Source organism: Bombina bombina, chromosome 4 (assembly GCF_027579735.1).
Source record: "Bombina bombina isolate aBomBom1 chromosome 4, aBomBom1.pri, whole genome shotgun sequence".
Classification (NCBI taxonomy): domain Eukaryota; kingdom Metazoa; phylum Chordata; class Amphibia; order Anura; family Bombinatoridae; genus Bombina; species Bombina bombina.
In genome coordinates, this window is record NC_069502.1 from 777,762,525 (window position 1) to 777,906,703 (window position 144,179).

At 39.2% G+C, this 144,179-nt stretch overlaps 2 protein-coding genes across 2 annotated transcripts; both read right to left on the reverse strand.

Annotated features, from left to right (window-relative positions):
• Positions 1-8,230: 8,230 nt before the first annotated feature.
• On the reverse strand, positions 8,231-74,375 carry OPN3 (opsin 3). Its single transcript, XM_053712272.1, has 3 exons — positions 74,048-74,375; positions 35,086-35,405; positions 8,231-8,488 (listed from the first exon to the last, which is right to left on the reverse strand). Exons 1-3 carry the CDS (start codon positions 74,373-74,375, stop codon positions 8,231-8,233), a joined length of 906 nt encoding a protein of 301 aa, XP_053568247.1.
• Positions 74,376-85,072: 10,697 nt separating this feature from the next.
• On the reverse strand, positions 85,073-87,783 carry MAP1LC3C (microtubule associated protein 1 light chain 3 gamma). The gene is made up of 4 exons (XM_053709184.1): positions 87,726-87,783; positions 87,584-87,639; positions 87,309-87,415; positions 85,073-85,232 (listed from the first exon to the last, which is right to left on the reverse strand). The coding sequence occupies exons 1-4, from the start codon at positions 87,781-87,783 to the stop codon at positions 85,073-85,075; spliced, it is 381 nt and encodes a 126-aa protein (XP_053565159.1).
• Between the last annotated feature and the right edge of the window lie 56,396 nt (positions 87,784-144,179).

Sequence of the window (144,179 nt, forward strand, 5' to 3'; positions counted from 1 at the left end):
AATATCAAAGAAAAAATGGACAATCACAGTGTTCCGAGACATTTTTTAGAGTGCCATGGGAGAAATCCCAGCTCTCTGAAAGTACAAGTGATAGATCAGGTGCCTCATACAAAACCCAATAGACTTTTGACACTAAGAAAATTAGAAACCAGGTGGATTTATAAACTAAAGACATTACAACCCCTAGGATTAAATATTGACATAGATGTGGCAGCATTTGTTTAATTCATCCAGAAATGCTTGCTTAATATTTTACTATTTTTTAACATTTTAACATCATTTTAAGTATCTGAATGAATTTTAGCATCTTAGTGTTTTTATGTTTATTTGGTCTATATACATCCACTCAAACCTCAATAATGGGTGGAATAATGTTCTTTTAAGCAAGATTTGTTGTTATATGAATTTTTAATCTCATACATGCTTTTATTTAAACATGAACACTGGGCGATTAATTTTTCTTTTAGGTATTCATCCGTTATTAAATACATGGATTTTTCATTAGAAAATCTTTATACAAACATCAACAATAGGTGGAATTTTGTTCTTTTAGGTATCGTTGGTCGTTTTAACTTTGGAATTTTTTATCTCAACTCTTCTATTTCAACTTTTTAGTGTCCTCAGTAGAATAAGTCAGCATTCAAAATTAATATCCATACATCCAATTCCGTACAATAGGTAGTTTATTGTTCCTGCAGGGATTATTTGTTTTTTAACACATGGAATTCCTTCAGAAAAACCCAGAGATAATAAAAATGTAGTCACTGAATCAGGGATCACCATTAAATCTCACAATGAGGAATACATAGAAAATAAATAGTTTATCAGAATATTATAGGCACTCAGCAAAACTCGATTAAATTACTTTCAATAAATAGAATCAAAACATTCATTCAAGAACCATTACTCTTTCAATATATATGTTTTTGGTTTTTCTAAAGGTTTTTATATGTAGTAGATTCTTTTAACTTTAATGTGAATATAATATGAATTGATGTTTTTTCTACATGAAGAGTAAATATGAATTGTTCCGTAAGGATAACTGCATCAAACTACGAATAATCAATTGATATTTTTATGTTCTCATTCTTGACAATGTATTTTAGTATACCGATTACTATCTAACAAAATTGCGAAGCACGCATTCATCTTTTTACTTTTTAATGTTTCAGAGTTCCTTTGCGTATTGAATATGTGAGCGTTACATGTATATTCACTGTGGCAACTTTTTTAAGTAATTAGTAACAAGTTGTTAACACATCTGTGCTTTCTAACGAACATAGTGATGTCAGACTGATGGTTTTTACACACCCCCTGTTAGCATTGGCTAAACAAACTCACACCTCCTTTTTGATTGGCCTTCTTGCCTTTAAAACAAAAAGGCGCACTTTCAACAATATCAAGCCTTTGAAAAAGCCCGGCCGAAGTCGGGGGAAACGCGTCAGGCCAGACTATCACTCTATTTGGGAAGCAGAACAACCTGTTCACAGAAGCTGGTCACACGCTCAGGTTAAGGATCCGGATCACCATTACCTGATGCTGTTTGACAAAAAGCCGTAAGGAGAGGGACCATCTGTGCCACTGTTACAGGAACTGCAGACCCAAGGAGTGTTGTTTTAATGCATATCATTTATTTTAATCTAGTAAGTGCAATTATTACTGTGCGTGTGTCACTTTGTTATTAAAACGTTTACACTTGAATCGTGCTCTGTGCGCCTGTTTTTTCTTTTTTGTTTCTTGCTAGGTGTTATATTTGCTTTGGGGTTAAAGTATGCAGTAAAGTACAGGGCAACCCAGGTAGAGGTGTAAGCTGTTAACAATGGTACTGGAGAATTCACTCACCACCTCAAGTCCAGTCCTTTCAATTTCCCTGAGGCACGCAGAGGGGTCAGATATGCCACGTGGTAAGGCCCAGATTGCGCACCAAACTCTTTTTTTTTTTTTGACCCACCACTCAGCCTCTCAAGAGTGAATTTTCTTTTCTTTTTAATGACACAATGAGTCCATGGATCATCTAATTACTATTGGGAATCAATACCCAAGCTAGAGTACACAGATGATACGGGAGGGACAAGACAGGGAGCCTAAATGGAAGGCACCACTGCTTGAAGAACCTTTCTCCCAAAAGCAGCCTCAGCCAAGGCAAAAGTGTCAGATTTGTAGAACTTTGAAAAAGTGTGAAGAGAGGACCAAGTAGCAGCCTTGCAAATCTGTTCCACAGAAGCTTCATTCTTGAATGCCCATGAGGTAGCAACAGCCCTCGTGGAATGAGCAGTAACTCTCTCTGGAGGATGCTGTCCAGCAGTCTCATATGCAAAACGTATATGATACTCTTCAGCCAAAAAGAAAGAGAAGAAAACATAGCTTTCTGTCCTTTACATTTTCCTGAGAAAACCTTAGTCGCCTGCAGGTAAAACTTTAAGGTACGAACCACGTCCAAATTGTGCAGAAGCCTTTCCTTCTGAGAGGTAGGATTAGGACACAATGAAGTAACAACAATCTCCTGATTAATGTTCTGATCAGAAACAACTTTAGGAAGAAATCCTAATTTAGTACGTAAAACTACCTTATCTGAATGAAAAATAAGGTAAGGGGACTCATACTGCAATGCCGAGATCTCTGACACTCTGCAAGCAGAAGAAATAGCAACAAGAAATAAAACTTTCCAAGATAACAACTTAATATCTAAGGAATGCATAGGCTCAAACAGAGTCCCTTGAAGAACTTTGAGAACTAAATTAAGACTCCATGGAGTAGTAACTGGCTTGAACACAGGCCTGATCCTGACCAAGGCCTGACAAAAAGATTCTACATCTGGAACATCTGCCAGACGTTAGTGTAGCAAAATAGATAAGGCAGAAATTTGACCCTTTAGGGAACTTGTCGATAATCCTTTCTCCAAACCCTCTTGGAGAAAAGACAAAATTCTAGGAATCCTAACTCTACTCCAGGAGTAGCTCTAGGATTCACACCAATAGAGATATTTACGCCATATCTTATGGTAAATTCTTTAAGTTACAGGTTTACAAGCCTGAATCATGGTCTCTATGACCAATTCTGAAAAGCCCCGCTTGGATAAAATTAGGCGTTCAATCTCCAAGCAGTCAGCTTCAGAGAAACTAGATTTGGGTGAAGGAAAGGCCCTTGAATTAGAAGGTCCTTCCTCAACAGAAGTCTCCAAGGTGGCAGAAATGACATGTCTACCAGATCTGCATACCGAATCCTGCGAGGCCAAGATGGTGCAATGAGGATCACAGAGGCCCTCTCCTGCTTGATTCGAGCAATGACCCAAGGAAGAAGAGCAAATGAAGGAAATTAGGTATGCTAGCCTGAAGGTCCAAGGTACCACCAGGGCATCTATCAGTACCGCCTGAGGGTCCCTGGACCTCGACCTGTACCTCGGAAGCTAGGCATTCTGCTGAGATGCCATGAGATCCAATCCTGGCTGACCCCATTTGAGAATCAGGCTGGAAAACACTTTCGGATGGAGTTCCCACTTCCCCAGATGAAAGGTCTGCCTGCTCAGGAAATCCGCCTTCAAGTTGTCCACCCCTGGGATGTGGATCGCCTACAGACAGCAAGAGTGGGTTTCCATAAACTGAATTATTTTGGTTACCTCTGTCATTGCTAAGGAACTCCTCGTCCCTCCCTGATGATTGATGTAAGCCACTGAAGTTATGTTGTCCGACTGGAACATGATAAACTGGACCAAGGCTAACTGGGGCCAGGCCAGAAGAGCATTGAAGATCGCTCTCAGCTCCAGAATGTTTATAGGTAGAACAGACTCTGACTGAGTCCAAACTCCCTGAGCCTTTAGGGAGCCCCAGACTCCTCCCCATCCTAGAAGGCTGGTGTCTGTTGTTACAATCACCCAAGATGGTCTGTGAAAGCAGGTTCCCTGGGAGAATTGATCCAGAGACAACCACCATTGAAGAGAATCCCTTGTCTCCTGCTCCAATAGTATTCAAGGAGACAAGTCTGCATAATCTCCTTTCCATTGCCTTAGCATGTTTAACTGCAGAGGTCTGAGGTGGAACCGAGCAAACGGGATGATGTCCATTGCTGCCACCATCAGCCTGATTACCTCCATGCACTGAGCCACTGATGGCCTAGGAGTGGACTGAAGAGCAAGACAAGTATTGAAGATCTTTTATTTCCTGACTTCTGTCAGAAAAATCTTCATTGATAGGGAATCTATTATGGTTCCCAAAAGAGTTACCCTTGTCCTTGGGACTAAGGATCTCTTTTCCAAATTTATTTTCCATCTGTGAGATCGCAGGAAGGATAACAACATTTCCGTGTGGGATCTTGCTTGTTGAAAGGATGGCGCCTGGACTAGGATGTTGTCCAGATAGGGCGTGACTGCAATGCCCCGTAACCAAAGCACCGCCAACAGTGAACCCAGAACCTTTGAGAAAATTCTGGGAGCTGTGACAAGACCGAAGGGTAGATTCACGAATTTAAAGTGTTTGTCTAGAAAGGCAAACCTTAGAAACCTGTGATGATCCCTGTGAATGGGAGCATGCAAGTACGCGTCCATTAAATCCACAGTTGTCATAAATTGACCCTCTTGGACCAAAGGGAGAATGGAACGAATAGTTTCCATCTTGAAGGACGGTACTCAGAGGAATTTGTTTAGACTCTTGAGATCTAAAATAGGCCTGAAGTTTCCCTCTTTTTTGGGAACCATGAACAGATTGGAATAAAATCCCAGACCTCGTTCCTGAATCAGAACAGGAACTATCACTCCCAGGTTGGAGAGGTCTCTTACACAGTGTAAGAATCCCTTTCTTTTTGTCTGGTCTACAGATAATCTTGAAAGCAGAAACCTGCCGCTGGAAGAAAAACTTTTGAACTCTAGTTTGTATCCCTGGGACATTATTTCTACTGCCCATGGATCCTGAACACCTTGAACCCAAGCCTGAGGGAAGAAGGAAAGTCTGCCCCCTACAAGATCTGGTCACGGATCGAGGGCAGACCCTTCATGCTGACCCTTCTGGGGCTCCCTAAAGGCTCAGGGAGATTGGACTCAGTCAGAGTCTGTTCTACCTGATTGGGTCTCCATGAAGGTTTAGACTGTTCCTGCTTGGAGGCGGAAGAGGAAGAATTTCCCTTGAAATTTTGAAAGGAACGAAAATTACTCTGTTGTCCCTTTTGTTTGTTTCTCTTGTCCTGAGGAAGAAGGTGACCCTTACCTCCCGTAATATCAGAGATTATTTCCATCAAGCCAGGTCCAAACAAGGTCTATCCCTTGTAAGGAATTGGTAAAAGCTTAGACTTAGGAGGATACATCCGCAGACCAAGGCTTTAACCATAAGGCTCTGCAAGCTAGAATAGAGAAACCTGAAATATTTGCTCCCAGTTTGATAACTTGAAGGGAAGCATCCGTAATAAAGGAATTAGCCAATTCAAGAGCTTTTATCCTATCCTGGATTTCATCCAGGGGAGTTTCTGTCCTAATAGCATCAGACAACACATTAAACCAATATGCCACCGCCGCCCTAGTGACGGTAGCAATGCCCAAAGCTGGCTGCCATTGTAAGCCCTGGTGTACATACATCTTTTTGAGTAACCCCTCTAACTTTGGGGAAGGCTCCCCAAAGTTCATGGCCTTCATGACCTGATGCAGGAAGAGCCAATCGACCCGGTCGAAGGCCTTCTCTGCGTCTGTCGAAAAAAAGTGCCATAGGCACTCCTTCAGTTTGTGCGTAATTGATTATCTGGATCACCTTTATGGTATTATCACGTGCCTCCCTGCCTGGTACAAACCCCACCTGGTTAGAAGAGACTAGATTCGTGAGAAATTTATTAAGGCGATTTGCTAAAATTTTGGAAAGAATTTTGATATCTAAATTTAGTAGGGAGATAGGTCTGAAATTAGCTGGATTATTAGGAGGTTTGCCTGGCTTAGGCAAAACAGTAATGTGTTCCTCTAACATGGTTTTGGAGAGCTCAGGCTGTTTGGACAAGTTGTTAAAGAGTTGAAGCATCAAAGGCCCCAACGTTTTATAATACTTTATGGAGAACCCATCTGGACCCGGACTTTTTCCATTGGGGAAATCCTTGATGGCCTGCAGGAGTTCATCGGCAGAGATTCATGAGTCTAAATAGTTTCTTTGTTCAGCTTCCAACTGCGGCAAGGACAATGCTACCAGATACTGGTCTATCAGGAGCATTCTGTCCGATTTGTCTCTGTGAGACACTATTGGGTCTGCTGACTGTCTTATGTTATATAATGTCTGATAGTAAGAGTGGAAGGAATTAGCTATTTGTTTGCTGCCTTTAATCACTGAACTGTCCGAGTTTTGTATTAAGTGTATGTGTGTTTTTAGTTGTCTTCTACGCACTGCCCTGGCCAATAGCTTCCCAGGCTTGTTTCTCCCTGATTACTTTTAAATACAAATACAAAATTTGTTTTTTTTAGCACACCTTACAAAATTTATATACAACATCTGTGAGTGCTGCCAATATGACCCAGTAATTACACAAACAAAGAGGTATTGGCGCACATCAATTTTCAAAAGCACAACATATTTTTTTAAACTGCTGCAAAAAAATTGCCTGCAAACAACATCAAGAGACAACTATTCTTTTTAAATAATATTGGGATCTTAGTCACACAATATGGCCATATTTTGCTTAGCCAGTCACCACTTACAAGGTGCCCCAATTAGACTGGTCCTAACACTACTTTGCCACAGAGGGCTGAATCATTCCTGCTTTTACTCTCCATAATAGAATGAGACTCCCTGGCTTTTTATATACACACACACACACAAAAATACATAGAGATATATACAAATACATGTCTAATATGTATATTTTAAAGCCCTATGCAGTATTTTTTTTCTTACACCTGAGACCTCATATCATTGAGCCCTTATAACTTTTTTATGCCATTTATTTATTAAAAAACATTTTGAGACCGTGTTATTATGAGTAACTGTACTGTGAAAATGTATTTTTTATGTTTTTGTGCCACTTTTTTGTCTCACGTTACAGTTAAACAGAGCTCTGAAGTAACGCTAATCGCCTAACCCGACACACGTTAAATTTGATAGTACTCAAAGGAACGGATTTACTTTAAACTCGTAATACATGCGCTACTTCCGACGTGCACAAAATACCTCTTATCAATTGCGTGCAACAGTTAGCACTCTACTTGTGATCTAGCCTTTAGTGAGTAATTAATCTTATCAATAGTGTAATAACAAACTGCAACTAAGAGAAAGTAACAGGGTTCCCTTTAAATTTTATTCTAGTTGCTGAACACTGTGATTCTGATTATTTCCTTTTTCTGATTATTTCCTTTTTCGTATTCACAGTATTTAAAGCAGGGTTGCTAATTACTAAATAGCAGCAACCCTGCTTTCAATAACTGCTTGCAACAGTTCCAAACTCATGTCTCATGTAATTTTGGTATCAGTTAAATTGCAACAACCCCTATATAAAAGCAATTTACAGCATTTTCCTTTTGCACTTTTATGCCCTTTTAAATATGTTATTCACAGTAGCTCAGGGTTCTTCAAATCATGGGTCGAGACCCATTACTGGGTTGCAACACCATCTTTACTGGGTTGCAACTTTTGTGCGTGTTGTAGGTGAGTATGTATTCTGTGTGTATGTGTTATATGAGTGTGTGTGGTGAGTGTGTTATATGAGTGTGGTGTGTATATTGTATGAGTGTGTGTGGTGTGTGTGTTGTGTGTTAGTTGTATGAGTGTGTGTGTGGTTTGAAGAGTGTGTGTGTGTGGTATGTGGGTTGTATGAGTGTGTGTGGGTTGTATGAGTGTGTGTGGGGGCTGTGAGCTGTATGAGTGTGTGTGGTATGCGGGTTGTATGAGTGTGTGTGGTGTGTGGGTTGTATGAGTGTGTGTGGGGTGTGAGTTGAAAGAGGGTGTGGGTTGTGTGTGTGTGGGGGCTGTGAGTTGTATGAGTGTGTATGGTATGCGTGTGTGTGGTATGCGGGTTGTATGAGTGTGTGTGGTGTGTGGGTTGTATGAGTGTGTGTGGGTTGTGTGTGGGGTGTGAGTTGTATGAGTGTGTGTGGTGTGTGGGTTGTTTGTGTGTGTGTGGGGTGTGAGTTGTATGAGTGTGTTTAATGAAGGTTTAATTTTGACTTTGACTGTCCATTTAAAGTGCTTTTAATTACCACTAGTAGGAAAGTTTACAGCCTCAATACAATGCCATTCACTGTTTACATTTTCTAATGTATCAATAAAACATTAAACTATACCTTTTTAAGCATGAAAATGTTGATCACAGGATTATATGCAGCACTTGATTTGGCAAGGAAAGTTGGTATAAGTGCTGTTGTAGTAGTGATTTGTTTTTTATAGCCATACGTCAGTAAGAGAGATATCACAGAACGTGGAATCCAGCAAATCAGTAATGTGCATATCATCAATAGAAATATTTTACCAATTTTTATTTCAGTCTCCATGATCTTGACTTTTTGAATATCTTGAAGGTTCTGAACACGTGAAAGCTGAAAATGTGGAAACAGAAAAAATATATTTTAGATGAAAAATATGGTAAACTGACTGTTTCATTAGGCTTTCTTGAACATTTAGGGCCAGATTACAAGTGGCACTCAAAGCACAGATAGCGCATGAGCGATAAAAATATTTAAAGTAAAATGTTAACGTGGTCAGGTTTGCACACGCAATACAAGTTGAAAGTAAAAAGTTAGCTCGCAAGCGAAAGATCAAGCATGCTAACTTTAAGGGGTCAATTTATCAAGCTCCATAAAGACCGCTGCTCCATCGCCTGTCCGCCTGCTCTGAGGCGGCGGACAGAAATTAACCCGATCGAATACAATCGGGTTGATTGACACCCCCTGCAGGGGGCGGCATTGCACCAGCAGTTTACAAGAACTGCTGGTGCAATGATAAATGCCGACAGCGTATGTGCAGCACACCAAGGGGTGCAGTATTTTATTCATTTATATGCGTATTTTTTTATTAAAACTCACCTTTTTGTGCTGACTCGTGACTTTTTGTGCATTTTGTGCTGAAGTAGTTCTTCCCTAAGGGGTCTTCCATCCTATTTTAATATTTGTGGGGTCTAAGAGTGCTGAAGTTCCTCTCTTTTTCAGGGTTTTATTGTGAATTCTGAATATCTTCTATTTTGTAGTATATATATATATATATATATATATATATATATATATATATATATATATATATATAATAAAGAAATATAAAAAAAGAGAGAGAGACGGAAGAAAAGCTAGAATAACTTCCATGCCTGTTAATTTTGATTGCCACGCAGGGTGCATACTCTATTAGCACACTATGCCTTTTTACAAAGAAAAAATATCCTGTAGCATATCAATCGGACCTTGCCCAATGACAGTCCAGCGCCAAAATACCAGGCAATCCTTCTCTGACCAAAAGAAACTACAACCTCAGACGATTGTTTTGTAATTCTTTTATTAGAAAAATAATCATATATTCATATATACAAAATAAAATCATAATAACAAATGCAAACAAAATATCTCTTGTTACAAAACTGAAATATTGACCCAAATTTTTGTCATCAGAAAAAAATCAAAATGCAAACATTAAACTTAAAAAATCACACAAAATAAAATTAAACATATTTCAAATACAGACAAAAACAAACTGGAGGAAAAAACAAACAAAAAAAAAACACCTAAATAATCCAATACTTCCACTTCTTTGTCTTCCAGATGCCTTCAGAATCTAATTCCCCATATCGCCTCCTATCAAAAGAAAAATACAAAAACAACTTCCCACGGATCATACCCACACAATTACCTACAGTAACTACCTCTTTCTTAAAAATCAAAATATTACGCACATCCCACAACACCTCCTTCACACAACATGCCAACAACCATATCAATCTTGCTTTCTCCTTTTCCACACCACTTCCACACAAACCATACATCATCATATTAAAAGTAAAAAATTGCACTCCAGTCAAACCCTCAATCATCCTTTTCAAATTTCTCCAAACATCCCTAGCATACTCACAATTCCAAAACAAATAAATAACACTCTCGCTTTGAAAACAACCATCTCTAGGACACACTTCTGAAGCCACTAAACGACGCATTCTCTGAAAATCCCTTGTTGGCAAACACTTATGCACACTCATCCAACTAATATCTTTCTGCCTATTCATCAAATACTTATTACACACATTTTTCCATACCAACACACATTCATTTTCATTCAAACCCCCAATCAACTCAAGACCTTCCTTCTTCTCCAACATTTTCAACACCATTCTGTTTGCACACCACATCTCCCTACTAACATTCTCCAAACCATATTTTTTAATCCAACATTCCACCCTTACATAAAACCACGGAACAGCAAAACATACCGGTTTCTTTCTATCAATCTCAAATAAACCATATCGTCTTAAAACATTTCCACAAGCATACTTTACCATACAACCAGCCATGCTATCCTTACCACTCAGAACCACACACCTACTAACATATTTCACAGCCAAAAATCTCTCCACATTTGGAAAACCCTTACCACCAACATTCTTACTCTTAACAACAACATCTCTTTTCAAATGCTCCATACCAGAACTCCAGAAAAAAGAAAACAACACTCTCAAAATTCTCCGAAAAATCCTCTCAGGTGGTGGAAAAACTAAAGCCAAATATAACATAATAGGGATCAAAACCGATTTAATAACTAACATTTTTCCTTCCAAAGTCCTTAGACCAAAACTGAAGTTTTCTACTCGCTTTATCAAAAACATTCTCCCAACTTTCCAAGCCTTTCAAATCCACATCAAATTTCACACCCAACACCTCAATTGCACCTTCAGTCACAGGCCATCCACAGGAATCAATCTCCGTATCATTACCAAAAACTTTAACTTTACACTTATTCCAATTAACTGTGAAACCACTTGCCATACAAAAACATTCAACTAAAGTTTTCACCCTCCTCAAACCAGCCTGAGTCTCACATACCACACTCACATCATCCATATACCCAATCACTTTTAAACACCTTCCATTACTACCAGGAACACTCACACCTCTAACTAATTTATCCTTCCTCAAAATAGTTAATAATGGCTCAATGACACATACAAATAACACAGGAGACAAAGGACATCCTTGACGTACTCCAGATTTAACACAAAATTCCTCAGTCAAAAAACCATTAACCTGGACTTGACTCACAATATCACTATACAAACATTTAAACCATCCAATAATCTTACCAGAAAAACCTAAACGTTCTAAAACATGAAACATAAAATCATGCACTACCCTATCATACGCTTTTTCAAAATCCACAATAGCAACAGCAACAGACCTCATCCTCTCCCTCACATACCACAGTACATCACGTAGTAACAACAAACTTTCAGAAATCTGACGCCCAGGAACAGCACACACTTGCTCTTCACCCACAACCTTACCAATCACTCCACGCATTCTATTTGCCAACACCTTTGCAATAACCTTATAGTCAACATTCAACAACGTAATCGGCCTCCAATTCCTCAAATCTCTCTTATCACCCTTTTTAAATAACAAAACAATCAAACCTTTCCTCATTGAAACAGGCAAAACATTCATTCTAAAAACAAACTTACAAACATCCAACATATCAACCCCAATCAAATTCCAAAAACAAGTATAAAATTCAACAGGCAAACCATCACAACCAGGTACCTTCCCATTCTTAAAACTCCTAACAACCTCTGCAATCTCATCCAAACTTAGATCCCTTTCTAACAAATCATTATCATATTTTTCCAACTTAACCTCAATGTTTTCCAACAACTCATTTTCCAATAAAACATCTCTTGTTTTTTCTTTATACAACTCACTGTAAAACTCATGAACTTCACGCAAAACACCATCCGTACCATTAACTTCACACTCAACCTTATCAAAAACACTAACAAAACCAGTCTTTCCTTCAAAAGCTTTCTTAAAAAAATATTTACTACAAGACTCATCCTTTTCCATTTTCTCCAATCTTGCCATAAAAACAATTTTCTTTCCTTTTTCATGCATACACTTTTTAATTATCTTTCTTGCTTCAGCAATTTCCTCATGCACATCAATACCACAATTTCTCAATTCATACAAACACAACAACCTCAGATACCATTTATCATACCATTCCCTTTCCATTCTAGCTTTCTCACAGCCTTTCTTAATAAAAAAACCTCTTTATTTCCAACTTCAACCATTCCCACCACATAAGCACATTAATAAAATCACATTTTCTTTCTAGCCACCTTTCATACATCCAAACAAACTGACGCTTAAACTTCTCATCTTCTAACAAATCCACATTCAGTTTCCAAACACCCTTACCATACTTGATCTTCAAATCACAATTCACCTTACACATCAAAAGGGCATGATCCGTAAAGGGCATCCGCTTTAAAGAAAAATCATCAACACATAAAAATTTAGATAAAAAACAAAAATCAATTTGAGATTTTATCCCACCACTATCACTAAAGAAAGTAAAACCCTCCCCTGAAAAAGAAACAGACCCGAAGGCATCCTTCAAACCGAAAGATTTAAGCAAATCAAGTAAAAACCCTGAACTATCCACCCTACAATCACTCCCACCCTCTCTGTCCCCATTCTTAATAATACAATTAAAATCCCCAACCATAAAAGTTGGCTCTCGACCTGGCAGAAAAAACTTTAAAGTTTCAAAATTAACGTTCTACCCTATTTGGAGAAGCATATACATTAAACAAACGAAAAACAGTCCCACAAAAACTAAAACTAACCAAAAGTAACCGACCTGGGACAATATGAACTACATTAAGGATAGAAAAACTAAACCCCTTAAACAAAACTCCCCCCCCCATTCCTATCAGAAGAACAAGACCATACTTTAGGACCATATTCCCAGTCAGCACATTTAGGATGTTCAGAGAGACCACATTCCTGCAAACAAAAAATATTAGCAGAACATACAGATAATAATTTAAAAATTGCAGCTCTCCTTGCTATAGTTGTCATACACCTGACATTAAGGGAAGAAATGGTCAGAAACATCACAAAAATAAATTAAAGAAAAACAAAAAAATAAATAACATCAGGACTTCTTCTTTCCTTTCTTTTTCTTAGGACTCAAAGGAGATTCTTTAAATCTGCCTCTGTGACGTTCCGACCTCCTAGGCTCCCCCTTGCCAGCCTCATAACCAGTAACTTCAGCAAGTTGGTTCTCATCTCTTTTATCTAGATAACCAACAGAAGAGGCATCAGAAAAGTCACCTATACACTGGCTTGAGTCAGAAGGAAACTCTGAAATTAAAGAGTCAGCATCACTTGTAGTATCTGGATCTGCACCCTTAACTACTGGAAGATTCAAATCAGGACTTTCCCATCCATCAGAATCCACATCTATTTTTCGCATGGAGGCAGATTTTTTCCCTTCAGTGTCCATATCCTCCTCAGAACTAGAGGACACAACAGCAGACCAATCAATGTTCTCCCCTTCACCAAGAACAGCATCAGGAGCAGCATCACAAGATGACTCAGTGAAGGAAAAATTCTCTGTCCCAGGAACAGCAACAGTATCATCCACAGAATTGGGCAACAGGGCTTCAAGAACATGTGAAGCAGCTATCACATTAGATGTAGCAAGATCCACCTCCTTAAGATGAGATTGGGCTAGAGACCTTCTCAACCACAGGAACCACCACAGGAACATCAGACACCTCTCCGACAGGGACACCAACTGCAGATTTCTTACACAAAAGAGGTAATATAGAGTTCAATGCCTCATCAGAGACCTCCTCCTCATTGACAGATGGCTCAACTGCAACTGAAGATGTTTTTTTGCAACATCAGCATAGGAAGGCTTCACTCTATCAAGCCCCTGAAACATCATCAAAGGACACATCCTGCACAGATGACTTGAAGAACCACACAGGTCACAGGTCCGGCGTTTACTACAGTGGGCAACAAGATGATCCTCCTCACCGCAATTTCGACATCTGGCACCTGGGCAATTGTCAGCAATGTGACCAAACAGGTTGCAACTACGGCAAAAAAGAGGCATGTCATCATAGTATAGGAAACCTCTATTTCCACCAATGGCGAAAGTCTGTGGAGGGTGTTTCTTTCCACCAATACCTAATTCATCTGGCACAAACCGTACCCAGAACCTGTGCTTTCCATTGAAAGTCCCAAACTGATTCTTCAGCTTGCTACCTCCTTGAACATCATCAAAGTAGTGACAAAGAAACAGACGAATTTCCACATCAGTGACCCAAGGGTTGTACATATGTACTGTCACCGGGATTCTTCTCTCCCTCTGCACACAGGCAACAAATTTCATGCCAACCAACTCTGGAGCAGCAGCCATATCAATAGTCCGTTGATAGCAGGTCTGTAAATAATGCTCATCGGTGAAAGCCACATCAAAAATCCCTCTTGAAGGGAATGACTGAACACAATGCAAACTTGCTCTTGGCATCTTCAAAACACCCTCCAAAACCACCTGCTGGACATGAGCCAAACCAATCTTCTCTCGAAAGTCCTCAGAAATCAACACCCGAAGTGTATGGGGAACATTTGGCACATTGGTAGCCATATTTGCCCTATTGCCTCTTTAGGCTGGATTTCAGAGCGCCCCCCCAAAAGCAGCATGTGGCTGAAGTCCAGGGACGATGCCACAAGGCCAAGGGGACGGCCCTACTACCCAGTTGCTCTACGCCTAAGGAATAGCCACCCCCCAATAGCAGCAGGAGCCCAAACCCCAAAGGGAAAGGACCCCAGGCCGAAGGAGCAGGTCTCCAGGCAGCAAACCAAGACCAAGACCAAGCACAGAAAACTGCACTTGATCCAAGCCAAAGGCCCGAGAAGCAACCTCAGACGATCGTTTTGACCTTCTGTGGGCCCCATCATTGAGGTGCAGTTGCATCTCTCTAAGGGCATGTGTGCAAGGAGTCCAGGTCTGGTTTCCCCCATTACTCATAGGGTGACCTAAGAGCAATTTGCATAAATATAAAAAGAGAGAGAGATGCACTTAGCTGAGAAAGAACAAAAGCTAAAATAACTTCCATGCCTGTTCATTTTCATTGCCACTCAGGGTGCATACTCTTTTAGCACACTATGCCTTTTCACAGCGAAAAAATATCCTGTAGCATTCTGTGTGTATGTGTTATATGAGTGTGTGTGGTGAGTGTGTTATATGAGTGCTGCCCAGCGCCGAAATACCAGACAATTCATCTCTGAACATGAGAAACAAGCTAACCCCAGATGATCGTTTCGGCCTTCTGTGGGCTTCATCAGGGAGGTGCAGTTGCATCTCTCTATGGGCATGTACACACACACACACAACACATACATATACATCTTTAGACATGTATATATGTGTGTGTATGTGTGTGTGTATCTCAATGTTAAGGCTCTTTGGCTGCCTTATTTTTTTTTTTTTACTAACACCTGAAAGCTCATATGTTTGAGTCCTTTTGTGTGCAATATAGGAGTGTAACTGTACTTTGTAATGTAATTTTCATGTGTTTTGTTACACTTTTTTGTTTTGCAAAACAGTTAACCAGAGCTCTGGTGATGCAGCACTCATTCTAGAGTAAATCGCGACTGCCCTAAAGTGATTGGATTTACTTTCAACTCGTAATACCAGCAGTAAACCTGACAAGCGCAAACTCCCACAATAAATCCGACTGCTCGTGCGCACATGTTTGCGCTCCACTCGTAATCTGGCCCTAAGTGTTTTAAGCCAATAGAGGGTCAGAATTATTCTTACTATATTATATTGCTGGAGACATTTACATCCTTTTAGTTATTTCTTGGAACATGATGGCATCTTTGTCCTTAGAGAGATGCGACTGCACCTCACTGACGAGACCCACAGAAGGCCGAAACGATCGTCTGGGGTTGTTGTTTCTCTTGTTCAGAGAAGAATTGCCTGGTATTTCGGTGCTGGACTGTCATTGGGCAGGGTCAGACATCAGTCATAGAGGATATTTTTTCTCTATGAAGGGGCATAGTGTGCTAAAAGAGTATGCACCCTGAGTGACACTGAAAATGAACAGTCACGGAAGTTTTTCTAGCTTTTGTTCTGTCTCAGCTTAGTGCATATCTATCTCTTTTTATATTTATGCAAATTGCTCTTGGGTCTCCCTAAGAGTAAAAGGGGAAACCAGACGTGGACTCCTTGCACACATGCCCTTAGAGAGATGCGACTGCACCTCACTGACGGGGCCCACAGAAGGCCGAAATGATCGTCTGGGGTTGATGTTTCTCTTGTTCAGAGAAGAATTGCCTGGTATTTTGATGCTGGACTGTCATTGGGCAGGGTCAGACTGATATGCTACAGGATATTTTTTCTCTGTGAAGGGACATAAGGTGCTAAAAAAGTATGCACCCTGAGTGGCACTGAAAATGAACAGGCACAGAAGTTTTTCTAGCTTTTTTTCTGTCTCAGCTGAGTGCATCTCTCTCTTTTTATTTTTATCTTTGTATTTGTATTTTGAATTCTAACTGTAAATGGCCTATGCACGTTTTCTTTTAGTAATCACTAATAATTTAATTTTGAATATATTTTCAAATAGATGTATTTTTTTAATTAGGATGGAAGCTATAATGGAAACTAACGTTGTGTTGTATATGATATGTAATAATTAAGAAATATAACAGTTTGACTTTTTTTTTGGGGGGGGGGAATCAGTCAAGTGCATTTTGCAATGTGAAAGCTATTTTCATTCACTTAGGACAGTTTGCGCTGATAAGCATGCCAAATGCATTGTCTGGTCCTCATCTACTCACTAGTCCAACTGACAAGTAAACTTGACGACCTATACCAGAGCTAGGCACTCGTTCTCTATGGCTGCATAGCCGATCTCTCCATCCAAAAGATTTCTGCTGTGGTAGGCTACTGGATCCTCAACCCACTTGGAATCCACTTGGCTGAGTATAGTGCCAATACCATAGATGCATTTAGAATAGTCTGCAACCCCTGTGTTGTACCTTAATGAAAAAAAAAACTCTAAGAAGACTATAGGGAAACATGAGGATCTCCAATAGAGTAATACCAACCAAAGATATTTAGATGGAGTCCAATATATTCAACAAATGAAAACAATGAGAAAGTTCATAAAATTTGTTTGTAGATTTTCTCAAAATGTAGCAGCTTCCTGAAGACAGTAATGTTCTTGCTCTAAAAACACAAAAAAGGAACAGAAGGACCAAGCTTGGCAAAATGAACAAACACATTTTTATACTCACAAGTGGAAACTCTCAGTATCCCACCTCACTGACCTCCGGAATGCAGTGGCATAATTCCACAATTCCTTTAAATGTTAGTGGATAGATAGCAGAAGTGCAGCAATTTCCAATTTTACTAAAATTTATTAAAACCAAGTTACATAGTAAAATCAAGGGGTTACAGAAAAATCCTTGAGCAGTAAAACCGCAACGCATTTCTCAGCTATATAAGCCATGTTCGCATTTGTATACTGCTCACTGAACACACCTGCTTAATATAGCAATCAATTGCCAATATGCAAGAAAAGTTTCATACCACCCCTCTATACCAAACAAGACACAAAAAAATAATCAAATACATCAAAAATATCGTACATACACATTAATCTCTATCCCCAAATCCCCAATGTCATAAAATCATGTGAAATGGATGTCCCTTATTAAACAGTATTCATTAATGTAATCAACCCCCACTACTGCTGAAATGAATATATAGCTATCACTAGTAAACTAATCATGTGATCCATTATAATCACATATAGTCCTCATGTGCAAAATAAAACAATGTGTATGAATTTCAGGACATTCTCCGACCTGAGACTCCTTAGTCTAAATGGATGCTGTAAGCAGCTTGTCTTTGAATCCACACTTTTCTGTGTTGTGCCTGGCATGGGAAACAGGAATCAAAACTCTTGCACCTCAGAGCCACCTTCATGACCACTTTCTGAGATGTGTACGCTCCTCTTGGAATAAATTACGTGTGTACCATTCTCATGGTAGCAATTTTTTGTGTCTCCAAAAGGTTGTTCTGGGGTTGTACTTAACACAGATCCACCTTTAAACACCCTACAAGGCTTGATGAACTGGTGCGCTCAGTGGAGTCTGAACTCTAACCTGGTTCCAAGGACATTCACTCACCATGTGAGCAGGCTTGACAAATTGGTAGCATCTAGATGACATTCTCCTGCTGAGGGAAAATTCTGTAGCATTGTACAGCTTCTAACTGCCTTAAGTGCCTCAGCTATTAGGGCACCCCATGACTCCAGATAATGATCTGCCATCTTTGTGCCTTACTGCAGCGTTTAGGGCTCTCTATCTTTCACTCATTCTTTGACCCCTGGAGCTACCTGAGCAAAAAAAACTGTTCCATCATAATCACCTCTTCCAGTGATTGGACCTGCTTGCCTCTAATCCAACTCAAAGAGGCTCTGTCTTGCCAGCTAGCTCACTCAGCTTATTTATCTCCAACAGCTCACTCAGCTTATTTATCTCCAACTCCCTTCAGCAGCTTGCAGAAGGAGGTAAGCTTCAGGAGTGAAAATGTACTGGAATGGTCTAGCTTACTTCACTTGCAGTTAGTCTTTTACATACTCATCTTCCACTACCCGATAGGCTTCTGCAGCCCTACCTGTCCACTTGTTGGCCAGGAGCTGCACTTGCTTTGCTAGGGCCACCTCATGCAGGACACACAACCTCTCAAATTCTTCTATGTAACCGTCAATCTCATCCTTTTCTTTTTATCAATGGTTCAAAACACCTAGTGATATAGTTTTGGCCAAGAAGGACTCAGAGTGGCATGGTGACACTGGTGTGGAAGCTGATTTCAGGGCATCTAGGTCCAGCTGCTACTTCCGAGCCTGCTCTATGATTAATAGAACCACATCTGTAGATATATCCAGTGGCAGCATGCTCAGCAACTCACATGCCCATTCTGATGTCTGTCAACCCCTATTCCCAGCCTGACCTTCTGTGGAATGGCCTGCTGGCCGACAGACAGCTATTTGGGTCCCTCTGCAGATGGTGCATCCTTCTCACTCCTGTATTCATCATACTGTTGAAGACCTTGGATGAGAACTTCTTTGCAGAGGATATCATACTCCATTACTTGTCTCTTGCCAGGGTCTGCAGGGCAGACATTGTACAATTTATATGATGAATCATACATCTCACAACTCTGTTGTGCTGTCTTGGGTGATCCCTTCTGAACAGCCAGAATGGGTCTGGGTGGTTGGTTTAGATAAACAAGAGAGAATATGACTCTGTTAACCACCAAATATGACAGACTATTTGGATCCCACGTAACAGAAGACTAGGCAAAGTCTTCGGATGATCTGATATGCACATCAATCAAGCTCTCTAGTTCTCATCTTATCACTTGTCTGACTGACAAGTAACCTCTGGAATGCACTATCTAATCAATCCTTTAACCTCCCCCGCAGTATACAGAGCATTCCATAAAGTATTACAATAATAATGTATATGGTTTAAGATAGCTGTCTATGACATTCTTTATTACTCGCCGTATATCACATTAATTGGACAGGTATCCTTCATTTGTGTCTCATATAAAAAACCCTTCCTGCAGTCTGTTTATTGCTTGGTAATTTTGAACCGGTTCCTGAGCCTCTCCTACATTAAGCTGATAATTCTATTGATACTCAACCTCTGCATTCTGATTTCTTATCCTGAAGTTTGGTATGCTTTTGAAGTAATTACTTACTGAAGTCTCCTTTGTATTATCTGACTCGCAGCTGCTGAGTGATCGGACTGACAGCCCCTACTTCCTGCAGCTCAGCATTACATGTGGATAAGGCAGTCTGGAGAAGTATCTGGAGACAAGGTCTGAGATGTAGGGGGGAGCAGTGCAGTTGAGGGCTTTGAATGTTGTGTTTAATCCTGGAGGCAAGAGGAAGCCAGTGAAGTGATTGGCAGAGAGGTGCAGCAGATGAGGAGCAACGTGTAAGGAAGATGAGCCTGGCAGAGGCATTCATTATGGATTGTAAGGGAGCAAGGTGGCAGCTAGGGAGACCAGAGAGGACAGAGTTGCAGTAGTTGAGGCAGGAAAGGATGAGAGAGTGGATTAAAATCTTAGTTGTGTCTAGTGATGACGCGAACCTAAAATTTTGCGTTCGCAAACGGCAAACGCGAACTTCCGCTAATGTTCGCGAACGGGTAAACTTGGCGAACCGCCATGGACTTCAATGAGCAGGCGAATTTTAAAACCCACGGGGACTCTTTCTGGCCATAATAGTGATGGAAAAGTTGTTTCAAGGGGACTAACACCTGGACTGTGGCATACCGGAGGGGGATCCATGGCAAAACTCCCACGGAAAATTACATAGTTGATGCAGAGTCTGGTTTTAAGCCATGAAGGGCATAAATCACCTAACATTCCTAAATTGTTTGGAATAACATGCTTTAAAACATCAGGTATGATGTTGTATCGATCAGGTAGTGTAAGGGTTACGCCCGCTTCACAGTGACAGATAGAATTGATAGATAGATAGATACATAGATCAATAGATGCAATATACATTTGATAGATACAAATTACATAGATCAAAAGATGCAATATACATTTGATAGATACGAATTACATAGATCAAAAGATGCAATATACATTTGATAGATACGAATTACATGGATCAAAAGATGCAATATACATTTGATAGATACGAATTACATCAATAGATGCAATATACATTTGATAGATACCAATTACATAGATCAAAAGATGCAATATACATTTGATAGATACGAATTGCATAGATCAATAGATGCAATATAAATTTGATAGATACGAATTCCATAGATCAATAGATGCAATATACATTTGATAGATGCGAATTGCATAGATCAATAGATGCAATATACATTTGATAGATACCAATTACATAGATCAAAAGATGCAATATACATTTGATAGATACCAATTACATAGATCAAAAGATGCAATTTATATTTGATAGATACGAATTACATAGATCAAAAGATGCAATATACATTTGATAGATACGAATTACATAAATCAAAAGATGCAATATACATTTGATAGATACGAATAACATAGATCAAAAGATGCAATATACATTTGATAGATAAGAATTACATAGATCAAAATATGCAATATACATTTGATAGATACGAATTACATGGATCAAAAGATGCAATATACATTTGATAGATACGAATAACATAGATCAAAAGATGAAATATACATTTGATAGATACAAATTACAGAGATCAATAGATGCAATATATATTTGATAGATACGATTGATAGTTAGATAGATTCGATAGATAAATAGATAGATTTGATGGATATATAATTTCCCTGACAGAGTATAACAATAAGACATGCGGGCTGGAACCCATGGTAAGGTTACTTCCTTTTGCACAATCGAGTATACCAGTTGCAGAGGTTCTGACCCTGCATTCTGGCTGCACCTCTCCCTGTAAGAGAGATCTGTTACAGAGTCTGTGGGCCTGTATGCAAAGAGCTGGCCTGCCTGAAAGGAGCAGCAAGGCAGATCAAAAGATGCAATATACATTTGATAGATACGAATTACATAGATCAAAAGATGCAATATACATTTGATAGATACGAATTACATGGATCAAAAGATGCAATATACATTTGATAGATACGAATTACATGGATCAAAAGATGCAATATACATTTGATAGATACGAATAACATAGATCAAAAGATGCAATATACAATACATTTGATAGATATGAATTACATGGATCAAAAGATGCAATATACATTTGATAGATACGAATTCCATAGATCAATAGATGCAATATACATTTGATAGATACGATTGATAGTTAGATAGATTAGATAGATAAATAGATAGATTTGATAGATATATAATTTCAATGACAGAGTATAACAATAAGACATGCGGTCTGTGACCCATGGTAAGGTTACTTCCTTTTGCACAATCAAGTATACCAGTTGTAGAGGTTCTGACCCTGCATTCTGGCTGCACCTCTCCCTGCAAGAGAGATCTGTTACAGAGTCTGTGGGCCTGTATGCAAAGAGCTGGCCTGCCTTAAAGGAGCAGCAAGGCAGATCAAAAGATGCAATATACATTTGATAGATACGAATTACATAGATCAAAAAATGCAATATACATTTGATAGATACGAATTACATAGATCAAAAGATGCAATATACATTTGATAGATATGAATTACAGAGATCAATAGATGCAATATACATTTGATAGATACGATTGATAGTTAGATAGATTAGATAGATAAATAGATAGATTTGATAGATATATAATTTCAATGACAGAGTATAACAATAAGACATACGGCCTGGGACCCATGGTAAGGTTACTTCCTTTTGCACAATCAAGTATACCAGTTGTAGAGGTTCTGACCCTGCATTCTGGCTGCACCTCTCCCTGCAAGAGAGATCTGTTACAATGTCTGTGGGCCTGTATGCAAAGAGCTGGCCTGCCTGAAAGGAGCAGCAAGGCAGATCAAAAGATGCAACATACATTTGATAGATACGAATTACATAGATCAAAAGATGCAATATACATTTGATAGATACGAATTACAGAGATCAATAGATGCAATATACATTTGATAGATACAAATTGCATAGATCAATAGATGCAATATACATTTGATAGATACGATTGATAGTTAGATAGATTTGATAGATAAATAGATAATTTGAAAGATAGATAATTTCCCAGACAGAGAATTACAAAGACGTGCGATCTAGGACCCCTGGTAAGGTTACTTCCTTTTGCACAATCGAGTACAGGTTGAGGTCCGGGATTGCCTTTTTGTGCTGTCTGATTCTTTCAGGTATACCAGTTGCAGAGGTTCTGACAATGCATTCTGGCTGCACCTCTCCCTGCAAGAGAGATCTGTTACAGAGTCTGTGGGCCTATATGCAAAGAGCTGACCTGTCTGAAAGGAGCAGCAAGGCAGAGGGATCGATTCCTGCCTATAAGAAACCAGAGGGCACGCTACCTGCTGGAAGTGTGCAGTGAGGCAGAGGGATCTATTCCTAGAAGCAGACAGGCAGAGGGGACGCTACCTGCCTGGGAGCCCACTGAGACCAGCCCAGCTGGGGGAGATACTGCCGCTGGCTTGACCCCAGTCTCAGCCACGATAGCCCTGGTCCCACTATTTGGAGGCAGAGGGATCTATTCCTGCCAAGAAGCAGCCTGGCAGGGGGATTTATTCCTGCCTAGAAGCAGACAGGCAAAGGGGACGATACCTGCCAAGAAAGAGCTGCAGGGCAAAGAGGATGCTATCTGACTGAGAGTCCACTGAGACCAGCCCAGCTGGGGGAGATACACCCGCTGGCTTGACCCCGGTCTCAGCAACTATATCTCTGGTCCCACTATCCGGTGGCCAACCCAGGGTTTGGACAGAGGAAGGGAGACCTCCTAGTGGAGAACCGCTACATCCGGGAGATGGAAAACGATGTTTGGACACCCAGTACAGGTCGTTCTCCTTCAGCCTTTTTATACGAGGGTCCCCGACCCTCAACAAACACAACAGCATGAAACACCACATATGCCATCCTTTTGCACAATCAAGTACAGGTATGGCATCGATTTTAGGAAACCGGAGATAATTTTTAGGAACCGGGAGATGGTAAAAGATGCTTGGACACCCAGTACAGGTAGTTCGCCTTCAGCCTTTTTATATGAGGGTCCCTAACCCTCAACAGGCACAACAGCATGAAAGACCACATATGCCATACTTTTGCACAATCGAGTACAGGTATTGCATCGATTTTAGGAACCCGGAGATAATTTTTAGGAACCGGGAGATGGAAAAAGATGCTTGGACACCCAGTACAGGTCGTTCTCCTTCAGCCTTTTTATACGAGTGTCTCCGACCCTCAACAGGCACAACAGCATGAAAGACCACATATGCCATCCTTTTGCACAATCGAGTACAGGTATGGCATCGATTTTAGGAACCCGGAGATAATTTTTAGGAAGCGGGAGATGGAAAAAGATGCTTGGACACCTAGTACAGGTCGTTCTCCTTCAGCCTTTTTATACGAGGGTCCCCGACCCTCAACAGGCACCACAGCATGAAACAACACATATGCAATCCTTTTGCACAATCGAGTACAGGTATGGCATCGATTTTAGGAACCCAGAGATAATTTTTAGGAACCCGGGAGATGGAAAAAGATGCTTGGACACCCAGTACAGGTTGTTCTCCTTCAGCCTTTTTATACGAGTGTCCCCGACCCTCAACAGGCACAACAGGATGAAAGACCACATATGCCATCCTTTTGCACAATCGAGTACAGGTATGGCATCGATTTTAGGAACCCGGAGATAATTTTTAGGAACCGGGAGATGGAAAAAGATGCTTGGACACCCAGTTCAGGTCGTTCTCCTTCAGCCTTTTTATACGAGGGTCCCCGACCCTCAACAGGCACAACAGCATGAAACAACACATATGCCATCCTTTTGCACAATCGAGTACAGGTATGGCATCGATTTTAGGAACCCGGGGATAATTTTTAGGAACCGGGAGATGGAAAAAGATGCTTGGACACCCAGTACAGGTCGTTCTCCTTCAGCCTTTTTATACGAGGGTCCCCGATCCTCAACAGGCACAACAGCATGAAACACCACATATGCCATCCTTTTGCACAATCGAGTACAGGTATGGCATCGATTTTAGGAACCCAGAGATAATTTTTAGGAACCGGGAGATGGATAAAGATGCTTGGACACCCAGTACAGGTCGTTCTCCTTCAGCCTTTTTATACGAGGGTCCCCGACCCTCAACAGGCACAACAGCATGAAACACCACATATGCCATCCTTTTGCACAATCGAGTACAGGTATGGCATCGATTTTAGGAACCCGGAGATAATTTTTTGGAACCGGGAGATGGAAAAAGATGCTTGGACACCCAGTACAGGTCGTTCTCCTTCAGCCTTTTTATACAAGGGTCCCCGACCCTCAACAGGCACAACAGCATGAAACACCACATATGCCATCCTTTTGCACAATCGAGTACAGGTATGGCATCGATTTTAGGAACCCAGAGATAATTTTTAGGAATCGGGAGATGGAAAAAGATGCTTGGACACCCAGTACAGGTTGTTCTCCTTCAGCCTTTTTATACGAGGGTCCCCGACCCTCAACAGGCACAACAGCATGAAACAACACATATGCCATCCTTTTGCACAATCGAGTACAGGTATGGCATCGATTTTAGGAACCGGGAGATTGAAAAAGATGCCTGGACACCCAGTACAGGTCGTTCTCCTTCAGCCTTTTTATACGAGGGTCCCCGACCCTCAACAGGCACAACAGCATGAAACACCACATATGCCATCCTTTTGCACAATCGAGTACAGGTATGGCATCGATTTTAGGAACCCAGAGATCATTTTTAGGAACCAGGAGATGGAAAAAGATGCTTTGACACCCAGTACAGGTCGTTCTCCTTCAGCCTTTTTATACGAGTGTCCCCGACCCTCAACAGACACAACAGCATGAAAGACCACATATGCCATTGTGTATCGCACAATGTCAGTCCCTTCGGGATCCATCCCTCATTCATTTTAATAAAGGTGAGATAATCAAGACTTTTTTGACCTAGGCGACTTCTCTTCTCAGTGACAATACCTCCTGCTGCACTGAAGGTCCTTTCTGACAGGACACTTGAAGCGGGGCAGGCCAGAAGTTCGATTGCAAATTGGGATAGCTCAGGCCACAGGTCAAGCCTGCACACCCAGTAGTTAAGGGGTCCATTGCTCATCAGAGTGTCGAGATCCGCAGTTAATGCTAGGTAGTCTGCTACCTGCCGGTTGAGTCTTTCTCTGAGGCTGGATCCCGAAGGGCTGTGGCGATGCATAGGAGTTAAAATGGTCCGCATGTCCTTCATCAACAACACGTCTGGAAAGCGTCCTGTCCTTGCCGGCGTGGTCATGGGAGGAGGAGGAGGATTACTTTCATCTCTTCCCCTGTTAGATTCCCGTTGTGCTGTGACATCACCCTTATAACAATGTATCATGAAACACAGCACTCACTGCACAGCCAGGAACAGGTTTACCAAACCCAGTATAGATACATAGACACAGAAGTCGTTCCAGCTGGTGCTACAAAAGACTTTATTGTGCAAACAGGGATAAAAAGCGACGTTTCAGGCCCACACTTGGCCTTTTCTCAAGCTTAACCAAACATTAGTGAACAAACATTTAAATAGCCCTAATGGCGCCAAACATTGTGATTAGGAAGTGATAAAATGTTGCCCTCTAGTGGAGAACCATCATACAATATACAAATATACAAATATATATCAAAGTGCTATTATTGATGGCCCAAATTCTGCCACCTAGTGAAACAGCATCATATTGTTAAACAATTATATCTCTCATATCATATGTGTAAAAATCTTAATAAACTAAACAATACTTCAAAATTACATATTATAAAAAAATGATAAAATGCATTGAGAATTTCATTGATGTTCTAATAATCACAATATTAAATTAAAAGTTATGTATATATATTAAGTGTACCCAAAATGGATCAATCATATTTGATATAGTTTTTTTACGATTAACTTCATCTTTATTTAGATTTTAAATCCATAGTTATATGTATACACTCATATAGTTGGTCATTATTGGCTATTCAACATAGCATATCTATTAAATTTATAGAGACATTAAATCTCATATTAATAACGTATTATATTCGAATGCACATTCATTTATATAGTATAATACAGTCCTATGCTTAACCCATTCTATTCAACTTTATTATATTTCACTTAGAATGAATTTTTGTTTTTTTATTTTTTAAATGAATTAATTTAATTTAATTTAGTCACCAAAAAGCAGTCCAATTACATTCTCTATTTAAACCTCTTGGCCATAACGTGCCCAATTCATTGATCCAAAATGTTTCTCTCCTAGTTAGTATATTCTCCTTATCTCCCCCTCTTCTAGGTGTACTAACCCTTTCAATGATTTGAAAGCGCAATTGACTTATTCTATGGCCAGCCTTTATAAAGTGACCAGCTACTGGAGCCTCCTTTTTGCCACAACGAATGTTTGACTTGTGCTCCGAAATTCTTTCTCGGGCTTCCCTGGTCGATTGACCAATATACATCAGGGAACACGGACATTTAATTGCATAAATAATGTATTCCGACCTGCAAGTCAAATATTCATTTATGTAATACTTTCTGCCTGTATATGGGTGACAAAAAGTGTCACCCTTAATCAGAGAGTTGCAATTAATGCAAGATAGACACGGAAAACAACCTTTTCGTTTTTGACCGGTTATTGTACATTGAATCTGTTTTCTCTTGGCCCCAATATCTGCTTTCACCAATTTATCTTTAGTATTAGGGCCACGTTTATAGGCTAGCATAGGTGGTATTGAAAAGGCCCCTATATCTGGATGGCATTTAGATAGAATGTACCAATATTTACGAATGATCTTATTAATCTGGTGACTCCTTGTATTATACTGAGATATAAATTTAATCCTCTCTGTATTTCCAGAACAATTCATGTTCTTTCCTTTCCTTACTGTTTTGGATTTGTTACTACTTAGGCTCACATCCTGTTTTATGTTTTCAATCAATGCCTTTGGATAACCTCTTGAGATAAATTTGTCTGCCATTTCCTTCAAACGGACCTCCTTAATGGTAGGATCTGACACGATCCTATCAACCCTAAGGAGTTGACTTTTAGGGACAGCCTTAAAGGTGCTAGGTGGATGAAAACTCTCAAACATTAATGTGTTATTTTTATCAGTGGGCTTGGAATAAATATCAATTTTCAAACCATCTACACCTTTGTATACTCTAGTATCCAAAAATTGGATTGAGCATTCATCGTATGTTAAAGTAAATTTTATACCATTGACTGCACAATTCAGATCATCAACAAATGCCAATAGGGATCCAATGTCGCCGTACCATATGCCAAACACGTCATCTATAAAACGCCACCAGGTGGCGCCATATTGTTTAAATAGATGGTGTTCATAGACAAACAATTCTTCAAAATTAATCATAAATATGTTGGCATATGTCGGGGCGACATTGGACCCCATGGCTGTCCCCTTCTTTTGGAAATAGAAAGTGTCCTTAAATAAGAAGTAATTAGCATACAAGATAACTTCTAGTAAATTCACAAAAAATTGTATTTGAGCTAAACTGTATTTTTGGTCACTAGATAACATCTTCATTACAGCAGCTATACCACTTGTGTGTTTTATTGATGTGTACAAACTAGATACATCTAAAGTAAACAGGATGACTTTCTGATATGGTAAATCAAGATTTTCTAGTTTTTCCAAAAAATCATAGGTGTCCCTGATATATGAGGATGATTTTATAACGTAGGGCTGTAAAACTTTATCTAAAAAAATAGCAATATTAGAGAATATGGAGCCTGTACCAGCTACAATAGGCCTACCTGGCGGTAGATCTTTGTGTTTATGGATCTTAGGTAAACAATATATTACAGGTCTTATTGGGTGTTTAATTTGTAAATATTCACTTAGATCCTTAGAAATTAGATCACTCTTTAATGCTTTAGATAAAATATTCAAAATTTCACTTTGTATTTTATATGTTGGATCAAAACCAACCTCCACATATACTGAATCATCATTTAGTTGTACGGCGACATTGGATCCCTATTGGCATTTGTTGATGATCTGAATTGTGCAGTCAATGGTATAAAATTTACTTTAACATACGATGAATGCTCAATCCAATTTTTGGATACTAGAGTATACAAAGGTGTAGATGGTTTGAAAATTGATATTTATTCCAAGCCCACTGATAAAAATAACACATTAATGTTTGAGAGTTTTCATCCAGCTAGCACCTTTAAGGCTGTCCCTAAAAGTCAACTCCTTAGGGTTGATAGGATCGTGTCAGATCCTACCATTAAGGAGGTCCGTTTGAAGGAAATGGCAGACAAATTTATCTCAAGAGGTTATCCAAAGGCATTGATTGAAAACATAAAACAGGATGTGAGCCTAAGTAGTAACAAATCCAAAACAGTAAGGAAAGGAAAGAACATGAATTGTTCTGGAAATACAGAGAGGATTAAATTTATATCTCAGTATAATACAAGGAGTCACCAGATTAATAAGATCATTCGTAAATATTGGTACATTCTATCTAAATGCCATCCAGATATAGGGGCCTTTTCAATACCACCTATGCTAGCCTATAAACGTGGCCCTAATAATAAAGATAAATTGGTGAAAGCAGATATTGGGGCCAAGAGAAAACAGATTCAAGGTACAATAACCGGTCAAAAACGAAAAGGTTGTTTTCCGTGTCTATCTTGCATTAATTGCAACTCTCTGATTAAGGGTGACACTTTTTGTCACCCATATACAGGCAGAAAGTATTACATAAATGAATATTTGACTTGCAGGTCGGAATACATTATTTATGCAATTAAATGTCCGTGTTCCCTGATGTATATTGGTCAATCGACCAGGGAAGCCCGAGAAAGAATTTCGGAGCACAAGTCAAACATTCGTTGTGGCAAAAAGGAGGCTCCAGTAGCTGGTCACTTTATAAAGGCTGGCCATAGAATAAGTCAATTGCGCTTTCAAATCATTGAAAGGGTTAGTACACCTAGAAGAGGGGGAGATAAGGAGAATATACTAACTAGGAGAGAAACATTTTGGATCAATGAATTGGGCACGTTATGGCCAAGAGGTTTAAATAGAGAATGTAATTGGACTGCTTTTTGGTGACTAAATTAAATTAAATTAATTCATTTAAAAAATAAAAAAACAAAAATTCATTCTAAGTGAAATATAATAAAGTTGAATAGAATGGGTTAAGCATAGGACTGTATTATACTATATAAATGAATGTGCATTCGAATATAATACGTTATTAATATGAGATTTAATGTCTCTATAAATTTAATAGATATGCTATGTTGAATAGCCAATAATGACCAACTATATGAGTGTATACATATAACTATGGATTTAAAATCTAAATAAAGATGAAGTTAATCGTAAAAAAACTATATCAAATATGATTGATCCATTTTGGGTACACTTAATATATATACATAACTTTTAATTTAATATTGTGATTATTAGAACATCAATGAAATTCTCAATGCATTTTATCATTTTTTTATAATATGTAATTTTGAAGTATTGTTTAGTTTATTAAGATTTTTACACATATGATATGAGAGATATAATTGTTTAACAATATGATGCTGTTTCACTAGGTGGCAGAATTTGGGCCATCAATAATAGCACTTTGATATATATTTGTATATTTGTATATTGTATGATGGTTCTCCACTAGAGGGCAACATTTTATCACTTCCTAATCACAATGTTTGGCGCATTAGGGCTATTTAAATGTTTGTTCACTAATGTTTGGTTAAGCTTGAGAAAAGGCCAAGTGTGGGCCTGAAACGTCGCTTTTTATCCCTGTTTGCACAATAAAGTCTTTTGTAGCACCAGCTGGAACGACTTCTGTGTCTATACATCACCCTTATACACTGTGTAAAGCATACTTTTTAATTTATTTTTGAACTGCTCCATCCTTTCCGACTTGCGGGAATTGGGTAACATTTCAGTAACTTTATGCTTATACCGGGGGTCTAGTAGCGTGGACACCCAGTACAGGTCGTTCTCCTTCAGCTTTTTTATACGAGGGTCCCTCAACAGGCACGACAGCATGAAAGACCCCATTTGCACAAGGTTGGATGCCGAGCTAATCATGTCCCGTTCCTCATCCTCAGTGATCTCACTGAAGGTATCTTCTTCCCCCCAGCCACGTACAACACCACGGGTACCAGATAGGTGACAACAACGAGCAGCCTAGGATGCCTGTTGGGCTTGGTCTTCCTCCTACTCCTCAAAGCCACATTCCTCCTCTGATTCCTCTTCCTCACAATCCTCTTCCTGCGTTGCCGCTGGTCCAGCAATCGATGCTGATAAAGCTGTTTCTGATGGTGATGGAGACCACAACTCTTCCTCTTCACTCTCATCTACGGCCTGATCCAGCACTCTTCGCAGGGCACGCTCCAGGAAGAAAACAAAATGGTATGATGTCGCTGATGGTGCCTTCGGTGCGACTGACTAGGTTTGTCACCTCCTCGAAAGGACGCATAAGCCTACAGGCATTGCGCATGAGCGTCCAGTAACGTGGCAAAAAAAATCCACAGCTCCCCAGAGGCTGTCCTAGCACCCCAGTCATACAAATACTCGTTAACAGCTTTTTCTTGTTGTAGCAGGCGGTCGAACATTAGGAGTGTTGAATTCCAACGTGTCAGGCTGTCGGAAATCAAGCGCCTCACTGGCAGGTTGTTTCGCTGCTAATCTGACAAGTGCGCCATGGCCATGTAAGAACGCCTGAAATGGCCACACACCTTACTGGCCTGCTTCAGGACATCCTGTAAGCCTGGGTACTTATGCACAAAGCGTTGTACAATCAGATTAAACACATGTGCCATGCACGGCACATGTGTCAACTTGCCCAATTTCAATGCCGCCACCAAATTACTTCCATTGTCAGAAACAACTTTGCCAATCTCCAGTTGGTGTGGAGTCAGCCACTGATCCACCTGTGCGTTCAGGGCGGACAGGAGTGCCAGTGCGGTGTGACTCTTGGCTTTCAGGCAAGTCAACCCCAAGACGGCGTGACACTGCCGTATCCGGGATGTTGAATAGTACCTGGGGAGCTGGAGGGGTGCCGTTGATGTGGAGCAAGACGCAGCAGCAGAAGAGGACTCAGCCGAGGAAGAGGTTATGGAAGAGGATGGAGTAGGAGGAGTAGAGGAGGTAGCAGCAGGCCTGCCTGCAAGTCGTGGTGGTGTCACCAACTCCTCTGCAGAGCCACGCATTCCATGCTTGTCAGCCGTCAGCAGGTTTACCCAATGCACAGTGTAGGTGATATACCTGCCCTGACCATGCTTTGCAGACCAGCTATCAGTGGTCAGATGGCCCCATGCCCCAACGCTGTGTGCCAGACATGCCATTACTTCCTTTCGCACTGTACAGGTTGGGGATTGCCTTTTGTGAAAAGAAATTTCGGCCGAGTACCTTCCACTGCGGTGTCCCAATAGATACAAATTTTTTGAACGCCTCAGACTCCACCAGCTTGTATGGTAAAAGCTGGCGGGCTAAGAGTTCAGACAAGCCAGCTGTCAGACGCCGGGCAAGGGGGTGACTTTGGGAAATTGGCTTCTTGCACTTAAACATGTCCTTGACAGACACCAGACTGTGGGCAGATGACCAGGAACTGCTACGTAAGAGAGACTGAGTGGCGGATGGTTTAGAGGGGGCAAGGAGGACAGCAGTGGTTGACGTGGCTGAAGATGCTGGACCAGGAGGAGGATGGCGGCTTTGAGTTTGTGTGCTGCTTCTACTCATGTGTTCATCCCCTCGGCGTTTGTGATGTGAGACCATGTGCCTTCGCAAAGCAGTTGTACCTAGGTGGGTGTTGGACTTCCCATGACTCAGTTTCTTTTAGCACAGGTTGCAAATGGCATCGCTGTTGTCAGAGGCAGACACACACAAAAAATGCCACACTGCTAAGCTCTGCGATGACTGCATTCTGGTGGTGGCAACAGCATGCGTTGATTGGCATGCTGTCGGGCTGACCCCGGGTTCCGATGCATGCTGTCTGACTGTGCCACTATCTCCTTGCGATGACCTCCCCCTGCTTCCAACTCGTCTCCTCCTCCTCCTCTGTCTCCCCATCTGAACTTTCCCCCTCTTCTTCTTCTCTTCTAGCGGGCACCCACGTGACATCCACGGACGCATCATCATCAACCGCTTCACTTGTATCTGACAAATCAACAAAGGAAGCAGCAGCGGGTACAACATCACCATCATCATCACACCGTACGTCCATGTCTGTAATGCTGCCTGACTGAGACATATCACTGTTATCTACATCCTCTGTCAATGATGGTTGCGCATCACTCATTTCTTCCAACTGATGTGTCAATAACTCCTCTGACAGATCAAGTGAAGCGGCTGTGGTGCTAGTGTTGGTGGTGGCGGCAGGCGGGCGAGTGGCACTGGTCACTTGAGAGGTGCCCGAAGCTAAGCTGGAGGTGGATGGTGCGTCAAGGTTAGGAGCGGAAGCTGTAGAAGATTGGGTGTCCTGTGTTAGCCATTCAACTAGGTCCTCCTCAGAACTTTTCTCGTTCATGGAACGTGGCCTCTGAACACTGTGCATTATTGTAGGGTCAAAGGGAATCGCAGCACCACGACGGCACCTGCGGGGTGGCCTGCCTCTGCCTGCCATTTTTTTTTTAAATGTAGACTTACACTACTATTAAACAAAATATGAGTGGTGCCACTGGGCAAGTGGGCACAGTATACGCTGTGAGCCTGACACAAAAAAGCAGACTGATGTTTCACAATCCAAAAAGTTTATTTTTTTTAAATGTACACTTACACTACTATTAAACAAGATATGAGTGGTGGCACTGGGCAAGTGGGCACAGTATACACTGTGAGCCTGACACAAAAAAGCAGACTGATGTTTCACAGTCAAAAATGTTTATTTTTTAAATATTTAAACTACTGTTACAACAAATATGAGTGGTGCCACTAACTTAGCAAGTGGGCCTGGCACACACGCTGGCAGGCAGGCAGGCAAATGCAATAAGATTACAATAGCAGACTGATGTTTCACAGTCCAAAATTTTTTTAAAAAAAATATTTACACTACTGTTACAACAAATATGATTGGTGGCACTAGTTGGCAAGTGGGCCTGGCACACACGCTGGCAGGCAGGCAACTTCAATTAGATTACACTAGCAGACTGATGTTTCACAGTCCAAAATAGTTTTTTTTTTAAATATTTACACTACTGTTATCACAAATATGATTGGTGGCACTAGTTGGCAAGTGGGCTTGGCACACACGCTGGCAGGCAGGCAACTGCAATTAGATTACACTAGCTGAATGATGTTTCACAGTCAAAAAAGTTTTTGTTTAAAATATTTACAATACTGTCATAACAAATATGATTGGTGGCACTAGTTGGCAAGTGGGCCTGGCATACACGCTGGCAGGCAGGCAACTGCAATTCGATTGCACTAGCAGACTGATGTTTCACAGTCAAAAAAGTTTTTTTTTAAATATTTACACTACTGTTACAACAAATATGAGTGGTGCCACTAACTTGGCAAGTGGGTCTGGAACACATGCTGGCAGGCAGGCAGGCAACTTCAATTAGATTACAATAGCAGACTGATGTTTCACAGTCAATTTTTTTTTTTTTAAATATTTACACTACTGTTACAACATATATGATTGGTGGCACTAGTTGGCAAGTGGGCCTGGCAAACATGCTGGCAGGCAGGCAAATGCAATAAGATTACAATAGCAGACTGATGTTTCACAGTCCAAAATTTTTTAATTTTAAATATTTACACTACTGTTACAACATATATGATTGGTGGCACTAGTTGGCAAGTGGACCTGGCACACACGCTGGCAGGCAGGCAACTTCAATTAGATTACACTAGCAGACTGATGTTTCACAGTCAAAAAAGTTTTTTTTTTAAATATTTACACTACTGTTATAACAGTAGTAACGGACAGGAATCACCGGAAATCAACCCGATCGAGTACGATCGGGTTGATTGACACCTCCCTGCTGTCGGCCGATTGGCCGCGAGTCTGCAGGGGGCGGCGTTGCACCAGCCGCTCTTGTGAGCTGCTGGTGTTATGTTAAATGCGGAGAGCGTATTGCTCTCCGCATTTAGCGAGGTCTTGCGGACCTGATCCGCAGTGTCGGATCAGGTCCGCAAGCCCTTTGATAAATTGGGGTCATAGACTTCTGACCAGATACATAATTAAGAAATTGATAACACTTATGTCACTTTTTGGGTTTGGAAATTAATTGTAATTACTTTTTGTAACTACTGCTTACAAAAGTATGCTAAATGTCTTACAAAGCACACTTTGCACACAAACAAACATATAAATCTGATTGTGGTTGCTTGACACTAAGCTGTTTGTACTATAAATATATTACTTAATTTTAAAAAATTTCCTTATTAACAATTACTTAGTTATCTTACCTTTCTAATTCCATGTAAAATGCGTCCATAGCAGAAGAACATAAAACCTACAGGTACTACAATGCAAGCCAAAAAATAAAAGAGAATGAAAAAAGTGTCATTTGGATCATTTGATGTCCAATCCATAGAACAACTTATTCCATGAATTTCAAGCAAATATCTGTTCCATCCAAGAATAGGTGCTGCAGCCCAGGCAAATGAATACAGCCAAATAAAAGAGATGGATCTCCAAGACCATGAAAAATCAATAACTTTAGCATGCAATACTCGGATATATCTCTCATATGCAACACATGTAAGAGTAAGTATTGAGACAATACCTGTAAAAAAATAATAATAGATTTTTAGTGGAAAATAACATTGTCAAATCAATTTAGCTGTTAGATATGGGGGCAAACTATATATAATCTAAATGCCAAAAAAGCATGTTCGTACCAGAGTTTCAAAATAAAAAAACAGTTTGCATTGCACAGAAGCATTGCGCTCACAAGAGCGTGCTTCCATAGGCCTTAGACACGGCATGAGAACTAGCGCAGAGAAGGGGAAGAGAAGTCGCTCAGCACATATAAATATACAGTATATGTATATGACTATATAGAATATATATTTATGTCTTAACAATATGTTTAATACACATTAAAAATACATATATATTTACTGGGAACACACAGTCCCCATTGACCGCAATCTACAGGCACTTTTCAGTGCCATTTTTTTTCTAACACCCCTCACCCACCAACATTCAGCCCTCATAACTGCTTCTTGCAGTTATTTTATTAAAAAAAATGTTTTTAATAAACTAGACGCCACTGTATTTTGGGGGTAATTCTGGCACTTTTATTAAAATTAACCAGAGATCTGATCTCTGGTTAATTTTATGAGCACTAATTGCTACGGCGAGCTTGCAATGGCTGGTTAATTATCGCGTGCCCGTATATTTCCATTTGCACGCACACAATAAATTACCGCTCCACTTGTAATCTAGCCAATTATGTGTTACTGCAATTGGAAATTAAAAAAAATAAATATTAATTAATTTAATAAATATATGATTTTGAAAACTAGTCGATAAGCCAGATGTAGAAACAACCTATTTTGTACCTGTTCTTTTATATAAATATTTAAGAAAATCGCAATTAAAATTAAAATTAATAACCACTTAACCGTCAACCACCCACATCACAATACACCTAATTACCCATATTAACCCCTAAACCGCAAAACCCCCACATCACAATAAACCTATTTATCCTATTAACTCCTAAACCGCAAAATGCCTACATCGCAATAAACCTATTTACCCTATTAACCCCTAAACTGCAAAACCCCCACATAGCAATAAACCTATTTACCCTATTAACCTCTAAACCACAAAACCCCTACATCGCAATAAACCTATGTACCCTATTAACCCCTAAACCGCAAAATGCCTACATCGCAATAAACCTATTTACCCTATTAACCTCTAAACCGCAAAACCCCCACATCGCAATAAACCTATTTACCCTATTAACCCCTAAACCGCAAAACCCCTACATCGCAATAAACCTATTTACCCTATTAACCCCTAAACCGCAAAACCCCTATATCGCAATAAACATATTTAACTTATTAACCCTTTAAACTGCCAAAACCCACAATGCAAATAACTATTTAAAAAAAACTAAAGTACAGTACACTAACCTAACACCCCCTAACCTAGCACCCCATTAAATAAACCCAAATTACCTAAACAAATACATTCTAAAGTTACAAAAAAATAAAAAAAAAGCTAACATTACAGAAAATAAAAAAATCAAATTAACAAATTTAACAAAATTAAACCTAATTCATATTAAAATAAAAAAGACACCTCCCAAACTAAAAACACCGCCTACTCTAATAATAAACTACCAGTAGCCCTTAAAAGGGCTTTTTGCAGGGCATTGCCCAACATAATCAGATCTTTTACAAAAAATATACAAAGTCCCACCTAACATTAAACCCCCCACCCCCCAAAATAAAAGGACCTAACATTAAAAAACCTAAACTACCCATTTCCCTGAAAAGGGCATTTGTTTGGGCATTGCCCTTAAAAGGGCATTTAGCTCTTTTTCTGCCCATCCCTAATCTAAATAAAACAAATCCCCCCAAAAAACCCTTTAAAAAATCCTAACTCTAACCCCAGGTTGGTACTCACGGTTCCTGAATTCTGGCGGAGAAGGTCCTGTTCCAGGTGGTGAAGTCTTCTTCCAAGCGCAACCACTTCTTTCAGGAACATCCTGTGCGGAGCAGAGCTGAAGACCGGCGACTCTGGAACTGAAGACCAGTGACCGCGGAGCCATGGAGCGTGGAGGATCCTCTTCCTACGATTGGCCGTACACTGAATAGTGAATTCAAGGTACGCGATTAAAGATGGCATCCCTTGAATTCCTATTGGCTGATTTGATTCTTCCAATTCAAATCAGCCAATAAGATGAAAGCTACTCAAATCCTATTGGCTGTTTAAATTAGCCAATAGGATAAGAGCAAGTGAAATTCTATTGGCTGATTTGAATAGCCAATAAAATTCCACTTGCTCTCATCCTATTGGCTAATTTAACAGCCAATAGGATTTGAGTAGCTTTCATCCTATTGACTGATTTGAATTGGAAGAATCAAATCAGCCAATAGGAATTCAAGGGACGCCATCTTTTTTTTTTTCCAATAACATTTTTTATCTTTTAATACTTGATGCAGGTGTTTTTTTTTTTTTTTTTTTTTAATACTTGATGAGGCGTTTTTTCTTTAATACTTGATGCGGGCGGTTATTTATTTATTTTTTAATACTTTATTGTGGGCGATTAGGTGTTGCTTTTGTAATGCTCCGTTTGCCTTCGCTGCATCCCGGTGGATTCCGAAAATGGCAGGGTGGTGAAAGAATCCACCTTCGCTGCATCCAGGTGAATTATCTTGTCCTCGCGCTGCCAACATTCCATTGAGGATGCGTGCGCAACTGCCGACGAACATTACAAATGCAATTATAGTATAGATATAATCTAAATAGTGCAAAAAACACAATCCACACAAAGACTTTAATGTACACTACATCCACACTAATCAGTACAGATATCAAAAAATAAATCAAAATGTTAACGGACGATTAAATGCAACAGATTTGCATAATCAACAAAATTAAAAAAAAAAAAAGACAATGTAATAATTCTTAAGGCCTGATGATCTCTGGTCTGGTGAGATTATTTAAAGGGACACTAAAGTAAAAATTAAACTTGCATGGTTCAGAGAGAGAGCATGCAATTGTAAGAGACTTTAAAATTTACTTCCATTATTAAAATGTGCATAATCATTTCATATACACACTTTCTGAGGCACCAGCTACTACTGAGTGTGGGCAAAAGTTGATAGTGTATACCTATATAAGTCTTTAATTGGCTGACAGCTGTCACATGATATAGGGGACTGAAATAAATTTGTCAGAAAATATCTACAGATTATTTAAAATTCAGATTAAATGCAATTGCATTGTCTTTTTATTGTGCACTTGTTGAGTATGTGATTCTACTGCATGGTTCATCAAGACAGGAGAGGCCAACCGGCAGCCCTCAGCCCTTTTTCCCTGGGACTGCACAAACTAGTGCAAAGAATGTGCATGCCATAGTTTTTGTGACCTCTGGGGAAAAAAAGCAAAACTAAAATTGCTTTGGGGTGGCCAAAACTCAAAAGAGCCCTCTGCCGGGAAGGACAGCAAATTAAGGCTACCTTATCTATAATCCCATATGCCACTGGACATTTTTAGGAAGTATATTATTATTTGGGTGTTTAAATGTATGACTCTTAAAGACTTCAAAATATTGACCTGTGGCTCCCATATGGTGGAAAGTTGGCCATCATTAATCTAAGACATCTTTTCAGTACTTTCAGTTCCCTCATAGAATTGTAGATTGGCAAATTTTAGCTTTTGAGATGTTTATCTAGCTAGGCAGGGTTCTGGGTGTTAAGAGGAAAACATGCCTCATAATATAATGCGGAGAAAAAGCATCCAGAGATTTGATTTCTCTCTATGCTGGTGAGTTTTTGATCATTACTGCCTCCTTATTTCAAATGAATAGCAGATTTTTTGCGACAAATTTAAAGTTACTCACATTTCTTCTGCCCCCTGTATCATGTGACAGCAATCAGCCAAACACATATACACTGTGAACTTGTGCATGTGCAGTAGGAGCTGGTGCCTCAAAAAGTATGCATATAAAAAGACTGTGCACATTGTGATAATGGAAGTAAATTGGATTTTTTTTTTTATTGCATGTTCTATCTCAATCATGTGTCTCTTCAAGTTAAAACCAACAATTTGATTTTAAGGTAGAGAAAAGTACTGGTAAACAGGAAGTTTATATAAGTAAGAGACCGACAGCAAAACAGGCTGTGCTCAGAAACCAACTCCCACCAATGGAAAGTATTGCAGATTCAATTCAGCCGCCTTCATGCTGACTAGTTTAATCCGATTGTAACATGCTCATTACTCACATGGTCCCATATAGATGACATCATCATCCGGTGCCACTCCAAAGCACTCAATCAAACGCCATTTAAAGATACAGCAAACAACAAGGTGGAAAGGCACCCGGTCTCCAACAATCACAGGACTCTTACATCAGATAAAAGCAGAGATATTTATTTGGCATCCAAAAAAGACAAAACACATCACAGGAAAAGGTCAAACATGTTTTGTATAGATAATATTGAACTTCTTCAATGACCACTAATAACTGACTAAACAGCTCTAATATACACCTGCACAACTCCTCCCCAAAATAGAACACCCAATCATAGCTGTAAAGCACTAATTAACTGCTCACCAATCAAAACATATATATATATATATATATATATATATATATATATATATATATATATATATATATATATATATCTTAAAGGGACAGTAAAGTAAAAAAAACATTCATGATTTAAATTGGGCATGTAATTTTAAACAACTTTCCAATTAACTTTTATTACCAATTTTGCTTTGTTCTCTTAGTATTCTTAGTTGAAAGCTAAATCTAGGAGGTTCATGTTCATGTGCTAATTTCTTAGACCTTGAAGACTGCCTCTAATCTGAAAGCAGTTTGACAGTTTTTCCCCACTAGAGGGCGTTAGTTCATGTGTTTCATATAGATAACTGAGCTAAGGCACGTGAAGCTCCTAGGAGTCAGCACTGATTGGCTAAAAATGCAAGTCTGTCAAAAGAACTGAAATAAGTGGGCAGTTTGCAGAGGCATAGATACAAGTTAATCACAGAGGTAAAAAAGTATATTATTATAACTCTGTTGGTTATGCAAAATTGGGGAATGGGTAATAAAGGGATTATCTACCTTTTTAAACAACAAAAATTCTGGTGTTTACTGTCCCTTTAAGGTGGAATACATGAAATCAACAAGGTATATATGAATTGCATAAAAAGGAGGAAGGCATGTAGTAAATGCTTAACAAATTCATGCATAGTACAAAGAGGTTATAACGTAAAATAAAATAATATAAATGTATAACATAACTAATCTAATGAGAGGATACATTATTAACAGCAAAGTATCAACAATAAAAATACATAGTAACATAGTAGATAAGGTTGAAAAAAGACCGAAGTCCATTGAGTTCAACCTATACAAATCTAAAATACTTACAAAAAGCTCCAGTTAAACTTAAATAACCCCACTGAAAGGTGACCCATTTAATACTAGCAATCATATCCATGAATTTTGTTTATATACAGAAATGTATCCAGACTATTTTTAAATGTATCTAGGGTTTTGGCATTCACTACCTCCTTTGGTAATGAGTTCCACAATTTTATTGCTCTTACAGTGAAAAAACATTTCCATTGCAGGAGATTAAATCTCCTTTCCTCCAACCTTAATTGTGACCTCTTGTCACAAACAATTTTCTTGGAATAAACAGAGCTTCAGCCATCTCTGTATATGGGCCTTGAATATATTTATATAAAGTAATCATGTCACCTCTCAAGGCCTTTTTTCTATAACAAAAGAAAAAGAAAACCCAGTTTGGCTAGCCTCTCCTCATAGGTTAAATTCTCCAATCCCCTTATTAGCTTTTTGGCCCTTCTCTGAACTTTTTCTAGTTCTGCAATATCTTTATTTGCAATCAGTCCCCAGAACTGCACTCCATACTCAAGGTGAGGTCTTACCAGGGCTTTATGACATAATTATGCTTTCCTCCCTTGAATCAATGCCTCTTTTAATACATGCTAGTATCTTGTTAGCATTTGTGTCAGGTTAGGAAATGTCCAGAAGAAGACCCAAATGCTAGGGGGAACTTAAACAAAACCCTTGCACTCTGAGTTTAATCCAGGACGTGACCCCACGACAACCTCTAGAAAACAAGGTACTCACGATATGGAGCAGTGTTGGCCTCAGGAAAAAAGTCCTCAGGAATTCAAGATAACAGCCGGATAGACTTCTGAATAGGGTACTGGGTTCAGGAATTGTCCTCCACGGAACCAGGAGTGCAGGGATAGACAACATATACTTAGACAAAAAGAGGGTTAAACAAGAAACAGTTAATAATGCAGGAGTTGATAACTTGAAATTGAGCAATAGAGGTTTAAGCACAGCGTAGTCAGTACTAGCAGAGTTTGGCAACAGGTAATCAGGCAGTTTGAGGGTTAACACAGCGTAGTCAGTACTTGCAAAGTTTGGCAACAAGTAATCAGGCAGTTTGAGGGTTAACACAGCGAAGGACTCACAGAAGCCACAAAGAGGAACAAACGGGCACCGATTGAACAGGAAGCCCGGAATAAAAAGCCGAGTCCTGACGTCAGCAGGAAGAAATGGCTCAGACGACTTGTCAATCAAGCACGCAAGGAGGACCGCCAGAACTTCCCGGCGGCTGAGCGTGACAGTGCCCCCTCCTCAAGGACCCCTCCGGGGGACCCGAACAGGCCTGGCAGGGTATTTCTTTTGAAAAGACTTGACAAGAGCAGGAACATGAACATGAGAGGCTGGTTCCCAGGATCGTTCAGTGATAGGGTAACCCTTTTAATGGACCAGGTAGTACAACTGATTGCCCCGTAGCTTGGAATCCAGAATCTGACTGATCTCAAACTATGAAGTACCCTCTACGGAAAGTGGAGGAGGTGGTTAACTTTTGATGGAGTACCGGTTGTAGATAAAGAAGCAATAAGGGTCTGGCAGCACATAGCAGTAAAATTCAAAGCTTTATTTTACGATATTTCAGGCACACAGGTACATCATGGACTGAACGTCTGACGTGTTTCACGCCCCCTAGTGGCGTTTCATCAGAGACAACAGGTGTTCTAACCACAGCCTTCTTATAGGCAGGCCATGGACAGGTACATATTTTAACCCTTCAATGTCATAATCACTGCACAAGTTAAACATTGAAAGGATGCCTAAACATAAAATATGCTACAGTTTACACTTGTTTAAGCTCTCACATTGCCCTTATCAAGGAAGGAATAAATATTACGAAGTATTTGCTCTATATGATCATCACATTAAATTAGAAATGAGCCTATTATAACTTGCTAAGCATACATAAAGATGTTATACATTTCATAATCATTTAGACGGTTAAGCCATGTCATCATTGTTACATTATCACTGATGCATGGAAGACACACAAAAATATATGTATATATACACATACTTCAACCCTCAGATACATATATTTATCAAGATTGTTATAACTGTAAACAGACAATTTACTATCTGCTGAATCCCATTTTGGCTGTGTGGTTTACACAATTCCAACTATACAGTAAATATTAATTCAATATAATACAATTCAATGTTGATAAATTTCACCTATTTCTATATGTATCTTTAAGGGTTGTTCATACGAGGTAGCTAATATCCCATTCCAGGTTAAGACCATTAGGAATTCTGGTCTTTAACTGGTAGATCCAGTAAAACTCTTTTTTATCCAAAATCTTATACTTATTGCCCCCTCTTAAAGGGACCTTTGCTACATCAATGATTTTTACCTTGAACTTGCCTTCGTTGGTAAAATGTATAAGATTAAAATGCCTGGCTACTGTGGAATCCTTGCAATAATTTTTCACATCATTAACATGTTCCCTAACCCTCACATTGACCTCTCTAGTCGTTTTTCCAACATATTGGATCTTGCAAAAACTGCACTCCAATAAATAGACAGCGAACGTAGACTTACAATTCGCATAAAAGGTTATAGGATATACATTATCATCTACAGAAGACCTAAAAATATTTGTCACATCAATCAAATCACAAGTTAGGCATGTTCTAGCTCCGCATTTGAAGCATCCTGTCTTTCTCAGCCAATTATCTCCTCTGTTGGCCCTCATATTCGGAACCAAACTGGGAGCTAGCTGAGCCACCAATGTTACTGGTTTCTTGGGTACAAATCTGCAACCCGATGTATAATTTTGCAGTATTTGATCCCCTCCCAATATTGGCATGTGTCTTTTCAATATTTTGACTATGTCAGGAAATTGGTTGGTATACTCTGTTGTGAATACAATAGTGCCATCATTAAATTGCAAGGGATTTTCTTTCTCAATTCTGTTCCTTAGTTTTAACTTGCTGATTTCTAACTTAGTCTTCTCCAATTTCTTTGGGTCATACCCCTTTGCTATTAGTCTTTGGTGATATATTGCCTCATCTTCAGTATTTCTTCTCAATCTAATGTATTGATCTCTTGGAATAGCACGTACCAAATGGGGGGGATGGCAGGAGTTCGCATGTAGGATGGTGTTTCCCGCAGTACTCTTGCGGAAAGTTTTAGACACAATCCTTCTCTTTTTTCACATTCCCCTCTAAGGTTATATCCAAAAGTAAATACATTTATGATCATATCCTCCCACAAATTTAAAAATAATTCATTATTTTTCAGAAAGGTACAAAATCTTTCAAATCCAATGTCATCCAAATGCTCATCAACGATCATAATCAGATCGTCAATGAACCTTCTGTAATAAAGTATTTTTTCAGTATGTGCTTTAAATACATCATTGTACAAATGCTTTATTTCCCAGAAACCTACATACAAATTGGCAAAGCAAGGGGCAAACTTTGCCCCCATTGCCGTGCCACAACAATGCAGATAGTATCTGCCATCAAAAACTAAGAAATTGTCACAAATATACACCTTGATGTTATCCTTATATGCAGAGAATTTGTCAAGGAAATATCTCACAGCCATGATCCCTGAGGTATGTGGGATCATGGCCGTGAGATACTATATCTACTACTACCCATGAATGTTCATCCTTCCACTCAAAAGATTTCAAACTCTCAAGCAAATGTGCAGAATCTCTCAAGTAGCTGAATAAACCTTTCACTATTGGCTGCAATATTTGGTCCAGCCACTCCGAGAGAGGCTCAAGTAGCGACCCAATGCCGGAAACAATGGGCCTTCCCGGGGTCGTAAAGGATTTTTATGGACCTTGGGCAAATAGTGAAATAGTAGTACTATTGGGAACTCTGGAACAAGCAACTCAATGTCCTCCTGTCTGAATAATCCTAAATAAACGCCATCATCAAGCAATGACAACAGTTCTCTCTTAAAGGTCAATGTGGGATTTCCACTGAGTAAAGTATAAGTGGTTGTATCATTTAATTGGCGAAAGGCTTCATTAAAGTAATCTTTCTTATTCAAAACAACAATGTTGCCTCCCTTATCGGAGTTTCTGATTACAATTACTTGATTACTTTTGAGTGATTCTAACGCCAATTTCTCAGTTTTCTTTAAGTTGCTTCTAACTGGTTTTTTATTTAAAGATAAATTTAAAATATCCCTTTCTATAGTTTTTTGGAACATGTTAATGGCTGGTCCCCTAAATTGTATGGAGTAAAAATCTGAACCATATTTCTTAGGCCCCTGTGGTATGGCACGCTCACACAGTGTGTCATGTCCTGTTTGCAAATCTTTCATTGTACTTAGTGTGCAAGCATCTTGAAAGGAAACATCTTGTACTTGTGCTGTTTTATTGATATCAATAGGTCTCATATCACTGTTAGTGTTAACTTGTTAACTTGCATATGAACCTATTGATATCTAATAATGTGTTGAAAGGAGAGAAATCTCTAGTAGGAGCAAATCCTAACCCTCTGCTAAGCAGACTTATTTGATCTTTATTAAGTACATATGAAGATAAGTTGATAACATTTAGGTCTAATTGTCCCAAACATTGTTGTCTTATTTCTTTTTTCTTTTTGCCTTTGGATCTCCTGACCCGTCTAAAGGGACTTTGGATTCCTTTTGAGACTCTCTATTGTGCTCTTTTCTTGACTCTTTGGACCTTGTAGATGGCCCTTCACTATTCGTTTATTTAGGATTATTCAGACAGGAGGACATTGAGTTGCTTGTTCCAGAGTTCCCAATAGTGCCACTATTTCACTATTTGCCCAAGGTCCATAAAAATCCTTTATGACCCCCGGGAAGGCCCATTGTTTCCGGCATTGGGTCGCTACTTGAGCCTCTCTCAGAGTGGCTGGACCAAATATTGCAGCCAATAGTGAAAAGTTTATTCAGCTACTTGAGAGATTCTGCACATTTGCTTGAGAGTTTGAAATCTTTTGAGTGGAAGGATAAACATTCATGGGTAGTAGTAGATATAGTATCATTGTATACTTTTATCCCACATACCTCAGGGATCATGGCTGTGAGATATTTCCTTGACAAATTCTCTGCATATAAGGATAACATCAAGGTGTATATTTGTGCCATTTTGGAATTTGTCCTCACCCACAATTTCTTAGTTTTTGACGGCAGATATTATCTGCAATGTTGTGGCACGGCAATGGGGGCAAAGTTTGCCCCTTGCTTTGCCAATTTGTATGTAGGTTTCTGGGAAATAAAGTATTTGTACAATGATGTATTTAAAGCACATACTGAAAAAATACTTTATTACAAAAGGTTCATGGACGATCTGATTATGATCGTTGATGAGCAGTTGGATGACATTGGATTTGAAAGATTTTGTACCTTTCTGAATAACAATGAATTATTTTTGAAATTTGTGGGAGGATATGATCATAAATGTATTGACTTTTTGGATATAACCTTAGAGGGGAATGTGAAAGAGAGAAGGATTGTGTCTAAAACTTTCCGCAAGAGTACTGCGGGAAACACCATCCGACATGCGAGCTCCTGCCATCCCCCCCATTTGGTACGTGCTATTCTAAGAGATCAATACATTAGATTGAGAAGAAATACTGAAGATGAGGCAATATATCACCAACAGGCTGATGAACTAACAAAAAGACGAATAGCAAGGGGGTATGACCCAAAGAAATTGGAGAAGACTAAGTTAGAAATCAGCAAGTTAAAAATAAGGAACAGAATTGAGAAATAAAATCCCTTGCAATTTAATGATGGCACTATTGTATTCACAACAGAGTATACCAACCAATTTCCTGACATAGTCAAAATATTGAAAAGACACATGCCAATATTGGGAGGGGATCAAATACTGCAAAATTATACATCAGGTTGCAGATTTGTACCCAAGAATCCAGTAATATTGGCGGCTCAGCTAGCTCCCAGTTTGGTTCCGAATATGAGGGCCAACAGAGGAGATAATTGGCTGAGAAAGACAGGATGCTTCAAATACGGAGCTAGAACATGCCTAACTTGTGATTTGATTGATGTGACAAATATTTTTAGGTCTTCTGTAGATGATAATGTATATCTTATAACCTTTTATGCGAATTGTAAGTCTATGTTCGCTGTCTATTTATTGGAGTGCAGTTTTTGCAAGATCCAATGTGTTGGAAAAACGAATAGAGAGGTCAATGTGAGGGTTAGGGAACATGTTAATGATGTGAAAAAATAATTGCAAGGATTCCACAGTAGCCAGGCATTTTAATCTTATACATTTTACCAATGAAGGCAAGTTCAAGGTAAAAATCATTGATGTAGCAAAGGTCCCTTTAAGAGGGGGCAATAAGTATAAGATTTTGGATAAAAAAGAGTTATACTGGATCTACCAGTTAAAGACCAGAATTCCTAATGGTCTTAACCTGGAATGAGATATTAGCTACTTCGTATGAACAACCCTTAAAGATACATATAGAAATAGGTGAAATTTATCAACATTGAATTGTATTATATTGAATTAATATTTACTGTATAATTGGAATTGTGTTAACCACACAGCCAAAATGGGATTCAGCAGATAGTAAATTGTCTGTTTACAGTTATAACAATCTTGATAAATATATGTATCTGAGGGTTGAAGTATGTGTATATATACATATATTTTTGTGTGTCTTCCAAGCATCAGTGATAATGTAACAATGATGACATGGCTTAACCGTCTAAATGATTATGAAATGTATAACATCTTTATGTATGCTTAGCAAGTTATAATAGGCTCATTTCTAATTTAATGTGATGATCATATAGAGCAAATACTTCATAATATTTATTCCTTCCTTGATAAGGGCAATGTGAGAGCTTAAACAAGTGTAAACTGTAGCATATTTTATGTTTAGGCATCCTTTTAATGTTTAACTTGTGTAGTGATTATGACATTGAAGGGTTAAAATATGTACCTGTCCATTACCTGCCTATAAGAAGGCTGTGGTTAGAACACCTGTTGTCTCTGATGAAACACCACTAGGGGGTGTTTAACGCGTCAGACGTTCAGTCCATGATGTACCTGTGTGCCTGAAGTATCGCAAAATAAAGCTTTGAATTTTACTGCTATGTGCTGCCAGACCCTTATTGCTTCTCTGGATATTGTTGGCAAGTGATCCGCTGCCTTTCAGGCATTGCACCCTATCACCGCAAGCATCGGTGTGCGAAGCTGGACACGGAAGTGCCTGTGACGTCATCCGTAGGAGTCTGCATCCGGAGAACGCTGTGTGAGCTTGAATCAGCCTCTCCTGTTACTTTGTACCGGTTGCAGATGACTGGCTTGAGTAGAGATACATGAAACACTGGATGGATCTTGAGAGACTTGGGTAAGGCCAGGCGATATGCCGAAGAACAAACTTTGGTAATAATTCTAAAAGATCCTATATACTTAGGACCCAAATTTGTACAAGGTTGTTTAAGACATATGAATCTAGTGGATAAAAATACCCTGTCTCCAGTACGAAGTAAAGGAGCCTTACACCTTCTGCGATCAGCATATTTCTTTTGTCTTAAGGAAGAAGAGAGTAGATTTTGATGAATAAGTTGCCAATTGTTTTTGAGATTTTTCACTACACGATCTGCTCCAGGAACATCAGTAGAACTGGTAATCATAGGAAAAGTTCTAGGTTCAAAACCAAAAGCTGCCTTCAAGGGTGAGGTCTGTAAGGAGGCATTGTAGCATGAGTTGTGAGCTAATTCCGCTAAAGGCAATAACTGAGACCAGTTGGAGTGGTGATGGTTTACATAATGTCTAAGAAAAGACTCCAAAGCTTGATTTACATGCTCAGTCTGTCCGTTGGATTGAGGATGATGTGCAGTAGAAAGAGATATGTTGATTCCGAAGTGCTTACAAAAAGACCTCCAAAACTTGGAAACAAATTGAACTCCACGGTCAGAGACTATGTCAGAGGGAAAACCGTGTAAACGGGATATATGTAGAACAAAAAGTTCAGAAAGTCTTCGAGCCGAAGGCAAACCTGGAAGAGGTATGAAGTGAGCAGACTTGGAGAACCGATCCACCACTACCCAAATGGTCGTATTTCCAGCAGAAACAGGAAGATCAGTGACAAAGTCCATGGATAAGTGGGACCAAGGGTAATGAGGAATAGGAAGAGGGTGTAACAAACCAAACGGTCGATGAGAGGATTGTTTGTTCAAAGCACAAGTGCTACAGGCAGCAATATAATCCTTAACATCCCTTCTCATGGTGGACCACCAAACATGCTGCTTCAGTTTCCACAATCTATTGGTTACCCCAGGATGACCTGCTGTAATGTTGTCGTGAGCCCAACGTAAAAGCTTAAGACATAATTCTCTGGGTACATACAGGATACCAGAAGGTAGTTTGTAAGAAGTTGGTACCCGGTCTTGAGCAGAACGTAAAGCCTGTACTGGAAAAGAGGATACTTGAGCCAAAACTCTGACTGGACGTAGTATAGGTTCAGAATCCAATGGAGAAGGCTCAGAAGATTGAAAATGCCTCCTTTTTAGAAAACACATCACTAAAGGCATGATAATAATTAGGCAATGAATCAGGAACTTCCACCATAGCTACTACTGAACAAGATGGTTTAGAGGGACTTTGCAGGCAATGCTTGAAACAGGTAGTACCCCAGGAAATAAGATCTCCTCTTGACCATGAGAATACCGGATCATGCAGCTGCAACCAAGGTAACCCCAGAATCAACCGAAAGTGGGGAGAAGAGATGACATAAAAACGAATAATTTCAGAATGGAGTATGCCCACAGACAAAAGAAGAGGACTGAATGTTGTATGATTCCAGAACCCAGAGGCTGTCTACTAACTGTAGTTACCTTGATTAACTGTTTCTTGGCTTGAGGAGGAATCCTGAGTGAGTCAACAGAACTTGAATCAATGAAAACTCCAGCAGCTCCTGAGTCGATGAGATCTTGAGCTTGAAACTTGGTATTTCCAAAAGAGATAGCTACAGGAACAAAGAGTTTAGAATTGAGGGAAGACATGGGATTCTGGCTTAACTCTGTCCCTCTATCAATAGTTAAGCCTTGGCTTTTACTGGCCGAATTTGGAAAGTCTTTCAATAAATGTCCTTTGGTACCACAATACAGACATAATCCAAGAGTATGCCTTCTATGGCATTCAGCTTCTGTTAACTTAATAGCTCCTACTTCCATGGGTTCTACAGACTCCGAAGAATGGGAATTATTATTGGAAAGACTTGAGGTACGAATAGGGGGACGAGAAGTAGATCTGAAAAAGGATCTCCGATTCCTATCTCTCTCCTGAAGACGTTCAGAAAGCCGGGCGTCAAGATTAATACACAGATTGATTAGACCCTCCAACGAGTCGGGAAGTTCTCAAAATACAAGTTCATCCTTAAGGCATTCGCAAAGTCCTTTGCGAAAGGCTGCCCGTAAGGCTCCATGGTTCCATTCAGTTTCTGCAGCTAAAGTCCTTAATTCAATAGCATATTGAGCTACAGAAAGAGATCCCTGGTAGTTTGAGGGTTAACACAGAGTAGTCAGTACTTGCAGAGTTTGGCAACAGGTAATCAGGCAGTTTTAGGGTTAACACAGCGTATTCAGTACTTGCAGAGTTTGGCAACAGGTAAACAGGCAGTTTGAGGATTAACTCAGCGAAGGACTCACAGAAGCCACAAAGAGGAACAAACAAACGGGCACCAAAGGAACGGGAAGCCAGGAATAAAAAGCTGAGTCCTGACATCAGCAGGAAGGAACGGCTCAGACGACCTGTCAATCAAGCACGCAAGGAGGACAGCCGGAACTTCCGGGCGGCTGAGCGTGACACTTTTAAGTCACTGCCCTGCATTGTGCACCCATCTTTAGCTTGTTATCTATTACTACTGCCAAATCCCTTTCCTCCTCTGTTTGGCTAAGTTTTGTCCTATTTAAAAAATACGTTGCCTGCTTATTTTTACTTCCAAAATGTAGAACCTTGCATTTTCCCATATTAAATCTCATTTTCCATTTACTTGCCCATACTTCTAATTTTTGCAGATCCCTTTGTAACGAAAGTTCATCCTGCTCTGACCCAATGACCTTACTTAACTTAGTATCATCAGCAAAAATAGAGATGTCGCTATTTAATCCTTGTGCCAAGTCATTTATAAAAATATTAAAAAGAACAGGGCCCAGTACTGATCCCTTGGGGACTCCACTGATTACCTTTGTCCAATCTGAGTATGATCCATTTACTACTACTCGTTGCTCCCTATCTTTTATCCAGTTATTTATCCATGAGCTAACATTTTCAGATATTCCCAGTCCCTTAATTGTGTGCATTAATATCTCATGTGGCACTGTATCAAATGCCTTTGCAAAATCTAAGTATATCACATCAACTGATTCCCCTTTATCTATATTTTTTACTTACTTCCTCGTAGAATCTAATTAGATTAGTTTGACATGATCTATTTCTCCTAAAACCATGCTGATTAGAACTCATAATCTTGTTTACACAAATATGATCATCAATATAATCCCTTATAATCCCTTCAAATATCTTCCCCACTATTGATGTTAGACTAACTGGTCTATAGCTTCCTGAATCATCCCTGCTTCCCTTTTTGAAGAGTGGCACCATATCAGCTTTGCGCCAATCCTGGAGTACCATGCCTGAGGATAATGAGTCTTGAAAAATTAAAAGTAGTGGCTTGTCTATAACAGCGCTAAATTCCCTTAACACCCTTGGTCGTGTTCCATCTGGGCCTGGAGTTTTTATTTACCTTAATATTATCCAGTTTTTTTCCTGATATCCTCTAAACATAACCCAGTTAATGATATGGACCAGCATGTTCTATTTTGTTCCAAAGTATCATCCAATTGTTCCTCTCTTGTGTATATTGAAGAAAAAAACTGTCGGCTAGATTACGAGTTTTGTCGGTAAAGACTTGCGGTGCTGACGAGCCTTTTTTTTCCAGCGCTCACTTTAAACAACACTGGTATTACAAGTTTTCTGAATGGCTGCGTTAGCCTCAGAAAAGTGAGCGTTGAGCAAATTTAGCTCCATTTCTCACTGTAATACCAGCATTGCTTACGGTAGCGGTAAGATGGCTAAAACGTGCTCGTGCAAATGGGGCTGAGACGGCTGGAAAAAAAACTAACACCTACTAAAAAGCAGCGCCCAGCTTCTAACGCAGCCCCATTGTTTCCTATGGGGAAATACTTTTAATGTCTACACCTAACACTCTAACATGAACCCCGAGTCTAAACACCCCTAACCTTACACTTATTAACCCCTAATCTGCCGCCCCGACATCCTCTCCACCTACATTATATTATTAACCCCTAATCTGTCGCTCCGGACACCTACATTATACTTATGAACCGCTAATCTGCTGCCCCTAACATCGACAACACCTACATACTATTTATTAACCCCTAATCTGCCGCCCCCAATGTCGCCGCCACCTACCTACAATTATTAACCCCTAATCTGCTGCCCCCAACATCGCCACCACTATACTAAATTTATTAACCCCTAAACCTAACCCTAACACCCCCCTAACTTAAATCTAATTTAAATAAATAAAATTTATATAATTAAATAAATTAATCCTATAGCTATTTTAGGATTTATTTTTATTTTACAGGCAACTTTGTATTTATTTTAACAAGGTAGAATAGTTATTAAATAGTTATTAACCATTTAATAACTACCTAGCTAAAATAAATACAAAATTACCTGTAAAATAAATCCTAACCTAAGTTACAATTACACCTAACACTACACTATAAATAAAATAATTAACTAAATTAAATTAAACTAATTACAATTAAATAAAATAAACTAAATTACAGAAAAAAAAAAGAAATTACAATTTTTTAAACTAATTACACCTAATCTAATCCCCCTAATAAAATAAAAAAGCCCCGCAAAATAATAAAATTCCCTACCCTATACTAAATTTCAAATAGCCCTTGAAAGGGCCTTTTGCGGGGCATTGCCCCAAAGTAATCAGCTCTTTTACCTGGGAAAAAAAAAATACAATACCCCCCCAACATTACAACCCACCACCCACATACCCCTACTCTAAAACCCACCCAATCCCCCCTTAAAAAAACCTAACACTAATCCCCTGAAGCCGTCTTCACCCAGCTGGGCACAAGTGGTCCTCCAGAGGGTCCGAAGTCTTCATCCTATCCGGGCAGAAGAGGACATCCAGACCGGCAGAAGTCTTCATCCAAGCGGCATCTTCTATCTTCATCCTTCCGGAGCAGATCGGGTCCATCTTGAAGACATCCGACGCGGAGCATTCTATTGGCTGATTGGAACAGCCAATAGAATGTGAGCTCAATCCTATTGGCTGATTGGATCAGACAAAATCGTATTGAACTTCAATCCGATTGGCTGATAGCATCAGCCAATAGGATTTTTCCTACCTTAATTCCGATTGGCTGATAGGATTCTATCAGTCAATCGGAACTCAAGGGACGCCATCTTGGATGACGATACTTAAAGGAACCTTCATTCAGTCGTCGGCCGGGAACAGAAGAGGATGCTCCGTGTCGGATGTCTTCAAGATGGACCCGCTCCTTTCCGGAAAGATGAAGATAGAAGATGCCGCTTGGATGAAGACTTCTGCCGGTCTGGAAGTCCTCTTCTGCCCAGATAGGTATAAAGACTTCGGACCCTCTGGAGGACCACTTGTGCCCGGCTGGGTGAAGACGGCTCAAGGTAGGGTGATCTTCAGGAAGTTAGTGTTAGGTTTTTTTAAGGGGGGGATTGGGTGGGTTTTAGAGTAGGGGTATGTGGGTGTATTGTTGGGGGGGGATTAGATTAGGTGTAATTAGTTTAAAAAATTGTAATTTCTTTTTTATTTTCTGTAATTTAGTGTTTGTTTTTTTCCGTAATTTATTTTATTTTATTTTATTGTAATTAGTTTAATTTAATTTAGTTAATTTATTTATAGAGTAGTGTTAGGTGTAATTGTAACTTAGGTTAGGATTTATTTTACAGGTAATTTTGTATTTATTTTAGCTAGGTAGGTATTAAATAGTTAATAACTATTGTACCTGGTTAAAATAAATACAAAGTTGCCTGTAAAATAAAAATAAATCCTAAAATAGCTATAATGTAACTATTAGTTATATTGTAGCTATATTAGGGTTTATTTTATAGGTACGTATTAAGTTTTAAATATGAATTATTTAGTTAATATTAGTAATTTTATTTAGATTTATTTACATAATATTTGTTAGGGGGGTGTTAGGGTTAGACTTAGGTTTAGGGGTTAATACATTTAATATAGTAGCGGCAATGTTGGGGTGGAATATTAGAGGTTAATAAATGTAGCTAGGTGGCGGCGACATTGGGGACGGCAGATTAGGGGTTAAAAAATGTATTATAGTGTTTGCGAGGCGGGAGTGCGGCAGTTTAGGGGTTAATATATTTATTAAAGCGGCGGCGATGTCCGGTCGGCAGATTAGGGGTTAAAAAATGTATTTAAGTGTTTGCGATGTGGGGGGCCTCGGTTTAGGGGTTCATAGGTAGTTTATGGGTGTTAGTGTACTTTTTAGCACTTTAGTTAAGAACTTTATGTTCCGGTGTTAGCCCATAAAACTCTTAACTACTGACTTTTAAATGCGGTGGAAGTCTTGACAGGAGAGGGTCTACCGCTCACTTCTTCCAAGTCTTGTAATACCGGCGTTAGGCAAGTCCCATTAAAAAGATAGGATACACAATTGACGTAAGGGGATTTGCGGTAGCCAAAAGTCGCGGAAGAAAAGTGAGCGGTACACCTGTACCTGCCAAACTTGTAATACCAGCGGGCGTTAAAAAGCAGTGTTGGGACCTCTCAACGCTGCTTTTTAAGGCTAATGCAGAACTCGTAATCTAGGCGTGTTTTTTTTAATCACCTCAGTCTTCTCCCTGTTATTATTTATCATGCTACCCTCCACGCATTTTAATGTACCTATATTGTCCTTCTTAGATTTTTTGCTATTTATGTACTTAAAGAACCTTTTAGGCTTAGACTCCTTTGCAATTTATTTTTTTATTTTCAATTTTGGCTAATTTGATTGCTTTTTTGCATGCTTTGTTTACATTCCTTATAAATATGGAATGTTGAGTCTGTACTATTTTCTTTGAATAATTTAAATTCCCTATGTTTTTTTCCCAATTTGTTTTAGCATATTTTTATTTAGCCCATTGGCTTTGATTTTTTATTTTATAACCATATGGTATGTGTTGATATGTATATTTATTTAACAAAGTTTTAAATATGATCCATTTATCCTCTGTATCTTCATTAGAGAATACATTGTCCCAATTTATATTATTTAATGATTTCCTTAAATCGTTGAATTTAACTTTCTTAAAATTAAAAGTCTTAGTTAAACCATTAAGACACTCCATATGAAAAGAAATTTCAAATGTGACCATGTTATGATCAGTTACCCAAATGTTCTTTGACTTCTATGTTTGATATTGTATCTGTATTGTTTGATAGCACTAAATCCAATATAGCTTTACTCCTAGTTGGCTCCTCTATTAATTGTGACAAGAAGTTATCCTTGAGAACATTTAAAAATCTATCCTCCTTAGCTGAATTACTAGTTTCATTGGCCCAGTTTATATCAGGGTAGTTAAAATCTCCCATAATTACAGCACAGCAGCCTTACCCATTTGGATTAGTAGTTGAGTTTCCTCCAGGTCACTAATGTTGGTTGGCTTGTAGCATGTTCCTAGTAATATTTTTTAAGGATTTTCCCCCCACTCTTTATTTCAACCCACAGGGTCTCTACATTGTCACCTGTATCATAAATATCTTCCCTTATTGTAGGTTTAAGGTTAGGTTTAATATACATGCAGATTCCTCCACCCCTTTTATTATTCCTATCCCTCCTAAATAAAGTATAACCCTCTAAGTTAACTGCCCAGTCATGTGAATCATCCCACCAAGTTTGTTATACTGATAACATCATAGTCCTCTTCTGCAACTAAGAGCTCCAGCTCCCCCATTTTACCCGTCATGCTTCTTGCATTTGTTGTCATACATTTAATTTTTATGTGCTTTCTGCTCCTACTTGATGTGCTTTCTAATGTGAAATTTCTTAAGTCATCCCTTCCTTGAGATATTAAGGGAGTGACATATTCACAGACTGATCTCTCTGTTCTATTGTGATCTAACTGCCCCTCCCCCTTTGCCTACTTTAAAAGATTCTCTAAATGTGCTACCATCCTTTTCCCCAACACACCTGCACCCATGTCATTCAGGTGCAATCCATCCTTACTGTACAAATTTTATCCAAGTGAAAAGTCAGCCCAGTGCTTTAAAAAGTCAAACCCCTCATTTTTACACCATGTTTTTAACCATGAATTAACCGACCTTATCTCTTTCTGCCTTACTGAGTTAGCACACTGCACTGGTAATATCTCCGAAAATATTACTTTGGAGGTCCTTGCTTAAAGCTTGCTACCCAACTCCCTGAAGTCATTTTTTAGGACTCTCCATTTCCCGCCGATTCCTTCATTAGTACCAATATGTACCATGACTGCAGGATCAGACCCACATCCCTCTAATAATCAATACGCTCCAGAATATGTCTAACACGAGCCCCTGGAAGACGGCAAACTGTTCTATTTAAAGGGTCTGGATTACAAATTACCCTATCAACCTTCCTAATAAAAGAGTCTCCTACCACCAACATCTGTCTCAGGCCCTGATTTGTATGCCCCTCTTCCATGACTGAAGGACTGCCCACCATAGTATGCTCCTCTTCCACGACTAAAGAACTGTTCACTATACTAGGCAATACAGCCCTCTCTGACACTGCCACCCCTGAACTGATATCCCCAACATCTTCACTTAATCTTGCAAATCTGTTGGGGTGTACCAGCTCAGAACTGGCCCGTCTCTTCCGCTTAACTTTACTTCGCCCTCTAACTGTGACCCAGCTACATCCTGGAGTCTCCTCATTTGAATCCTCCCCATTCCCACTGCTAGAACCATTAACAACCAGCTCAGTCCTATCCATTTCCCTTTCAAGTGTCTGAATTTCATGCAGTGTTGCAATTCTTTCCTCCAAAACTCCAATATGAGTTTCTAAAGAGACAATATGCTCACACTTGCCACAAACATATAATCCTTGAAGCGGCTGCTCCAGTGATGCAAACTTATGACAAGCTGTACACTGAATGAGATTCTCCCATATACTTACTAAAATGTTTAAGTTAAAATATTAAATAAATGTATTTCCCCTTGGTTACTCCAAATCCTTGTTTGCCTAACTACCTTGGTTAGCTAACTGCTATACTTAAAAAAAAATCTTACTTTAACAGATAATCAATACAGCAGACCCAATCATAGCAGGAATAAAAAGAGAGAAGCGCTCAACCTGGAAACGAACAATAGCATAATAGCTTGTTCTATGGCTAGTTACCACCCAAGAAGCAGCCTCTTTTTGCTCAACATGTGCCTTTCACAGAGAAAAACTTTCCTGAAGCATATCAGTCCGATCCTGACTTCACAGTACAGTCCAGCCCCGAAATACCAGGCAATTCTTCTCTGAACGAAAGAAACAGCAAAACCCCAGACGTACGTTTCGGCCTATTGTGGGCCTCGTCAGTGAGGTGCAGCCATATCCCTCTAGGCACACTGAGCAACGGGTCCACGTCTGGATTCCCGCATCACACTTAGGGAGACTTCCCAAAATGTCATAATTTGCATAAATAAAAAGAGAGAAGCGCTCAACCTGGAAACGAACAATAGCATAATAGCTTGTTCTATGGCTAGTTACCACCCAAGAAGCAGCCTCTTTTTGCTCAACATGTGCCTTTCACAGAGAAAAACTTTCCTGAAGCATATCAGTCCGATCCTGACTTCACAGTACAGTCCAGCCCCGAAATACCAGGCAATTCTTCTCTGAACGAAAGAAACAGCAAAACCCCAGACGTACGTTTCGGCCTATTGTGGGCCTCGTCAGTGAGGTGCAGCCATATCCCTCTAGGCACACTGAGCAACGGGTCCACGTCTGGATTCCCGCATCACACTTAGGGAGACTTCCCAAAATGTCATAATTTGCATAAATAAAAAGAGAGAAGCGCTCAACCTGGAAACGAACAATAGCATAATAGCTTGTTCTATGGCTAGTTACCACCCAAGAAGCAGCCTCTTTTTGCTCAACATGTGCCTTTCACAGAGAAAAACTTTCCTGAAGCATATCAGTCCGATCCTGACTTCACAGTACAGTCCAGCCCCGAAATACCAGGCAATTCTTCTCTGAACGAAAGAAACAGCAAAACCCCAGACGTACGTTTCGGCCTATTGTGGGCCTCGTCAGTGAGGTGCAGCCATATCCCTCTAGGCACACTGAGCAACGGGTCCACGTCTGGATTCCCGCATCACACTTAGGGAGACTTCCCAAAATGTCATAATTTGCATAAATAAAAAGAGAGAAGCGCTCAACCTGGAAACAAACAATAGCATAATAGCTTGTTCTATGGCTAGTTACCACCCAAGAAGCAGCATATCAGTCCGATCCTGACTTCACAGTACAGTCCAGCCCCGAAATACCAGGCAATTCTTCTCTGAACGAAAGAAACAGCAAAACCCCAGACGTACGTTTCGGCCTATTGTGGGCCTCGTCAGTGAGGTGCAGCCATATCCCTCTAGGCACACTGAGCAACGGGTCCACATCTGGATTCCCGCATCACACTTAGGGAGACTTCCCAAAATGTCATAATTTGCATAAATAAAAAGAGAGAAGCGCTCAACCTGGAAACAAAAAATAGCATAATAGCTTGTTCTATGGCTAGTTACCACCCAAGAAGCAGCCTCTTTTTGCTCAACATGTGCCTTTCACAGAGAAAAACTTTCCTGAAGCATATCAGTCCGATCCTGATCTTTTTATTTATGCAAATTATGACACTTAGTCTCCCTAAGTGTGATGCGGGAATCCAGACGTGGACCCGTTGCTCAGTGTGCCTAGAGGGATATGGCTGCACCTCACTGACGAGGCCCACAATAGGCCGAAATGTACGTCTGGGGTTTTGCTGTTTCTCTTGTTCAGAGAGGGATTGCCTGGTATTTCGGGGCTGGACTGTACTGTGAAGTCAGGATCAGACTGATATGCTACAGGAAAGTTCTTCTCTTTGAAAGGCACATATTGAGCAAAAAGAGGCTGCTTCTAGGGTGGTAACTAGCCATAGAACAAGCTATTATGCTATTGTTCGTTCCCAGGTTGAGTGCTTCTCTCTTTTTATTTATGCAAATTATGACACTTAGGGAAGTCTCCCTAAGTGTGATGCGGGAATCCAGACGTGGACCCGTTGCTCAGTGTGCCTAGAGGGATATGGCTGCACCTCACTGACGAGGCCCACAATAGGCCGAAACGTACGTCTGGGGTTTTGCTGTTTCTCTTGTTCAGAGAGGGATTGCCTGGTATTTCGGGGCTGGACTGTACTGTGAAGTCAGGATCAGACTGATATGCTACAGGAAAGTTCTTCTCTGTGAAAGGCACATATTGAGCAAAAAGAGGCTGCTTCTAGGGTGGTAACTAGCCATAGAACAAGCTATTATGCTATTGTTCGTTCCCAGGTTGAGCGCTTCTCTCTTTTTATTTATGCAAATTATGACACTTAGGGAAGTCTCCCTAAGTGTGATGCAGGAATCCAGACGTGGACCCGTTGCTCAGTGTGCCTATAGGGATATGGCTGCACCTCACTGACGAGGCCCACAATAGGCCGAAACGTACGTCTGGGGTTTTGCTGTTTCTCTTGTTCAGAGAGGGATTGCCTGGTATTTCGGGGCTGGACTGTACTGTGAAGTCAGGATCAGACTGATATGCTACAGGAAAGTTCTTCTCTGTGAAAGGCACATATTGAGCAAAAAGAGGCTGCTTCTAGGGTGGTAACTAGCCATAGAACAAGCTATTATGCTATTGTTCATTCCCAGGTTGAGCGCTTCTCTCTTTTTATTTATGCAAATTATGACACTTAGGGAAGTCTCCCTAAGTGTGATGCGGGAATCCAGACGTGGACCCGTTGCTCAGTGTGCCTAGAGGGATATGGCTGCACCTCACTGACGAGGCCCACAATAGGCCGAAACGTACGTCTGGGGTTTTGCTGTTTCTCTTGTTCAGAGAGGGATTGCCTGGTATTTCGGGGCTGGACTGTACTGTGAAGTCAGGATCAGACTGATATGCTACAGGAAAGTTCTTCTCTGTGAAAGGCACATATTGAGCAAAAAGAGGCTGCTTCTAGGGTGGTAACTAGCCATAGAACAAGCTATTATGCTATTGTTCGTTCCCAGGTTGAGCGCTTCTCTCTTTTTATTTATGCAAATTATGACACTTAGGGAAGTCTCCCTAAGTGTGATGCGGGAATCCAGACGTGGACCCGTTGCTCAGTGTGCCTAGAGGGATATGGCTGCACCTCACTGACGAGGCCCACAATAGGCCGAAATGTACGTCTGGGGTTTTGCTGTTTCTCTTGTTCAGAGAGGGATTGCCTGGTATTTCGGGGCTGGACTGTACTGTGAAGTCAGGATCAGACTGATATGCTACAGGAAAGTTCTTCTCTGTGAAAGGCACATATTGAGCAAAAAGAGGCTGCTTCTAGGGTGGTAACTAGCCATAGAACAAGCTATTATGCTATTGTTCGTTCCCAGGTTGAGCGCTTCTCTCTTTTTATTTATGCAAATTATGACACTTAGGGAAGTCTCCCTAAGTGTGATGCGAGAATCCAGACGTGGACCCGTTGCTCAGTGTGCCTAGAGGGATATGGCTGCACCTCACTGACGAGGCCCACAATAGGCTGAAACGTACGTCTGGGGTTTTGCTGTTTCTCTTGTTCAGAGAGGGATTGCCTGGTATTTCGGGGCTGGACTGTACTGTGAAGTCAGGATCAGACTGATATGCTACAGGAAAGTTCTTCTCTGTGAAAGGCACATAATGAGCAAAAAGAGGCTGCTTCTATGGTGGTAACTAGCCATAGAACAAGCTATTGTGCTATTGTTCGTTCCCAGGTTGAGCGCTTCTCTCTTTTTATTTATGCAAATTATGACACTTAGGGAAGTCTCCCTAAGTGTGATGCGGGAATCCAGACGTGGACCCGTTGCTCAGTGTGCCTAGAGGGATATGGCTGCACCTCACTGACGAGGCCCACAATAGGCCGAAACGTACGTCTGGGGTTTTGCTGTTTCTCTTGTTCAGAGAGGGATTGCCTGGTATTTCGGGGCTGGACTGTACTGTGAAGTCAGGATCAGACTGATATGCTACAGGAAAGTTCTTCTCTGTGAAAGGCACATATTGAGCAAAAAGAGGCTGCTTCTAGGGTGGTAACTAGCCATAGAACAAGCTATTATGCTATTGTTCGTTCCCAGGTTGAGCGCTTCTCTCTTTTTATTTATGCAAATTATGACACTTAGGGAAGTCTCCCTAAGTGTGATGCAGGAATCCAGACGTGGACCCGTTGCTCAGTGTGCCTAGAGGGATATGGCTGCACCTCACTGACAAGGCCCACAATAGGCCGAAACGTACGTCTGGGGTTTTGCTGTTTCTCTTGTTCAGAGAGGGATTGCCTGGTATTTCGGGGCTGGACTGTACTGTGAAGTCAGGATCAGACTGATATGCTACAGGAAAGTCCTTCTCTGTGAAAGGCACATATTGAGTAAAAAGAGGCTGCTTCTAGGGTGGTAACTAGCCATAGAACAAGCTATTATGCTATTGTTCGTTCCCAGGTTGAGTGCTTCTCTCTTTTTATTTATGCAAATTATGACACTTAGGGAAGTCTCCCTAAGTGTGATGCGGGAATCCAGACGTGGACCCGTTGCTCAGTGTGCCTAGAGGGATATGGCTGCACCTCACTGACGAGGCCCACAATAGGCCGAAACGTACGTCTGGGGTTTTGCTGTTTCTCTTGTTCAGAGAGGGATTGCCTGGTATTTCGGGGCTGGACTGTACTGTGAAGTCAGGATCAGACTGATATGCTACAGGAAAGTTCTTCTCTGTGAAAGGCACATATTGAGCAAAAAGAGGCTGCTTCTAGGGTGGTAACTAGCCATAGAACAAGCTATTGTGCTATTGTTCGTTCCCAGGTTGAGCGCTTCTCTCTTTTTATTTATGCAAATTATGACACTTAGGGAAGTCTCCCTAAGTGTGATGCGGGAATCCAGACGTGGACCCGTTGCTCAGTGTGCCTAGAGGGATATGGCTGCACCTCACTGACGAGGCCCACAATAGGCCGAAACGTACGTCTGGGGTTTTGCTTTTTCTCTTGTTCAGAGTGGGATTGCCTGGTATTTCGGGGCTGGACTGTACTGTGAAGTCAGGATCAGACTGATATGCTACAGGAAAGTTCTTCTCTGTGAAAGGCACATATTGAGCAAAAAGAGGCTGCTTCTAGGGTGGTAACTAGCCATAGAACAAGCTATTATGCTATTGTTCGTTCCCAGGTTGAGCGCTTCTCTCTTTTTATTTATGCCAATCATAGCAGGCTCAACAGAGTTACTGTGCTAAATATAAAGGCTTGCTAGGTCCACAAAGGTGAAAATAATCCCACCCCTAATTAGACAGAAAAAAAATGGAATGGTAAAAATAAAAAGTTTTTTTTTTTTTTTAAATTTCAACCCTTGCAAAGCAAATAATTAAAAAATTAACTTGGTTAGCTAACTACTATACTTAAACAGACAATCTTACTTTAACAGATATTCAATACAGCAGACCCAATCATAGCAGGCTCAACAGAGTTACTTTGCTAAATATAAAGGCTTGCTAGGCCCACAGGTGAAAATAATCCCACCCCTAATTACCCACACAGACAGAAAAAAAAATGGAATGGTAAAAATAAAAAGTTATTTTTCTTTTTTTTTTAAATTGCAACACTTGCAAAGCAAATAATTTAAAAATTAACTCTGTTAGCTAACTGCTATACTTAGACAATCTTACTTTAACAGATAATACAGCAGACCTAATCGAGTTACTGTGCTAAATATAAAGGCTTGCTAGGCCCACACAGGTGAAAATAATCCCACCCCTAATTACCCACACAGACAGAAAAAAAATAAAAAAAATGGAATGGTAGAAATAAAAAGTTATTTTTCTTTTTTTTTAAAATGCAACCCTTGCAAAGCAAATAATTAAAAAATTAACTTGGTTAGCTAACTGCTATACTTAAACAGATAATCGATACAGCAGATACAATCAGAGCAGGCTCAACAGAGTTACTGTGCTAAATATAAAGGCTTGCTATGCCCACACAGGTGAAAATAATCCCACCCTAATTACCCACACAGACAGAAAAAAAAATGGAATGGTAGAAGTTTTTTGTTTTTTTTAAATGGAATCCTTGCAAAGCAAATAATTTAAAGATAAGAAAGAAATAGAACCTATTATACATAATTCAAATTTGATCAAAATTTATATTATTTAAGTTCTATTTAACAAATAGCTTAACATCCTATTCAGAGTTAAGGCCTCTAGGCAACCTAGTGTCCAATTGGAAAATCCAAAAAACTTCCCTTTGCCAGAGAATCTCTTCTCTATTTCCCCCTCTGGGGTGTCTGGGAATGACTTGGATACACTGGAATGCCAAGAGGGAAACATCTGAATTACGTTCTCTCTTAAAATGTAATGATACAGGGGTAGTGAACTCAGGGTCTTCAATTGACCTAAGATGCTCCAAAAAGTGATCTTTCAGGGGGCGAGCTATGGAGGAAAAACATTTTGCCCCCTCCTATGCCAACCTATATTTAGGTTGGTGGGACCTGTTCCACGTCTTTGGGGATGCTAACCCCTTCAGAGAACATATTTTGTATTTTGGTCGTTATTTAGATAACCTTCTATTTATTTGGAAGGGTCCTGAGGAGACCATTACTCCTTCTGTAGCATTTATACAGGGCAACAACCTGAATTTAAAATTTGCTTGTGTAAGTAGTGTGGAGAAAGTTTCTTACCTTGATATTGAATTACATTCTAGTGTTGAAAAACAAATTATTAAAGTGGAACTGTACCGTAAAGAGGTGGCAGGGAACACTATTCTTAATGCTAACTCTTGTCACCCTAGACACACTGTTGTATCTATACCTAAGAGCCAGTACATGAGAGTCAAACGTAATTGTACTAACTTAGAGAACAACGAATTACATGCTAAGGAGCTAACCGATCGCTTCTTAGAAATGGGTTATAATAAGAATAACCTAGAGAGTGCTAAAACTCAAGTAGACGTTCCGGAAAGGAGTTCCCTGTTTCTTCAGAGAAAGAAGCCAAATTCCTTGGAGCACAAACCTAAGTTTATCACCACTTATAGCAATGAGTATCATACAATTTGTAATATAAAAACTCTTTGGCTATTTTAGAAGTTGATGATAGACGTAGTGCATGAAGGATTTTGCTTTATTTCTCATAAAGCTAAAACCCTAGGCAATATGTTGTCGCCCGGTAAACAAAAAGGAAAATTGCCTCTCTTTAAAACCTGGATTTTTTAAATGCAGTAGATGCAAATCCTGTTCATATGCACTATTTGGCCTGGAATTTAGTTACAGGTAAAAAGGTTCAAGTTATAGGTAAAAACTTATCAGATTAGACAATATTCTACATGTAATTCTTATTTTGCAATATACCTTTTGACCTGTAGGGGGTGCACTTTTTGGAGCATCTTAGGTCAATTGAAGACCTTGAGTCCACTACCCCTGTATCATTACATTTTAAAAAAGAACATCATTCAGATGTTTCCCTCTTGGCATTCCAGTGTATCCAAGTCATTCCCAGACACCCCAGAGGGGGAAATAGAGAAGAGATTCTCAGGCAAAGGGAAGTTTTTTGTATTTTCCAATTGGACACTAGGGTGCCTAGAGAGAATGGAAATAATATACATTTTGATCAAATTTGAATAATGTATAATAGGTTCCATTTCTTATCTTTATTGTTGATACTTTGCTGTTAATAATGTATCCTCTCATCAGATTAGTTATGTTATACATATATATTATATTTTATTTTAGTTTATCACCTCTTTTTACTATGCATGAATTTGTTAAGCATTTACTACATGCCTTCCCTCTTTATATGGAATTCATATATACCTCATTGATTTCATATATTCCACCTTAAGATATATATGTTTATATATTATATTATATTATATTTAAAACTATATATACACACAATATATATATATATATATATATACATACACACACACACATACACACAATATATTTTGGGGGGTGATATTAAATAAAACAAACTAGGTGACAGTGACACTGAGTCTGATTTAATCTCAGACAGTCACACACACTGAAGTGAAAAATTGCTGTTGACGGAGGGAACACACACTCACACAGCATCAGTATTCAGCACTGCATCCTCTGCAGCAGCCCACGGGTCTTCTCGCTAATGCGACATCACGTGCGTGATCACGTGACATCCGACAGACTCTTTCAGTGCAAGCTGCCTGTACCCACCACATAGTAGTCTGGAGCAGAGTCTGGCTCCAGCTGAGCGAATAGCAGGCTAGTTTGGGTGCCGGACTGCTGTTTGGGACACAGGCTGGGCTGGTCAGGTTGGGTAATAATCTGGAATGGTGAAGGATTTTTTATTTTAAAACAGACAGTGTGACTCTCTTAGAGGCTTGTCCGGTATTTTTTTTACTTATATTACCAGGCAGTAACCGGAAATACCAGACACCTGGCAACCCTAGCTCAGACACCCCATATCCTTTTGTTTTTAAATATATCATAATTGCTGTACGATGAGAAACCAATGGTTGAGAGACACAACCTAGACACTTTAGCTGCTGTAAACAGAAGGACACAAAAGACTGATGTGAAACAGAACCATACAAGGTGTCGTGGGAACTTTGAGGCCAACATCCAAAATGAGTGTAAGATGTGCTTTGTGAGTGAAACCACTTGGTACAAGTTCATTGGTCAACCTCTATCTCTAGTTATCTCTCACAAAGTTTGAGCAGTCAACCGCTACAAAAAGCATGGTGAATTCACAATAGTATGGTAGCAAATCAATAGAAGACAATAGCAGCTTAAAAAGAGTGGATTGTAAACTTGATTTCTTCAAGTTTATGAGAGGGTGTGGAGTAAATGGGCGAAAACCCAATAAGAGAAATAGACTTATTAGTCCAATAATCTCATACAGTAAGATCCAGGGTATATTAAGTCAGTTTGATAGCCTGAACCATTGTGAGCAAGTCACTTGCTGTGAGAATTCCACATGCTCGCCAGATCTTTGAATAGGGCTGAGATAGTGTGACTGAACACGAGGTTGTCTGCAAAAAGAGCTACATTTTGTACTGTTGAGGGGAACATTAATACCTGAATTAGGATAGACCCATGAATGGCTTCTACCTGAGCTTCCGTTACCAGAGAGAAATTAAGAGGTGAAAGTGTACATCCCTGGCGCATTCTATTAGGGATATTGAAAGAAGAGTAGGAGTAGCCCAGACTGTAGACTACACAGCAAGAATATATACCTTTAACTGATGCATAGAAGTGCAATAGGAAGCCAAATCGAGTCAGGTTCTCTTGCATTTAAGGCTAACTAACCTGATCTCACCATCTAAGGATAATATGATTGAGAAAAGGTCCAGTCATTTGCACTCATGGATATATTATTATTATTATTATGAAGTTGTCATATTATCTGCACCATGGGTAAATTCAACCTGATCCAAACTTATTAGAAATGGGAGTATAAGTTTTAACCTAGCCACCGAAATATTGGCAAACAGCTTCAGGTCTATATAAAAAAAAGTAAACAGGGTGATTTTTTTAGACTGATCTTTATAAGATTTCCAAACAGTAACAATATTGTTTTTTTAGAAATTCTTTAGGGACCGAGCCTTGTCAGGATGCTGCATAAAAAACCCAGATGAAATGGGGAGGAATATCTGTGAGCGAAAGGTTTTAAAGAAGGTTTCAGTAAAGCTGTCACGCTTGGGGTCTTAAGGGACATCAAGTCCACCTATGCAAAATAGAAAGAGAAGTTTCCCTTATTTTTTATTGGCCTGAACAATAACATCCTAATCAACAACTCCAATGTGGAGAGTAGAGAACTGTAGAATAGAGGCTGGGATGCCAACACGCAAAGGAGTACAAGGGAGAATCACATAATGGCCAAGTTATTAAGCACCTTTTTTCAAGAAAATGTAACTTCAGATGTTAACATTGGCTCTGTGTGAGAGGCCCATAAAATGTGTCTTTAGAGGGAAACTAATTAAACTTAAAGTTTACACAGCTAAATAACATGACCCGTTGTTACTGGACAAGTTGTCTCAAAGTAGAACTGGATGACTTATCCATCAAAGCACAAAAATAAAATTAGTCTAAAACAAAAATTTTTCACAGATGAAAACAGGTCTGGGAAGCTCTTTGCTAGGGCCTTAAAAAAAAAATTCTACCTATGTTCACCATCTCAAAAGGAAGGCAGACCCCACAATTAATGACATTATCTCTATTGCAGAAGCATTTCAAGCCTTTTATGCAAATCTATATGATCTCTTTCCATTAAGATATCTAAATACACATACTTGACACACCTAAAAAAATATTGGATATGGTGACACATTAACCTAACCTATTAGTCCACAAGAAATAAAAATATATACCGTCAAAATTCTCTAACTCATAGAGTATGCTTCACTAACCATATTCCATCAGTCCTGCTCTTAAAGGTTACTGAAAAGGCCTTCAACAGGTTGGACTGAACCTTCCTTAAACTCTCTACAAAAATGTTGTATCCCAAACAAATTTTTATCCAGGATAGTTGCGCTTTACTTGAACCCCTATAAGTTTAGTTTCTGCAACAAAGTCTGCAGGAGATGACAGTTTTTGAAGAATAGGCTGTGCTCTGGTTATAACTGGAATGGATAAATCAGGTGTCAAAACACAAGGAGCATTCAGAAGAGTAGCTAACAGGCCAAAGTTTTAGAACCAGTATATCCGTCAAGAACCAGGTAAAACGGCAAAAGGAACAGGCAATGAATAGTCAAATGTAGAGTTCAGGGCTCAGCAACCTACTGTCCACCACACAAGGTACCACAGAAATACAAGGCAGACATACAATATCACTTCTGTGTGCGCCATTATTCAATCCCCAACCCAACCAATAACCATTGTAAAACAGGCAAGGGAAGGGATTGGAGCATGAACCAGGACATAAGCAGGGCTCAAACCCAGAAACACAGCAAAGTATCAAGAACGCCAGGGTTTCTATTGAATAATCAAGCACTATAATGATTTCAGCAACTGCCCCAAAAGTCATGAAACAAAAATTACTGCCGAGTTACTTCTGACATTGATCTTCCAACTAGGGCTACTTTTAGCACAAGTACCACAGAAATACAAGGCAGAGTCCAGCAGCTCCTGCAATCTAAACTTAGCATCCTCCTCCAAGCACTGAGATGCCCATAGTGTACCCCTTACTTAGTCAAGAAAACGTCTTCCTATCGTCAGAGCACCCCCTAGTGTACCTAGGTATAAGCAGAGAGCCTTAAACAATAGTCAATAGTATTTTGCCCCTTATCCATGAAAACCGTAGCCATATAACTCAGAATCAACCCAGATATTACAGGTAACTAAGAAACTAGTAATTAAACAAAAACAGTATAAATTAGCTTTATTTAAGGATGACCTTATCATGTACCCTTGATCTCTCTCTCTCTCTCTCTCTCTCTGTGGCACAGCTGGTGGAATACAGGAAGGTATCTAATTATTTAATTAGTTCTGCCAAATCAGAAATGCTTTCCATAGATATATCTACCCAATAACACAAAGCATTAAAAAAATCACTCTATACACAATAACACCAAATATCATTTTTTTCCGGAATATACTTGTTACCATACCAACAACAATTATATAAGCTCAACTACAAAAAAAACTTTTGAGAATTCCCTTTATTAAAGGGACAATCTAGTCAATGAACGTTCAACTTTCCAATTTACTTTTATCATCAACTTTGCTTTGTTCTCTGGTATTCTTAGTTAAAAGCTAAACCTAGTTAAGCTCATATGCTAATTTCTTAGCCCTTGAAAGCCGCCACTTATCTGAATGCATTTTTTTTTTCACACTTAAACAGCGCTAGTTCATGTGTTCCATAAAATAACATTCTGCTCACTCCCGTGGAATTATTTATAAATCAACACTGATTGGCTAAAATGCAATTCTGTCAAAAAAACTGAGATAAGGGGGCAGTCTGCAAAGGCTTAGATACAAGGTAATCACAGAGGTAAAGAGTGTATTAATATAACTGTTGGTTATGCAACATTGGCGAATGGGTAATAAAGGGATTATCTATCTTTTTAAACAATATAAATTTTGGTTTAGACTGTCCCTTTAAATTTATCCTGGTTGCCTGAAATTATTTCCTGGTTTGAAAGAATAAATCTGATAACAAAAATAAACCTAATACCCAAACACCATTAAATTTTTCAAACAATCCCCATAGCCCTCTCCAAACCTTATATTCCAAAGTTCATTCCATATTATAAACATATGGTGATAAAAGCCTTTCAAAAATTTCTAAGACAACTTTATACCTACCACCTAGTCGTGGAGGAATTTGGAGTAGGAAATCTCCAAATATAAAGATTTGCTACAATCTTGAATAAAATATTTGACTGGATCTCCCATGATGAGAATTACAAGAAAACTTGGGTTCAGCTTAAACATGCTCTTACTGAATCCCCCCAGTTGCGAAGAAATTGCTGGCTGCCTCCTGCTCATAGACCACCTATGGCCAAAACCGGTCTGATAATAAAAGAATAATTCAACACTTGGTCATTGGTACCTAGAACATTTTCCTCCCCATTAACTCCCTCACTGAACAATTCAGAATTCCACAAGGGGAGAAACACATACCCTAATGACTAAATTACTCCTGATATATGTATTATTGGATTCCTCTAAATTATTACCCAAATCCCAAATACAAAACTTGGGAATTGGATTTTATTCCTATTTGGTTGCTAAAACCTAAGCTAGCATACTCCCTACTGAAGCATAGAGGCATCGCTAAAATGATGCGCCTTTGAAAAATATTGTAGTGTGACAGCCACCAAGACATACAATATCACTTCTGTGTGCGCCATTATTCAATCCCCAACCCAACCAATTACCATTGTAAACCAGGCATGGCAAAAAGACTTTTCATTTCCAAAATCCATAAAGTGGAACAATATTTTCATCCACAGGGTTAAATCATCACATTCCATTACACTCCTAGGGGCATATTTATCAATGTGCGAGTGAACATTGATAAATTTGTAACTTGTCCATCTGTGTCGCCAGTTGCGTACGCATCCTCAAAGGAATGTTGGCTGCGCGAGGCAGCCAAAAGAATCCAAACAGACAAAAGTTCAGGAGCCGCAGTAAAAGTGAAATTCAGCTTTATTCCATAAAAATAGAAGTGATACAAAAATAGACAAAAGACATGCCCTTTAGTATGTAGTTCAGCTTACGCGTTTCAGCATGTTTGCCGTACTCATAGCTTACTATTCCCTTGTAACTAATGGGCTTAATAAAGGGTGTAAAAACATTCAATTGGCTAAAGGACACTTTGCATGATTAACTCCTTCATCACTAATTAACCTATTACAGGTCTGACAAATCTCTTGTGCAATGTCCATTTCATAACTTATTAAGTATTATCCCTGTTCATATCAATAAGGTTCCACTCTAAAAGTTTTGTGACTGGGATAAGATGGCAATCTGTTCAAAATAGTGATTCACCTAGATAAAGGCCTCATCTAAGTAAAAAACTAATTTGAATAAATAATTTAAATGAGCAACTCATCCTAATAAAGGAAGAGACTCATTTGTAGAAACATTTAAATAAAGGAAAGGAAAGGAAAGAAGAGTAAGTGGAGGAAGCTATGTGTGCTCTATACTTAAATGGGATTATCATGTTGCAACCTTTACTTCTTGCAATTTATGGCTTAATACTCGATAGGGGCTTATGATAAATTATTTCTTATCAAACAACTGCTAGTACATTCCTTTGGCTCTCACAGTTTAACAAAAACCAATTTAGAAATTGGCTATAATTGCTCCTATCAGTCACTGTGAGCTAGCTGAAGCTAATTACCCAAAAATTGGATCCTTGACATTGTCTATCTTTACTATACTGCTATAGCCCACTAAATGTGCCTGATTATGTATTTAACTTACTCAAAACCTCCCCTCCTATTGTTTTACTCTCTTTCTAACCCTAGAATACCTTTAATGCCAATGATTTATAAGGTCATAGGCTGAATTTAATCCAGTGGGTTGCCTAGTCCTTAATTGGAAAATCCAAAATACCTCTCTTCCAGCCAAAGTGGCTTCTCTGTCCCCACCTCTTCGTCCAGCATCCACATTTTCTATAATAGTCCATTTGAAGGTTGCACTCTCTTTATTGTGGACCAGTTTAAAATGCTGTATGAGTGGGGTAGTCAGGGTGCCCGCCTTGATGTCAGAGAGGTGCTCCCTAATGCGTACTCTTGTTTCCCTGGTCGTCATTCCTACGTACTGTAGGTCACAGGCTGTACAGCCTGCCAGATACACTGTAAATTTACTTCTGCAATTCATACATTTCTTATGACTATACCTTTTATTAGTGACACTGCTTTTAAACCCTTCACCTATCAAAAGATGTTCACACGCCTTGCATGTTAAATTACTGCATTTATACACTCCCTTGAATCTAAGCCAAGAACTAGGCTCACTTTGTTGTATGCTCTTTAATTGTGTGGGAGCGAGAATATTGCCTATTGAAGTTCCTCTCCTAAAGGAGCATTTGCATCCTTTTTCCACTGTCTCTGCCAGTGCATCGTCTGCAGCCAATAGTTTAAAATGCTTCTTAACTATTTGGCAAATTTTATGGTATTGTACACTGAAATTTGTTACGAAGAAAACACCTTCCTTCTTATCCTCCCTTGAAACCGTCTTACTTAGTAAATTCTCTCTGTTTCTAGTTACTAGTTCCTTTCTGGCTTTACAAATATCCTGAGACTTATACCCCCTCTTCCTGAGGCGGTCGGATAATTGGTCTGCATGTAACTCGTATTGTTCAACCCTGCTACAATTCCTCTTGAGCCTTGTAAACTGGCCCTTTGCAACAGATCTGAATACCTGTTGGGGATGACTGCTCCTGGCGTGGAGAAGCGTATTGCCAGTTATTGGCTTTTTATAGACCTCAGTCTCAATACCGACATTGGGAACACCGATCAAGGTTAGATCCAAAAAATTGATCTTTCTTTCATTGTATTCAAACGTGAACTCCAAACCAATGTCGTTATTGTTCAACCATTCAACAAACAATTTTGCACTCTCTTCAGTACCCCTCCACACCAGGAGCAGATCATCTATGTAGCGTATGTAAAATTGCCAAGCCAAAAGAATCCACCTGGATGCTTCCCAGTGGGTTCCGAAAATGGCAGGGTGGTAAAAGAATCCACCTGAGGTGGATTCTTTCACCACCCTGCTATTTTCCTGTGGTGGATTCTTTCACCACCCTGCTATTTTCGGAATCCACCTGGATGCAGCGTAGGCAAACCCGAAGCCTTAAAAAAAACAAAACTAGCAACCGCCCACATGAAATAACAAAACTAATTTAATTAGTTAATTTTAACTAATTTAATTACTAAGCCCCCTAACCTAACACCCCCTAAATTAAACCCAATACTAAGTTACACTTAAATAAAACCTAACATGTAATTACAAAAAAATAATCTAAAATTACAAAAAAAATATCTAAAATTACAAAAAATAAAAAAAACTCTAAAATTACAGAAAAAAAATAAACAAAATGATCAAAAATAAAAAAAAATTAAACCCAATCCCTAAGAAAATAAAAAAACTCCCCAAAATAAAAAACACCCCTTAAACTAAACTACCAATAGCCTTTAAAGGGCTTTTTGTAGGGAATTGCCCTAAGTTAAACAGCTTTTACATTTAAAAATGACTAAATCCCCATAACAGTAAAAAACCCCCACCCATCAAACCCCTCTTTTACTGCCCTTAAAAGGGCAATCAGCTCTTTTCCAGACCATTAAATCCCTAATTTAATAATAAATAAATCCTAACACTAAGCCCCAAATAGGTACTCACCGTTTCTGAAGTTCCGGATGAAGATAGAAGATGATGGAGCCGCCTGGAAGAAGCCCTTCGCCGGACTTCAGGAACGGTGAGTAACTATTTGGCGCTTGGTTTTAGGCTTTTTTTTTTTTTAGATTAGGGTTTTTTGGGCAGTAAAATAGCTGAATGCCCTTTTAAGGGCAATGCCGATACAAATGCCTCTTTAGGGGGAATGGGTAGTTTAGTTTTTTTTTTGTGTTAGGTTTTTTTATTTTGGGGGCTTGGTGGGTGGGGTTACTGTTATATAAAATTGGTAATTTGTTTAGGTAAAAGCTGTTTAACTTAGGGCAATGCCCTACAAATGCCCTTTAGTATTAGATTAGGGGGTGTTTTTTTATAATGCATCATATATATGTTTGATAAATGTATTTGTCATTGAAATGAGCTAAAAAGCAGGTCTTTTTTTTTTAATCAAACATATAGAAGATGTGGGAATTACAGTGCATTGCATACAGTATATGTTTGATGCAGTGATGACTCCATGCACTCTGAGTAGCTTTATGATGTTACTTCTGGCTTTACCCAGATATGCTTTTGTAATATGGGAATATCTATTTAGAAATACTTAGAACATATTTTGCTGTGCAGAACATTGGAATGTCAAATATTTACAGTAAATACATAGTTTAAACCGTTATTAAATACGACGAACATTGGAATGTGAAATATTATTTTCATGTCGGGTTAGCGCATTAGGAAATATGCGCAGGAGTAAGATGTTAGTTTTTCCCTCACTTTTTTTGCTCCCTTGACTTCTATGGGGGAATAGGTTATTGTGCTTGCAATATCCTACGTTTGGTTAGTGCGCAAGCAAAAACTGTTTACGGTCAACTCATAATATGAACACAACCGTACGAGCAAGTCAACGCTCAAGCTGGCTTGTAACCTGGCCCTGAATGAGTTAAAAACTAGTAAAAGGTCACACCAGAGTTGCTAGTTTGTTTCTGCACATTTATGACTCTTTATTGGCTCACCCAATGATTTCAGCTAGTTCACAGTAGTGCATTGCGCTTCTTCAACAAAGGATACCAAAAGAAGTAAGCTAATTCAATAACAGATTTAAACTGGAATGTTGTTTAAAATTATATTCTCAATGTCAATGTCCATTTAAGGGAGATAAACTAAACATGCTTAATTAGATGTTTAAAGTCATTTTGCAAATTGTAAAGTTACAGTCCCACCATAAAATATTGATGTATTAACTGTAGAAAGACATAACAGTAAACTTAAGCATACAAGTATGCTCCACTTACCAAACAGATTGGTGATAAATCCTTCAAATACACATCCTTTGGTATACCAGGTCCACTTCCTTGTCACACATGATGAAAAGGTAAAAACAAGTCCAGAAATAGAAACAAATAAATCACTAAAGCTGACATTAAAAAAGAAAAGATCTTTAGGAGTTCTCAGTCTTTTAAATTTATAAAATATTATCATAACCAGCAGATTATTGATCACTCCTAGCATTCCAACAATTGCAATAATTAGAGCCAGGAAATCATAGGTATCTTGTGAGAAGAGCTCTTGATACAGAGCCTGGATTTTTTCATTATTGCTGCTGTAGTTGATTTTATGCATGATAAGGCCTAATTCTATGTATATTTTACATAAGAGACAACATAAAAAGCTTGCATGTCACACACATATATATATATATATATATATATATTCCATTTGTACTAAATTAGAGAGTAATTAATTATTATAGATTTGATGAGCTTTTCTAAATCATCTAAGCTCTTTTGTAGTCTTAATCCAGTCTTAAAATTCCCATCTGCTTGTGAGTTTATACAAATGGTTTTGCATTGCATCAATAAAGGGCTCCATTTATTAATCATTTGGGGAATTCTCCTTTCTGTTCTCCTATCAGTTCTCCACAGCTCTCCTTAGGAGAGGTGCACATGTGCGCCCATATTTATCATAAAAAAGTAGTTTTTTTTTCTCCATGGGAGAGCTGAGCAGAACTAATGATAAATTTCTCCAGTCGGATTAGTATCTTCTCCTTATTTATCACTAAAAATAAGCAACTATTCTCCATGTCAATCATATATAAACCAATAGAAATCTTTATACAGCCTTCCTAGTAGCTTTGTGAACGCCCTTCTTTAGCAAACTTTAATATAAGAAAATAGATCTACATTTTCATTGTTTTTATGCTTCAATTTTAGCGCTTTTTTATATCTTATTTTTATGCCCCAATAGATATAATTTTTGTGCTCTGTTATGTGTTATTTTGGCACTCCATTATATATATTTTTTTCACTCCATCATAAATTATTATTGCGCTCCAATAACCATTATTATTGTGCTTTGTTATAGATCATTTTGCACCTTGTAGAGCCCTTTTTGTGTGTAACTGCTTCTACAACTGGTATATATAGATATAGAATAGATTTCTAATGCTGTTCTCCACTGTAGCTATGGAGAACTTTAAAGTAGGAACTTGCAGGAGAACTTTCAGTCCTCCACAGGACAATATAAATGATAGATTTGTAACTAGGAGAATTATGAGGAGAACTATATGAAATATGACTAAAAATATATAATTTAACCCTTTTTTGGAGAACATGTTCTCCAAGGAGAGTGTGAACAGAGTAGGATAATTTTAAAGTCGAACTTGCCCAATTTTAGGAGTATTTTTGAATGATAAATAGGGGAATTATTTCTCTTAAGTGATTTTATGTGAAAAGATAGGAGAATTGGAATGATAAATAGAGCCCAAAAGATGTTTACATGTAATATTAATGTATGTGACAAGTCCATTAGACTTGTAAATACAAATGGCTATAACTAATTGGGCTCTAGGTCCCTTAATTTCCAGGGATTTTGCTATTTATCTTTTTTTCAACAATCTCCCAAGATCCCTTCTTTATCTGCTCTTAGAACATCATTCTCCATTATTTTGTGAGTTGTAAAATCTTCATTTTCAAACACTTAAAGGGACACTGAACACAATTTTTTTCTTTTGTGATTCAGATAGAGCAGCGGTCGCCAACCAGTGGTCCACAAGAGGATGTTTGTTGGTCCTTGACACCATCAAGCAGGAATTAATCTCCTCTGATGGTGTCACCACCGTTGCGCCGCAACTCCCTACAGTGCCTAGCTGCACATCAGTAAAAACCGACGGTGGAGGAGTTAAATTACAATCCCCCTATGCACGTTGCATAGTACTGTGCAACTTGCGTAGCTAGATTGTATTTTTAACTCCTCCCATCCGGCGTGCTGCTCAGAGGAAGATTCTTCTATTCTAAAGCCAGCAGAGGTTGGTACAGTCTTGGCTTGAAATAGTGTAATTAAAGTACAGGTAGCCCTCAGTTTACGCCGGGGTTAGGTTCCAGAAGGAATGGTTGTAAATTGAAACTGTTGTAAATTGAAACCCAGTTTATAATGTAAGTCAATGGGAAGTGAGGGAGTTAGGTTCCAGGCCCCTCTCAAAATTGTCATAAGTAACACCTAATACATTATTTTTAATGGTTTGAAATGAAGACTTTAAATGATAAACAGCATTATAAACCTAATAAAATAATCACACAACACAGAATATATAATTAAACTAAGTTAAATGAACAAAAACATTTGCTAAACAGCATTATAAACCTAATAAAATAATCACACAACAAAGACTTCACTTGTATTTTCTGCAAACAGTTCTTTCTATGCATTCCAATCTGGACTGATTTATAGACAGGAAGATCTTGTTCCTTTGAAATCTGCTTGATAGCTCAGGACTGGTTAAACTGATTAATTTCAGCTTGCTTGGCTTTGCTGCAACACAAGCAGACAGCTCCACCTACTGGCTATTTTAATGAATGCACTGCTTCTCAATGCTTTTCAATAGCAGTCACATGACTGGAAAAAAAGGTTGTTATTCTGAAACGGTGTAAATTGAACCGTTGTAAAACGAGGGCCACCTGTATATATAAAAAAAGAAAATCCATATTGAGAACTTTCTGATATAAACTTAATTTACAACTCCAATGTCTGTCCATGATTATAAGTAGTTTTGAATAATTCCTAACTGGGGCGGTAACTTGTAAGTTGTGTGGTCCTTTTAAACATAATTCTTCATTTCCCCACTTTCTGCCTCTCTGTTTCCAGCTCAAAAGTTGTCATGCACCCTTCATCTGTCATTTGGATGTATTCTCTCAGTTCTGTCATTCAATTAGTTTATTAGAAAAAATGATTCTTAAAAATGTGTAAATATATACATAATGTAAACTTAGCTATGGTTATACTAGTTATGTACAGTATCTGTGTGTGTGTATATATATATATATATACATATATATACACACACACACATATACATATATACACATTATAGAGGTTTGTACCTTTTTAAAAAAAATCATGTTAGTGGTCCACGGGATTCAAAATTGTGAATTTAGTGGTCCCTGCGGTCCAAAAGGTTGGCGACCCCTGAGATAGAGCATGCAATTTTAAACAACTTTCTAATTTACTCCTATTATCAAATTTTATTTGTTCTCTTGCTTTCTTTATTTGAAAAAGAAGGCATCTAAGCTTTTTTTGGTTCAGAACCATGAAAAGCACTTGTTTATTGGTAGGTGAATTTACCCACCACTCAGCAAGAACAACACAGTGTTTTCACCAAAAATGGGCCGGCATCTAAAATTAGATTCTTGCATTTCAAATAAAGATATCAAGAGAATAAAAAGAATTTGGTAATAGGAGTAAATTAGAAAGTTGCTTAAAATTGCATGCTCTATCTGAATCACGATAGAAGAAATTGGGTTCAGTGTCCCTTTAATGGCACATGAAACCCATTTTTTTTTTATTTTCATGATTTAGATAGAGCAAGCAATTTTATACAACTAATAAGAAAGAAATGCACTAGTGCAAATCTTCCATAGGGGGCGCTTCCTGTCCTACACTAGCACACAACAACAATACAGCCATACAAAGTATAAATAAAATACAATAAAAACACAATGTATGGAAAAATTAAACAACGTCCAATATATCCAAAATGGAGGCAGCACTCTGTCGGAGGATGGTCAGATCCTGGTGAGAGATGATCTATGAAGAGAAAAGGCAATTTTATACACCTTTCCAATTTACTTCTTTTATCTAGTTTACTTCATTCCTTTGATAGCCTTTGTTTAAAAGCATATCTAAATAGGCTCAGTAGCTGATTGGTAGCTGCACATAGATGCCTTGTGTGATTGGATCACCCATGTGCATTGCTATTCTTCAACAAAGGATAGCTAAATAATTAATAAAATAACAGATATCAGAAGTAAATTGGAATGTTGTTTAAAATTGTATTCTTTATCTGAATCATGAAAGAAAAACTTTGGGTTTCATTATGTCCCTTTAATACTAGTTAATCATTTCGATGTATCTCACAGTTTAATATCGTTCCCCCCACTGGGCCTTGAACTTTAAATAGAATTCAGAGATCTACAGAAAGTTGTTGAATGTATGAAGCTGCACTATGTGAATGAAGATGATTTGTACAAAGAATTCTGTTGTAACAAATTGAGTCTTTTTTTTTCTGTCAATTTCCTAAGCAAAATTTGTCAATTCTTTAGTCTCCCTTATTTTCTTCAAAAATAAGTTGGCCGGAGTGAGAGAAGACAGGAGAGAGACACAAACAGCATTTAATTTTTTTTTAATTAATGAGAATACACTCTAAAATATCTATAATTTTGATCACTTTAGTGCATAATCCACAAAAAATATCTCAATGGGTTTCAAAGTTGTATTAATCACAGATAAAAATTGTTAAAATAATAAAAAAAAAAAATTAAAAAAAAAAAAATGACAAAGGGTTTTTAAATTTACAGATATAATGTTTTACCGATTAAATTTCCAGATATATATATAAAAAAAATTTTACTAAATAAAAGTTACCTAAAGTGCAAAATATTTTGTGTTAGAATATTTTATTATTACAAAAAAGTTTAACACTAGGCTCTGACCTAGTGATATGCTAGAGTGTCTAGAAACAGACAGAGTAAGATCCTTACTGGGTACCTGCTGCAGCACAGTCTGACAGCTCACCGCTATGCTCAAGCCCTGAGGAGATCCATGCATGAAAATATAGTGGGATCCGCTGCAGGGTCCAAAGGCCATGCTATATGTTTTTGTCGTGGCCAGCTCATTCAAGTTATGGAGGCTGGATGTGGTTAAAGAGATAACCACAGAAAGGAGTACACTTGTAGCACTCAAGAGCTTGTGACTTTATGCTTTTATACATATATACAGATATACAGTACACAGCACCACAGACTCATATACCACAGCATTGATCGGGGATATACTCTCCAGCCTGCCATATATAGAGATCTAGAGCTTCTAATAATTCTTTCAATAATAAAAAAGCAGTGCCATTGGTTTTCTCTTTCTGTTACCAGCTCATTCAAGTGTTTGCAATGTCAAGAGTGGATTTTGGCATATTGAATTAGAGGAAGAATACAGCTATTTGACCACTTTCTCTACGCCTTTTGGCCGATAGCGCTGGGTTTGAATGCCTATGGGTATTAGCCCAGCCCCAGAAGTGTTCCAGCGAAAACTAAATCATGCACTGGAAGGGCTACCAGGATCATTACAGATGATATTCTGATTGTAGGAGAAGGCGATACTTATGTGGAAGCTATTCAAGACCACGATCAAAAGTTGAAGAAATTGCTAAATCGTTGTAGAGAAAGAAACAAATTAAATCCAGAAAAAATTTCAGCTAAGGAAAACAGAAGTGCCATATATTTGTCACATATCAGCCCAGGGACTTCAAGCAGATCCAAACAAAGTAAAAGCCATTACTGAAATGCCCAGACCCTCAGATGTTAAAGAAGTACAGAGATTTTTGGGGATGGTGAACTATCTTTCTAGGTTTTGTGAAAACCTCTCAGATGCAGGTGAACCACTGCGACAACTAACCCAGAAAGGTACAGTGTGGGAATAGACAGAGGTGCAGGAAGAGGCATTTCAGCAGATCAAATCAAAAATCAGCAGTGCACCAGTGCTTAAATATTATAACTTTAATGTGATGCATCAGAGAAAGGTCTGGGAGCAGCACTGATGCAAGGTAAACAACCAATCACTTTTGCAAGCAGAGCAATGACGGAGACAGAGCAAGGTTATGCACAAATAGAGAAGGAGCTATTAGCAGTCCTATTTGGAATGGAAAAATGTCACCAATTCACATTTGGGCAGACAGTAGCTGTACAATCAGACCATAAGCCCCTTGAAAGCATCATGAGGAAACCCTTACTTAAAGCACCAAGACGTTTTCAGCGTAGGATGCATGTATCAGATACTGCCTGGGGAAGTCTCTGGCGGTGGCAGACACATTAAGTAAGGCTTACTTAGAAGAAGGTTCCATGGAGGGTTCTGTGGAGCACCAGATTGAAACTATAAACATGCTCCAATATCTACCCATCTCAAACAGGAGACGTGTTGCTATACAACAGAGCACAGAAAAAGACAAGACTTTACAAGCAGTAAAGTAAATTGTGATGAGTGGATGGCCTCATGCTAAGGAATAGGTACCCCTAGAGGCTTCCCCGTTCTACCACATATGTGATGAATTGAGTGTACAGGATGGTGTTCTATTCAAAGGTGAGCGAGTAGTTATTCCATCTGATCTCCGAACAGATATTATGTCTTGAATACATTCTTCACATTTTGGTGTGGAATGATGTCTACACAGAGCCAGGGAGAGTATTTACTCTCCCTGGCCAGGAATGAATGCACAGCTAAAAGAATATATCGACCAATGTGACATATGCCATTCATTTGATACTAAACAGAAAGAGACATTCGTTCCTCATGAGATCCCAACGAGACCGTGGGAAAAGCTTGACATTGATTTGTTCACATTCCAAGGAAAGGAGTATTTAACAACAGTGGACTATGACTCTAATTTCCGGGAGATAGACCATCTTCAGGATACAAGATCTACTACAGTAATAAGAAAATTAAAGGCCCATTTTGCCAGATATGGAATTCCAGACACGGTATGTTCTGATAATGGACCACAGTTTATTTCAATGGACTTTAAAGACTTCAGTAGGGTTGACCACATTACCTCGTCACCAGGATACCCTCAAAGCAATGGAAAAGTAGAGTCGGCAGTAAAGACAGCCAAAAGACTACTGCAAAAAGCTGTGACTTCTCAAAATGATCCTTAACTAGCATTGTTGGATCATCGCAACACACCAACACAAGGCATGGAGTGCAGTCCTGCTCAAAGACTGATGGGTCGAAGGACCAAATCATTACTTCCAATGAGAGGGAGTCTTAATACAGGATCAAGTGATGAATGACAGGCACCAAATCCTGTGCAGGAAGCAGCGATCATTGCAAGCTGCTCAATATAACAAGGGAGCCAAAGACCTGCGGCCTCTAAAAGTTGGTTAACAGGTGTGGGTACAACCGCAAACAAACCAAGGAAAAGAGTGGCGGAAGGCTTGCCTAAGAGCTCCTGTAGGAATTAGGTCATATGAAATGGTGACAGAGTCAGGACAGGTCCTGAGGAGAAATAGGAGGCATCTGAGAGGCACTGGATGCCAGCAAGGACCCAAACTAGCACCCAAGAGGAATATCACATTGAGAATACAAACCAGCCATTAATGACAAATAACTCAGAAGGAGGACAAGAAGAAACAAAAAGTGAAATATCAGACACGGACAGACTGCAGGATGATAACAGAGTCCTGTCAGAACAACCACAGGGATCCAGAAACACCCAGACTAGAAGTGGGAGATGTATCCGAAAACCAGAATATCAAAATGACTATGTGGACTAATATTTAGCACAATGAAAGACTGCATCTCAGGATCCATATTCCTACAGTAATTAAAGAGTTTTTGCCATTTCCTCAAAAAGGGAAAAGATGTATCAATATGTATGGAACCAAAAGAGATAGTTTTTGGTTCCAGGGGGAAGTTTAATATAGGTTACACTGCAGTTCAGCAGGAAATAGTTGATGAGTAAAGCAGTTACACAGACATTAACTGTAACAAGAGCTGAGATTTATGCATTCTGTTATAATTTGTTAAAACTGCAACTGGAGTCTGAGAGCCTCTCTTATAAACAGCAGCTTTACACAGCTTTGACCCCTAGCCTGTTTTTGGACAATTCTGCTAGACTATTGGGTTTTCAAACCTCTACAACAGGCCAGATTTTTAGTATTATCTTGAAGAGCAGGTAAAATAACCATGTTTATTAATCTGCTAATTATTTCACCTCTGCTCCAGTTCAGATATCCCAAAACTCTGGCCTATTAAGAAGGCATGAGGACAGGTTGGGAAACCAGTGATAGTTACCCTTTGAAGCCTGATGTTCTTTTGGAACTACATTTCACACTCCGCAGTCTAGTTGCGCATCATTGGGATATTTAGTTCCAAAACATCAGGGGGTGCCAAGGTTAGCCAACACTCTACTAGACTACCATAAGGAGCTGCCTGTTCTCTTTGATGCCGATTCCAACCACTAAAGCAGGTAACTAAGTTAGTGTTGCCTTATACATATGCAACACTTCATCACCAAGCACACTTTAGGCATACTACTTACTAGAAAAAAAAATATGGCTATTTAAAATCAACAAAACTATTAGTAAAAATCAATTAAAGCTTCTATAAACTATAGTGTTGTTTCATAATTGTCATGCTTTAAAATGAAAATAAAAATAATCATGAATGTCATAGTAGAAACCAAAGTTATTAGAAGTCTTCTTTCTACATGCTGTTATATAGGTTTAGTATTGTAAAGATTGATGGGATCTCTGCTGAAGTTTTTCTTGAGACCATGGTTAATGAAAGGTTTATTAAAACTCTACACAACCATCCATGCCTACTATCTTTTGTATTCTTCATCCAAGGGCTGGAGTTTCTGAGCACATGATTGCATTGTCTATGGCTAGAGCAGTTAAGGGATAGTGCTAACCAAATCGAGGGAAAGGGGCTGTAAATTACATGCAAGGGAAGGGTGAGTGTCTTGTAGGTACTGAGGATACTTATTTCCTGGGCATCCACTGAATTTAATTGTCTCTGGATTTCGAGCAAAGGATTTTGCCCAATTTAAAGGAAGAGCGTATCACTTATATTTGAGCTCTGGAGGACTGAGCTATTAGTCCAGGCACTAAGTCTATTCACGTACCTCAAATATACTATTTGTGTTTTTTGTATAATTAAATATTTTTATGTGACACCGTATAAGGTTTAACCGTATGTACTTTTTGTCTACCCCTTTTGGCACAGAAGGGGTTTGAGTTATTCACGTTTTTAGCCTCTTTTGGGAAGAGGCTTCTTGTTTTACTTGCGTTTTGTGTAAAACAGCAAGAGAGACCATCTTGCACTGTTGGGATTTATGACCTTGTACTGGTTCTGTGCAGTCCTTTAATTTTTGCTGTTTGACAGACACTGGGAAGCAACAATTCTGCCTTCATTGTGGACAAACATATCTTGCAGCCTAAACATACAGCCTCTCAGCTGCAAACATTTCAATAATTTAAAGTTTACGATTAAAGGGACACTGAATCATGAAAGAAAACATTTTGGTTCAGAGAGCATGCAATTTTAAGCAACTTTCTAATTTACTCCTATTATCAATTTTTCTTCGTTCTCTTGCTTTCTTTATTTGAAAAGGAAGGCATCTAAGCTATTTTTGGTTCAGCTCCATGGAAAGCACTTGTTTATTGGTGGGTGAATTTATCCACCAATCAGCAACAACCCAGTTTGTTCACCATAAATGGGCCAGCATCTAAAACTTACATTTCAAATAAAGATACCAAGAGAATGAAGACAATTTGATAATAGGAGTCAATTAGAAAGTTGCTTAAAATTGCATGCTCTGAATCACAAAACAATTTGGGTTCAGTGTCCCTTTAATTTTGGTAAGCTCATTTGACATAACACCAACCACTTTGTCATTTTAACATCTAAAGTGTTGGCTGGAAAAATTATTTTACAGTACTCAGCACATTTCAACCATTTTGAATACTGACTTGATTGCCTATGTGGAAATCTTTAATGTTAGCAGAGGTACTCTCAGCTGCCGCTCTGCCAACAAAAGAAAATGAAGCAATTCAAGCTCCTATACATGAGATTAAAGAAATGTGTCACTAGAAGTCTGTACACCCTTTTATAATGGATACACCAACAACATTTTCCACAAAGTAGGATTGTTAAAAGCAACATTAAAATCAATTTTTACTCATGATTCAGATACCACATACAATTTTAACACAACTTTCCAATGTGCATATATTATCCAAAATGCACTTCATTCTCTTTGTATAATTTATTTAAAAGTGAAGTAATGCACTACTGGGAGCTAGCTGAACACATTGAGTGAGCCAATGACAAGAGGCATATATGTACAGCAACCAATCACCAGTTAGCTCCCAGTAGTATGTTGTTGCTCCTGAGCCTATTCAGGTAGGCTTATTTGACAAATTATAACAAAATGAAGCTAATTGGAAAGTTGTTTAAAATTACATGCGCTCTCTCAAGCCTGATAGTTAGACTCTCTGTAGAAAAAAAAAAAAAAAAGAATATATATATATATATATTCTTGGTGCTTCAAATAATTTTAGACATGGCTAGCCAAGAAATCTACACTAGAAGTCTTCTTCCCACTACAGAGACAAAGTCAAAACTAACTTTCAGGATTCAGAAACTGCAGCATTTGACGTGAAGGCTACAGTAGATTAAAGTATATTTATTATTACTGTTTCAAATTGAATAAAGCAACATGAATTAAACACAATAAGCCATACACCACACACTTAGGGTTACCACGTTGGCCATGTTTTTCTGGACCCTTATGCGTTACACATGCTGCAGGGTGTGTAAAAGAACATGAATTGCACCCCTGGACAGCACTATTCATGTTCCTCCCTACATATCCTGTAGCATGTGTAGCTTAATTGCCCAGGAAAACATGGTAACCCTACTTCCACCCTGTTTTACAATATTCTTACTCAGGACAACATTTGTATAGAAATAATTTTTTTTTTATATATTTTAAATCCTTTATTACAAATTATTAATACCAACATCATATGATTTAGGTTTATAAATAGATCAGCAATAAAGCTAGTAGCTCAATTAAAATTACATTTTTAGTACAAATAAAAAAAGTTATTCCATACTGAAAAGTGCAAAAGTGTTTAGATCTTGTTTTCTGAAATGATCAATAACAGATATATTATTTCAGCATGAAATAAACTGCCTAGCTTTACCCTCAAAGTTAAAAAAAAAAAAAAAAAAAAAATCCATAAAATAAATGTTACTGTCTTTTGATGCACTTAGCCGAACATCTCCTGAGATGCATAGGTCATATATAAAAATCCATCTTCATCTTTATGATCCCTGTACAGTTCAGATATAGTAATGGACATGCTGGGTAAATTCCGGTTATCTACCAGAAGGTAAAACGCTTGTGTGGCAGATAAGTTCATACGATTTCTGTAAAGAAAAAATAAATCCTTGAGACCTGTTCTCTATCTATAAACATTTTTTAAAAATGAGATATATATATATATACACAAAAAAGGGTGTTGCTTAAGGATGTATGTCAGTGTTAGTCAACATTTTCCTAAATTTAATATTTAATGCACTAGCAGTTTTTTTGCTTCTGATTGGTAAAAGGGACAGTTAACATCAGAATTTTGGTTGTTCAAAAAGATAGATAATCCCTTTATTATCCATTCCCCAGTTTTGCATAACCAACACGGTTATATTAATACACGTTTTACCTCTGATTACCTGTTATCTAAGCCTCTGCAGACTGCCCCCTTATTTCAGTTCTTTTGACAGACTTGCAATTTAGCCAGTGCCTACTCCTAGATAACATTGAACTCAAACACATGAAGTTATCTATATCGTGTTTCTCAACTGCAATCCTCAAGTACCCTCAACAGTCCTGGTTTTTATTATAGCTGAACTAGGGCACAGGTGGAATAATCAGCTGATGGATGAGAGCAGGTTAGTAACCATGGTTACTGATCAGCTGATTACTTCACCTGTGCACTGGTTCAGCTATAATGAAAACCAGGACTTTTGGGGGGTACTTGAGGACCGCGGTTGAGAAACACTGATCTACATAACACATGAACCAACTCCCTCTAGTGGTGAAAAACTGTCAAAATGAATTCAGATTAGGAGGTGGCCACCAAGGTCTAAGCAATTAGCATGTAAATTGGAAAGTTATTTAAAAGGACATGCCCTATATATTTGAATCATGAAAGTTTTTTTTGGACTTGTCTGTCCCCCCCATTAAAGGGACAGTCTACACCAGAATTTTTATTGTTTTAAAAGATAGATAATCCCTTTATTACCCATTTCCCAGTTTTGCATAAGTAACAGTTATAATAATACACTTTTAACCTCTGTGATTATCTTGTATCTAAGCTTCTGCAAACTGCCCCTTTTTTCAGTTCTTTTGACAGACTTGCAGTCTAGCCAATCAGTGCCTGCTCCCAGATAACTTCTCGTGCACGAGCACAGTGTTATCTATATGAAATACGTGAACTAACACCCTCTAGTGGTGAAAAACTGTTAAAATGCATTCTGAAAAGGTGGCCTTCAAGGTCTAAGAAATTAGCATATGAACCTCCTAGGTTAAGCTTTCAACTAATACCAAGAGAACAAAGCAAAATTGGTGATTAAAGTAAATTGGAAAATTGTTTAAAATTACATGCTCTATCTGAATCATGAAAGTTTATTTTGGCCTAGACTGTCCCTTTAAGTATATTTTCCCCAGATGTAATATTATTAAAGCAATATACCTTGAGAGTCACTTGTCACAAGGGTCATCCAGAGTTTTAACAATGAACAACTAAAAATAGTTGCCTTTTTAAACATTTGCTATATTTTACATTATATATATATATAAAAAAAAACAAAAAAAAAAAAAAAAAAAAAAACTACTAAATTAGACAATTTATGTATATTAGTCATATATATTAATATTGAATGGCCTAGCAGTTTTTTTGCTTTGTTAACTATAATACATACATTATATATACACCCAAAAAAAAAAAAAAAACCTTGCCCTGCTAATATAAATATTTCTTATTTAATAAATAGTATTTTGGAAATTAAAACAATCTCTGTTGCTATGAAAGTCACTACTTCTTCAAAATAGTTTTCCTCATACCAGATGTGTTAGTAGCAGCTGACAGACAGACCTGCCCTTTCGAAAACACTGGGTCAGGTCCCTCTGCTTATTTTACCATTAGTAACATGTTCATTAAGGTTTTGTAGCTATTGTAAACATTGCAGAATATACTGGTGATAATATAAACAGATTATACATGTTTATAATAAACACTCAAGACTGAGTGTACTTGAAAACTATCACATTATAAAAGCTATCTTTGTATTGGAAAGAAAGGAATACTTGGGAAAAAAAAAAAAAAAAAAAAGAAATCCCACATCAAATACATCGCTAAAGTAATCTTAGCTGACACTACCTGACAAGCAGTTATTTTAAAAAAAAAATAAATATATATATACACACACACACAGTATATATCATACCTAATAATATTTATGAATTGTGTCATGGAAAGATCTTGGGGAACAAGAAATTTTGTTTTGTCCAAAAGTGGTAGATATTTTTCCCTGCTGTATCTTTCAACAATCACCTGAAAACATAAAGTTAAAGAGAACAAAAATAATAATTAAACATCTATTAATCATATGCACAAACATTATCAAAGAAAGGACAAATGCAAAGTGATAAAATACATAAATCATGCATATGTTTAGGAAGTTTATAATGAATAAATGATAGACCACATTATTTTTGTTACCGGAATTTTTGTTGGAAACTTTGCTTTGATTCTAAGCACATCTTCTTTTCTTGTTGCTGTAAGAAAAGAGCAGATAACATTTTAGTGATATATACATTTTCAGTACATGCGTTTTACAGCATAGTTATAGCAAAGAAATTACCCAAACTTTTTCTCTGTTTAAATGGTTTAGATGAAGGAGTTTTTTGAAGAGACTGCATTGTTTTCCCCTGAAACTATTTTGTTTATCTAATTCATAACCTCCAGCAACACCACTGACTGCAAAACTATATCTTTCCTTTTCCTATGGGATTAATGAAAACATTTATAATAGAAATTAACTCTATGATTTTCACCTGAATCCCCAGCAAATCTATCAATTAACTACATGGTGTACTGAAAACATGAACTGGCAGATTCAAGTAGGGTAATCTGGAATTAGGTTCAGCCATGTTTTCCTGGGCAATTATGAGTTACACATGTTGCAGGGTGTCCTGAGGGGAACATGCATTGCTCCTCTTTACAGCACACAATTAGTGACCCTGGACAGCACTATTCATGTTCCTCCATGCACAACCTGCAGCATGAGTAACTCATAGCTGTTCAGGAAACCATGGCAGAGGTGGCAAGCCTAATTAGGACTGACCCTAGTCAGTGCAGTATATGATTGTATACACTTCTGTGGTTTGCAGACCCATTTAACACATTTAAAATATGCAACTGAAATTTAAGATCTCAAACCATTAGCTTTAACATAAAAATATGTTAATATAATGCATATCAAAATGGTTGCCCCTTAAATCCTATTTATAAACTTTCTCGTGGATTTATATTCCTGTATAGATTTTTGTAAAATTTATTTTGCTAAGATGTGTTAACATAAAATGGTTACTAAATGTACACAAGGGAACATTCAGTGTTTTGTAAAATGTACACAATATGTTAATATCAAATAATTTAATAAATTATAATAAATTATGTTTATATGTGTTAATCAAACTGTGTATTCTATATTGAATGCAGATATTTAAGGGACCGTACCAGTCTAGTTATTATTTTATACTTAAAGTAAAATGTAGTATTTTTTTTAATTTTATTTATTATTGTTTGTAATTAGACCCAAACAGTACATGATGCACCCTTGTGTTTATATGCAGTATTTTAACCCTTTCGTGACCGGGCTAAAAAGTCTACATCGAAACAGCGTTCCGATGTAGACAAATTGAAATCACGCGATCGTGCAAACAATCGCGAGATTTCAATTATGGGATCGGGTCTGGGGGGTGTCCCTATGACGCTAGGAACGCCCTCCAGACCGCGATCAAATCCTGCAAGCGCAGTAGGCTTCAGGACAGCCCAGTGCCGTTGTGACGGAATTCAACGGCATAACGGCGTAAAAAGGTTAAAAGCATTTGCAGATCAAAAATAAATAACTTTAAAGGGACATGAAACCAAAGTTTTTTTCTTTCAGGATACAACATACAATTTTAAATAATTTTCCTAGTTATTTTTATTATAAATTTTGCTTCATTCCCTTGATATCCTTTGCTGGATGAGCAGCAATGTACTACTGAGAGCTAGCTGAACACATCTAGTCAGCCAATCACAAGAGAGAAGTGTGTAGGCACCAATCACCAGCTAGTTCCCACTAGTGTAGGATATGTACATATTATTTTCATCAATGGATACCAAGAGAACAAATTAAATTTGAAAATAGAATTATATAATAAGTATCTTAAAATAACATACTCTATCCGACTCATGAAAGTGTCATTTTGACTTTCCTATCCCTGTGAGTATTAAAGATAGAAATATGAATCAGATAATATCATTAGATTTACACTGACCTACATATTGGATCAAGAGATTGTACATTGTTCCTGGTGTGCAGGACAACGTGTAGTATACTGCAGTCATTTAGGTTTTGCACAAAGTAGAATTTAAGTATTAAAATATAGAAATATGAGTCAGACAATATCCCTTAGTATGCACTGACCTTAGAGTTGCCAATTCAGCCATGTTTTCCTGGACAGTTATGAGTTATACATGCTGCAGGGTGCGCAGAAGGGAACATGCATTGCGTCCCTGGACAGCACACAATTAGTGATCCTAGATAGCACTATTCATGTTCCTGCCTGCACACCCTGCAGCATGTGTAACTCATAAGTGTCCAGGAAAACATGGCCGAGGTGGTGACCCTAACATATGCATATTAGATAGTTATTTAGGTTTTAGTTTATAATTCTTTAAACACAATATGAAAAGTACTAAAAATAAAACTAGTATACTGCTAAGCATAGCTAAATAAAAATACGTCTTATTTATGATTTCACAAAACAGCTGCTGAAAATATAAAAAAAAATATTAATATTTTATTAATATTATAAAATATAAACATATATTATATTGGGGGCGGAGCTAACCGCCGTACTGAGAAACTGCTCACGAGTTGAATTCCGGCTACAAAAATCACATAAACTTACTTTAAACACTGTTTTGGACCCTAACTCTGTCCTCAATCAGAGTACAGTCCAGCCTGAGTGAAAGACCTTCAGACCTGACCTAAACTATGAGCTGTGTGCGGTTTCAGAGTCTGATTGACCCCACAAGAAGATCCGATCTTGGGCCGCCCGGTAAAGCTCCTCACTACATCACAGCCAAAATACAAGCACTAGCTCCGGAGGGTTGGGGCTCCACTCCGGAGCCTTGCTAGCTGGACATACACCCAGGTTACCTGACAGAGAAGAATCGGGCTGGCTGTCCCCTGACCCATCATAGTTCCAGTAAGCAACTGACTGCTGTGACGCAGTACATCTTGATCTTTACTGTGGTATGGGACCTGCAGACTGACTTACCGAAGGCTAGAGAACTTGCCGGAGAGATCCACTTTGACTTGTGGGGCAAGCGGCGGTGAGTGCAGACAGAGACGTCAGGGAGCAGTAGTGCGAAAACCCGCCATCTTAGCCTCAGGCCCTATACCCTTAAGCCACTTTCAATATCCACTGTGGGGGAACTGCAGTGTTGTTCGAGACCACACTTTGACTCTCCTCCTACACAAAGACTGTATAGCACAGAGTCTGAGAGCCGGCAGACATCAAGACCCAATTTTAATTGAGTTTATAATAAGTACAGGCCCAACAACACTGGCCATATTGTGAGAGAGGGGGTAATCAATTAAAGGGCTAGTGCTAATCACAGTACTCTATTCACCTCTTGTGCACTGATACCCCTGCAGCTTCTGTGCTACCCAACCTGAGTAACAACAGTGGGACATCTGCTACTTGGATACTTTTTGAACTAGTGCAAGCTCTTGGCAATACTGGAGTTCCTGATCCAGATTACAGAGTCCCCTATACTGCACCATTGATCTGCCTCATCTCCTTGTGTAATTGCGCAGCTCCTACCCTCTCTGAAATAACTGACTGGTCTCCCCTCCATTTCCCGCCAGCCCTGATAGCCTGCGGGTCATATCCCTACACCCTCTCCTACATCGCCCTACATAGGCAACTCCCCAGGGGGGAGATCCAGACTTTAGAAAGAGGTGCACAAATACCCAAACTGAGTGCTCAGCACCTCAGACAGGTATACACCTTACACAGACTGCATCACTTTGAGGTAACCCCAAGACCGGACTCTAACTACATGTCTTATTAAAGGGACGCTGAAGGACCTGAAACCTGTTATAGTCACCCATTCACACTGAACATGCGAGGGCCATGACTATGTGAACCACTTTTTGATGCCAAGACCCCAGTCAGCTAACCAGAAGCCAACCTTTATAGTGCTATATTTTAGCTCACTACTTACCGATATCTATGCAGAAACATAAAATGCCTCAAGCATTCAAGAGAAAATAAAAACCTCACACCACTCTGAAGCACACTGTGGTGGATCACTTTAGCAAACCCACCTCCAGATCTCAAGCTGGCTCTGATGAAGAAGTTTCAGATGCGAGTAGTCACAATGAAATGCATGAGGGGGCAACATTGATCCAATCAGTGGGACGTTCGCTGTGCACAGATGCTGACACCATCAACAACCTGATGGACTCTATTACATCGCTCTTAGCTTCACATCATGACTCTTTGTCCAAAAAATTTGAGACGGGACATGCAGATCTGAAACGTGATATAGCAACCATTGGAGAACCAACTGATGCCTTGGAGCGTAAGCAAGAAGATTTGATGATTGATCACTCTAATTTGCTCAGCTACTCTCAGCGCCTAGCGGAAGAACTCACTGATCTGGAGGTTAAGCTGGCCGACTTGGAGGATAGAACCCGCCGCAATAATATCTGGGTGAAAGGTATCCCCGAGACTGTCTCCCCCCAAGATCTGGAGAAATACCTGAAGGAGATGTTTATTGCCATTCTAGGCCCAGATGTGGGTAAGGAAATACTGATTGATAGAGCACATAGAGCATTAAGACCTCGAACAGCAGAGGGGGATAAGCGTAGAGATGTTATAGCCCGCTTACATTACTGCACTTTCAGAGATAAACTACGTCGGGCTCTGGCAGGTGATAGGACTCTCCCAGAACAGTATGCTGACGTTCAAGTCTATCAAGACCTTTCACCACACACCCTTCAGCTACGCCGCCACTACCAACCCTTCACCAAATTACTGAGAGATAAAGCCATAAAATATAGATGGGGATTTCCTGTTAAGCTGTACATAACTAAATAAGGACAACAGTTCATCGCCTCATCTCCACAACAAGCTAGATGTAATGATTGAACAGATTTTATGACTTGTGAAACACAACTGCAGAAGTGATTAATAAGTGATTTGGATGTTTCACCCTCTTGGTATAATATCACTATAGCTGTAAGTGATATCAGTTGAAGGTATGAGAGTGATTTAATATGTATAAGTATAACTGTATAACTTGTCCTAAATAGCTTTACAGTTTCACAGGAAGATGGGGATACAAGTGATTATCTGTAATGGCAGAAGTCTCTGGTTGATTACTTTAGAGAATACCCATACGAGATTAGGGCACAGAAAGAACCAAGTGCATCAAAAGTTCCCAATTAACAATTCCTCCTTAGGAAGGTAACAGTTCCTTTACCTGTCACTGATGCTGCAGCAAGCAGCATTCTGAGGACTAGCACGGCAGGCTGGGGAGGAGTCACTCGCTGACGCGCTGGTTGATTGACAGCGCAGGACGCTGGCGAGCCCGGTCTTCCATGGAAAGCAATTGCGGCAAGTAAATCTCAGTTAAACAGCAGGTGAGTAATTCATGGAGGGTTCAATGTAGATGTCTCTCAGGGGGAGACCAAGACTCTAGAAAGGTAGGCGAGCTGTCTTGAAGTGAATCCTCTTACGGAAACGGCAACTGCTGAAAAGGTTAGGGAATGGAGACAATCTGTTTGCAAATAACAAAGTATTTTCAGTAGGAGAGGAATTGCAACAGAAGAGGTGAGGCTGTAAGGTATTGTAATCCAAGGGAAGCCGGTAAGGTAAGTTTCTTAGGAGGAAATATATGAGCTCAGCATGAGCAGGAGTTACTCTGTCAAAAGCAACAAAATACTAAGCACCTGTCGTTGGATGAACAGATGATTTAAAGGCTCTGTGGGCAGGGCTAGGAGAATGCAGGTAGCTGCTTAAAGGAAAATGCATGCTGTGAAGAACCCTCACACTAGAGAACTCTTGCAAAGATGGGGATTGGTACCACAAGATCCGCCTGAGATCCGCCACAGAAAGGACACTGTAGGAGACCTAAGGGCTTTGGCCCCGGAGTTGCAACCCCTCCCTCAAAGAGTGGGCACCAACCAGAGGAAAACCACATACAACCAAGACAAAAATTATGCTGTGCGCAACATGAGCGATTGAATGGCAGCGCAGTGGACTACTACTTTTGCTACTTTCAAACCTGGAATGTTTACTGTGAGACACTCTAGTTGACCCGGTGGAATTAGAACCATTGGTTCATGAAGTTGGGTAAGATAGTTCATTTGCATGGATTCTGTTTCTGTTAATGTTATCTGACATAAATTTCTACATTTTCTCTCTTATTTTCTTTTCTGTCTCTTTTTTTTTTTTTTTTTTTATCTTTCAATAAACTTTATTTGAGGTTATAAAAATAATACAGGCAAATAACATCGCATTTTCAAAGACACGGGAGAATCACAATACAATTTACAAGTTGAATGTCCAAATAAACATACAAAGAAATGCCTAGTTATGTAAATCAAAGTTAACCTCAGGTTTCGAATAGAAGAGTAACCCCTGACAACATAAAATAAAATCTGGTACAATAGTTTCCCTTTAATGAAAAATAGAGGCCTCTTTTGGACCCCCTGAAAAGGAATTTAAGTCAGGGAAGGGAATTCTAGGGGAGAGAAAAAAAAAAAAAAGAACAAAAAAAGAACAAAAAGATAACAAAACGGGCCACTTTTGGACCCCAAGTGAGAAACAGTAAAATTCTCAGCTTTTAATTGGGCTAGATAGTAATCATATCAGTAAGAACGCTAGAACTAGGACTGATGGAGTGAACAATAATGTGTGAGAGGTAAGTAGTATAGGACCCTGAAGCAAATAATTAAACTATATATACATATATATATATATATACATACATACAGGCCCCTTGGAGCGTGTCCAACACTAGAAAGCTAGCTTTGCATAATATAGCTCTAGGCTGGTCCCCAGCATTTAACTATACATATAAAATAGCGTAGATAGCAAAGAACAAATGCTCAAAACATACAATAGAAATTTGATATATCAATAATATGGAAGCACCTGCTCTGGAGTACATTATGGCATAGGTTTGTGTCCAGTGCTGCAGGCAATCTTGAGTCATTGAGTTTCTCACGTTAAAATAAATAAAAATACAGAGATGAACTCCAAAAATCAAAACACAAACTATATGAACTGCAACGCTGGATCAGCTGCAGGTGAACAGTGAAAAAAGAAAAGAAAAGAAAAAAAAAAAAAAGTACTGGGGCACTGACCGCCAAGAGCTGAGAATACCTTCTCTTATAGCATATGTAGATAAACCGAATGCCCCTTCTAAGTGCTATAACGCGTTGATCCAAATAGGCTGACTGCCATAAGCAGAGGTCAACTATTCTTTCTTATATGGGCAAGGCAAATACTATGGGAAGGTTGCCTATATAGTACCTATCTATCTGTAAATATGAAATTATTTTACATAAAGGGGATATCTCTAGTTGATACTGACCTGATCTACAGGTAACCATTGGCATATTCACATCAAATATCTATAATGTCAGTTAACGACAACTAGCTAGGCTTGGACCCTCTAAGCTCAATTTATAACAGAGATAGGACATGCAAAAATTAAAACAGTTATACAGTATATAACATGCGGCAACAAGCAAACTCAGCGGGCTAGGCAGGGTTTGATTCCCCCACTAAAAGACATTTTGCAATATATAGAGGGAGAGAGAAAAAACAATAAATATAACATGGAAATATATTGAAGTTGCAGGAGTTGTAGTTACTCCAAATCAAACTATTTGCTCACTCTAAACGACTTTTCCTAGGGGAATTTGCGGTCCATTTAAGAGTCTTTCAATCGATCTCCTGTTTCTGTGACACGGCCAGGATGTAAGTGTTCCGTGCAAGTAACATAATTAAAAAGTCAAGACCCATCCGACCCTATAAGTTCTGTAAATGAAAGTACACATAGTCATGTGTAGGGACAGCCAGAAGTCTAGTAAGCTAAGCTCCACAAGCTTGATGGGCTCGTACATGTCACAATAGTGAGCTGCGTGGCAACAAAATGTGTCAGCAAACATGATTACCCTACTCCAGCTTGCAAAAGTGACCAACCTCTCCCAAGCAGACTGAGTGTTAGCTGAGCAGGCACGGCCCACCGGGATCCCAGCAGTCTTCCAAAATAAACACCTTCCCAGATCCGATCGCATTACACACCATGATGGTAGGTACCACCATTTTATGAGCAATGCGGACGTTAGCTTTGCTAGTAATCGCTCCACTAGCCTGTGGATATTTGGAGTATGATGTCAGGCATAGCAGGCTGGGGGACACTGTAGGTTTAGGCTGCAGCATGACTGTAACGGCACTCTCACCCCTCAGCCACAGCATCACACGCTGTCGCGGAATGGAGTCTCGGGGATCCGCCTGCGTCTGCAACAACTCTCTCATCCACTTCGGCTGTTGACTATTTAGGCTTCCGACATCAACCAGGGGTCCGGTCTCCACCATTGCTGATAGAACTGGGCAATATTCAACCCTCATAACTGAGGACTCCTGATCCGGATGCGGTGGGACTATCAGACCCCCAGCAGACATCCTCACTTCCACCGGGGAGGGCCATGGGGACATCACCAAAAGTATCTCGCTCTCTCCACTGTAAGTAGTCGACATCTCTGGTATGGCGTGAACTGCGATTATGTGAGGACTTATGTTGGCCGGTGGATGTGTCCCTTTACAGTGCTCACCTTCTTCAGTAGGTTCAGTGGGAGGTGTAGGGGATTCCCCCGAGTCGCCACAACTCTCCCTGAATCGCTTGCGTTTTTGGTAGATCCCATCGAAGCAGTTTTTACACAGCTTATGTAGTTCTTGGAAGTGCTCTTCTAGTAGATTTAATAATGTCTCCTCCGCTATTTTCTCCATGTTAGCAGACATTTAGCCCTGAGAGATCAGTGCTAAGAAAGGTCCTGCAGTGTCTTGCGGAGTTTACACTGCACTATAACGACAGAGGCAAGTGCCCTGCCGGGGGGTTGAGTAATAGGCCGCAACCTTAAAAGTTCTCCGGTAGGCTGAATTCAGCGTCAAATCCAAGGATACTGGTATCGTTCACAAAAGCCTTCTCTTCCGTAGAATAATAGATAAAAATTACTATTTGATGGGGTGGTGGAGAGAGGATTGTGCGTGGATTAGCACCAAGATTTGAAGAAGTAGTCAGTCTTGCGACCTATCATGGCCGCCGCCCGGAAGTTCCCACTTTCTCTTGTTAAGTGTATCCAGTCCACGGATCATCCATTACTTATGGAATATATTCTCCTTCCCAACATCAAGCTGCAAGAGTCCACCCACAGCAAAGCTGCTATATAGCTCCTCCCCTAACTGCCATATTCAGTCATTCTCTTGCAAGCCTCAACATAGATAGGAGGTCGTGAGAGTCTGTGGTGCTTTCTACTTAGTTTATTCTTCAATCAAAAGTTTGTTATTTTTAAATGGCACCGGAGTGTGCTGTTTATCTCAGGCAGTATTTGGAAGAAGAATCTGCCTGTGTTTTTCTATGATCTTAGCAGACGTAACTAAGATCCATTTGCTGTTCTCACACATTCTGAGGAGTGAGGTACTTCAGAGGGGGAATGGCGTGCAGGTTTTCCTGCAGATAAGGTATGTGCAGTAAAATATTTTTCTAGGAATGGAATTGACTAAGAAAATACTGCTGATACCGAAGTAATGTAAGTAAAGCCTTAAATGCAGCGATAGCGACTGGTATCAGGCTTATTAAGAGAGATACATACTCTTGTAAAAATGTGTTTTAAAACGTTTGCTGGCATGTTTAATAGTTTTTTTAACATATGTTTGGTGATAAAACTTATTGGGGCCTAAGTTTTTTCCACATGGCTGGCTTAAATTTTGCATAGAAACAGTTAACTGAAGCTTCCCACTGTTGGCTGTGGCAGTTTGTTGTGTCTGTTTTTAAAAACGTCTATGTCGTTTTTTTTTATCTGTTTTTTGCATTAAGGGGTTAATCATCCATTTGCAAGTGGGTGCAATGCTCTGTTACCTTATTACATGTACTGTAAAAATTTCGTTTGTTTTACTGCCTTTTTTTCACTGTTTTTCAAATTTTGACAAAATTTGTTTCTCTTAAAGGCACAGTAACGTTTTATATATTTGCTTGTTAACTTGATTTAAAGTGTTTTCCAAGCTTACTAGTCTCATTATTAGTCTGTTCTAACATGTCTGACATAGAGGAAGCTCTGTGTTCATTATGTTTTAAAGCCATGGTGGAACCCCATCTTAGAATGTGTACCAGATGTACTGATTTCATGTTAAACAATAAAGATCATTTTTTGTCTTTAAAAACATTATCACCAGAGGATTCTGTCGTGGGGGTAGTTATGCCGACTAACTCTCCCCACGTGTCAGACCTTTTGACTCCCGCTTTAGGGACTCACGCTCAAATGGCGCCAAGTACATCAAGGGCACCCATAGCGTTTCTTTTACCAGGGGATTCTGTCAAGGGGAAAGTTATGCCGACTAACTCTCCCCACGTGTCAGACCCTTCGACTCCCGCTTCAGGGACTCACGCTCAAATGGCGCCAAGTACATCAAGGGCGCCCATAGCGTTTATTTTACAAGACATGGCAAAGGTGGTGAATAATATTCTGGCAGCAGTATTAGTCAGACTACCTGAAATTAAAGGAAAGCAGTTAGCTCTGGGGGTAGATACAGAGCATACAGACGCTTTTAGAACCATGTAGGATACTACCTCACAGTATGCTTAGTCTGTGGGTGATTTTTTTTTTTTTTGACTCAGGGAAGATGATTTAACCTGATTCTGATATTTCTACATTTAAAATTTATGCTTGAGAACCTCCACTTGTTGCTCAGGGAGGCTTTGGCTGCTCTGAATGAATGTGTACAATCGCAGGGCCAGAGAAATTGTGTAGACTGGATAAATAATATGCAGTGCCGGTGTGTACTGATGTTTTTCCAATACCTAAAGAGGTTTACTAAAAATTTTTTAATAAGGAATGGGATAGACCAGGTGTGCCATTCTCTTCCCCTCCTATTTTTTAGAAGAATGTTTTCTAATAGTTACCACCACACGGGACTTCTGGCAGACAGTTCCTAAGGTGGAGAGAAGAGTTTCTACTCTAGCTAAGCGTACCACTACCTCTGACGAGGACAGTTGTGCTTTTTAGATCCAATGGATAAAAAATGTTTATTCAACAGGGTTTTATCCTGCAGCCCCTTGCATACATTGCTTCTGTCACTGCTGCTGCGGCGTTCTGGGTTGAGTCTCTTGATGAGGCTTTACAGTTAAGCGACTCCATTGGATGAATATATTTGACAAGCTTATGCTAGCCAATTCCTTTGTTTTCTGATGCCTTGTTCATTTGACTAGACTAACGGGTAAGAATTCTGTTTTTTACTATACTGGCGCGCAGAGCGCTATGGCTTATATCATGGTCAGCTGTCGTGACTTTAATAAATAAGCTACTTAACTTCCCTTCAAGGGGCAGACCCTATTCGGGCCTGGTTTGAAGGAGATTATTGCTTATATCACTGGAGGAAAAGGTCATGCCCTTCCTCAGGATAGGTCCAAATCAAGGGCCAAAAAAAAAAAAAAAAAAAAAAAAAAAAAAGGTCTAATTTTCGTGCCTTTTAAAAACTTCAGGGCAGGTGTGGCATCCTCTTCCTCTAAGGCAAAACAAGAGGGAATTTTTGCTCAGTCCAAGGCGGTCTGGAGACAATCGGACCTGGAACAAAGATAAGCAGGCCAAGGAGCCTGCTGCTGCCTCTAAGGCAGCATGAAGGAACGGACCCCTATCCGGTAACGGATCCTATAGGGGGCAGACTTTCATTCTTCGCCCAGGCGTGGGCAAGAGATGCCCAGGATCCCTAGGCATTGGAATTTATATCCCAGAGATATCTTCTGGATTTCAAAGATTCCCCCCCAAAAAAGGGGAGATTTCGCCTTTCACAATTATCTGCAAACCAGATAAAGAAGGAGGCATTCTTACATTGTGTACGAGATCCATCCAGTTCCAAGAGAGGAACAGGGACAGTTTTTACTCAAATCTGTTTGTGGTTCCCAAGGAGAGGGAACCTTCAGACCTATTTTGGATCTAAAGATCTTAAACAAATTCCTCAGAATTCCGTCATTTAAGATGGAAACTATTCGTACCATCTTAACTATGATCCAGGAGAGTCAATAGAGGACTACAATGGATTTGAAGGATGCTTATCCTCACATTGTGATGCATAAAGATCACCATCGTTTTTCAGGTTTGCCTTTCTAGACAGGCATTACCAGTTTGTAGCTCTTTCCTTTGGGATATCTACAGCCCCAAGAATCTTTATGGAGGTTCTGGGGTCGCTTTGGCGGTCGGGGCATAGAAGTGGCCCCTTATTTAGACGACATCCTGATACAGGCGTCAAACATCCAAATTGCCCAGTCTCATACGGACGTAGTACTGGCATTTCTGAGATCACATGGGTGGAAAGTGAACAAGGAAAGAGTTCTCTATCCCCAATCTCAATGGTTTCCCTCCTAGGGACTCTGATAGATTCTGTAGAAATGAAAATTTACCTGATGGAGTCCAGGTTGTCAAAGTTTCTAAATTTCTGCCGTGTTTTTTTCATCCCATCCGCGCCCTTCGGTGGCTCAGTACATGAATGAAATCGGCTTAATGGTAGCGGCAATGGACATAGTACCGTTTGCACGTCTACATTTCAGACCGCTGCAACTATGCATGCTCAGTCAGAGGAACGGGGATTACACAGATTTGTCCCCCTGTTAAACCTGGACCAAGAGACCAGAGATTCTCTTCTCTGGTGACTATGTCGGGTCCATCTGTCCAAGGGTATGACCTTCCGCAGGTCAGATGGGACAATTGTTACAATAGATGCCAGCCTTTTAGGTTGGGATGCAGTCTGGAACTCCCTGAAGGCTCAGGGATAGTGGACTTAGGAGGAGACCCTCCTTCTAATAAATATTCTGGAACTGGGAGTGATATTCCATGCTCTTCAGACTTGGCCTCAGTTAGCAACTCTGAGGTACATCATACTCAGTCGGACAATATACACGACTGTGGCTTACATCAGCCATCAAGGGGGAACAGAAGTTCCCTAGCGATGTTAGAAGTCTTACAATAATTCTATAATAATAATAAAGACTCACTCTTGTCTATCAGCTATCCATATCCCAGGTGTTGAGAACTGGGAGGTGGATTTTCTAAGTCATCAGACTTTTCTTCCGGGGGAGTGGGATTTCCTCCGGAGGTCAAGACCAAGCAGGAGAGGGCTTTGGTGTTTTTGACAGCGCCTGCGTAGCCACGCAGGACCTGGTATGCAGATCTGGTGGACATGTCATCCTTTCCATCACAGTCTCTGCTTCTGAGACAGGTCCCTCTACCTCAGGGTCCTTTCAACCATCTACATAGAATCAATCTGAGATGGACTGCCTGGAGACTGAACGCTTGATGTTATCAAAGCATGGCTTCTCCGAGTCAGTCATTGATACCTTAATACAGACATGAAAGCCTGTCTCTAGGAAAATTGAACATAGATATGGTGTAAATATCTGATTGTTATGAATCCAAGGGTTACTCATGGAGTAAAGTCTGGATTCCCAGGATATTATCTTTTCTCCGAGATGTTTTTGAGAAAAGGGTTGTCAGCTAATTCCTTAAAAGGGGACAGATTTTTACTCTGTCTATTTTTTTGCACAAGCGTCTGGCAGGTATTCTAGACGTTCAGGCATTTGGTCAGGCTTTGGTTAGATCCAAGCCTGTGTTTAAAACTGTTGCTCCGCCATGGAGCTTAAACCTGATTCTTAAGGTTCTTCAAGAAGTTCTGTTTGAACCTTTTTTGTTCCATAGATATCAATCTTTATCTTGGAAAGTTCCTTTTGGGTAGCTAATTCCTCGACTCGTAGAGTCTCCAAGTTATCTGTGTTACAATGTGATTCTCCTTATCTGGTCCTTCGTACGGATAAGGTAGTCCTGCGTACCAACCTGGATTTTTTCCTAAGGTGGTATCTAACAAGTACATCACTCAAGAGATAGTTGTTCCATGCTTGTATCCTAATCCTTCCTCAAAGAAGGAACGTCTATTACACAATATTGGACGTGGTTTGTGCTTTAAAGTTTTACTTACAAGCTACTACAGTTTTCATCAAACGTTCACCTTGTTTGTTGTCTATTCTGGACAGAGGAGAGGTCAAAAGACTTCAGCAGCCTCTCTGTCTTTTTGGTTAAAAAGCATAATTCATTTAGCTTATGAGACTGCTGGACAGCAGCCTCCTGAAGGGATTACAGCTCATTCTACTAGAGCTGTGGTTTTTACTTGGGCCTTTTTTAAATGTGGCTTCTGTTGAACAGATTTACAAGACGGAGTCTTGGTCTGCGCTTCATACTTTTCAAATTTAACAAATTTGATACCTTGCTTCTTCGGAGGCTATTTTTGGGAGAAAGGGTTTTTTACAGGCAGTGGTAACTTCCGTTTAAGTACCTGCTTTGTCCCTCCCATCATCCGTGTACTTTAGCTTTGGTATTGGTATTCCATAAGTAATGGATGATCCGTGGACTGGATACACTTAACAAGAGAAAACATAATTTATGCTTACCTGATAAATTTATTTCTCTTGTAGTGTATCCAGTCCACGGCCCGCCCTGTCACTTTAAGGCAGGTAATTTTTTCATTTGAACTACAGTCACCACTGCACCCTATGGTTTTTCCTTTCTCTGCATGTTTTCGGTCGAATGACTGAATATGGCAGTTAGGGGAGGAGCTATATAGCAGCTTTGCTGTGGGTGGACTCTTGCAGCTTCCTGTTGGGAAGGAGAATATATTCCATAAGTAATGGATGATCCGTGGACTGGATACACTACAAGAGAAATAAATTTATCAGGTAAGCATAAATTATGTTTTTTTGTCTCTTAATTTCCTTCTTCTTGTACTCCAAATTTGTTTGCAACTCCTAGTGTATATATGCTATTTATCAATTTTACCACATCTGTGTTTTGAGATCCGGGTGACCACCCCCTCTAACCCGTTAACCGACTTAGGAGATGTCCTGAAATCTGATACTCTGTCACATTTTCTTGTTAAAAATATGCCTAGGACTCTTGGAAATAGGGATTAGATCGATAGATATTCCTAAATCCCCACCTCTAACTCTCGCTTCTGAGTGCAAGAGGCCCCTGAGGCTTAAGTGATTAAATGTAGAACCTCCCCTCCCTATGCCCCAGCTGTCTCTAACACCTTCTATATCTTAACCTTGCGCAACATTCATTTGCCCCTATACCCCTAAGACACCCCTAATGCTTGCCCATTTTTTAGTAAGAGAGACAGGGAGTTGGTCACCCAGTAATATTGTACTAGAGTGACGTTGTAGTGTCGTAATATTATCATTGTACGTTTATTGATAGACAATGCCTTGTTTTCTGACTGTTACCCTTTTATTGTTTATCGCTCTGCTTGCAACTTTGCATATGTACTCTTCAACGTAGGGGGGAGTTTGAGGGAAGATGAGGGGACTCCCTTCCTCCTATATAGGACCTGGTTGAGTTGCCTTGCCGGCTCCCCACTGGGACCACGACGATCGATAGCAATGCTCATGACTAACATTTTTTGTTCACACTCCCAGTTGAGATTCATGTAGACACCGTTTTACACTGGAAAGTCTTGAAACTTTATGACACGATATTAAACACTCTCTAGCACTCCACATAGTCAGAGGTGACATAGCTACACTGTTGCTCACCAGATACAGATTAAGGATCCATGCCATAAAGAGATACCATAAAGCATGAGTCAGAACAGCTGACTGGGGTTAGACCTCTCATGCCTACCTCTCCCCCCCACCTAAAAAGTTGTGTTCTCTCGAGCATTTAGAGAGAGACCACTCATTGAGATAGTGTTATATACTCATTGTTATACACTAGACAGTATCAAAGGGATAGATACTAATAAGATATAGCGGACAGCTGCGCCTCCCACGCAGCACACCAGTGCTTCCCTCCCCTCCCCTGGTCCTCACTCCTCTCGTCCATTTTTACGTTTTCAGACTCTCAGACTGAACAAGACGCCCTCCTGGGAATCTCGAGTTCTTGTGACCTATGGCCCATATAACTGTAGCCACCCTGAATGCCCAGGGACTCAACTCCCCCACTAAACGGAGTCTCCTATCCAACTACCTGTCTTCTCATAAATTACACATAGTTTTCTTACAGAAGACACATTGGGATAGAAACTCACGACAATTTCGAAGTTTGACCCATTATCCAGTCAGTGAACTTGCTTCTTTTTAAGAAAAGAAGAGAGGAGTAGCTATCCTAATACATAGAGATGTCTGCTGTGCGATCGACTATGTGGAGCGGGATCCTGATGGTTTGCACCCTAAACGGGATTCTTTATACATTAGCCTCCATTTACACTCCAAACTTGAAACAAATATCGTTTATACGGAAATTTCTGAGACGGTCGGGCGAGCTCAGGAGAGGCCACCTACTGATAGGTGGAGACCTTAACTTAGTCTGGGACCCCGCAGACAAAAAAACAATGGGCCAACATCCTATTGACCGGAATGTGACTACTCAATCTAATGCACTGCATAAGCTCATGTACCAACACAGTTTATATGACATATGGCGATGCCTCGCCCCATCTGAAAGGAATTATACCCACCACTCTAAACTGCCCAACTCTTATTCACGGATAGACTATTTACTATGTGACTCTTTGACCCTGGACAAATTTCATACTACACGTATTAAGACCTGCCCTTGGTCAGATCATGACCTAGTCAGTGCTAACTGCTCGCTCTTACAACCTCCTGACAGCAGACGATCTTGGAAACTCCCTGACCAGTTTCTCTCTGAGGGAGACATTCCCCAGTTACTGGAGACAATCCTAGACTTCCGACGACTTAATGACACGGGAGATACGAGCCTAGAAATATTGTGGGCCACTCTTAAAGCATATCTAAGAGGTCATTTCCTAAAGAAGGGTGCGCAGTTAAAAGCTAAGAATAAGATTCCGCTTGCAAAACTCTATGCGGAACTGCGACAGCTTGAGCTTGCAAATAAGGGAGCCCCCACTCCTAGCCACACAGGTGGGATCCCTCAGGGATGAGATTAATAAGAGAGAACATTTCCGGGTTCAGTCTAACCTATTTAGACTTAAACAGCTATACTATTATAAGGGGAATAAAGCGGATAGGTTGCTCGCTCGCAAACTTAGGAACCGTGCAGTACAGAGACGAATTTCTGCAATTAAGACGGCTGTGGGGACAGTACATTCACCTAGAGATATAGGAAAAGCATTTTCTGACTACTATACCTCTGAAGCGGGCTCACGTTAGCAAAACTGAATCTCCCATCCCTAGACAAAGACTCTATAGATGACCTTGATAGTCCCTTCACCCTCAACGAGATCAAAGCAGCTATCCTAAACCTTGAAACCTCAAAAGGCACCAGGCCCGGATGGCTTTACAGTCTTGTTCTTTCGCACTTTTACCCAGGTGCTTTCACCTCTGCTCCTCTGGCTCTATGGTGAGGTGGGGGAGGCGGGACCTTCCTTTCAGAATTTCTAGAGGCCAATATTTTGACTATCCCTAAAGAAGGGAAAAACCCAACACTGTGTGGAAGCTATAGGCCTATTTCTCTCATCAACGTTGACGTGAAGATTTATGTTAAGGTCCTGGCGACTAGACTGGGATGACACTTACCCTCGCTGGTCCACTTAGATCAGGTGGGGTTTGTGCAGGGAAGACAAGGCACGGATAACACCCGTAGGTTATTGAGCATCTTTATGGAGGCGGCCAACATGGGACTACCCCTTTTCACCCTGTCCCTTGACGCAGAAAAAGCGTTCAACAGGGTGGGATGGGACTATATGTTTGAGGTCCTGGGGATATTTGGGATCCCCCAATCTTTCTGTAAAGCTATCACTGCACTTTATAACTCCCAGACAGCTGTGGTTAAAGGACTGGGCTTCTGCTCTGCTAGAATCCGTATCGGCAATGGAACCAGACAGGGGTGCCCCCTGTCCCCGCTCCTCTTTGCGCTTGTTATGGAGCCGATTGCAGAAGCAATCATAAAAAACACCATGATTCAAGGCCTCCAAATTCATGATTCGCTTCAGAAACTTGTGCTCTTTGCCGATGATCTTACTCTCTTTATTACGAATCCAGTTTCATCACTCCCACCCTTGATGCAGCCATTGACTCATTTAGTAAGATCTCGAACTATAAAATTAATGACTAAGACAGAGTCCTATATGCTACTACTAGACCAGACTGAACAGAAAGCCCTCAGGAGGCATTACACTTTTAAGTGGTCACTGAGAGGGATATGTCATCTGGGTGTATTCCTGTCTCACAATAGAGACATAGTTCTCCAGGACAATTATACTACTCTTTTAAAAGTGATTGATAACCAGCTGAAGTAAAAAAAGTATGATGAGATATCATGGATGGGCAGGATCGCAGCTTTAAAGATGATGATCCTGCCCAAGCTGACATATATCATGAAATGCATCCCTATTCCAGTCCCGGCGAGGACATTGAAAAATTTCCAAGCCCTATTCAATTCATATGTCTGGGACAACAAGAAGCCTAGGGTTGTGGCGACTACCCTTCAGGCTCCAATTGAGAGGGGAGGTTTTGGCCTACCGAGTGTCCAATTGTACCACCAAGCAGCGATGATCTCTCACTCCTCAGTCTGGGGACGATACCTCCCACCCACGAGGTGGAGAGAATTGGAACAGGCATCTCTGCCGGCATCTTTAGGTAACCATCTTTAGATCTATTTGATAGAAAACAAATGTAATACATGCCTCTCTCGGATCTACTATGGTTCCCTCCACACTTAGCATTAAGGATCAGTATCTCCAATCATTTAGTCAAGGGATGTCAATTGACATGGTTTAAACTGTGGCACAACCAACAGGTTGGCACAACCAACAGATTGCCCCACATCCTTCGCTAATCCATCCCATTATTGCTCTCCTCCAGGGACTCTCCAATGTGAGGCTCAGTAGCTGGAGACAACTGGAAATCACCTCTATAGGTGACTTCTATCTCAGTGACAACCTCCTTTCACCCCAAGACATGGTTGCAAGGTTTGATCTCCCTCGTCATTTAGAGTTTGATTTTATGAGACTTCGGTCCCTCATGAAAGTATAGGGATTCCTGACCGATAAGATCAGGAGTCCCACTATCTGGGAGACTAGATGGAAAGCGTGCCTACAGCTATATAAGCCTCTTACCACACATTATAGATGTTTACTGGAACCCCCACTCTCGTAAAGACAAGGCACATGACCTCCTGGGAGACTGAACTGCAACAGACCCACACGACACTTGAATGGACTAAGGCCATTGCAACAACCAAATCTGCTCTACATTGCGTGACAATGTACGAACTCTACTTCAAAATCATTACTAGGTGGCATCTTGTACCGACTAAACTACAAACCCTATACCCTGGACATTCACCTATGTGCTAGAGAGATTGTGGGGAGGTTGGTACTCCGCTTCACATATGGTGGTCGTGCGGCAGACTCCAACCACTTTGGTCCAAACTGCAAGCTGTTTGCATAGCATTAGATTTACCTGAACTTACTAACCCAAGCCTGACTCTACTCCACATAGGAATAAAAAAAACTGCCTGCCCATATACCTGCTGACCTCACTTAAAATGCTGATGGCCAGAAACAGGAAGAAGGCGCAGCCCCCAAGGTGGCAGGGTGTAGTTGATTATTTACATTATGTTAAATCCATGGAGGACTACGTCTTTAGGATGAGAATCCAGTTAGCTGTATTCAGCCTCATTTGGGAGCCCTGGGAGACCTACCTGACACAGAATAAGCAGTAAAGCCCACCCCTTCTCGCACAACTAGACTGCCTTCGGCAAAGGTCCCCCTACAGCCCCAGAGGGTGCACCTCACTGTGAATACCCCGAGGTGCCTCTACCTAGGGGATGTAGGCCCTCCCCATCTTTACTACTGCCTCCTTCCACCCCATTCTGCCCCTCCTCCTCCCCCCTTACCCCCCTCCTCCCTCTCCCTCCTTAGCAAACAACTGCTTATCCCTATTTATCTTCGCAATACCTGTCCGTACATATCTTCTCCTCCCCCGTATATTAATGTGCTCTTGAACTGTATGTGTATCTAAGTATAGCAACACTCGCCATGTACCTTCTATAACAAATTTATTTTCTTAAGAGTGCTGACATGTTACAATATAACCATCTTTAGATCTATTTGATAGAAAACAAATGTAATACATGACCTCCATAACATAGCAATGGAAATACACCAAATGTCATGTTGTTTCTTGCGAACCTGTATGCTCTATCTTTACCAGACGTATATGGAAAATTGTTTAGTTATATTGTTATCATAATTTTATTTTCAATAAAAATTTATATAAAAAAATAATAATAATAATATATATATATATATATATATATATATATATATATATATATATATATTAAATTTGACAAGTGGTACCGTTTCTTGTTTACTGATAAATTACAGTTTTCTGATTTATTATATTATTTTTGGTAAATAGTATGAAGAGTTAACTGGACTTACAGTAAATTAAATATACTTAAAGGCACAGGAAACTCCAAAATGTTCTTTCATGATATGATAGAACATACCATTTTAAACAACTTTCAAATTTACTTCATCCTCTTGTTATCCTTTGCTGAATGAACATCATTGCAGATAGCTGAGCATATATAGTTAGCCAATCACAAGAGACAAATGTGTGCATGCACCAATCAGCAGCTAGCTCCAACTAGTGTAGGATATCTGCGTATTCTTTTTCAACAAGGGATACAAAGAGAACTAAGCATATTTGAAAATAGAAGTTAATTTAAGTGTCTTAAAATTACTTGTTCTATCTGAATCATGCAAGTTTAATTTTGACTTTCCTATCCCTTTAAAGAGACATGCAGCGCAAAAAGAAAATGCTCTAATATGTTAGTGTGTTTTATTATTACAGTATTGCATATAATTGTGTGTTTAACCCCTAAAAAAAGGTTAAACATATATTTATAGTCAGCCTCAGAGAAGTAGTACACTACTGGGACCTAATCTGGTGAGCCAATGGCAAGAGGGATATTTGTGTAGCCATCAATCACTAGCTAGTTCTCAGCACTGCACTGCTGCTCTTGAGTCTACGTAGGTATGCTTTCCAACAAAGGAGGTCAAGAGAATAAGTACATATAAATACTAGAATACTCAATTAACAAATTATGCAGTAATGATAGTCAAGCATCACCTAGCATATCAAGTAAAGTTCATCAGTATAAAATAAACTTGAAATTGTCCAATGGGGACTACACAAATTGTATATGGTCTAAAAAAAATGTACTTTAAAAAAAATCATGACCATTGCTTGGGGAGGGGAGCACTCTCACCTTATATAGTCAACTGCCAGGGTGTCAGGAAATGTGGATTCAATTCAAACGCAAAATATATAGCCACACTCACTGGGCTTATATAGAAAAAACTTTATAGAAGTGACGTTTCGGGGCACAACACCCCTTCCTCAGGTCTGAGGAAGGGGTGTTGTGCCCCAAAACGTCTATGGGAAGAGGGACATATCACGGCCGTATTATCCAACCTTCAGATGTTAGCTCACCTGAGGTTTTCAATTTGTAAAACGAAAGCAAGAATATGAGCACTATTGATTTAACTTGAGTGGTGTTAGCGCTCAATAGTGCTAATATTTATATGCTCCACTTGTAATCTAGCCCATACTTTGTTTTGAATTCAGGAGTTATATTCAGTGTTGGGACTCAAACACATATGTTCCATTAAAGGGATAGACTACTATTCCAGAATTGCTATTGTTTAAAAAGATAGATAATCCCTTTATTACCCATTTCCCAGTTTTGCATAACCAACACAGTTATATTAATACACTTTTTACCTCTGTGATTACATTGCATCTAAGCATCTGCAGCCTGCCCCCTTTTATTTTAGTTCTTTTGACAGACTTGCATTTGAGCTAATCAGTGCTTATTCTCAAATAACTCCATGGGAGTAAGCACAATGTTATCTATATGACACACATGAACTAACAGTGTCTAGCTGTGAAAAACTGTCAAAATGCATAAGAGGCGGCTTTCAAGTCATAGAAATTAGCATATGATCCCACCTAGGTTTAGCTTTCCACAAAGAATGCCAAGAGAACAAAGCAAATTTGATGATAAAAGTAAATTGGAAAGTTTTTTAAAATTGCATGTCCTATCTGAATCATGAAAATTTCATTTTGACTAGACAGACTGTCCCTTTAAATTACAGTTTCATGGTTTAACGATTTTGTGGACACTTTCTGATTTGGTACTTAGCTACCAAGGATCACATATATTTATATTTAATTAAACACATGATTAAAATAGGTAATCGTTCATAGTTCCAACTGAAAAATCTGTCGGAAATGCTAGAGCATTATTTTGGCTTATCATTTTTGTTGACTTTGTTTTACCAGCTTTTAATTAACAATTAAAGTAATATCTCGGGCGCGATCGGATAAAGATCATAGTTTGCGGCGCAAGCGAGGGAACCCCCGCCGCCCGCAGTTTCAGCTCGCAACTCGAGCTATCCTATATACGGCGCCGTCAGAGGCTAAAGTGCCGTAAGTCTGACAAACCAGCGATGTCCAGAAATCTGCGTAAGTACAAATTTCTGGAGTCGCCAGTGACTTACGGCACTTTAGAAACTGCCGGCGCCTACAAAACCTGACTAAAGTTATAAAATCACCCGTACTGTCTAACACGCCTCCCAAACATAGCCCGACACGTCTAACCCTCTATCCGCTATCCCCCCTCACTATCCTAACAATAAAAAATGTATTAACCCCTAAACTGCCGCTCCCGGACCCCGCCGCCAGCTATATTAAATCTATAACCCCCTAATGTGAGCCCCTACCCTGCCGCCATCTACCTTACCTACCCCCTAAAGTGAGCCCCTACCCCGCCGCCATCTACCTTACCTACCCCCTAAAGTGAGCCCCTACCCGCCGCCATCTACCTTACCTACCCCCTAAAGTGAGCCCCTTACACCGCCGCCATCTACCTTACCTACCCCCTAAAGTGAGCCCCTTACACCGCCGCCATCTACCTTACCTACCCCCTAAAGTGAGCCCCTTACACCGCCGCCATCTATTTTAAAAATATTAACCCCTAATTTAATCCCCCTACACCGCCGCCAGCTATATTAACTATAATAACCCTAATTATATTAGGGTTAATATAGTTATTATATTATATATATTAACTATATTAACCCTAATTATATTAGGGTTAATATAGTTAATATCGTTATTATATTATATATATATATATATTAAGTATAATAACCCTATCTAACTCTACAATCCCTAACTAAATTCTTATTAAAATAGATCTAATTAATATTAATATTATTAATTAAAATATTCCTATTTAAATCTAAATACTTACCTATAAAATAAACCCTAAGATAGCTACAATGTAATTAATAATTACATTGTAGCTATTTTAGGGTTTATATTTATTTTACAGGTAACTTGGCATTTATTTTAACTTGGTACAATAGCTATTAAATAGTTAATAACTATTTAATAGCTACATAGTTAAAATAATTACCAATTTACCTGTAAAATAAATCCTAACCTAAGTTACAAATACATTTACACTATCAATAAATTAAATAAACTACAAATATCTAAACTAAAATTCAATAAAATAAACTAAACTAAATTACAAAAAAAAACAAAACACTAAATTACAAAAAATAAAAAAAATTACAAGATTTTTAAGCTAATTACACCTATTCTAAGCCACCTAATAAAATAATAAAGCCCCCCAAAATAAAAACATTTCCCTACCCTATTCTAAATTTAAAAAGTTCACAGTTCTTTTACCTTACCAGCCCTTAAAAGGGCCTTTTGCGGGGCAGCTCTTTTGCCTGTAAAAAAAAAACACACTACCACCCCCCAACATTACAACCCACCACCCACATACCCCTATTCTAAACCCACCCAAACCCCCCTTAAAAAACCTAACACTACCCCCCTGAAGATCTCCCTACCTTGTCTTCACCCAGCCGGGCAGAACTCTTCATCCGATCTGGGCGATGTCTTCAATCAAGCGGCAGAGAAGTCTTCTTCCATCCGGGCGATGTCTTCAATCAAGCGGCAGTGAAGTCTTCTTCCATCCGGCGATGTCTTCAAGCAAAGCGGCATCTTCAATCTTCTTTCTTCGCTCCTCCGCCGCGGAGCATCCATCCTGCACGAAGACTGAACTAGGAATGAGGTACTTTTAAATGACGTCATCCAAGATGGTGTCCGTCGAATTCCGATTGGCTGATAGGATTCTATCAGCCAATCGGAATTAAGATAGAAAAATCTGATTGGCTGATTGAATCAGCCAATCAGATTCAAGTTTAATCCGATTGGCTGAACCAATCAGCCAATAGTTAAAATACAACCCAGGACCTGCTGAGAACTGAGGGAATCAGCAGCAGTTGTTGCATAACACAACTGTGGGACTGGGACTTCGGATTTGATCAGCTGGAATTTCCACTTGAGACCAGCTGTTCTCTGCAGTTCCAGAGTGGTATTTTAACTATGTGTTTAACCATATGCGGGTGTTAAATACATAGAGTTGCAAGGTAGCTAGTGCTAAAATTACATGCTCTAATAAATATTTGTGCAGGTATATCATAAGTTCACCAAACTCTTCAATATTAATGGGGCATTAAACCCAAACGTTTTCTTTCATGATTCAGATAGAACATGCCATTTTAAAAAAAACTCTCCAATTTACTTCTATTATTTATTGTGCGTCATTCCCTTTGTATCCTTTGTTGAAAAGCATACCATGGAGCAGCAATGCCCTGCTAGGAGTTTTCTGATGATTGGTGACTACACATATATGTCTTTTTTAATTGGATCACCCAACAATTTCAGCTAGCTCCCAGTAAGTGCATTGCTGCTCCTTCAGCAATGGTTCACAAGAGAAAAAAAAATATTCAAGAATAGAACCATGAAAGGAACATTTTGGGCTTCATGTTCCTTTAAATCTTGTTTTTTAAGGGGTGTGGGTAAAAGCCGGATCCTGCCGGATCTTGCCGGATCCATGCCTAATTTAGACAAATACACAGACACAAATTTAAGTGTTTTCCATACAAACACATCCAGACACTTCTGTATCAAACAACATTTTACTGTAAAACATTTGGGTCCTTTCAGAACCAGCACTTTTTTACAGAAAAACAGCCGGATCCATGCCTAATTTAGACAGATACACACAAATGTAAGTGTTTTCCACACAAACACATATAGACACTTCTGTATCAAACAACATTTTACTGTAAAACATTTGGGTCCTTTCAGAACCAACACTTTTTTACAGAAAAACAGCTGGATCCTGCCAAATCCATGCCTAATTTAGACAAATACACATAAATTTAATTGTTTTCCACACAAACACATATAGACACTTCTGGATCCAACAACATTTTGCTGCAAAACATTTGGGTCCTTTCAGAACCAGCACTTTTTGACAGAAAAACAGTCAGATCCATGCCTAATTTAGACAAATACACACACATTTAAGTGTTTTCCACACTTCTGTATCCAACAACGTTTTACTGCAAAACATTTGGGTCCTTTCAGAACCAGCACTTTTTTACAGAAAAACAGCCGGATCCTGCCGGATCCATGCCTAATTTAGACAAATACACACAATGTAATTGTTTTCCACACAAACATATCCAGACACTTCTGTATCAAACAACATTTTACTCAAAAACATTTGGGTCCTTTCAGAACCAACACTTTTTTTTACAGAAAAACAGCAGTTTCCTCCCGGATCCATGCCTAATTTCGACAGATACACACAAATGTAAGTGTTTTCCATACAAACACATCCAGAAACTTCTGTATCCAACAACATTTTACTCAAAAACATTTGGGTCCTTTCAGAACCAACACTTTTTTTCAGAAAAACAGCGGGATCCTGAAAGATCCATGCCTAATATAGACAGATACACACAAATTTAAGTGTTTTCCATACAAACACATCCAGAGACTTCTGCATCCAACAACATTTTACTGTAAAACATTTGGGTCCTTTCAGAACCAGCACTTTTTTACAGAAAAACAGCCGGATTCATGCCTAATTTCGACAGATACACACAAATGTAAGTGTTTTCCATACAAACACATCCAGACACTTCTGCATCCAACAACATTTTACTCAAAAACATTTGGGCCCTTTCAGAACCAGCACTTTTTTTTACAGAAAAACAGCCGGATCCATGCCTAATTTAGACAGATACACACAAATTTAAGTGTTTTCCCCACAAACACATCCAGACACATCAAACAACATTTTACTGTAAAACATTTGGGTCCTTTCAGAACCAACACTTTTTTATAGAAAAACAGCCGGATCCTGCCAAATCCATGCCTAATTTAGACAAATACACATAAATTTAATTGTTTTTTAAAATTGCATGTCCTATCTGAATCATGAAAATTTCATTTTGACTAGACAGACTGTCAGCCAATCGGAATTAAGATAGAAAAATCTGATTGGCTGATTGAATCAGCCAATCAGATTCAAGTTTAATCCGATTGGCTGAACCAATCAGCCAATAGTTAAAATACAACCCAGGACCTGCTGAGAACTGAGGGAATCAGCAGCAGTTGTTGCATAACACAACTGTGGGACTGGGACTTCGGATTTGATCAGCTGGAATTTCCACTTGAGACCAGCTGTTCTCTGCAGTTCCAGAGTGGTATTTTAACTATGTGTTTAACCATATGCGGGTGTTAAATACATAGAGTTGCAAGGTAGCTAGTGCTAAAATTACATGCTCTAATAAATATTTGTGCAGGTATATCATAAGTTCACCAAACTCTTCAATATTAATGGGGCATTAAACCCAAACGTTTTCTTTCATGATTCAGATAGAACATGCCATTTTAAAAAAAACTCTCCAATTTACTTCTATTATTTATTGTGCGTCATTCCCTTTGTATCCTTTGTTGAAAAGCATGCCATGGAGCAGCAATGCCCTGCTAGGAGTTTTCTGATGATTGGTGACTACACATATATGTCTTTTTTAATTGGATCACCCAACAATTTCAGCTAGCTCCCAGTAAGTGCATTGCTGCTCCTTCAGCAATGGTTCACAAGAGAAAAAAAAATATTCAAGAATAGAACCATGAAAGGAACATTTTGGGCTTCATGTTCCTTTAAATCTTGTTTTTTAAGGGGTGTGGGTAAAAGCCGGATCCTGCCGGATCTTGCCGGATCCATGCCTAATTTAGACAAATACACAGACACAAATTTAAGTGTTTTCCATACAAACACATCCAGACACTTCTGTATCAAACAACATTTTACTGTAAAACATTTGGGTCCTTTCAGAACCAGCACTTTTTTACAGAAAAACAGCCGGATCCATGCCTAATTTAGACAGATACACACAAATGTAAGTGTTTTCCACACAAACACATATAGACACTTCTGTATCAAACAACATTTTACTGTAAAACATTTGGGTCCTTTCAGAACCAACACTTTTTTACAGAAAAACAGCTGGATCCTGCCAAATCCATGCCTAATTTAGACAAATACACATAAATTTAATTGTTTTCCACACAAACACATATAGACACTTCTGGATCCAACAACATTTTGCTGCAAAACATTTGGGTCCTTTCAGAACCAGCACTTTTTGACAGAAAAACAGTCAGATCCATGCCTAATTTAGACAAATACACACACATTTAAGTGTTTTCCACACTTCTGTATCCAACAACATTTTACTGCAAAACATTTGGGTCCTTTCAGAACCAGCACTTTTTTACAGAAAAACAGCCGGATCCTGCCGGATCCATGCCTAATTTAGACAAATACACACAATGTAATTGTTTTCCACACAAACATATCCAGACACTTCTGTATCAAACAACATTTTACTCAAAAACATTTGGGTCCTTTCAGAACCAACACTTTTTTTTACAGAAAAACAGCAGTTTCCTCCCGGATCCATGCCTAATTTTGACAGATACACACAAATGTAAGTGTTTTCCATACAAACACATCCAGAAACTTCTGCATCCAACAACATTTTACTCAAAAACATTTGGGTCCTTTCAGAACCAACACTTTTTTTCAGAAAAACAGCGGGATCCTGAAAGATCCATGCCTAATATAGACAGATACACACAAATTTAAGTGTTTTCCATACAAACACATCCAGAGACTTCTGCATCCAACAACATTTTACTGTAAAACATTTGGGTCCTTTCAGAACCAGCACTTTTTTACAGAAAAACAGCCGGATCCATGCCTAATTTCGACAGATACACACAAATGTAAGTGTTTTCCATACAAACACATCCAGACACTTCTGCATCCAACAACATTTTACTCAAAAACATTTGGGCCCTTTCAGAACCAGCACTTTTTTTTACAGAAAAACAGCCGGATCCATGCCTAATTTAGACAGATACACACAAATTTAAGTGTTTTCCCCACAAACACATCCAGACACATCAAACAACATTTTACTGTAAAACATTTGGGTCCTTTCAGAACCAACACTTTTTTATAGAAAAACAGCCGGATCCTGCCAAATCCATGCCTAATTTAGACAAATACACATAAATTTAATTGTTTTCCACACAAACACATATAGACACTTCTGGATCCAACAACATTTTATTGAAAAACATTTGGGTCCTTTCAGAACCAGCACTTTTTTACAGGAAAAACAGTCGGATCCTGCTGGATCCATGCCTAATTTAGACAAATACACACACATTTAACTGTTTTCCACACTTCTGTATCCAACAACATTTTACTGCAAAACATTTGGGTCCTTTCAGAACCAGCACTTTTTTTTACAGAAAAACAGCCGGGTTCCTGCCGGATCCATACTTAATTTCGACAGATACACACTTTTTTACAGAAAAACAGCAGATTCCTGCTGGATCCATGCCTAATTAATACACACACATTTAAGTGTTTTCCATACAAAAACATCCAGACACTTCTGGATCCAACAACATTTTACTCAAAAACATTTGCGTCCTTTCAGAACCAACACTTTTTTTACAGAAAAACAGCCGGATCCTGCCGGATCCATGCCTAATTTAGACAAATACACACAAATGTAAGTGTTTTCAACACAAACACATTTAGACACTTTTGTATCCATTAACATTTTACTCAAAAACATTTGGGTCGTTTTAGAACCAACAGTTTGGCTGTTTTTCTGTTAAATAGGTGTTGGTTCTTAAAGGACCTAGATGGATGTGTTTGTGTGGACAAAAATTAAATTTGTGTATATCTGTCTAAATAAGACATGGATATGGTAGGATCAGATTATTTTTCTGTAAAAAAAATGTGTTTGTTCTGAAAGGACCCAGATGGTTTTGTGTAAAATAGTGATGGATCAGAAGTATCTGGAGGTATTTGTGTGGAAAATACCTACATTTGTGTATATCTGTCTAAATTAGACATGGATCTGGCAGGATCTGGCTGTTTTTGTGTAAAAAAGTGTTGGTTCTTAAAAGGACCAGATGTTTTTTGTAAAATATTGCTGGATCCACAAGTTTCTGGATTATTTGTGTGGAAAACACATTTGTGTATATCTGCCTAAATTAGGCATGGATCCGTCAGGATACAACGTTTTTTTTGTAGTTGGTTCTGAAAGGACACAGATGTTTTTGTGCAAAATATTATTGGATCCAGAAGTGTCTGGAAGTGTTTGTACAGAAAATATTTAAATTTGAGGATATCTGTCTAAATTAGACATGAATCTGTCAGGATCCGGCTGTTTTGAAGCATAAAAAAGTGTTGGTTCTAAAAGGACACAGATGTTTTGGTGTAAAATATTGAAGAATACAGAAGTGTCTGGTTGTGTTTGTGTGGAAAACACTTACATTTGTGTATATCTGTCTAAATTAGGCATGGATCCAGCAGGATCTGTCTGTTTTTCTGAAAAGAAGTGTTGGTTCTGTAAGGACCCAAACGTTTTTGTGTAAAATATTTATGGATCCAGAAGTGTCTGGATGTGTTTATGTGGAAATCTATCTAAATTAGGCATGGATCTAGCTGTTTTTCTGTAAAAAATTGTTGGTTCTGAAAGGACCCAAATGTTTTTGAGTAAAATGTTGTTGGATACAGAAGTGTCTGGATGGGTTTGTGTTGACAATACTTAAATTTGTGTATATCTGTTTAAATTAGGCATGGATCCTGCAGGAACCGGCTGTTTTTCTGTAAAAAAGTGTTGGTTCTGAAAGGAGCCAGATATTTTTGAGTAAAATGTTGTTGGATACAGAAGTGTCTGGATGTGTTTGTGTGGAAAACAATTAAATTTGTGTGTATCTGTTTAAATTAGGCATGGATCCGGCAGGATTCGGCTGTTTTTCTGTAAAAAGTGTTGGTTCTGAAAGGACCCAGATGTTTTTGAGTAAAATGTTGTTGGATCCAGTAGTGTCGGGATGTGTTTGTATGGAAAACACTTACATTTGTGTCTATCTGTCTAAATTAGGCATGGATCCGGCAGTATCCAGCTTTTTTTCTGTAAAAAAGTGCTGGTTCTGAAAGGACCCAAATGTTTTTCAATAAAATGTTGTTGGATCCAGAAGTGTCTGGATGTGTTTGTATGGAAAACAATTAAATTTGTGTGTATTTGTCTAAATTAGGCATGGATCCGGCAGGATCCGGCTTTTACCCACACCCTTTTATAACTGTGTTATAACTTTGGATTGTGTTTTAGTATGTGGCAATTTTGTGGGCACCCTCAGTGTCTGGACATACTAAAAAGTAAATTGATTGAGTTTTTTGGAGCAATTAAGAGCTGAATAAAACTACTTTTCCATATCTCCAAACACTGAAAAAGGTTACCCTAACCTTCAGCAAACAGTGCCGCACTATTCTTTATGAAATCTGGCAAACATTTATATTCTGTTGTCTAGTAGGTGCATTTTTCTTTTATAACAAACTGAGGAGAGGTTTCTGAGATATAAAGGTGGGAAGTTGCTTTTTTTTAATATATTTAGAAAATGCCCAGTAGCAGTAAACAGTTCAAAAACGTAAAGAAGACATGCTCACTTATAAATAGCATTTGGCAGCAGAGATTTTAGGGAGGAGAGTTATAGTCCCAAATTATCATCACCACCAGTACTTTTCTCATTATCATGATCAGCAAGGTCATCCTTGTGCAGTGCAGATGTAAAGACACGTCACTGGTACGCTAACTCAGGCATGGTGCATCACCCTTCCTACTCTTTGAGACACGGTAATGTCTGCCTTACACCTAGTCCCAGCCGTGGTAAAGTAGCATCAGCTTGGCATTGAGGTACAACTTATACCTCTTAATGGAGTGATATAATTGTGTGATTGTTGCTTGGTGGCTCAGTTCTGGTACAAGAACTGAGCCACAAAGCAACAATCACACAATTATATCACTGTGATGTCCTACCAAGGCTTATATAATCCCACAAGAACTTTAAGAAAGTACTTGATTATTCTAGTGACAAGCCATTAGTTACCCCAGCTCTCAGCTACCCCCAGTGGTGTTTCTTGTTATTCATTCCTTCCCATCATCCTTGTTTCTTGCCTTGTGCTTAATCCTCTCGGTTGGCTCCTTGACTATTTGCTTTCCACTATGGTTTTATCGTACTGCCTGACCACTGTACCTGATGCCTTGGGATCTGATTTTCTGGTTTTTATCCCATGACCTGATATCTGGACTCTGCTGTATGTTTAACCCCTGGCTTTAGCTTGTCCCTGTGGCCTCACGTTTTCATTATCCTTCTGTAACTCTGCTGTATTATACTGTTCACTGGCTTGACACTATCACTTCTTTTACATTGACTTTGTATTCTCCTAAGGCATTTTTACTTACCAGCCTCATGCCTGATCTCTGTCACAGACCTGTTCCTATTCAGGCTTCTTCTATGACAGGTGTATGTAAGGGTGTGCTCAAACCAGCTATTGGATTCCTACATCTAAAAATCCTACTAGGTCATATTTACATAATAACCAAGTCAAAAAGAATATGGAATCTGCAATTATGGCTGATGTCATCTCCCTTATCACTCTTACCCAAAACATTCAAGCTAGCTTGTTACACCCAACAGTTTGAATGTATAATAGTAAATAAAGGTTAAATGCAAATTAATTTAGATATGCAAAGTTGGGAAGACAGCTTTATGTCAGGGGCGAGCTGGGGTCATTAGCCAAGGGATCATTCAATCCAAAAGGCTGACAATATTTTGTGAGCCAAAGTTCAGTAAAACGATAAAGTCCAATAATCAATCCAAGATAAATCCAAGCAGTACAGACCAATAACAGAGCACCAAATGAAAAGAACTGCCGGTTTTAAAGGGTGAAAGATAAGTAGCGAACTCCAGCTGGAAATTCAGGTAAACAAAAATTGGAGCCAATCAAATATAATTACCACAGTGCACTGATTCGCTTAGAAAGTTTGCTTCTAGTTCAATTCTGAAAGCACCATGAGGAGAAACACTTGGTAGAGGTTTTACAGAATGTCTGCATGGACCCCTCCAAAATAAAATACTTGAAAAAAAAAAATATTGTTTAAGAATTTTATTTTGGCTGACACCTGATAACGATTTGTGTGAATATTTTTGAAAATATTTTTTCACTTTAATTACCCCAGTAAATCCCCTATCACATGGTGGAGCTATGAAATCCAGATTACAGTCAGCTGGGTACTGTAAGTGCCAGTCTGCTCTATTTGAACCATTTCATCCTTGGTGCCAACACACGAGTTGACAATATTTGTGTAGTTTTATAAAATCTGTATACATACAAGATTACGCTATGTGGTGCCCCTTTGTACTTCATGTTTTCTAGAATTGATTGAAGTTATGGAGATCTGGGTGCAGTTAACTGGGGACTGTGAGTGCCAGCCTGTCTTATTAGCACCAGTCTACCCTTTGGTGCCATCATAATTGTGCCTGACCACACTACCTGACGCCTTGGGATCTGATTTTCTGGTTTTGCAATTAGTGTATCTTCATTCATTTTAAACAATACAATATTGTGCTATGTGTCACCCCTTTGCTTTCCATGTGTTCCAGTATTGATGATCGCGGCCTTGATGAATACAAGTGGAGTAGCCTGAGCAGACTCTTTACATTATTAGCCCTAACTATTTGTATTTCAGAGCTTGGTTATACATATATATATATATATATATATATATATATATATATATATATATATTGCAGGTAAAGTTAGATACAGGGTAATCCTAGGATTACCTGGGTAAAACGGACATTACCCAAGCGGCTGTGGGTAAAGCCCATACAAACACATCCAGAGACTTCTGCATCCAACAACATTTTACTGCAAAACATTTGGGTCCTTTCAGAACCAGCACTTTTTTACAGAAAAACAGCCGGATCCATGCCTAATTTCGACAGATACACACAAATGTAAGTGTTTTCCATACAAACACATCCAGACACTTCTGTATCCAACAACATTTTACTCAAAAACATTTGGGTCCTTTCAGAACCAGCACTTTTTTTTTACAGAAAAACAGCCGGATCCATGCCTAATTTAGACAGATACACACAAATTTAAGTGTTTTCCCCACAAACACATCCAGACACATCAAACAACATTTTACTGTAAAACATTTGGGTTCTTTCAGAACCAACACTTTTTTATAGAAAAACAGCCGGATCCTGCCAAATCCATGCCTATTTTAGACAAATACACATAAATTTAATTGTTTTCCACACAAACACATATAGACACTTCTGGATCCAACAACATTTTATTGAAAAACATTTGGATCCTTTCAGAACCAGCACTTTTTTACAGGAAAAACAGTCGGATCCTGCCGGATCCATGCCTAATTTAGACAAATACACACACATTTAACTGTTTTCCACACTTCTGTATCCAACAACATTTTACTGCAAAACATTTGGGTCCTTTCAGAACCAGCACTTTTTTATAGAAAAACAGCAGGTTCCTGCTGGATCCATGCCTAATTTCGACAGATACACACGAATGTAAGTGTTTTCCATACAAACACATCCAGAAACTTCTGTATCCAACAACATTTTACTCAAAAACATTTGGGTCCTTTCAGAACCAACACTTTTTTTCAGAAAATCAGCCAGATCCTGCCGGATCCATGCCTGATATAGACAGATACACACAAATTTAAGTGTTTTCCATACAAACACATCCAGACACTTCAGGATATATCAATATTTTGCACAAAAACATGTGGGTCCTTTCAGAACCAACACTTTTTTTACAGAAAAACAGCTGGATCCTCCGGTAGGATCCATGCCTAATTTAGACAAATACACACACATTTAAGTGTTTTCCATACAAAAACATCCAGACACTTCTGGATCCAACAACATTTTACTCAAAAACATTTGCGTCCTTTCAGAACCAACACTTTTTTTTTACAGAAAAACAGCCGGATCCTGCCGGATCCATGCCTAATTTAGACAAATACACACAAATGTAAGTGTTTTCAACACAAACACATTTAGACACTTTTGTATCCATTAACATTTTACTCAAAAACATTTGGGTCGTTTTAGAACCAACAGTTTGGCTGTTTTTCTGTTAAAAAGGTGTTGGTTCTTAAAGGACCTAGATGGATGTGTTTGTGTGGACAAAAATTAAATTTGTGTATATCTGTCTAAATAAGACATGGATATGGTAGGATCAGATTATTTTTCTGTAAAAAAAAATGTGTTTGTTCTGAAAGGACCCAGATGGTTTTGTGTAAAATAGTGATGGATCAGAAGTATCTGGAGGTATTTGTGTGGAAAATACCTACATTTGTGTATATCTGTCTAAATTAGACATGGATCTGGCAGGATCTGGCTGTTTTTGTGTAAAAAAGTGTTGGTTCTTAAAAGGACCAGATGTTTTTTGTAAAATATTGCTGGATCCACAAGTTTCTGGATTATTTGTGTGGAAAACACATTTGTGTATATCTGCCTAAATTAGGCATGGATCCGTCAGGATACAACGTTTTTTTTGTAGTTGGTTCTGAAAGGACACAGATGTTTTTGTGCAAAATATTATTGGATCCAGAAGTGTCTGGAAGTGTTTGTACAGAAAATATTTAAATTTGAGGATATCTGTCTAAATTAGACATGAATCTGTCAGGATCCGGCTGTTTTGAAGCACAAAAAAGTGTTGGTTCTAAAAGGACACAGATGTTTTGGTGTAAAATATTGAAGAATACAGTGTCTGGTTGTGTTTGTGTGGAAAACACTTACATTTGTGTATATCTGTCTAAATTAGGCATGGATCCAGCAGGATCTGTCTGTTTTTCTGAAAAGAAGTGTTGGTTCTGTAAGGACCCAAACGTTTTTGTGTAAAATATTTATGGATCCAGAAGTGTCTGGATGTGTTTATGTGGAAATCTATCTAAATTAGGCATGGATCCAGCTGTTTTTCTGTAAAAAATTGTTGGTTCTGAAAGGACCCAAATGTTTTTGAGTAAAATGTTGTTGGATACAGAAGTGTCTGGATGGGTTTGTGTTGACAATACTTAAATTTGTGTATATCTGTTTAAATTAGGCATGGATCCTGCAGGAACCGGCTGTTTTTCTGTAAAAAAGTGTTGGTTCTGAAAGGAGCCAGATATTTTTGAGTAAAATGTTGTTGGATACAGAAGTGTCTGGATGTGTTTGTGTGGAAAACACTTAAATTTGTGTGTATCTGTTTAAATTAGGCATGGATCCGGCAGGATTCGGCTGTTTTTCTGTAAAAAGTGTTGGTTCTGAAAGGACCCAGATGTTTTTGAGTAAAATGTTGTTGGATCCAGTAGTGTCGGGATGTGTTTGTATGGAAAACACTTACATTTGTGTCTATCTGTCTAAATTAGGCATGGATCCGGCAGTATCCAGCTTTTTTTCTGTAAAAAAGTGCTGGTTCTGAAAGGACCCAAATGTTTTTCAATAAAATGTTGTTGGATCCAGAAGTGTCTGGATGTGTTTGTATGGAAAACAATTAAATTTGTGTGTATTTGTCTAAATTAGGCATGGATCCGGCAGGATCCGGCTTTTACCCACACCCTTTTATAACTGTGTTATAACTTTAGATTGTGTTTTAGTATGTGGCAATTTTGTGGGCACCCTCAGTGTCTGGACATACTAAAAAGTAAATTGATTGAGTTTTTGGAGCAATTAAGAGCTGAATAAAACTACTTTTCCATATCTCCAAACACTGAAAAAGGTTACCCTAACATTCAGCAAACAGTGCCGCACTATTCTTTATGAAATCTGGCAAACATTTATATTCTGTTGTCTAGTAGGTGCATTTTTCTTTTATAACAAACTGAGGAGAGGTTTCTGAGATATAAAGGTAGGAAGTTGCTTTTTTTTAATATATTTAGAAAATGCCCAGTAGCAGTAAACAGTTTAAAAACGTAAAGAAGACATGCTCACTTATAAATAGCATTTGGCAGCAGAGATTTTAGGGAGGAGAGTTATAGTCCCAAATTATCATCACCACCAGTACTTTTCTCATTATCATGATCAGCAAGGTCATCCTTGTGCAGTGCAGATGTAAAGACACGTCACTGGTACGCTAACTCAGGCATGGTGCATCACCCTTCCTACTCTTTGAGACACGGTAATGTCTGCCTTACACCTAGTCCCAGCCGTGGTAAAGTAGCATCAGCTTGGCATTGAGGTACAACTTATACCTCTTAATGGAGTGATATAATTGTGTGATTGTTGCTTGGTGGCTCAGTTCTGGTACAAGAACTGAGCCACAAAGCAACAATCACACAATTATATCACTGTGATGTCCTACCAAGGCTTATATAATCCCACAAGAACTTTAAGAAAGTACTTGATTATTCTAGTGACAAGCCATTAGTTACCCCAGCTCTCAGCTACCCCCAGTGGTGTTTCTGGTTATTCATTCCTTCCCATCATCCTTGTTTCTTGCCTTGTGCTTCATCCTCTCGGTTGGCTCTTTGACTATTTGCTTTCCACTATGGTTTTATCGTACTGCCTGACCACTGTACCTGATGCCTTGGGATCTGATTTTCTGGTTTTTATCCCATGACCTTATATCTGGACTCTGCTGTATGTTTAACCCCTGGCTTTAGCTTGTCCCTGTGGCCTCACTTTTTCATTATCCTTCTGTAACTCTGCTGTATTATACTGTTCACTGGCTTGACACTATCACTTCTTTTACATTGACTTTGTATTCTCCTAAGGCATTTTTACTTACCAGCCTCATGCCTGATCTCTGTCACAGACCTGTTCCTATTCAGGCTTCTTCTATGACAGGTGTATGTAAGGGTGTGCTCAAACCAGCTATTGGATTCCTACATCTAAAAATCCTACTAGGTCATATTTACATAATAACCAAGTCAAAAAGAATATGGAATCTGCAATTATGGCTGATGTCATCTCCATTATCACTCTTACCCAAAACATTCAAGCTAGCTTGTTACACCCAACAGTTTGAATGTATAATAGTAAATAAAGGTTAAATGCAAATTAATTTAGATATGCAAAGTTGGGAAGACAGCTTTATGTCAGGGGCGAGCTGGGGTCATTAGCCAAGGGATCATTCAATCCAAAAGGCTGACAATATTTTGTGAGCCAAAGTTCAGTAAAACGATAAAGTCCAATAATCAATCCAAGATAAATCCAAGCAGTACAAACCAATAACAGAGCACCAAATGAAAAGAACTGCCGGTTTTAAAGGGTGAAAGATAAGTAGCGAACTCCAGCTGGAAATTCAGGTAAACAAAAATTTGAGCCAATCAAATATATTTACCACAGTGCACTGATTCGCTTAGAAAGTTTGCTTCTAGTTCAATTCTGAAAGCACCATGAGGAGAAACACTTGGTAGAGGTTTTACAGAATGTCTGCATGGACCCCTCCAAAATAAAATACTTGAAAAAAAAATATTGTTTAAGAATTTTATTTTGGCTGACACCTGATAACGATTTGTGTGAATATTTTTGAAAATATTTTTTCACTTTAATTACCCCAGTAAATCCCCTATCACATGGTGGAGCTATGAAATCCAGATTACAGTCAGCTGGGTACTGTAAGTGCCAGTCTGCTCTATTTGAACCATTTCATCCTTGGTGCCAACACACGAGTTGACAATATTTATGTAGTTTTATAAAATCTGTATACATACAAGATTACGCTATGTGGTGCCCCTTTGTACTTCATGTTTTCTAGAATTGATTGAAGTTATGGAGATCTGGGTGCAGTTAACTGGGGACTGTGAGTGCCAGCCTGTCTTATTAGCACCAGTCTACCCTTTGGTGCCATCATAATTGTGCCTGACCACACTACCTGACGCCTTGGGATCTGATTTTCTGGTTTTGCAATTAGTGTATCTTCATTCATTTTAAATACAATATTGTGCTATGTGTCACCCCTTTGCTTTCCATGTGTTCCAGTATTGATGATCTCGGCCTTGATGAATACAAGTGGAGTAGCCTGAGCAGACTCTTTACATTATTAGCCCTAACTATTTGTATTTCAGAGCTTGGTTATACATATATATATTTATATATATATATATATATATATATATATATATATATTGCAGGTAAAGTTAGATACAGGGTAATCCTAGGATTACCCGGGTAAAACGGACATTACCCAAGCGGCTGTGGGTAAAGCCCGATGTATGATCATAAATCCCCTCAGAGTGTGGAGTCACCGCATCAAACATATATAGCATGCACTGAAATTCCCCCATCTTCACTATCTTTTTTGCCTTTGCCTAGGGGGTTCAAAATATTTATTTTTTTATTAGTGTTTTTTACCTCCTTAAAATAATACCCTAATTTTTGGGGATTATTTGTGTGTATCTAAAAATGGTTTAGTCACATTAAAAATTGTAATGAGGTTATTCTTCAGAAATAGTATTTTATGGAAAAATCTAAATTCATATTAAAATTGTACAGGAAAGAAACAATTTAAGGTGCACAATAGAAAAACTACACTGCACATGCACAAAATGCTGTGAAATTCATATTTAATTTATAATATTAAATTCAAAGAACTTTCTTTTCTTTTTTTTTTAAATGAGTTTTCCCACTTCTACTAGTGGGCTGAATAGCTGTATTCATTGGTGTTGCTGAATGTTCTCTGCCAGGCCTGGCATATTTTCAAAACACTTTTCCCCTGCAGCCTCGCTGTTTTTTCTCACAATCTAAAACACTTATTACCCTAAAAGAAAAATACATGCACATAAAACAAAAGTGATTGTAACATACTATACTCTGAAAACAGAGTAATCTGATTTGTATTGGCTGCAGGATTTGATTTTTGACCCTCTAGCCAGTTTTGATACTTTCTATGGAGACATGAGAGTGTTAGCATGGTTTTATATCGGGTTCTGACCCAGTGAAGTTTTCATAATTGGGCCCTTAGTCTCACTTTTTAATTAATTAGACAAGCATAACTCCTTTTCAAGAGCTCAAATTACAGTGCTTACAAAACCAGGGAAGACTCCAGGCTGCCCACAAAACTTTTGGCCTATTTCACTACTGAATGTAAATGTTAAAATGTATGCTAAAATGTAAGCGAATTGCATTAAAATTAATATCTACTACATTTAATTAAATAGAATCAGTCTTAGGTTTTTTAGGTAGTTTTTTTTGGGGGGGTTGGTTTTACTGTTGGGGGTTGTTTGTATTTTTTTATTACAGGTAAACGAGCTGATTTCTTTGGGCTAATGCCCCGCAAAAGGCCATTTTAAGGGCCATTGGCAGTTTAATGAAGGCTAGGGTTTTTTTTTTCTTTTGGGGGGCTTTTTTATTTTGATAGGGCTATTAGATTAGGTGTAATTAGTTTAAATATTTGATAATTTATTTTTTATTTAGTGTAATTTAGTGCTTATTATTTTCTGTAATTTAGATAAATGTTGCTAATAATGCTAATTTAAATTATTTAATTTTAAGTAATGTTAGGTTTTAGTGTAAGCCAGGTTAGGTTTTATTTTACAGGTAACTTTGTATTTAATTTAACTAGGTAGCTAGTAAATAGTTAATAACTATTTACTAACTATTCTAAAGAGTTAAAATAAATACAAACTTACCTGTAAAATAAAAATAAAACCTAACGGCTAGATTTGGAGTTTGGCGGTAGATGGTGTGCTAACGCTACGCGTGGTTTATGTCTAACGCACAGCATTGTTTGACTCCGGTATTTAGAGTTAAAAAAAGACCATCTAACGATGCTCCTAACGCGTGTATTTCACATGCGGAATCCTGCCCGCGTTAGACAGTCTCCCATAGAGATCAATGGAAAAACAAACAAACACGTTTTTTTCACCTAACACTCGATCTCGCGAGAAATACGCACGGCTCGGTCATATGACGCATACCACATCATGCACAACAATAACACGCCACAAATGTCACAACAACAATAACTAAACAAAGCACAGAAGCATTACACATTCATAAGCGGGGGAAATTTTAATAAAATAAAATACAGGGAAAACGCATATACTTTAAGATGCGGAAATACGCAAAATAACCACAAGGAAAATAAAAAAAAAAATACAAAAGCAAAATAATCGCATTCAATATCACTATATATTAGGACAAACATACATATACAACACTTCACTAATACCACACCATCACAAATTCACATTTAAACATAATACTATTGGTCAATGTTATCGAAAACGAGCACTATGACATCATCGCATTCTACACATTCCACAAATACTAACTCCAAATGAGCATGCGCAAATTCACACACCTAATACACATTGCACAAATAATAATTGCTAATAAAGCACACCTGAACACAATTTACAATGCAAATTGGTACATCATTAAACATTTACACAGGGTATATAAGCACCACACAAGCATGGCTTCTTTGACTGTGTTGCTGGTGGGTCTTTGGAGATTGGAGGTTTAAGATTAGAGAGTTTGTGCATTATTGTGAGTGAGTTAGTGTTAGTGTGAGAGAGTCAATTGTTAGTGTTATCGTGAGTGAGTGAGTGGGAGTTAGTGGTAGTGGGAGAGAGTCAGTTAGTGGGAGCGTGAGTGAGTTAGTGGTAGTGGGAGTTAGTGAGAGTTAGTGGTAGTGTGATAGAGTCAGTTAGTGGGAGCGTGAGTTAGTGGTAGTGGGAGTTAGTGAGAGTTAGTGGTAGTGAGAGTTAGTGAGAGTTAGTGGTATTGAGAGTTAGTGAGAGTTAGTGGTAGTGTGAGTTATTGAGAATTATTTGTAGGGTGAGTTAGTGAGAATTAGTAGTAGTGTGAGTTAGTGAGAATTAGTAGTAGTGTGAGTTAGTGAGAATTAGTAGTAGTGTGAGTTAGCGAGCGAGTGCTTTTTCTGTACACTTAACACATTTACACGCAAACACATTCAATACATACATACACTTATCAATAACACTACATACACTCCATACCCCATACCCTCTCATACTACACTTCATACCCCATTCCCTGTAGTCCCATTCCCTTTCATCCCATTTACTCTTATCCCATACCCCATCCCATACCCATCCCCTAGTTACATTTAGTTTACATATCCTCCTTTTAGTCTTCTTCTTCATTTTGTTCATTTAAATACTCCTTACCCTCTTTTATTTATATCCCTTTCACACTTTCAGCACTTTTTTGGGTCTTTTTAGTTCTTTATTTTGACCCCCTTTCATTTGATCACACTCACTTTTTGTTTGCTTAGTTGGGGTTTAGTTTAGGGAAGAGATGGAGGGCAGGCAGGGGAGAGGTAGAGGGGGGAGGAGAGGGAGGGGCAGAGGAACAGGGCAGGAAGGGGGGCAGGAAGGGGGGCAGGAAGCGGGGGTGGAAGCGGTGGGTGGACCCAGCCACTTTGTTCAAGATGAACAAGTGGCTGGGCCCAGTGGCGGACAGAGTAGGGCTTCACAGTCCGGGAAACAGAGGGCATCGTCACAGGGAAAGGCCAAGGCGACTAGGGAGGCGAGGTTTTCGATGGAGGAGAAGGAGGCCCTAGTAGAAGCCTATATGGCCAGGTATAGGAGGCTGCAGCATCAGAAGACCACCCCGACTGTGAAGAGGAAGCTCTGGCATGAGATAAGGAATGCAGTCAATGCAGTGGGTGGACGGAATAGAGATATGGACTCTATAAAACATCGATACCGGGACTGCAAGATGGATCTTAAGAAAAAGTTAAGCCTGGAGGCCCGACATTCCGCAGGAACCGGTGGCGGCCCTGCACTGGAAATCGATTACTGCCGATGGGAGGAAATGTTGCATCCCAGCATCTCCGAGGTGGATGTAGTCGGTATCGGAGGAATTGATACCGGGAACCTGCCATTCTCATCTGACGGTAAGCTCATTTAATAATAAATTAACATCCAAATGTATTTCAAGGGACACTATACGCAAACCTTTACTTTCATGATTGAGGTAGAGAATACAATTTTACAAAACATTCAAATTTACTTATATTACCTAATTTGATTCATTCTTTAGATATACTTTAATGAAGAAATAGCCATGCACACGGTGAACCAATCACAGGAGGCAGCTATATTCAGCTACCAATCAGCAGCTTCTAAGCATATCTAGATATGCTTTTCAGCAAAGAATATCCAGAGAATGAAGCTAATTAGATAAGAAAAGTACATTAGAAAGTTGATTATAATTGTATGCTTCGAAATCATGAAAGGTAAAACATTGGGTTTCATGTCCCTTTAAGGATCAGATTAATGCTATAACGTTGTTTACACGCATTCACAATTACTTTGCTGTTACATCAGTATCTAGGCTATAGGTTAGGTGTGCATTTAAACAGACTGAAAACAAACGCGAAAACATTCAGATTGACCAGAGATATCACAAACACGGTTTAGAAAATGCGGAAATCGTATTGATTGTTAGATTTCAAAGTGGATTAATGAGGCTGCATTTGTAATTGTATCGTAAGCTAAGTCATTTAAAGCTTTATTTGGAAATATGCTAATATATACATTTCTTTCTTTTTCAAATATACAGAGTCTGGGGAGGAGGCAGCACAGCAAATACAGGCTCCTCCTGTACCCCGGGATGAGAGTGGTGGGGATGAATCTCCACCTCGGAGGGAAGATGCCCCCCATGACGAAGAGGCCACGGAAGCAGAGGAAGAGGCCCCGGAACCAGAGGAAGAGGCAGCGGAACCAGAGGCCCCTCAAGGACCCGCACCCCGCCGTGCACGGGCACCCCGCCGTGCACGGGCACCCCGCCAAGCACAACAAGAGGAAATAGCGGAGGTGCGGGTTCTACTAGACTACATTGACCAGATGCGTAACTCCCGGATACAAAATATAGAAGGCCGAACTCGAATTCTTGAAGGACAAAACAAAATCATTGAAGGCCAAAACCAAATAATAAACATCCTTACTCGAATAGAAGAAGGACAAAACAGAACCTTTAATCTACAACAAGGGATGTTTAATTTCTTCCGGGAGGCGCATGCTGGTCTGCCTCCTTGTCCACCTCCTCCTGGTCCGCCTCCTGCTGCCAGGCCTCCTGCTGCCGGGCCACCTCCTGCTGCCGGGCCACCTCCTGCTGCCGGGCCATCTTCTCCTGCCGGGCCATCTTCTCCTGCCGGGCCATCTTCTCCTGCCGGGCCATCTTCTCCTGCCGGGCCATCTCCTCCTGCCGGGCCATCTCCTCCTCCTCACCTTGGTCGTCCCAGTACTCTTCCTTCCACTCTTCCCACAACATCTCCAAGGAGAACTCGTCGGAGTCGGCAGTTGCCCCTCCCAGAGCCTCAGCCCCGTGGGAAGAGGGGAAGGAAGAGGAAGTAAGTATTTGTTTTCATGTTTAATTTTTTTTTTATTTAATGTGTAATGGATGTGATGATGTGGTTTTCATACACTTGTGGACCACACTCTGTATATAATCTACTTCTATGGGACCGGGTCCATGGAGGCAGATTGTTTGCAGAGTGTGGGTTATAAGTGTGTGAAAACCACATCATCACATACCTATCCTTGTTCATGATATTGATTGGTTTCTGTGATGTGATGTCCAAACTGTTTCCCGAATCGCAAACAAAATTACCATTACAATTATCCATGATGGCATATTACTGTTTGAATGCCAATAACACAGCTTAAAGGGACAGTCAGAACTTTATTGATTACAAAGAAAACACTGTATTACGCATTATCAAGTTGGAAACAACAAAACATGGAGAAATACGTGTGACTTATGCGCTTACCCTTGTATCTATGCCTATGAAAAATGACCACTTATTTGTTGTTCTGACATAACAACATTTTACACAATCAATGATCAATACATGGTAAATATGCTGTATGAGCTCATGGTTTTAGATATACAAATGCTATCCAAATGCCCTCTAGTGGTCAAATTGCATAATGATTACATGCACTCTTCAAGCTCTAAGAAATGAGCACACGAACCTCATAGGTTTAGCTAGCAAATTAAAATAAACACAGACAAATTATTAATTGGTGAGAAACCTTTGATATCATTAATATTACAAAATAGACTATTTTAATAATGCAAAACATTATTTGTTTTCTAAACTGTCCCTTTAACAAAATTACATATGCGAACATAGAATATTTGCAGATTGTTGGTATATCTACATGTACTTGTTCAAACAATAAATATTGAAAACTGATTTATATTGACGTGTTAAATAAAGTCTATTTTCTTAAAGAGACATTATTGTGTTAATTTCTTTTTCGAAAGACATTTGTTTTAACAATGAATATGGTTTAAAGTCCTTTTAGGAGTGGGGGTGAAAAATATGCTAACAATAATATATTTGGAGATTAACCAATGTGGAACTCATACATGATACAAAAATAAACATTTGCATTAAAGGGACAGTATACTATATTTTTAACAGAACTGCATGTAATAGACACTACTAGAAACAACAAGATTAACATATACTGATATCAATATTACAAAGCTTTAAACACTTTCGAAGAAAATTGGGTTATCTCTATTGAAAATATAGATGAACCCCCATTACAACCGTAAAACAAGACAATACCCCACCATTAACATATGAAAAGACCCTTTACACAAAAAAGCTGGAGATGGCACTCACATGAAACTTTGAGGCTTAGCGAGGAGTCTGAAAATTACTTACATTTTATTTGAACAGAAGCAAAATGAGACGTGTATTTGGAAAACAATGGACTATCTAACTAGAGACAAAATAAAATATTTGATTTATAATGTGAGTGTCTAATGAACCTTTAATAAAATATACGACGAAATTACATTTAGAAGAAGTCGGCATCATATATTTAGCATATGATAAAGATAAATGCATATTGATTACTTTATTCTAACACAATAGCGCATATTTATGAATTAGATATCTTTAACATTAAACACAACAGTCATTTTTCATAAAAAGGAACATATTGTTGACCAACATATTAAACAACATGGACTATAGAGATTTGCACTTGCCTCGAAATATCTTATGCATGAAAACATTTTGCTTTCATTCGTTTATTCAACCAGACATCCAGCAAAAGAGAAAGTGATGGTCTTTATCAGCTATGGGTAAACAATGTAACATGATGCAAACAATCCATATTCGCCATGTTTTTAAACCTGTCTTCTCATTCACAAACGTGTTTAACGTGCACAAACAAATATTGCGGGACTACGTAATACAATCAGACGTTTTTTTACCTTTGCATGTGACGTCTTAATTAACATGGCGCTTCCTTGATCACGTAAGAACGCAAACCAAAAAAAGGCGCATCCTTGATCGCGTCAAAACGCCATCCAATAAAAGGCACATTCTTGATCACGTAAGAACGTCAGTCAATACAAGGAATCATTGGACAGCCTGGCAGGTGACGTCTTAAGCAACATGGCGCATCCGAGATCGCTGAAAAACCGCAGCCAATACAAGGACTCAGTTGACAGCTTGGCATATCACTAAGAAACGTATTTATATTTTAGTAACTAGTATGTGTCTAGATTGCTATCTAGGAATGTCACGAAATCATGAATCATCTTTTCGGACTTGACTGTCCCTTGAACTATAGCTATGGTGTATATCTTTAACATTTAAAAGATACACATGAGAAATACATATGCCATTGATGTTTTAAGATATGTTTAGATTGTTTTGGAATAACAATAATGACACATGTATTGATCAAACATGTCATTTATTCAAGTTGAAATATGGTCAGCCTACCTATAGCCATATATGGGAGGAGAAGTATTTTTTTCAAATATTTGGAAAACAATATTCCTCATCTAAAATATGCGCATTACACACAGAGATTGATTTGGTTACACTTTTACAATAAGATAGAATTTAAAATGAAATACATGTGCTGTCAACATTACAATAAGATTGTTTATTAATAAGATTATATGTCCTTGTTCATGTAAAAAGGACAAAAACGCTTTAGAAATGGAAATACATTCATTAACAATTGTGCTCACCATCACTTAAAGGGACATGATTTTTATTTTTAAAAAGAGGATACACAGAGACAATACTATTTCAATAAAATGAACACTTTACAGGGATTATATCATTGTATCAATCCTCAGATCATTTGTTAAAGGTGCATCAATTCATGCAGAGTTTATAAATACACACATGGATGTGAAAATTGAAATATACATATATACACAAATAACAAACTATATATACATATATAAAAGAATTACTATGCTAATCATAATCATGCAAAGATAAAGCTTTGAGAAAAATATATAAAGACAAATAATAAAATTACATTGGAGATGTTAATCTTAAAGTCATTTACAATTGTATTACATATATGATTCTGGAAAAAACATTATTTTTGGTAGGTCCCTTTAAGGATCAACCAGATAAACTAGAGCTTTCAATCAATAAAATGAATAAGGAGGACAAAGAATCGTGCAATGACATGTCTTTTATTAGTATGTCAGAAAACATCAACAACGTTTATAAATAATCTGGTAAAAATAAGGAAAATTTGGGCCATATGACAAGGTAACAGAGTGCATCACAGTCCATGAAGAGAGTTGCCAAGGGCCAGCATAGCCCCATTGGAGCCATATGACAAGGTAACAGAGTGCATCACAGTCCATGAAGAGAGTTGCCAAGGGCCAGCATAGCCCCATTGGAGCCATATGACAAGGTAACAGAGTGCATCACAGTCCATGAAGAGAGTTGCCAAGGGCCAGCATAGCCCCATTGGAGCCATATGACAAGGTAACAGAGTGCATCACAGTCCATGAAGAGAGTTGCCAAGGGCCAGCATAGCCCCATTGTAGATATATGACAAGGTAACAGAGTGCATCACAGTCCATGAAGAGAGTTGCCAAGGGCCAGCATAGCCCCATTGGAGCCATATGACAAGGTAACAGAGTGCATCACAGTCCATGAAGAGAGTTGCCAAGGGCCAGCATAGCCCCATTGGAGCCATATGACAAGGTAACAGAGTGCATCACAGTCCATGAAGAGAGTTGCCAAGGGCCAGCATAGCCCCATTGGAGATATATGACAAGGTAACAGAGTGCATCACAGTCCATGAAGAGAGTTGCCAAGGGCCAGCATAGCCCCATTGGAGCCATATGACAAGGTAACAGAGTGCATCACAGTCCATGAAGAGAGTTGCCAAGGGCCCCATTGGAGCCATATGACAAGGTAACAGAGTGCATCACAGTCCATGAAGAGAGTTGCCAAGGGCCAGCATAGCCCCATTGTAGATATATGACAAGGTAACAGAGTGCATCACAGTCCATGAAGAGAGTTGCCAAGGGCCAGCATAGCCCCATTGGAGCCATATGACAAGGTAACAGAGTGCATCACAGTCCATGAAGAGCGTTGCCAAGGGCCAGCATAGCCCCATTGTAGATATATGACAAGGTAACAGAGTGCATCACAGTCCATGAAGAGAGTTGCCAAGGGCCAGCATAGCCCCATTGGAGCCATATGACAAGGTAACAGAGTGCATCACAGTCCATGAAGAGAGTTGCCAAGGGCCAGCATAGCCCCATTGGAGCCATATGACAAGGTAACAGAGTGCATCACAGTCCATGAAGAGAGTTGCCAAGGGCCAGCATAGCCCCATTGTAGATATATGACAAGGTAACAGAGTGCATCACAGTCCATGAAGAGAGTTGCCAAGGGCCAGCATAGCCCCATTGGAGCCATATGACAAGGTAACAGAGTGCATCACAGTCCATGAAGAGAGTTGCCAAAGGCCAGCATAGCCCCATTGTAGATATATGACAAGGTAACAGAGTACATCACAGTCCATGAAGAGAGTTGCCAAGGGCCAGCATAGCCCCATTGTAGATATATGACAAGGTAACAGAGTGCATCACAGTCCATGAAGAGAGTTGCCAAGGGCCAGCATAGCCCCATTGGAGCCATATGACAAGGTAACAGAGTGCATCACAGTCCATGAAGAGAGTTGCCAAAGGCCAGCATAGCCCCATTGTATATATATGACAAGGTAACAGAGTGCATCACAGTCCATGAAGAGAGTTGCCAAGGGCCAGCATAGCCCCATTGTAGATATATGACAAGGTAACAGAGTGCATCACAGTCCATGAAGAGAGTTGCCAAGGGCCAGCATAGCCCCATTGGAGCCATATGACAAGGTAACAGAGTGCATCACAGTCCATGAAGAGAGTTGCCAAGGGCCAGCATAGCCCCATTGTAGATATATGACAAGGTAACAGAGTGCATCACAGTCCATGAAGAGAGTTGCCAAGGGCCAGCATAGCCCCATTGGAGCCATATGACAAGGTAACAGAGTGCATCACAGTCCATGAAGAGAGTTGCCAAGGGCCAGCATAGCCCCATTGTAGATATATGACAAGGTAACAGAGTGCATCACAGTCCATGAAGAGAGTTGCCAAGGGCCAGCATAGCCCCATTGGAGCCATATGACAAGGTAACAGAGTGCATCACAGTCCATGAAGAGAGTTGCCAAGGGCCAGCATAGCCCCATTGGAGCCATATGACAAGGTAACAGAGTGCATCACAGTCCATGAAGAGAGTTGCCAAGGGCCAGCATAGCCCCATTGTAGATATATGACAAGGTAACAGAGTGCATCACAGTCCATGAAGAGAGTTGCCAAGGGCCAGCATAGCCCCATTGGAGCCATATGACAAGGTAACAGAGTGCATCACAGTCCATGAAGAGAGTTGCCAAAGGCCAGCATAGCCCCATTGTAGATATATGACAAGGTAACAGAGTGCATCACAGTCCATGAAGAGAGTTGCCAAGGGCCAGCATAGCCCCATTGTAGATATATGACAAGGTAACAGAGTGCATCACAGTCCATGAAGAGAGTTGCCAAGGGCCAGCATAGCCCCATTGGAGCCATATGACAAGGTAACAGAGTGCATCACAGTCCATGAAGAGAGTTGCCAAGGGCCAGCATAGCCCCATTGTAGATATATGACAAGGTAACAGAGTGCATCACAGTCCATGAAGAGAGTTGCCAAGGGCCAGCATAGCCCCATTGGAGCCATATGACAAGGTAACAGAGTGCATCACAGTCCATGAAGAGAGTTGCCAAGGGCCAGCATAGCCCCATTGGAGCCATATGACAAGGTAACAGAGTGCATCACAGTCCATGAAGAGAGTTGCCAAGGGCCAGCATAGCCCCATTGTAGATATATGACAAGGTAACAGAGTGCATCACAGTCCATGAAGAGAGTTGCCAAGGGCCAGCATAGCCCCATTGGAGCCATATGACAAGGTAACAGAGTGCATCACAGTCCATGAAGAGAGTTGCCAAAGGCCAGCATAGCCCCATTGTAGATATATGACAAGGTAACAGAGTGCATCACAGTCCATGAAGAGAGTTGCCAAGGGCCAGCATAGCCCCATTGTAGATATATGACAAGGTAAAAGAGTGCAACAGGCACAACAATAAACAGAAAAAAAGGCCAAATGGCAACCATAAAAAAACATCAACATGTGGACGGAGGATTCTTATCTGTGCCCTTGGAGCATCTCCAGATCCTCCACTTACTGGTCATCCCCTTCATCGTCCTGTGCATGTCCAGCTCCAGATTCAGGCCTTGAATTTAATAGCATGATCTGCCGTAGAGTCAAATGCTGAACCTGGAGCTGGGCCTGCATGGTGTCGTTCATCCCTCTCAGGACAGCTGCGTTCCTCAACACGGCCTGCTCTACACGTGCTATACCTTCTAGCATGAGCCATGTTGAGTCACAGCCTAAAATAAAGAATAAATAAAATATTAAGGATAATTACACAACAGAAGAAAAAATAAGCAAAGATACATTGTCATCATAAAGACAAATCATTCTTTACATCAATTTGTTGAAATTGATTCTTTACACATTAAATATGTTATTCAGACATACCAAAATCATTAAAGGGACAGTTTACTCAAACATGTTGTCCCCTTTAATTGGTTTTCGATGATCCACTTATACAGCTTGAGTGTATAAAATCTTGTTAAAGGATTTACATTGTACTTACATTAGCAATTTAAATATTTTAATTATACTGTGGTAGGCACAACTATCCTTAAACATTTTGGCATTGAGGACAAGCTGTGTAAACATAGCAACCTGAAGCAATTACATTCCCACTGGGTTAGACAAGAGATAATGTCTCAACATTTGTACATAAATTGTTGGATCCAAGTAGTGGTGATTGGTATATGTAGTGATATCAAATTAAAGGGACACTGAACCTAAATATTTAATTGACTGATTCAGATAGAGCATGAGATTAAAAATAATAACAAATGTTAGAATTCTCTAGCTAGATTTTGAATGCAAGAATGTAGGTTTATAGGGCAGGCCATTTTTGTTTATCAACTTTGGTTATCCCTGCTGATTGATGGATATATTCATCCAACAATAAATAAATGATGTCCAGACTTATTTTCGATTTAAAATTAATTCTAGGCATTTCTTTGTTTCAATAAAGATAGCAAGAGAATGAAGAATAATTCATAAGAGTAGTAAATTATAAATTTGATTAACATTGCATGCTCTATTTGAATCACAATAGAAACAATTTGCCTTCAGTGTACCTTTAAGTATCTTATAATGTGGATTTTGAATGATACTTACAGCTGTGCCTGGGAAGGACAATCCGACACCCAGGACAATGAAGGTTGAGACAGGGGGAGGGATGGGATTGTGTTGGGGAGGGATGGGATTGGGTTGGGGAGGGATGAGCTGCTGCTCCGGGGTAGGCCGTACAGCTGGGGAGTGGTGAGTTGGGGTCTGGGCAGCTGGGGTAGCTGTACGGGCCAAAATACGGGGAGAGCGGCAAAGGGGGGGGGGGGGAAGGGGCGTTTTTTGGGAGGTACAGGATAGGAAACATGTGAAGGGCTGGCAGGGGGCTGGGCACGGGTCTGGGCCTGGGCAGGGGGCTGGGCCTGGGCAGGGGTCTGGGCCTGGGCAGGGGTCTGGGCCTGGGCAGGGGACTGGGCAGGTGTCTGTGACTGGGCAGGGGACTGGGCAGGGGCGGAAAACAGATGACCAGAGGTGGAGGATCCATCTGAAATAAATAATACAAATATATTAACATCTCATACATCATGAAATCAAATCAACGCATTTCAAATTGATTATGTTTTCAATATACTTAGAAGTGTGTTTGAATTTCTAAACAATGATGACATGAGACTCAGATGAATATCAATGACTGTCTGTACAATTATAAAATTATTATTGTGGTTTGGCCTGGAATATGCATGTGACATAATGATGGCATGAATTAGAAATCAAAAATAAAAATTAAATAATCCAAGCATATTTTCATGCTGCCTGATATAGAAAGGGGGCAGTAGTGTATTTGAACAGACAAATAATATTCCTTTTTAAAGTGCAAAAGCTGTAGACTTTGAATGTCTTCAATAAAATGATTTCCAATAAAGCAACATGTTGGAAACATGATAGATATATTTCACATACCATCAGACTTCAAGGGAGCCTCTTCCTCCTCTGTCCCACATGTTAAATCAATCTCTGTAAAACATAACATGTTGTGTACACGTTAAGATCAGATATTATAACATATGTTACTGTTGCTCAAAGACACACATCAATGTTGCATTAAAGATATACACACCCAAAGTTATGATTTACATCATTTTGATGGAGCATACAAATGACATTAGATTTGTTATTCTCAATGATTCAGATTTTCGATTTATTGTTTGTATAAATTTTAAAATCATAAAAGCATAGTACATAGAACATTTAAGATTTCTCATGTGTGTATCACTTGATGACTGTTGTCAAAAATGAACATGGAAACAAACATATGCTATACATCTTCTGAATAACAAAGGTGTTGAATAAGAAATCTTTAATTATTAATCTTTCAATATTCCAAGAAAATTAATATATAATCAGAGGAGTAAATTATATGTTTGTTTCAAATGTTATGCTTCATCAGAATCATGCTCATAATATTGATTAACAAATCAAACAGAGAAACCCAACAACAGAACTCAGCCACACCGGGCTGTAATGAATCAATATGAATGGACCAGTGCAGAATCTCCGGTAATGAGTGACACTTCTTATAGCAGTTATACGGTTGAATAACTCACCCCACTCTGGCCTGTCCGGTCAACCACTTGACAGTATCGCTGCCCAAAGTACAGCCGCCTCTGTGCCGCTTCCGAAGATCCAAACTTCAATTGAGCGGCTCACAGGGGCTCAGCTGTAGTCCGTGTGCTCGTCGGCTTGAGTGTGGGTGTGTAGCTATACGTCACAGGTATTCCTCCAATAGCAGGAGTTCTTTTCCGGAGGTGCTGCAAACTTTGATCCGCTCCAGGCTGTAGCATCAGCTGATGGGTCGGCAAGGACTGGAAATGATCATCAAATTCAAAAGGAGACACCGACATCCATCTTATAGGTAAAATCTTGTAAGCTTTATTATGCAATGTTAAAAACGAAGAGACAACACAGCAAATGTACTAGAGTCAGACGTGGGCGCAGCACACAGGCATACGCGTTTTGGAAAGAGATTCCGTAGTCACAGCCTGACATGCTACCCCACACACCTGTTTAAAAACCCCATGGGCTTATCTAATAGGTTTAAACAGGAACTACCCCCATAGACTCTAGCCAATAGGACACTAGATAGCAAATACAACAATGATCCTAATTAACACTTCATTATCTAGGTTACCAGCATTTCTGCTATACACAACAAACAGTCCTAGCAATAATAGAAATGCATGTGAATAGACATATTCGTATAATTAAATAACAGTCATAATCCTAATGCGAAAATGTTGATCATATTTGAAATGTAACACAGGGAAGATGATATAGCTACAGCGTTACTTGAGAAAACATTAATCATGATGTTAAAATGTAACAAAATAAGTAGATGATTAAAAGGGAAACTACTGGGCACATTGGTAAGGTGTAAGTTGGTCACACCAATATTTATATAAGGATTTCATTTTAGGAGGAACAGGTTTTAAAGACAAATTCGAGTAAGCAAATAATGTATACTGCCGTATACAAAGAGGATATATATGTGTTTATGTAACAGAAAAGCTCCATAGGCACAATGTATATATACTGTCATGTGTGCCAATGGACTAGTAAATATAGTCATTGGTGTTCAGAGCAAATATTGGCAGAGTATTATTCCCAGTGATTAATAATATCAAACCTGGAATTCAGACCTTTAGGTAGTCTGCTTTCAAGGGTAAATATCCAATATGCTTCCCTTCTTGCCAATATTGTATCTATATCACCGCCCCTAGGGGGCCTAAGGATCTTTTCTATAGCACACCAGGAGAAATATCTTAAATCGTTATTGTGAAAAGAGCCAAAGTGTTGTACTATTGGAGTGCTAGCCCTGTTGATTTTAAATGATGACAAGTGTTCCCGTATGCGGGTATTTAGGTCCCGTGAGGTGAGACCTACATACTGTAATTTGCAGTGAGAGCATTCAATAAGGTAAATGGCATATTCCGTGGTACAGTTCATACATGTATCAATATCATACCTCTTGTTGGTGACAATACTAGAAAAATTCTTTGTCACATCAACATACTCACAAGGTTTACACTTGCGCCGACCACATTTGAACATGCCAGTATGCCTTAGCCACGATGATTGACTCTCAGTTTTACTCTTCAGTAACGTGGGGGCCAACAGATTACCCAATGTTGGGCTTCTCCTATAGGAGCATCTGAGCCCATTCTTAACAGTATTAACTAGCTTATCGTCAGCTGAGAGGAGAGGGAAGTGTTTACGGACTATCTTACAAATATCCTGATACTGTATGCTATGATTGGTGACAAAAGTCAATCCTTTGAAATCATTATTTTTGGAAGATTTCATATTTAACAGATCCCTTCTTTCTATAGTACTGACAGCAGCTTTAGCCCTTTTCACTACAGCTTTGGGGTACTTCCTGTCTAGAAGTCTCCTTTCTAGATCAACTGATTCTTGTTTAAACTGTTGAAAACTAGTGCAGTTCCTCCTTAGCCTAGTGTATTCTCCTTTAGCAATAGCATATGGAACATGCTTGGGGTGGCAACTCGTGCCTTGAAGGAGTGAATTGCCTGAGATGGGCTTTCTGTAAACGGTAGATTCAATCTTACCATCAGGATTACCCCTCAGTGTAATATCAAGATAGTTTATAGTATGTGGATTAAATTCACAGGTAAATCTCAGGTTAAGATCATTGCAATGTAAGTACTCCAAAAACAGGGGAATAATGTCCTCACTTCCTGTCCAGATGAAGATAAGATCATCTATATACCTCTGATATAGAGATATATGAGATCTATATATATTATTATCTCCAAAGATGTGGTAAAATTCCCACCATCCTAGAAATAAATTTGCATAGGAGGGGGCAAACTTCGCCCCCATGGCGGTACCACATCTCTGGAGATAATAAGTATCTTCAAATTTGAAAAAATTGTGTGTTAATAGGAATGTGAGTACCTTAAGAATAAAATTCTTAAGGCAATGATCATAATCTGTGAAATTATCTAGAAAAAAAGTAACAGCTTCCACTCCCTTCTGATGGGGGATGCTAGAATATAGAGAGACAATGTCAATTGTCATCCACATACTAGACTCAGTCCATTCAATGTGCTCAAGTATGTTTAGGATATGCTTTGTGTCACGAACATATGATAAGAGAGACATAACAATGGGTTGGAGTATATTATCCAGCCATTGAGAAAGGTTTCCCAGGAGTGACTCAACACCACTAACGATGGGGCGACCTTTTACATCTATAAGAGATTTATGAGTCTTTGGGAAGTGATGGAACAGTGGTGTCTTCGGATTATCCACAAAAAGGAATTCAGCTGTATTGCTATCTATACACCCTTGTTCCATACCTTCATCCAGGAGATGTTTAAGTTCATTTTTGTACTCATTGGTAGGATCCCTTCCTAGAATAAGGTAGTCATGTTCATTATTCAATTGTCTAAGACCTTCAGCTATGTACTGTGCTCGGTCCATTACTACAACCATTCCACCTTTGTCTGATTTCCTGATAACCAAATCCTGATTATTTCTTAGGGAAGTCACTGCTTCTTTCTCAGACAAAGATAGATTGGGCTTGTAGTTGGACCGTCTAGCTTTCAATTCAACCAAGTCATTTTCCACTCTTGAGTGGAAGATTTCTACAATGTTGCCCCTACTTTGTATGGGATAAAATCGAGATTTCTTCTTTAGGGTAGGGCCTCTGCTCCTAGTGTCATGTTCAGATATATTGTCTAACTGTAATTGTTGTAATGAGACAATATCACAATTCTCAGAGAAATTATATTTATTAGTAGAAATATCACTTTCCCTATTCATAGGCGTAAAATCCTGTTCTGTAGTGCTGACATCATCTGAGAAATGTTTTCTCAGAGTTATGTTCCTAACTAATCTGTTGATGTCAATTATAGTTTGAAACAAATCAAAATCGTTATTAGGTGCAAAATTTAGCCCCAAATTTAATACTCTATAGTGTGTATCATTGAGTGAGAAAGATGACAGGTTGACCACATTTCCTACTATTTGTACTTTGTTTGGGGTCTCGGTTCCCTCAACTGATATTTGTCCTGATTGTTTCTTATGACTGGATTCTGTTTGGTAATGTGAGTGCCTCTTCCCCCCCCCCCCGCTATGCCTCCCTGTACCTGTGGAAAAACCTGTTCTAGTACAGAGTTGTCAGGTCTAGATATAATTTGCAGTGAGAGCATTCAATAAGGTAAATGGCATATTCCGTGGTACAGTTCATACATGTATCAATATCATACCTCTTGTTGGTGACAATACTAGAAAAATTCTTTGTCACATCAACATACTCACAAGGTTTACACTTGCGCCGACCACATTTGAACATGCCAGTATGCCTTAGCCACGATGATTGACTCTCAGTTTTACTCTTCAGTAACGTGGGGGCCAACAGATTACCCAATGTTGGGCTTCTCCTATAGGAGCATCTGAGCCCATTCTTAACAGTATTAACTAGCTTATCGTCAGCTGAGAGGAGAGGGAAGTGTTTACGGACTATCTTACAAATATCCTGATACTGTATGCTATGATTGGTGACAAAAGTCAATCCTTTGAAATCATTATTTTTGGAAGATTTCATATTTAACAGATCCCTTCTTTCTATAGTACTGACAGCAGCTTTAGCCCTTTTCACTACAGCTTTGGGGTACTTCCTGTCTAGAAGTCTCCTTTCTAGATCAACTGATTCTTGTTTAAACTGTTGAAAACTAGTGCAGTTCCTCCTTAGCCTAGTGTATTCTCCTTTAGCAATAGCATATGGAACATGCTTGGGGTGGCAACTCGTGCCTTGAAGGAGTGAATTGCCTGAGATGGGCTTTCTGTAAACGGTAGATTCAATCTTACCATCAGGATTACCCCTCAGTGTAATATCAAGATAGTTTATA

Coding starts and splice junctions, on each gene's coding strand:
- OPN3 (XM_053712272.1), bottom strand. CDS start 74,375: ATGCATAAAATCAACTACAGCAGCAATAATGAAAAAATCCAGGCTCTG. Junction 35,406..74,047: donor ATTTATCACCAATCTGTTTG/GTAAGTGGAGCA, acceptor ATTTTTTTACAG/GTATTGTCTCAATACTTACT. Junction 8,489..35,085: donor TTTTACATGGAATTAGAAAG/GTAAGATAACTA, acceptor CCACATTTTCAG/CTTTCACGTGTTCAGAACCT.
- MAP1LC3C (XM_053709184.1), bottom strand. CDS start 87,783: ATGCAGTCTCTTCAAAAAACTCCTTCATCTAAACCATTTAAACAGAGA. Junction 87,640..87,725: donor TAAACAGAGAAAAAGTTTGG/GTAATTTCTTTG, acceptor CTTTTCTTACAG/CAACAAGAAAAGAAGATGTG. Junction 85,233..87,308: donor CAATTCATAAATATTATTAG/GTATGATATATA, acceptor TTTTCTTTACAG/AAATCGTATGAACTTATCTG.